The sequence below is a fragment of the Salvia miltiorrhiza genome, chromosome 1, assembly GCF_028751815.1.
Source record: "Salvia miltiorrhiza cultivar Shanhuang (shh) chromosome 1, IMPLAD_Smil_shh, whole genome shotgun sequence".
In the NCBI taxonomy this organism is placed as follows: domain Eukaryota; kingdom Viridiplantae; phylum Streptophyta; class Magnoliopsida; order Lamiales; family Lamiaceae; genus Salvia; species Salvia miltiorrhiza.
In genome coordinates this window covers 75,351,477-75,467,375 of record NC_080387.1, presented here as the reverse complement: position 1 = coordinate 75,467,375, position 115,899 = coordinate 75,351,477, and the positions used below count along the sequence as shown (strand labels likewise).

At 34.7% G+C, this 115,899-nt stretch overlaps 15 protein-coding genes, 2 long non-coding RNA genes and 1 other non-coding gene across 29 annotated transcripts; 12 read left to right on the top strand and 6 right to left on the bottom strand.

Annotated features, from left to right (window-relative positions):
* The first annotated feature begins 9,207 nt into the window (after positions 1-9,207).
* Positions 9,208-13,747, top strand: LOC131006259 (glucosamine inositolphosphorylceramide transferase 1-like). Its single transcript, XM_057933441.1, has 4 exons — positions 9,208-9,969; positions 10,357-10,479; positions 11,509-11,676; positions 11,832-13,747. Exons 1-4 carry the CDS (start codon positions 9,703-9,705, stop codon positions 13,518-13,520), a joined length of 2,247 nt encoding a protein of 748 aa, XP_057789424.1. The 5' UTR covers positions 9,208-9,702; the 3' UTR covers positions 13,521-13,747.
* Positions 13,748-16,329: 2,582 nt separating this feature from the next.
* On the top strand, positions 16,330-21,615 carry LOC131006267 (3-phosphoinositide-dependent protein kinase 2-like). The gene is made up of 11 exons (XM_057933457.1): positions 16,330-17,272; positions 18,399-18,579; positions 18,673-18,725; positions 18,811-18,912; positions 18,980-19,088; positions 19,176-19,254; positions 19,354-19,519; positions 19,755-19,889; positions 19,989-20,152; positions 20,314-20,536; positions 21,152-21,615. Exons 1-11 carry the CDS (start codon positions 17,048-17,050, stop codon positions 21,233-21,235), a joined length of 1,521 nt encoding a protein of 506 aa, XP_057789440.1. The 5' UTR covers positions 16,330-17,047; the 3' UTR covers positions 21,236-21,615.
* Positions 21,616-24,133: 2,518 nt separating this feature from the next.
* Positions 24,134-28,581, top strand: LOC131006268 (bark storage protein A-like). Of its 3 annotated transcripts, none has more exons than XM_057933458.1 (6): positions 24,134-24,469; positions 24,642-24,709; positions 25,689-25,844; positions 26,317-26,523; positions 27,497-27,676; positions 28,257-28,581. In XM_057933458.1, the coding sequence occupies exons 1-6, from the start codon at positions 24,247-24,249 to the stop codon at positions 28,431-28,433; spliced, it is 1,011 nt and encodes a 336-aa protein (XP_057789441.1). In that variant the 5' UTR covers positions 24,134-24,246; the 3' UTR covers positions 28,434-28,581. The 3 variants fall into 3 exon arrangements, with proteins under 3 accessions (XP_057789441.1, XP_057789442.1, XP_057789443.1); XM_057933459.1 differs by having other exon boundaries at positions 24,164-24,473; positions 24,646-24,709; XM_057933460.1 differs by lacking the exons at positions 24,134-24,469; positions 24,642-24,709 and adding an exon at positions 25,072-25,401.
* A 2,655-nt stretch (positions 28,582-31,236) lies between these two features.
* On the top strand, positions 31,237-34,124 carry LOC131006245 (V-type proton ATPase subunit G 1). 2 transcript variants are annotated; one of them, XM_057933424.1, is made up of 4 exons: positions 31,237-31,461; positions 32,670-32,779; positions 33,333-33,433; positions 33,589-34,124. In XM_057933424.1, exons 2-4 carry the CDS (start codon positions 32,692-32,694, stop codon positions 33,730-33,732), a joined length of 333 nt encoding a protein of 110 aa, XP_057789407.1. In that variant the 5' UTR covers positions 31,237-31,461; positions 32,670-32,691; the 3' UTR covers positions 33,733-34,124. The 2 variants fall into 2 exon arrangements, with proteins under 2 accessions (XP_057789407.1, XP_057789408.1); XM_057933425.1 differs by having other exon boundaries at positions 32,665-32,779.
* Positions 34,125-34,648: 524 nt separating this feature from the next.
* LOC131006243 (uncharacterized) lies at positions 34,649-43,468 on the top strand. 7 transcript variants are annotated; one of them, XM_057933421.1, is made up of 24 exons: positions 34,649-34,929; positions 35,498-35,568; positions 35,648-35,691; positions 35,774-35,837; positions 36,041-36,155; positions 36,238-36,305; positions 36,386-36,483; positions 37,249-37,420; positions 37,654-37,876; positions 38,044-38,170; positions 38,783-38,892; positions 38,982-39,062; positions 39,853-39,984; positions 40,111-40,244; positions 40,378-40,455; positions 40,547-40,601; positions 40,683-40,704; positions 41,060-41,135; positions 41,213-41,284; positions 41,625-41,664; positions 41,975-42,222; positions 42,342-42,519; positions 42,607-42,824; positions 42,953-43,468. In XM_057933421.1, exons 2-24 carry the CDS (start codon positions 35,512-35,514, stop codon positions 43,247-43,249), a joined length of 2,709 nt encoding a protein of 902 aa, XP_057789404.1. In that variant the 5' UTR covers positions 34,649-34,929; positions 35,498-35,511; the 3' UTR covers positions 43,250-43,468. The 7 variants fall into 7 exon arrangements, with proteins under 7 accessions (XP_057789404.1, XP_057789403.1, XP_057789400.1 ...); XM_057933420.1 differs by having other exon boundaries at positions 38,786-38,892; positions 40,547-40,704; XM_057933417.1 differs by having other exon boundaries at positions 40,547-40,704.
* A 7,963-nt stretch (positions 43,469-51,431) lies between these two features.
* On the top strand, positions 51,432-53,299 carry LOC131006242 (uncharacterized). The gene is made up of 2 exons (XM_057933416.1): positions 51,432-51,952; positions 53,076-53,299. The coding sequence occupies exons 1-2, from the start codon at positions 51,656-51,658 to the stop codon at positions 53,181-53,183; spliced, it is 405 nt and encodes a 134-aa protein (XP_057789399.1). The 5' UTR covers positions 51,432-51,655; the 3' UTR covers positions 53,184-53,299.
* Positions 53,300-54,030: 731 nt separating this feature from the next.
* Positions 54,031-63,669, bottom strand: LOC131006240 (phosphatidylinositol-3-phosphatase myotubularin-1). Its single transcript, XM_057933414.1, has 19 exons — positions 63,395-63,669; positions 63,206-63,280; positions 62,213-62,287; positions 61,564-61,635; positions 61,098-61,167; positions 60,794-60,843; positions 59,510-59,799; positions 59,330-59,403; positions 59,189-59,252; positions 58,950-59,015; positions 58,634-58,733; positions 58,420-58,533; positions 57,811-57,980; positions 57,506-57,590; positions 57,017-57,223; positions 56,307-56,366; positions 56,151-56,215; positions 55,557-55,833; positions 54,031-54,905 (listed from the first exon to the last, which is right to left on the bottom strand). Exons 1-19 carry the CDS (start codon positions 63,503-63,505, stop codon positions 54,381-54,383), a joined length of 2,550 nt encoding a protein of 849 aa, XP_057789397.1. The 5' UTR covers positions 63,506-63,669; the 3' UTR covers positions 54,031-54,380.
* A 157-nt stretch (positions 63,670-63,826) lies between these two features.
* LOC131006241 (uncharacterized) lies at positions 63,827-66,939 on the top strand. Of its 2 annotated transcripts, XR_009095442.1 has the most exons (7): positions 63,827-64,142; positions 64,391-65,017; positions 65,229-65,317; positions 65,552-65,651; positions 65,768-65,946; positions 66,222-66,365; positions 66,779-66,939. XR_009095442.1 is itself a non-coding variant. In XM_057933415.1 (6 exons), the coding sequence occupies exons 1-5, from the start codon at positions 63,984-63,986 to the stop codon at positions 65,903-65,905; spliced, it is 1,113 nt and encodes a 370-aa protein (XP_057789398.1). In that variant the 5' UTR covers positions 63,827-63,983; the 3' UTR covers positions 65,906-65,946; positions 66,222-66,715. The 2 variants fall into 2 exon arrangements, 1 of the variants encoding a protein (XP_057789398.1); XM_057933415.1 differs by lacking the exon at positions 66,779-66,939 and having other exon boundaries at positions 66,222-66,715.
* A 1,620-nt stretch (positions 66,940-68,559) lies between these two features.
* On the top strand, positions 68,560-70,280 carry LOC131006239 (uncharacterized). The gene is made up of 5 exons (XM_057933413.1): positions 68,560-69,096; positions 69,218-69,339; positions 69,430-69,470; positions 69,549-69,647; positions 70,017-70,280. Exons 1-5 carry the CDS (start codon positions 68,637-68,639, stop codon positions 70,180-70,182), a joined length of 888 nt encoding a protein of 295 aa, XP_057789396.1. The 5' UTR covers positions 68,560-68,636; the 3' UTR covers positions 70,183-70,280.
* Positions 70,281-75,769: 5,489 nt separating this feature from the next.
* LOC131006236 (protein ROS1A-like) lies at positions 75,770-84,952 on the top strand. Its single transcript, XM_057933412.1, has 20 exons — positions 75,770-76,382; positions 76,890-78,665; positions 78,755-79,096; positions 79,465-79,555; positions 79,644-80,659; positions 80,733-81,046; positions 81,130-81,209; positions 81,360-81,444; positions 81,519-81,610; positions 81,687-81,755; positions 81,860-81,896; positions 82,000-82,082; positions 82,199-82,630; positions 82,987-83,023; positions 83,115-83,172; positions 83,667-83,803; positions 83,892-83,957; positions 84,121-84,235; positions 84,311-84,349; positions 84,461-84,952. Exons 1-20 carry the CDS (start codon positions 75,770-75,772, stop codon positions 84,574-84,576), a joined length of 5,598 nt encoding a protein of 1,865 aa, XP_057789395.1. The 3' UTR covers positions 84,577-84,952.
* On the bottom strand, positions 80,545-81,505 carry LOC131006238 (uncharacterized). The gene is made up of 3 exons (XR_009095441.1): positions 81,371-81,505; positions 81,117-81,290; positions 80,545-80,684 (listed from the first exon to the last, which is right to left on the bottom strand). It is a non-coding gene; the product is annotated as an uncharacterized LOC131006238 (long non-coding RNA).
* On the bottom strand, positions 83,996-86,405 carry LOC131006237 (uncharacterized). Its single transcript, XR_009095440.1, has 3 exons — positions 86,069-86,405; positions 84,670-84,707; positions 83,996-84,532 (listed from the first exon to the last, which is right to left on the bottom strand). It is a non-coding gene; the product is annotated as an uncharacterized LOC131006237 (long non-coding RNA).
* Positions 86,406-87,427: 1,022 nt separating this feature from the next.
* LOC131006235 (uncharacterized) lies at positions 87,428-88,862 on the top strand. Its single transcript, XM_057933411.1, has one exon. The coding sequence runs from the start codon at positions 87,436-87,438 to the stop codon at positions 88,756-88,758; it is 1,323 nt and encodes a 440-aa protein (XP_057789394.1). The 5' UTR covers positions 87,428-87,435; the 3' UTR covers positions 88,759-88,862.
* A 1,948-nt stretch (positions 88,863-90,810) lies between these two features.
* On the top strand, positions 90,811-93,769 carry LOC131006234 (uncharacterized RNA-binding protein C1827.05c). 2 transcript variants are annotated; one of them, XM_057933410.1, is made up of 9 exons: positions 90,811-90,938; positions 91,049-91,153; positions 91,296-91,410; positions 91,513-91,568; positions 92,641-92,688; positions 92,784-92,881; positions 93,062-93,131; positions 93,220-93,330; positions 93,460-93,769. In XM_057933410.1, the coding sequence occupies exons 2-9, from the start codon at positions 91,055-91,057 to the stop codon at positions 93,505-93,507; spliced, it is 645 nt and encodes a 214-aa protein (XP_057789393.1). In that variant the 5' UTR covers positions 90,811-90,938; positions 91,049-91,054; the 3' UTR covers positions 93,508-93,769. The 2 variants fall into 2 exon arrangements, with proteins under 2 accessions (XP_057789393.1, XP_057789392.1); XM_057933409.1 differs by having other exon boundaries at positions 93,220-93,769.
* Positions 93,770-94,352: 583 nt separating this feature from the next.
* On the bottom strand, positions 94,353-95,170 carry LOC131006233 (uncharacterized). The gene has a single exon (XM_057933408.1). It carries the CDS (start codon positions 94,968-94,970, stop codon positions 94,542-94,544), a length of 429 nt encoding a protein of 142 aa, XP_057789391.1. The 5' UTR covers positions 94,971-95,170; the 3' UTR covers positions 94,353-94,541.
* A 542-nt stretch (positions 95,171-95,712) lies between these two features.
* Positions 95,713-95,786, bottom strand: TRNAR-UCG (transfer RNA arginine (anticodon UCG)). Its single transcript has one exon. It is a non-coding gene; the product is annotated as a tRNA-Arg (tRNA).
* A 6,197-nt stretch (positions 95,787-101,983) lies between these two features.
* On the top strand, positions 101,984-104,026 carry LOC131006232 (cytochrome P450 77A2-like). The gene has a single exon (XM_057933407.1). It carries the CDS (start codon positions 102,238-102,240, stop codon positions 103,774-103,776), a length of 1,539 nt encoding a protein of 512 aa, XP_057789390.1. The 5' UTR covers positions 101,984-102,237; the 3' UTR covers positions 103,777-104,026.
* Positions 104,027-106,965: 2,939 nt separating this feature from the next.
* Positions 106,966-109,942, bottom strand: LOC131006231 (putative RING-H2 finger protein ATL36). The gene is made up of 3 exons (XM_057933406.1): positions 109,046-109,942; positions 108,486-108,583; positions 106,966-107,624 (listed from the first exon to the last, which is right to left on the bottom strand). Exons 1-3 carry the CDS (start codon positions 109,193-109,195, stop codon positions 107,231-107,233), a joined length of 642 nt encoding a protein of 213 aa, XP_057789389.1. The 5' UTR covers positions 109,196-109,942; the 3' UTR covers positions 106,966-107,230.
* Positions 109,943-115,899: the final 5,957 nt, after the last annotated feature.

Below are 115,899 nucleotides of genomic sequence, written 5' to 3'. Positions count from 1 at the left end.
TTTTCTTTTCATTGTTCCTTTAGTATTTTTTTGGACGGAACTTTATGTCTCAGTCCTCTATTTATGTTGACTGTTATCTTTCAAATCTTTGGGATAAGTGTCACACTAATTAGGGTTAAAGTAGAACCAAGATTGTCTTATAACTATAATTGTTGTTATCTTCAAATCTTTGGAATAAGTGTCACACTAATTAGGATTAAAGTAGTACCAAGATTGTCTTATAAATACATAATTATGGGAGGATTTGTCCACTTGTGTACTCCTCTGTTCCACTTATAATAACACATTTTTTTTTTAATTTATCCCATTTATTTATAATGGTACTTTTTAAAAATAATATTTGATTCCTATTCATTATCAAGTAAGTGGTCACTATCCATTTTACACTTTTAATAATTTATTCTTAATTTTTGTATTTATTTTTATTGTGCTATTATAAGTAGGACGGAGGGAGTATTATTTAAAAAAAAAAGAAAAAAAAATGCTTCAATTATGTACATTACATTTTTTTTCCCTTCGATTATGAAAGGCAACAAAAGAATTTATTTTCTTGATCCAAATTGTCATTTTAGACTCCTCTCAATATAATCAAATAAAAAAATGTTCCTTTAGACGACATCTCAAGTACGCAATTGGTCCACAATTTCTCAATCATTGCACAAATGAATAAATTTACACACATATCTACCATACGGTAATTAATAATTAGCCAGCCTACTAGATTAGGTATGGTTTAATAATTAATGTAAATACACCAGTTCCACTACATGAGGAGAGAGAGAGAGAGACAAATTAATGACGATAATGTTTGTATTTTTATTGAAATTTTGGTCTTTTGGCACTTTATTTCATCCTTAAATATAGTTTTCAGATGTTTCCACTTTGGGCAATGATGTACTAATTCCATTTCATCTTCCTCATCATAATCATCCAATTGATAAAAATATAAAATGAATAGTTAATTAATACACTAATCTTTTATTTGTGATTGAATTACCTTGATCGATTATTTTCTTGAATTGTTTTCACATCGGTTTCATAAATTAGTGAGCAGGCGCACATCGGGGGCTACGAAATTAATGTTAATTAATGGGATTTAACTAAAGTGGGATTATGTGATTAAATTAACCGTGACAGTCTACGTCCTTCATTAAAAAATATTTTTTTTAAAAAAGTACTCCCTCCGTCCGCCAAGATTATGTAAAAATTACTATATTTGGCGTCCGCCAAGATTATGTCACTTTCCTTTTATGACAATGGTCCCACCATCTTCTTTAATATTTTATCCTTACTAACACTCTTTATTTACAAAAAAACCACTCAAAATTCAATCTCAACCACACAATTCATAAAGTGGTGGGACCCTTTCTCCACTACATCAAAATCATCACCAATTTTATTAAATACCGTGCCCAAGCAATTTTACATAATCTTGGCGGACGGAGGGAGTATAATTTCAATGATGAAATTAGTGTCAAATCACTCAACTCTCATAAATCATAATTTATACACATATGTGTATTTTTTTTTTTTTTTTGATCGGTCAAAGTCATGTTAGATGTTAGTAGTTAGTTTCCCATCCACTCCAAGAACCACCTTATCTCTCCATTCACCAAACTCCACCTTATATCTCCAATCACCAATTCGTTCCCAAGAGGGATCGAACCCGGGTCACTTCACTTAAGTGAGGACCCGGTGGCCAGTGGGCTAAGCCCCCTGTTACACATATGTGTATTACTAATATAAAAAATTATATGAAACCGATAAGATTATCGTAAGATTGGTGCATATTTGAATTCAAATTTATATTCTAATACTCCCCCGTCCACTAATTCATGACCTAAAGGAGTAAATATGGGTTTTAAGAAAAAAAATGTATTGTTTATTAGTTGAGTGGAGAAAAAGACTCACAAAATGTATTGTTTATTAGTTGAGTGGAAAAAATGTGTATTATTGGGACTCACCAATTAAAAAATGTATAAATAATTACTAAAAATAAGCCTGACATAAATTGGTGAACGTACGGAGGGAGTAATATATTTATAACTGTGACTATAATTTGAATCATATACTCTCTCTGTTCACAAAAAATAATCTTAAAAGATGATGGCACAAATTTTAATAAAAATAATTGAGTATATTGCAAATGAAGAAAGAGACTCAATTAAAAGATAGCGTTAATAATGATAACGGATTATATTGTGAGCGGGGAAAGAAACTCTAAAAGTAAAAAAAATACTTCTTCCGTTCTATTACAAGTGTCTCACTTTTCTTAATAGGATGTCTCATTTCTTTTTTGACAATATATTCTCCCTTTCTATATACCTAATATTTAAATAATTTACACCAATCAACTTTATCTATTTTCTACACATTTCTTAATTTTTGTGTCAAAAAATAATGGGACATTTATAATGGGATAGAGGAAGTACTATTTTCTGTGAACGTCTCAAAATAGTAAAAAGTATATTCGGATCTCAAAGGATAAAAACAGGTTCATACAAAAAAACTTTCAAAAGGACTTATCTCTTAAAAATAGAAAAATAAAAAAGAAGAATAAAGGAAGCAAGTAAATGAGGAATAAAAACAAAAATCGTTTATCTTTTTTCCCATCGAGGCCATTAAATTAATCGTTCATCATCTGATCCACTTTCATTTCTACATTTAAGATTGGAAAAAGGGTTTTGACGTAACGATGACTGTAAAGTAGAACGATTTTATTTTCATTGACAAAAACTTTTGCCCAATTAAATAAGAGAAAAAAAATAAAATATGAAATTATAGGGCCTCTTAGTAATTAATTATTGGCTATCACTCATTCCGAAATGCGATCATGTTATCCTATGATGTCGTGAATTTGATCTCTTTAAAATCACAAATAACATATTATATTTGAAGTAATAATCAATGGCCCATTTCTTAATTAATCAATAGATGTCATCACTTTACCTTTGATATTTCAAGTAGTGCTACAAAAATTAAAAAATTTATTCTTTCGATGCCATATCAAATAGTGATTTAAATAAGCAACACTACCCCTTAAAGAAAATAAAATAAAATAAAATATAGCAACACTAAAGGCAAAACAACACGCAAATTTGCAAAAATTAAATCCAAATTTGTCAAGCTACAAATTAATCAACTTACGTAGTAGTAGTTGTTTTCTTACTAGGTCGGAATTAATATCTTTTGTAACGTTTTTATGTAATTTAAGAAAAAAAAAATACACATGGCAATATATATATTATATATGTGTGTATATATATTTTCTGACTTGTCAAAAGTTGTAGTACATAAATATTTAAATGATATTGGGCTATCTATTTGTCTAAAGAAGGTTCCTAGATAACTCCGTCACCTTTAATTAGGATTAATCAAAGCAATGGTGGTAGTTGTGTTGTGTTTAGCCTTTTTTTCTTTTTGGGGTCAAATCGTGAATAATTTAATTTCCTCCATTTATGGAACTAAATGTTTTTCTAACGATCATAAATTAATAAAAGTTCTCTTTTACACCTTTTATTTTAGAGTAATGCTAAATAGTCAGATTGTGGCCACCCACAATTTACTTAAATAGAAAAAAAAAATTATTTAACTTATTTTTTAAAATAAAAATAAGATTTAATTATTTTATTGTATTCTCTACATTGTAGTTATTTTTTTATAATTATTTAATAAAAATAAAAAGTTACAAAAAAATTATAAAAAAATAACTACAATGTAGAGAATACAATAAAATAATTAAATTCTATTTTTATTTTAAAAAATAAATTTAAAAAATTGAAATTTTCTCTATTAAACTAAATTGTGGGTGGCCACAATGTGGCTGCATAAATTTATTGTTTATTTTATTTTGTTTTTTGAGACGCAACACACCTTCTATTTTATATTTTTAATTATATCCAAATCGCAATACTTTATCGCATTTTTCTAATGAAATATACCGACCAATTTTGAATGTCAATTTTCTAAATTTTTCACCACATCACTTCAATTTTTTTTGTTTTTTCTGCATTTATCTCTTTAGTTCATCGAATGTAAAAATTTGTATATGCCATATTTCAAAGTTTATGTTGATGGAGTATAACATCTACAAAATGTCAAGATAAAATAGTACCGCTTTTCTAGAAGGATAAATGTGTGTGTGTGTGAGAGAGAGTATCTTTTTATTATTTGTTTATTTACATTAGCCAATATCACACGGTTGTTTTTATGAATAATTGCACGTAGATATTTTAATTTTGGTTAAAATTTATTTTTGATGTGTAATTAAAAAATTCAGTAAAATATATAAATTTTATTAATTATTTAATTTTAATTTTAATTTTATTTTTCTCAGGTTAATAAAAAATTAACATAACGTCTACATGACTCACTATAAAATGAAATGACATCTACGTGATATCAACATGGGTCTATATTGCTCATCAGAATAAAAAAAAAATGAATAACTAATCAAATTTGTTTATTTTGTTAAATTTTTCTAGGTCTGCGTCAAAAATAAATTTTACTCAAAGTTAGTATATTTTTATACAAATAACCTTTCCTTATATTATTGATTTGTTTACATTAGCCAATATCATACTTTGATGCCGAATCAACATTTTGTGCACGTAGGTTTTAATATGACACGTGGATGCATGTAAACAAGCTACGTAATATGATTTCTTCATTTATAAATGTGACTTAACTTTGATTTGGCTTCCCAAATCCCAAATTCACAAAACCCACAACCACAAAAATTCGACAAAATAAAAGTGAATTATATTAGGTGATTCGAATTTTGAGTTATCTCATGTTTATATATATATATATATATATATATATATATATATATATATATTGGGTGATTTCTAAATATTCGACTTATTAATTAAAAGGGAATTTTTTTTATTTCTAAAAAAACATATAATTACATATTCTTGAATTCCGAAAATTTCTTATACGAGGATGTGTTCTCTTTGGTGAATAATTTATCATGAGAAAATAAGGGATCATAAAAAAAATTCCTTTCAATCTTCTCTTTTTCCCCCTCATTTTCTACAAAAGAAAAATTCACTATTTTTCTTTCTTTTTTTTTCACTTGGAGGAATAATATTATCACATAATTTTTGGAGGGATATAATTGACATGGGTCGATCAAGATATATATAATTGGCCAAAATTCAAGTGTGATTAAAAATATGTATTCCCGTTAAATAAACCCTCCCTTGCCCAAGATTCAAATGTGTATAAAAAAAGATATATTCCTTTTAAATAAACCCTTCCTTGGTATATGCCAAATTCTCACAATCACATTGGACCCTATTCCATATGTTTGATTTCGTAGTAACAAAAATATACTAGTATGTATCTGACAGTTCTATATTATAATATAATTAATTAGTGACATCAAATCTGTGAAATGTCAGTTTATGTTTAACTATTCTTTGTTTGATTTTAACTCACAATAAGAATAAATTAATGCTCTACGCATGGGTATTATCATGTGCTAGCTGGATATTTAACATATTAATCAGGTTAATGAACGTCATTAATTAGTGTGTAGTCAGTGAATGTTGCATCTAGTGTAATAATCGAATCGTGCTTGTTTGAATAAGGTTAATTTACATTGAGATATATTTATGTATATAGGGGGAGGATCCATAGAGAATTATATTTTCCGAGAGAATGGAGAATAACGAATAAATCTATAAATTTTACGAACAAATCAGCATAATTAATGAACAGATGGATTCAGTAAATATAGTGAAAATCTCGCTCCTATCAGGATTCGAACCCAGGCCAAAATCTTATTCATACGCTATATTGATTTATTCATCGAATTTATAGACTTATTCGTTATTTTCTCACGTATTCTCTATTCTCAAAATATTTAACATTCTCTATGGATCTTCTCCCTATGTATATATATCATACAAAAAAAAAAAACACGCCCGTAGGCATGTTTTGTTGGATTTCTATCATATGCGTCGAGATGCTAATAAGACAGCGCATGAACTTGCTACATTTGCAGCTAATTGTGATGATGTAAGTCCAATTTTACGAACTGACTTCTTGATATTGCTCGTTTAGATTTGAATAAAGGAGTACCATTTTCACATCAAATTAAAAAAAAATAGTAATTTTTTTTGATGTATAGTTAATTAGTTTATCTAAATTTAAACCATACAAATTTTGTACATTGATCATTTTAAATTTGATGAGTATATCCCAATGATATAATTGCCAGGTTGATTTTAAAGTCCACGTGATAATTATTAAGTGTAGTAGGATAAATAAAATTGAATATAGAGTGGAAATTGCATGCTTATAGGGTAATTGAATTCTATCATTAATTCAACCAAACCTAATAAATTAGCCGCAAAATAAACATTTTGATAAAAATTTCAATTTGCAATAAATTAAAGTGATAAATTAAGCTGTGGATAAGAATGAAAAAAAATAAAAATAAAATAAACATATAGTACTACTAGTAGCTAGCTAGCTAGACCTTTTTATTGCATCGTGTTAGTGATCGTCATGTAAATTTAATTAGGCAAATTTATACGGGGCCGTAAATATGTGCAATGCAATAAATGTTGATTTAATAGATTATCTTGGCATTGTAAATTTATTTTAGCTATAGTCATAGGAATTGAATACGTAGGTGCCTTGTCGCGATTGTCTCAATTTTCAATTGGAAGTTATATAAATTGAATAAAAATAGTAGGATACACATTTTTTTCAAGAATTATAGCATCTTTCGTAAAAATGAGACGAATCCAAATAAAAAAGGAACCATTTTTAATTGGAAGAAATGAATATAGTATTATTTTTTAAGTTTGATTATTTATTTGATTAGTTAAAAGCTTCACCACAAAGTTCCTACCTACCTAAGTTCTGCCCAAACGGCGATTTCAAATTTCAAGAATTAAATTTGACTAATAAATAAATAGTTTGATATTACCCACCACTTCACTTCAAATTGGATTTGAGTTTCCCACATAAGCTATTTGAATTAATTTGATTTTGAACGCTATACATTTCGGAATTCATCATTAAAAAATTTGTTAGAAAGGTTTGGAAAATACTCCTTCCGCCTCACTTCAAATGTCTCACTTTTCATAATGGGACGTCCCACTCTAAATGTCTCAGAGCATCCGCATTGGGACCTCCTTGATAGCCTCCTTGATAGCCTCCTTGATAGTGTTTGTGTTATTGAGTAGGTAGTGTTGCATTGGGGTTCCTTGATAGCCTCCTTGATAATATTAGTTTTGATTTTATGTTTTTCATTTAAATTTTATTGCATAATTTAAATTGCATATTTAAATACTGGATTAAACATAAAATTTAAAATTACTTAAAACATAAAAAAAAATACATAAAAATTTAAAAAACCTAAAACATCATTAAAATCACATAATTAAAAGCCTAGGATAGACCACGACGCCTGAGCACGTCGGCGACCATGGACGAGTGCAATGCACGTTGTGCGTCCGTCATGTTCGTCGTATCCGTGTTCAGGAGCTGCATATCGAGCTCCCTCTCCCGGAGATCGTTCCTCCGCTGGTACTGGGCGGTGAATGCCCTCATCTGCGCGTCGTTCCTATCCAACCTCTCCACAATTTCTGGTGGAGGATCCGAGCTCGTATGCGACGCTGCAGCCTTCCCTTTCCCTTTCGCCGCCGCCTTCGCCGCCGCCTTCGCCGCCTTGTTGCCAATGGGCCGAGCAGAAGAGATCTCCTCGCCCGACGCCGAGGTGGTGAAGCCGCCCTCTTCCGTAGTCTTTGTCCTCTTGGAGGCATGCACGTCTCCAAGGAGGTACATCGACTTGAACTTGGGATTGTGCCGGAGAGTTCTCCACGCGTTCCAGAAATTGAAGGAGGCATTGGTTGGGCTTCTAGCCTTGAAGATGGTTTGGGCCTTTTCACGAATCATATCATCCGAATGACCGGACGGCCAATTGTTGCTCGTCTCCACCCAAACAGCTTCCCAGAGACGCACATCCGCGCTCACCCGGGACCAGTGGCCTTGAAGTTGCTTAATGCCGAGGTCGACGCCGAGGATGGGGCACACACGTTCGCGGATCCGGCCCCAATATGACTCTCCCTTCTGATCCGTCCCACGGATCGAGTCGTTGGTCTCCTCCGCCCAAATTTGGACGATGAGATCCGTATGCTGTGGAAGGTAAGTATGACGGTAAACTTTTGGTTTGTCGTGCTTCATTTTGGTGGCCTTTTCCTTCCTCCGGCCGCCTTTTTTTGGTGGGGAGACACTCTGCTGAGCACTCACCGGTTCCTCCTCGGGCGGGCTCTCCTCCAAGTTGATTCCTCCCATATCGGGATGATAATCGGAGGAGAGATCAGGGCACCAATTTGGATCGTAGAAAGGGTTGTGTGGATCCATGACGGAGAAAATTGTAGGAGAAGAACAGGTGTGAAGAGAAGAAGGAAGAAGGATGAAGGAAGAAGGAGAAGAGAAGAAGAAGATGGGTGTTTTAAAGAAGAGAAGAAGGGAAAATTAAAAAAAAAAAAAAATTAAATCCGTCGGTCAAAGGTGCGGAGACCGAGGAGCTACAGTCAAAAAGTGTATATAAATTCGAATTTTCGATTTTTTCATTTTTTTTTTTTTAAATTGGGCGCGTGCATTGCACGCGCCATCTCCTTCGCCCTATCGAGGATACTCGATAACTCGAGGAGTCCTCGAGGAGCTCCTCGCCGCATCGCCCTCCTCGAGGACGATGGTCTCCTCGAGTACCCCATCGAGGACCCGCGATGCGGGTGCTCTCATACCTTTTTTGGCAATCCACGATCTCTCTATATTTAATATTTAAATAATTTTCACCAACCCACTTTATTTACTTTATACCTACTTTATCTACTTTATACACATTTTTTAATCTCCTTTCCCAAGAGAAGAGAAAGGAGACATTTGAAGCGGAACGGAGGGAGTAATAAATATTACTACTATATCATATATACTTTATTACAAAATTAGACATAGATCTCACTTTTATAATATTACGCTTTTCATTTAAAACTTGGAGTTAGTAATTTTCCAAAATAAACTCCACTAAACCATAAAAGAAAGATAAAAAACATACCAGTGAGAATTAAATTCAAATATTAATAATATTATAAAACAATATGAAATTTTTTCTTGTTCTTTTCTCTGTCACAACACCTCATAAAATCTTGCAACTTTGAGCTGTCAAACAAAACTCACATAGTGTTGAACAAAACGAATTCAATAATAAACCGACTGCGAATTTCTCTTTTACCGAAAAAAAAAAACACATTTTTTCTGTCAAAAACATACTCATTTTGTTCATTTCAGAAATGCAAAGACTTTTTTATGCAAACACACACAAACGTGTGTCTATATATGTGTGATTTTATACAGATGAGATGAGCACAGATTTAGAAAATTTCGAGCTCCTGCACAAGGTGGCCAACCCCCCCCCCACCCCACCCCACCCCCCAACTACGTACGCGGTTTTCTTGTCACCTTTCCAGTGTTTGTGTAAAATTTCCTAACTTTAATCGAAGCCCAGAAAGAAACAAGCAAGAAAATCGCCATTAAAATCCAATCCCAAGGTGATTTCCTTGAGTGAAATATGCAAGACTTGTGCAGCTTTCACAGTTCATGCAAATGGACTGCTCCGATTTCCTCCTCTCTGCGTTAAAGTTTCGATTTTTCTGATTTTCTCCACTGTTTCGAGTGATGGGCTCGAGCCAAATCGCCGCCTCCGGCGGCGGCGGGAGCAAGAATGGGAGTAACGAGAAGTGCGCTCTGTCGCCAGCTTTTGCGTTTTTCTTGTTTTCCTTTGTCGTTTTGGGGTCGATTGGGAGCCTCTACGCGAGGCTTATGCTTGCTGCTAACGTGCGCGCGGGGATCACTGCACGCGGCTGCGAAGAAGACAATGAGGGCTCGTGGGCTATTGGCATTTACTACGGCGACTCCCCCTTTTCTCTTAAACCCATTGAAGCTGTATGTTTTTTTTTTTTTTTTTTTTTTTTTTTTTTTTTTTCTGTTTACCAATTTTTTTATTTATTTTTCCTTATATGCATGTTATTGGATCATGGAGGTTGACTTTTGTGATATTTTTTTGTTTGAAGTATTTCTTGGTTTTGGTGGTGGATTAGGATAGAAGAGTTTTGATTATTTGTTATATGTTTTTTATTAGGGGACATTTCTTGGTTTATTCACACCTCCAAATTTTTGTTAATTAAATATATTTCTTATAGGCTTGGTTTTCTTGTTTTGGTGAATTTCTTGTGAAATACTATGATTCAACGATCTTTCTTTATATTTTTATGGGCATGTGAAATTGTGTGGGTTGATAATTGATTAAAGATTATGAAAATTTGTTGGCAGATGAATATTTGGAAGGAGAAGACTGCAGCTTGGCCTGTGGCTAATCCAGTTGTCACTTGTGCCTCACTTTCTGATTCTGGTTTTCCCAGTAACTTTGTTGCTGACCCTTTTCTTTTTCTTCAGGTCTCTCTCTCTCTCATGGTTTCCTCTTTTGCATATTTGTATTGTTATCTGCATTATATTAGTAATCATGGAATCTGATAATAACATATCCTGCCAAAGAGGCTTCATAGGGATAAAGATGAGAGCTTTTTGGGATTATAGCAAGTGGGTTTGAGGTGTAAATTGGATCTGGGATAGGTATAAAGAGTTGTCTTTTATATAATTCTAGAAAAGAAATTTGGAAATAAAGGAGATGTGTATCCTCACTGGCTAGCTGGGAATGAAATAAATTCGAATTTCTGTTGGAGAAGGGAATATATTCTTTCCCCTTTTTCCATTTGAGTGGATTAGGTGGACATGTATTTATCAAAAAAAATAATTCTTACTTGAGAAGTAATCCTCTTTAGGGATTCCAATATTATGTATTGTAATTAATTCTTCTCAAGTAGTATTGAATTTGTGTTGTCTTTGACAAGGAAGGGTAACATAATTTACGGCTGTTCACAACGAAGATTGTTCGTGATTGATGAGTGTTGATTAGTCGAGTCGTTGATTAGAAGAGAAACATACAGAAATTTGAGAATTGAACTGAAGCAAGTCGAAGTTATCTTATGTTTCGAACAGTTTAGAAGACTGATGTTGTTTGTAGGGATAATAAACTCCATAAACATGTAACTAACACATTGCAGATCATAATTTTCTAGTTGATAAATTGAGTAATTCAGGTTGATACTCATTTCCAAGTGTGGTGTTGACTATTATAAACAAATTGTTGCTGTCACCACCTGCTTTTCTGTGTGCCTTCATGTTTTTCAACTGTCGCTGTCGTTACAAAAGATTCATTCTTTTGTCCAATTTTCTCTGTGTGTGTGTGTTTTTGATTTGTTTATGACAATGAATTAGACTTATGATTATCTGCTTATCTTGATTCCAGTCGAGTGCTACATTAGTATTGCATACGATCATTTGAGGAATATATTTGCAACTTACATTGAAGTTGTGTATTCACTTTGCATTTTGCTTCATCGAATGTTTGATCGCATGATCCAGGGCAATACTCTTTACCTGTTCTACGAAACAAAAAATTCGATAACAATGCAAGGCGACATCGGAGTTGCACGAAGTGTAGATAAGGGAGCAACGTGGGAGCAGTTGGGGATCGCCCTCGATGAAGATTGGCATCTCTCCTATCCGTATGTCTTCGAGTACAATGGAAACGTAAGAGCTTGACTTATTAAACAAAATTGTCAACTATCATCTCATAAACTTAATCTAAACGATATGGTATAACACGTGCATAGATGTCTAACTGGTTCGATTATCAGTCCAATTTACTTGATTGATTGAATCACTCATTTTATTGTTTCCTGCAGATATATATGATGCCCGAGGGCAGTGCAAAAGGGGATCTCCGTCTCTATCGTGCAACCAACTTCCCTCTGAAATGGACATTGGACCGGGTCGTCATGAAGAAGCCGCTTGTGGATTCTTTCATGATTCCTCATGAGGGCAAGTACTGGCTTTTTGGTTCCGATCACAGTGGCATTGGCACGCGAAAAAACGGGCAGCTGGAGATCTGGTATAGCATCTCGCCTCTCGGTCCGTGGAGACCTCACAAGAAAAACCCGATATACAACACGGACAAGAGCGTGGGAGCTCGGAATGGGGGGAGGCCTTTCGTGTATAATGGAAACCTCTACCGTGTAGGTCAAGACTGCGGTGAGACATACGGGCACCGGATACGTGTATTCAAAGTAACCGTTCTAACAACTCTGGAGTTTAGAGAAGTCGAGGTGCCCTTGGGCATTAACGAGCCAGTTAAGGGACGAAATTCGTGGAATGGCGCTCGCAATCACCACCTTGATGTGCAGCAGCTCGGCTCCGGTGAGTGGGTTGCAGTTCTAGACGGAGACCGAGTTCCATCAGGAGATGCTATGCATCGCTTCATTCTTGGCTCTGCTATAGTTATGGCGGTTGCTACGCTCATCGTGCTCGTTGGAATGCTTCTCGGAGCTGTGAAGTGTATCGTGCCTTTGAGTTGGTGCCCCCACGATATTGGGAAGAGGAGCGACGGTTTCTTGGCTTGGGAGAGGTCGAATTTTTTCTCCTCCAAGCTACGGCTCTTCTGCAGCCGCCTGAACAGAGGATGCTCGTCTCTTCGCGCTAGGATAAGGCCGCACACGTGGACTGGAACACTCGTCGTGGTTTCAACAGTGTTGATCGCCACGGTGCTAATGTGCACCGGAGTTAAGTATATATCCGGAGGGAGCGGCGCGGAGGAGCCGTACGCGGTGGAGGGGCACTACTCGCAGTTCACGCTACTAACGATGACCTACGATGCCCGGCTATGGAATCTGAAAATGTACGTAAAGCATTACTCGAGATGCGCCTCGGTGAGAGAGATCGTCGTGGTGTGGAACAAAGGAACGCCGCCCCGGCCGAGCGACTTCGACTCGGCCGTGCCGGTGCGGGTGAGAGTCGAGAAGCGTAACTCGCTCAACAACCGGTTCAAGGCGGATCCTCTGATCGAGACTCGAGCGGTCCTCGAGCTCGACGACGACATCATGATGACTTGCGACGACATCGAGCGCGGGTTTAGGGTTTGGCGGGCGAATCCCGACCGGATCGTCGGTTTCTACCCGCGCCTCGTTGGCGCGGGCCGGTTGAGGTACAGAGGCGAGAAGCACGCCCGGAAGCACGGCAGGTACAACATGATCCTTACGGGGGCCGCGTTCCTCGACGGCCGGGCCGCGTTCGAGAGGTATTGGAGCGAGGAGGCCGAGGCCGGGAGAGCCGTGGTGGATAGGCTCTTCAACTGTGAGGATGTGTTGATGAACTACTTGTACGCGAATGCGAGCTCGTCGGGGGGCGCCGTCGTCGAGTACGTGAGGCCGGCGTGGGCGATCGACACGTCGAAATTCTCCGGCGTGGCGATTAGCAGGAACACACAAGCTCATTATGGAGTTAGGAGCAAGTGTTTGAAGGAGTTTGCTGGTATGTATGGTAATTTAAGTCATAAAAAGTCTGAGTTTAGCAGAAGGAAGGATGGTTGGGATGTATAGTTGAAAAATAATTAGTTTTGGGGTAAAGATGTGCTGTTCATGTTGTTTGAATTTGTTTGTTTTTTTTTTTTTTTCTTTTTTTTTCTTTTTTTTTTTCTTATTACAGTGTAGATTATGTTAATTGTTTATAGCCTATAGCTTGTTGTACATCATGTTCTTGTCAGTCAATTGTATATTGGTTTGGATGAGAGCAAAGCAAGTTACTTTGATCTCTCTCTCTCTCTCTCTCTCTCTATTTGCACTATAATTCTATTCAGAAATTCATGATAAGCCAGGGCCTTTTTTGCAAATTCATAAAATTTTATGAAGTGGTTGCTTGTACTTCAATACTTAAAAATACAAACAGTGACAATAATATACATCTATATTTATTATAAAAGAGATTTATTTTATATAATTTAATTTGCCTATTATATTCTTGTTATATATTTAATTTAAGGATAGTAGTAGTAAAATGTGATACATTATAACAGTTTATACTTTTACAAATATTGTTATAATTACCTACAATATCCTTATTTATATGATTTTTTGTGTCTGTGATTAACAAAAATCTTTATGTGCCTATAATTTTTCAAAGTTGTAATATGATTTACTTATTTCACACATACACACAATCCATATATATAGGACGTGGTTCCAGTGAGACTTTTATTTTTCGTAAAAAATCAGAATAAGTAATAAATTAATAAAATCTACGAACAAATCAACATAACTCACGGATAGCCGTATCTAGTTAATATGGTGAAAATATCGCCTTGTTCATGTTTCAAACTCTCACAAAAATACCTATTCATACATTACATTGATTTATTTGTAAAAATTATTGACTTATTCACGCGTGTGAATGCGCGTTCTCAATTCTCAACACATTTAGTATTATCAACGTCTCTCTCTCCCTATATATATATATAATGCTTTTATGTGCATTGCATGTAGCTTCCTATTAGTATTTTCAAAATGGTGAATAATGAATTGAGTTTGATTGATATAATTTGATGAAATAATAGATGAAAGAATGTAGAACGTTATGGGCAGCCCTATTTCCCATTTTGAATAATTTGGCCTATAGTTTGAGGGAAAAGGATAGTCTATGGCCACCCTATTATGATTTACATGTTTTCTGTTTATTGGATGTGTCCAATTGCTATCTTCTAGTTTGGACCATTTCTTGACACCATTATTTGAGTGAAATTGTTTTTCTCCTTTGACATATGTCATGTGTGGCCCCCACTATGGATGAGGATAAACTTGCAAGTCAAATATAAACTTGGATGACTCATAGTTTTAGTCATTTCCATCAAAAAACAATTTTTTTAGCTACTTCTAGTTGTTAGGCCTAGACTACCTTGTCTTGTTATTTCTTTATTCTTTTTACTTTTTTGCTAAAAAATATAAAAAATTACTACTCCCTCCGTCCACGAAAAACATGCCACTTTGCTTTCGGCACGGGTTTTAAGAAAATGTGAGTAAAGTTGGTAGTGGAGTAAGGGTCCCACTTTAAATGTGAGTGGAGTTGTGTGGACCCTACTACTAAAAATGGAAGTGGCATATTTTTTGTGGACGGACGAAAAAGGAAATTGTGGCATATTTTTTGTGGACGGAGGGAGTATAATTTAGCCTTATAGCTTATATAAAATTATATTAATTTAAATTTTAGACAATATATAATTCAGTATTTGACTCAATAAATTCGATCAGGCAACATGTTAATATGGATTTGTTACAATTTTTATATTTTTTCTTTTTATGCATATGATAATTTATTACTCACTTTTTCTTTCTCTTATTTCTTTTCATTTTCTCTAATAAATATTAAATAATCAAAATCAAAGCTATCATCAGCACCCTCTCACTCTCCATTCCCTCTTTTTTCTCTTTTTTCTTTTCATTCATCAATTACCATACATGGGTACATAACATATATGTATCTAATTCATAGTATTATATTAATATCAAAATGTAATTTTCAAATTGGTTTCTTTTGCATTAAAATTAGATCTTTACTGATGTAGTTGTACTTTGATTTGTATTAAATTATCACTGTCTTGTAAGAATTTGTTAGATGTACTTTTGTTTGGGAAACACTTTTTTTGGTTTCATCAACAATAAAGTTTTGGAACACCAGCCCCCCAGACCTTTTATTTTTGTTGCATTTACCAATCAATTAATTTTATTTTATACTTAATCCAAATTAATTCACTAATTTTATCTGGTGGCTAATGCGACGAAATTAAAAAAAAATGGGTGTTCAACACAAAGCTGGAAAAAGATACAATTGCTTAGTGACAATATTATTTTGGTGTGATTTTGACAGCTAAACAATGCAATTTTAGCACAAAAATATAGGCCGAATAAAATCTTATCTAAAGTATTTTATTTTATAAGTATTAATATGCATATTAAATATATTTTTAACACTTGAGTTTTATTCTTTGTGGAAATTGTCGAAGTAATTTGTCAATCTATTGGGATAATTAAAATTATATTATCGACAGATTCATCTGTTATCATTAATTAAATCAAAATTTATAAACACAAACATAATTGGGGGAAATACAAGGTGCAAGGTTTGGAGTAAAATGATTTTTCTTCTTAAAATATGTATATAAAAAGAAGTGAACTTTTCCTTTTTATTTTACGCTAAAGTTGTGGTTAATGTAATTTGATGAAGAGACTTGAAACTAATTTAGTGCTAAATATAGTTAAAAGTTAAAACACTCAACTTTGATAATATAAAGTTGTTTATACAAATATAACCATACAGCAAAATAAAGCTAGAGATGACTGAGTATGCAAACTCTATTTAAACTTTTTTTTTAAAGGAAAAAAATAAAAGAAAAACTAAGATGTAAATAAACGTTGCTCCTAAAACAAGGGAATACTTTATTACAATGGTTCAAGAATTACAATGCCAATCCCATCATTTTGTTTTTCATTTTCATGTAGTCTTCTCAATCCCCATCCCCATACATATGATATGCCTATTTCCTTCTTTCCGCTCATCCTAATCCATAGCTTTTCCTTTTCAAGGCCTTGAAAAATTCATAAAGTTCATACCTTTTTCAGATATATGCATACACATTTGCATACTTGCATACAAAAACAAAGAAAAAGGGGGGAATTAATCAATTATATATGTATTCAATCATAAATTTGTGCAAGGAATCATTTGCTTTTCTGGGCCTCTCTTTGAAATGGTGGCTTTATCAGATTGCTGTCTGAAACAGAAAAAAGAGGGAATATTTATGGAGAATCTAATCTGATGTTTGATGGGTAGTTGTCTTCTCTTAAGTTTTCTGAGATTGTTTCTCTGCTATTCAACGGTCTTCACTTTCATTGGGGACTGTGAAAAATAAATCCAACCCTTGTCTCAAGATTTAATTTTTTTTAGGGAGAGAAAGCTGAAAGGTGTTGGCTTTAAGGGAAATAGGGTGTGCAGAGACAGATTCTGTGTGTGTTTTGTGTTGTTGTTTTTGCATGTATTGTGGGGGTGGTGGGGGAATTAGAGAAGTTTGGGGAAAATAATGTTGGCATTGGTTGGAGGAGGGGAAGCAGTTAATACAATGGAGAAGGAATTTGATTCAAAGATGAGGATTCAGAGCAACAGTTCTTCATCCAACAATGATGGTGGTGGTGGTAATGGTGATTCTCAGAGATCTAAGAATTTCTCCTTCAGAGCGCCACAGGAGAATTTTAGCATTCAAGATTTTGAATTGGGCAAGATTTATGGTGTTGGTTCCTATTCAAAGGTATAATCTTTTGCTTTTTCCCCCTCCTTTTCATTTCTGTGTTGTTTTTGTTTTCCATCTTTTTTTCTGTGTATGTTGCTCTTGATTGTGTGATGGATTCTTGTTGATTTGATGCATAGTTTGGATTGATATTGATTCCATTGAGCTTGATGTTTCTTGTTTAATACCCACCCAGAAAGCTCTTGCTTTTATTTGCTATTTCATGCCTCTTTCCTGGATTCATTTCTGTTTGCTTAACTTGAATAACTATTGAATGAGAGGAGCAGAGGATGCTTTCGAATTTCGTGATTTTGAACCTTTTGTGTTGTTTCAATTTATGATATTTCTACTAAGGAAAATGAGAGTTGGGACTTGTTGAAGTGATTGTTGAGTACATGAATTCTTCATCTGTTTGTAAACTGGTTTCAATGCTGCAAACTTAGAATAATTGGGATGGTGAAAAATCGATAGATGAGATGTTAAATCTTCCTGAAAACTCTACTTAATAGATGTTATGATGTAAGGTGTGTTTCTGGTCTTAGTTGAAGTATGATGAACTTGCAAAGGAAATCATAATTCCCAAAACAAAGCATTGCAAGGGCCCAACTGTTAATGTGCTGTGAACATCAAGATTTGGTGCTTGTTTCCCTTTTCATCGGTTTGGTTATCGTTTTTTGGTGAGGTTACTTAGAATAGATACTACTGTATTAGGTAGGATTAAGAAGTAGAGAGAGAGTCGTAAAAGTTCTCTCCGTAGCTACCATATCTAGGCCAATAACACATTCTTGGTGTAGGTGATTGGCTGTTTCATTTTCCAGATTTTATTGGGAAGACGAATTATAGGGCAATTTTAATGTGCTCGGGCAACTAAACTACTAATGCAGATGGCACAAACAAAATATTTGAACTCAATCTGTTTGAAATCATGGAATAATAGTTCCATGTTAAAAATATAATTCCATACGCTAAGTAGCTCTTTTCTTCATAGATTTAAGTTGTCTAAACTTGATTTGTTCCTGCTTGAGTAGTTCAGAATGATGCTGTGGTATTATCTCGAATTCCCAATTATGGTAGAAGCTGGAAAATATTAGTTTTTATGTGCAAAATGCAGGCAATGCTTTTTTCTCATTTGATTTATTATCGACAGGTTGTTCGAGCCAAGAAGAAAGACACCGGCAAGATTTATGCTATGAAGATCATGGACAAGAAGTTCATCACGAAAGAAAACAAAACAGCTTATGTAAAATTGGAGCGCATTGTTCTGGACCAGTTAGATCATCCCGGTGTAGTGCGATTGTTTTTTACATTTCAAGATAGTTTCTCACTCTGTGAGTATTACTCGTGACATTGGCATATATTCCTTATATTTTCTTGGTTGGTAAGGGTAATTTGATGTTCCTGTATTTAATTATATTCTGAAGACATGGCGCTCGAATCTTGTGAAGGCGGAGAACTTTTTGATCAAATCACACGGGTAAGTAAAATTCCGAGGACGTGCATACAATTTCTCGGAAATATTGTTCTATAGTTGGCCTTTAATATGATCTTGTGGGGTGCAGAAGGGCCGTTTATCAGAGGAAGATGCTCGTTTCTATGCAGCTGAAGTTGTGGATGCTCTCGAATATATACACAGTATGGGCTTAATACATCGAGATATTAAGGTATTTTGTCTTGTTGAGAATCATTATATTGCTATATTTAGCAATGCTAATAGTTTCTAGATGGCAGCCGGAGAACCTGCTGCTCACTGAAGATGGCCACATCAAAGTCGCAGATTTTGGTAGCGTAAAGCCTATGCAAGATAGCCAGATAACGGTCCTTCCTAACGCAGCATCGGGTTAGTCTGTGATGTAATTTTACTGCTAATGAGAAAGAATTAGGCGAATTCCGAATAATTTTTTTTATTCCTTTTAACTATATTCAGATGATAAGGCGTGTACCTTTGTCGGGACAGCCGCCTATGTACCTCCGGAAGTTTTAAATTCCTCTCCGGCAACTTTTGGGTATGATTAACGAGTTTTCCTTTACTGTTGGTGTTCGAACTTGTAAATAATCTTTTCATCAGTCGTGACTCGGTGTTCATTTGAAATGCGTTCGACCAGGAATGATCTCTGGGCCCTTGGATGTACGTTGTACCAAATGCTTTCGGGGACGTCTCCCTTCAAGGATAACAGTGAATGGCTTATTTTCCAAAGAATCATCGCGAGAGACATCAGATTTCCAAATTACTTTTCGGAAGCAGCACGGGATCTGATAGATAAATTATTGGCAAGAAATGAACTCACTACTTTACAAATTCTATTCAGAATTGTGCATTTTTGCTCAATATGTGAACTAGTACACGAAAATTTGGATTTTGTTTCTGCTGCGTAGATAGTCGTTTCTGATGCTTTGACAAGAGTATTGCACGTGCCAGCATAAAAAGATCGACGTTCATACGCTGTTTGCCTCGTCCAACCATTTGTATATTTGTCTTACTGGTACATTGCTACGTCTGATGCAGGATATTGATCCGAGTCAGAGACCGGGGGCGGGACCCGATGGCTATTTATCTCTGAAAAGCCATCCTTTTTTTATGGGAATTGATTGGACAAATTTGAGGGCTGTGAACCCACCTCCACTAGCTTTGGACCCAAGAGTAAGATCCTTTTCTATTTCATTTCAATTTTTATAAAGAGTTATTTTCCTTGAAAATCGAGGTTTCAAGAGTATTTAGTCGTCATTGCACATTGTCCAGGCTCAGTCGTCTCCTGGAGGCGAAGATCACGATTCTTCATGGAATCCCACACATGTTGGAGATGGTTCAGTAAAAACAAACGAAGGAAATGGTGCCGTTGCTTCAGCTTCTGATACTGGCAGCATTAATAGGCTTGCTTCAATTGATTCATTTGACTCGAAATGGTTAGTGTCAAGAGTTGCTTTTTCAGCTTCGAGACCTTTTCGGTGCAAACATCCTTTTGCTTCGTAGTAAATCTGTTTTGCACGACAAGAAGGAAAATCGATGAAGTTGAATGAAGCCATCAAGAACATTCGTTTGTAACTTCTTTCGTACGTTTTGACAGGCAGCAATTTTTGGAGCCGGGCGAGTCCGTTCTTATGATCTCCATGGTCAAGAAACTGCAGAAGATAACTAGTAAGAAGGTGCAGCTCATCCTTACGAACAAACCAAAATTGATCTATGTCGACCCGGCAAAACTGGAGGTCCGAGGAAATATCATATGGTCGGACAATCCGACTGATCTGAACGTTCAAGTTATAAGCCCTTCGAATTTCAAGATTTGCACTGTAAGTCTCGCTTCCTCGTTTATAGTGTTGATACCGTGATGTATATACATCCGTTGCCAAGGCTGTACGAACTCTAGGAAGACGAAAACAAGAACTTGGGTAGAGGAGTAGAGGCCTTATTCTATGGCTTGATAGGTGGTATATTAACAACGTTATTTTGGCCGGTGGAGGTTTAGAGACGGGTCGGGGGGTGTCGTTATTTGACTTGTCTTTCAGATTCTTAGCACCGTTTCACAATAATTTCCCGAGGCGATATTTCCGGCTCCGGAAATATCACATCCGGACATAATTGAGAAAACGTTGCAAGATTGAGGATCAATGTGTAATTTATAAAATGTCGGCAAATTATTTAAAACATGCTCGAAGGTCGATAAACTGATATTCGTGTTAGCTATCAAATGCCATGCTTTAGATCAGGGTTAATTGTACATAAATTACTGAACTTTCATCAAATTTTGGTTTTACATACAAACTTTAAAGTCCAGTAATTACCACGCTACACTTTAAAGTTTGTATCCAAAACTAGAATTTGATGAAGGTTCAATAATTTATACCAAATTTGAATCTATATTCAACATCACCATTTTGATCATGAATGCATCCTTGTGTATACAGCCGAAGAAGGTTATGTGCTTCGATGATGCAAAGCAACGAGCAGCGCAGTGGAAGAAGGCGATCGAGGCCCTCCAAAACCGGTAAATTGCTTACTCGTTCGACTACACATACATCTGGATATAATTATAACACAGCGTGGAAAAAGAAAAACACGAGGCGACCCCATCAACAGTTTCGGGTGATGCTCCGTTGGAAGCTCTCGCTCGAGGATAGTCGCTGTTCGAGCTCCTTAAGGTGGCCTCTCACATCACCATGGATATGTTATCCACCAGTTTTGCTACAAAAAATAGTTTGTTCAGAATCTCCCAGTTCAAATATCATTTATTTAGATCAGTTTTTGCTTTGATTTAGTTTATATTTGGATGATTAAATCTACATACTGAATGGAAAGTGTAATAGACCAGGAAACATTTTGATTCATTTAATTGTATGGTGAAAGAAAGATGAGAATTTCTTGTGTTTTACTTTTAAGGGCCCCTTTTTGGAGTTTTGATTGCAGCAGATAACTCTACATTTTTTACTTGGGTTAGTAATTTCCAACAATACGTACCCCGTCGTTATTGGACCACCATTGAAGTTGGAATCACGTGTGAAAGTTGGCATTATTACACTAACTTTTAGGCGTGATTCCGATTATCGGTGATCTGATTACGATGTGCTATGTATCGTTGGAAATCTCTTTTCATTTTAGTTATAGTTACGAAAAAAAAAAAAGGCTACGAACATAATTTTGGTGTGATTGTAGCTATAATTAGATTATTTCTAGAAGGCTATATAAATAATACAATGAATAAATAAATACCCTTAGAATTTAATAAGCTGAATTTTGATAGTATATTTTTATGGTTTAGAAGAACAATGTGTGTGCGGTCCAAATACAATTTGATTTATCAACCACCATATATATGGTCAGGGGCGGAGCTAGGGGTGGGGCAGGGGGGTCACTGGGCCCCCCTGAAATTTTCAAAAATACTAGGATATTTTCGTAATTTTATATTAAAAATAAAAAATATATAATTTTATCTACATCATTATCTTGTTGAGCTATTTTATACTGTAATTGATATGTTATAAGCTTTAGAGTTAAGATGCTTAGAATAAGTAAACACATAATTAATTTATACATATCATGCTTGGATTTGATTTTAGAGATTTATTTTTTGAATTTGATATTGAAAGTTACTTTGCCTTACAAAGTTTCATGGAATTTTGGAAAATAAAATCACAAACTATTTTGAATTTGCAATTTTAATGTCTTTTGAGTGTGGCGAATTAAATCACTATTTTTTCAAGTTTTGCAATTTCGTCCCCCAATTTTTTTCGATCGCTAGAGTGTTGAATTGGAGCTTACGTGGATTAGTAAAGACGACGGCGTTTTTGTGAGGCCTAAACGACATCGTTTCGTAACATTTCAAATAAAAATTTCTCCAAATTAGAAAGAGACTGTATCATGTATTTGCACTATATATAATATTCAATATTTAGTAATTTTATTGCAAAATACATCGTACCATGAATATGAGCTTGAAAATCTGTTAAAATGTGTTTTTTTTTGTAATTTAAATAATATTATAATTGTGTTATTGATTATCATTTATTTTTAATATAATTTAATTTATTTTTTATTTTTTTATTTAATTATTAATTTTCTTTAAAAAAAATTTGGAGCCCCCTGAATAAAAAGTCTGGCTCCGCCCCTGTATATGGTCCACATCAACTATAGTGTAATAAATATATTTAGTATTTTTTTTATGTGGGTGATATTATTATAATCTATTATTTTATCAACTACAAACCTACGAGTGAGAGAGTGAGAGAGTAATGAATTAATTAATTAAAGACAAGGTCTTGATGATGACTAATACAATTATTAGGACAAAATCATATGAAAAATATAAAGCATGTACAATATGACCTGTATAAATAATCACGCAATTAATTAATAATCACTATCTTTTTATAATTTTGGCGTGACGTTAAAATGAGACTTTTAAATTGTTAGATTGAAAATGACTTGATCAACCAACATCCAATTTTTCGAGTAATTTCTGTTTTTCTCACATAATCTTTTGGCTAAATTATTACAGGGGTTATGGTTAAAAAATAGACGAATTTTGAAAAAAAATTATAATCTACATTTAAATTTTCAATTAAATCAAAAAATACATGAATTTATAATTTTAATTGGAATTTACACATGAATTTGACTTTTGGCGAAATTGGAGTTTAGTTGGCAGTCGAAAATTTATCTGATGTTGGTTTAACTTCACATGATAAGGAGTATTTAAAAACTCGAAGGTCTAAGAAGGCAAAAGTTAATATATTTTACTTAATTTCTACTGTCAATTAAGCTCTAATTTCGTTGAAAGTCAAATTTAGATGAAAATTGCAAAAAAAAAATAATTCATGTATATTTTTGCTTGATTGAAAGTTAAGGTGAAAATTGCAATTTTTTTAAAATTCGTGTAATTTTTTTATACCATAACCCCATTATTATAATCTAATTATATCTTATAATGTACATATTTTCGAATTTTTATTCAAATCTACTCTTCGTTTATTTCCAAATGAAAGAATAGTTAATTTTGTTGAACGACAAAGACCGCTGACATCACATTCATTCATTGAGATGTGGAAAATGAGTTGAACAACATGGGACTTTTTTTCCATGTTTAGCAAAAATTTACAGTTTTATTAGTGAAAAATAGACAAAAAAAAAACCTTGGATTATTTGCACACAAATCACACCCATACTGCCATACATACCCATCAAAAAAGAAAATGACATATATTGATAAGGTGATTAATGATAAACTAATTAAATACCTAAAGCTAAAGATCTCATGTTCAAAATCTTCAAAATTATTTATTTGTTTATAAAAAGAAAACTTCACTACATGTTTTCATACTGCTCCCATGTTTTCTATATCATCTTCCTATAATATTTTATACTCCTATTGCATTAAAATAATTCAACATTCAACACTTTAAATTACTATAAAAGCAAGCAGATTGCATCTCATCACTCAACTTGCAGCTGTCCCAAATAAAGTAAACAAACTTCCCATTAATTATTCAGACAAAAATATTTCATAATGTCTGCAAATCAGTTAGTTTTAGCAGCCATTTTTGCCTTATTTCTGCTTCCTGCATTTGGATTTGCAAATGGAAGGCAGAAATCATTAGCCATAATCAAGGAGATTAACAAAAATGGGCCATATTTAGGGCTAATCACAGTTTACTCTGCTGAGGAAGATGCTTTCTTTGCTACCGGTGCCTTCAAAAATGACTCCAGATACCCCTACGTTGACCTCTCAGGCAAGTCCTCCTATTTATCTTTTTTTTTTTTTTTAATGTTTTAAACTTTTATAAATTGTATAAATATGACCACTAATTATTTTTTTGTGAAATTACACTTGAAACGATGACCAATCACAGTGTTATCGTGGAAGAATCTGATTGGTTCTAACTTAGCTCGTTGGATTTGCAGGGAGGCGATTTCGAGTGGGGAGGATAGAGGGCAAGAAAGTCATTTACGTGAGGTGTGGGATAGGAATGGTAATATTTTATTTTATTTTATTCTACTTGTATGAAATGAAGAGATTTTGATGATTCAATTCCATCAACAAGTTGAATTTATACTCCTCCGTCCCACTGTATTTGATACTCTTTCTATTTTGGGCGTCCTGTAAGTGAGACTCTTTCCTTTTTGGGTAAAAGTTTTTCCCTTTAAACACCTTTTCACTTTTTTACAGACACACAAAATACACTTTTCTTAATTCTCGTGCCAAAAAAAAAGGTCTCACTCAGTGGGACAGAGGGAGTATTTGATGGAGTACCATGGACTAAGCATAAAGTTTATTTAAATCTTAATTAGACTGGCTCAGAAAAGGATTATGTAAATCATTTAGGACTCGTTTGTTTGACAGTATGGATATTAAATCATTTATTTGATTGTGATGTATTATATTGTAGTATAATATATTAATATTAGATTTTATTAAATGTATTAAGTTATGGTAGGAGAGTGAAATGCGGGTAATTTATAGTAGAAAGGTGAAAATATAATAATTTAATCTATTGTCAAAATATAAATAAGTATTATAATGTAGTCAACGTATTAGATCGATGGCCACTGTATTGATGGGAGAACTTCATGCGATGATTTTGGGGATTGGCTTATGCTTGGAGCATGTTCTCTACACGGATTCGCTCCTCACTATACACGTAATGCATGATATTTATCGAAGGTTGAATTCGTAATGCAATGACTTATAGGAAGTGTTCGAGCATGGTCACAATTATTTTGTGTTTGACTTTTGCCACGCTCGCAGGGATGCAAATAATGCTGCTCATGAGCTAGCTAGTTTTGCTTTAGTTTTTCAAGATGTGATAATTTGGAAACTAAGTTGGATTTTCGGATTTGGCTTCTAGATATTGTACATTCAGATTTACAGTATTAAAGATCTGTATTATGTTATCAAATTAGTAATTATCTTTTTTGCTATTAGTTATCACTAATATGTTTGTTGATTAGGTAAATGCTGCAGCTGCAACGCAACAAATGGTGGATCTCTTCGACATTTATGGACTGATCCATTTTGGAGTTTCTGGCAACACAAACACTTCCTTATCCATAGGAGATGTCGTCGTCCCAAAAGAATTTATCAACACTGGCCTTTGGGATTGGATGGTAACTCGAATATTTCGTCTCGTATTTTATTTAATCAATACGTATAAAACTTTTTGTCGATGCAAATTAATAAATTTTAGGATTAATTATCTATAAATTCACAAATTTTCATTTTTTTCGGGTGTTTTCCATGATTTTTAAGTTCGTATAGTAATCTACCACTTGAAAATTTGTTCTTAATGTTCCTACCATGATAAATTTCCTCCAATTTAAATCCTTCCATAAGTGCTGAAAAACGGATTTACATTGGGGAAATTTGTCACGGCGGAAACATTAAAATCAAATTTTCAAGTGATGGATTACTATGCAAATTAGAAAAATCGTGGACCAATTTGGAAAAAAAAGAAGGAAATTTCGTGAATTTACAGACTGTTAACCCTAATTGGAGCGGATGTACCTTACATTCCAAGGCATACAATTTTTTTTTACCTTAACTAATCATGATTTTTGATTTGATTGTGAATTTTAACAGAAAACCAATGGGACAGTTCCAATAGAAGACATAGCTAAATTGGATGTTAAAGATTACAATTTGCCAAAAAGAGGAAATAATTATCTGGGGCGAATTGCTTATAGATCAGAACGATACTATTCCGAGGCAGGAGAGCCCAATGTTCCTCAAGAAAAGGTGTGGTTTGAAGTAACCACCAATTGGCTTCAACTAGCCACTAGTCTTCAGGTAAGATCTAAACGACATCGTTTTACTTAATTTATTATTTTGAGCAAATACGATATTGTTCAATATTTATGTTATAATATTTGTCGATAATTTCATTATTAATTCTAAAAGTATCCACATCTTTATTGTGTAGGAGAAAATATACATAGAATTCCAACAATCCACATCAATTTTCGTGTTATCGAATTTTAATCCGATTTGAAACGAGTACAAAAGGATTAAGTACTAAATCGCTCTTTCTTAGGCCAAGTCCATATTAGAATTATCAATTTATCTTATACTCCCTCCGTCCCTAAAATAACTTCCTCTTTTTCCATTTTGGGACGTCCCCCAAATAACTTCCTCTTTCTTTCTTTCCATTTTTGGAAACATACCCCACCACTAATAATACTTTATTTATTCTTACTTTTCACTTTTCACCAATCCCAATACTAATTATAACACTTTTCACAACTTCCAATAATAATTATATCATTTTTTCTCCACTATCAATACACTTTACAACTTTTTATTAAAACCCGTGCCGTCCCCAAAGAGGAAGTCATTTCAGGGACGGAGGGAGTATTGTTTAATGGTATACATATATTCCTCTGTCCACAAGAAAAAAGTTAATTTTGCTATTTTGAGACGTCCACAAAAATTAGTCCATTTTTATTTTTGGAAACATTCTATCATACAGTGGACCCCTTTCTCCATCCACAATGCAATTAATTATCATTATTAACGTTCCTTTTTAAATGTGCCCCTTCACCATCTACAATACATTCAACTATTTTTATTAAAATCTGTGTCATCCTCTTCTATGACTATTTTTTGTAGACGAAGAGAGTATTGTTCTTAATTTCTCACGGGAGTATTGTTTATAGATGATGTACTTAGGTCAAAACTAAATTAGTTAACAAATGCAAAAACTTTTATTTAATTTGTTTTCTTGATGTTGATTTTTTTTTTTTTTTTGGTGCCATATATAAAGGGGATAGAATTGGAAAGATGTGTGAATTCCACCTTATGCCTTGAAACAAAGCCAAAAGTTGTAGTTGGAGTGAGAGGGTCCACAGCCAACATGTTTGTTAATAATGGAGATTATAGAGATTTTCTTTACCAAACTTTTGGGGTTTCATCTGCTGATATGGAGAGCTCTGCAGTAGTGATGGTAAGTCATCTTCTATTTCTATTTTAATTTATATTTCCACAACATTTTTAAGTTTTTAGCTGTATTAGGTTTTTATAAAATTGAGTTGACTGAATCATTTTTCAAAATATAAGATTATTTTTTTTGGTTCTAAATTAAATTGTTAGATAATCAAAGCAAGATTTTGATTATGAATCAAATTTAGTTTCTAGCACTTCATGCTTTAATTTGGGTGATTGGATTTGTAATCCATTCCATTGTTTTAATATATTGTGATCGTGTTTGTTTTGTATCATCATTTTCAATATTATACTCACTCCGTCCCAATTTTTAATATTCATATATCTTTTTATGGTTGTCCGTATTTTTAGTAAAAGTAGGTGAGACTCTTACTCCACTTTAATTATTTTAGCATTAACATAAAAGATGGACCCGTATTCCTCTCACAACGCACCAAACCACTTTATTAAAATGTTTGTCACTCTAAATGAATACTAAAAACTGGGACGGAGGGAGTATCTCGTTTTTGTGTTGCATTCTTCGTGCGTTTTTCTAAATGAATTTTACTTGTATAAAAATTAAGTTGATGGTGGCATTGCAGACAAGTTTCTCAAATGGCTACCCGGTGATCGTCATTCGCGGCATGTCCGACCTAGCCGGAGGGCAAAACGGCACCGTGAACGACATCGATCTATTCGAATCTCTCGCTTCTACAAACGTAGCGAAAGTAGTTCTTCAATTTATTAAGTTGTTATCAAGAAAATTGTATCCATTTTAACGTGTGTGTTATAGGTTTTATACTTCTAAGATTGTACTATAATTGGCTTGAATAATTTGATTATTTCAACCATCTCCGATTTGCAACAAAAATCCATGGAGGTTTATGTATGGGCTCGTTTAAATCAATGAAAGTTTTTATTTCATACTTGCTAGCTTTTCTATATGTGATATTGGATGATAATAATAATATTGGAATGCTATTGAAATGCAAAGAAAATGACGAGATTTTTGAAACGTTTCAATAATTTGGGCACTCTTAGTTCTTTTTGTAAAAACTAGAGGCCTTCTTCACTTTCGGAGGCATCAGCGTCGGCGTCGCTGTTGGTGATGATTTTAGTGGTGGCTTCCAGTACTTGAGTAAAGTGAAAGCTCCCATGGTTGGTAGAGCCAGTAGAGAGAGAGAGAGAGGAGAAGGGTGATAAGGGTTACTAATTAAGAGTAGGTCTTGGGTGAGGTTGACCTCATAGCATGAGACGGGTCGGGTCGGGTCGGGGGCACGGGTCGGGTCGGGTTTGGACGCGGGTCTGGGATAAAGTACACATTATCATTAATAAAAGTAACAATTATTGTGAACAAATGTAATAATTTAAAAACATTACATTTCTTCATGTTAATAATTACTTTTCATTATAATAACAATTACTTTGAATAACGGAGAAAATAAATAGAATATAGAAAAAAAAATTAAATAATAATTTAAGTAATCATTATCTTGAGGAAAAGTAACTATTGATATGATGAAATAATCAAATAATAATTCAAATAATCATTGTCTTGAGGTAAAGTAACTATTGATATGATGAAATGTAATGTTTCTAAATTATTACATTTGTTCACAATAATTATTACTTTTATTAATGAGAATGTGTACTTTATTTCTGGTATCCCAGACCCGCGCCCAAAACCCACCCGACCCGTCAAACCCGCGCCCCGACCCGACCCGACCCGTCTCATGGTATGAGGTTGACCTCACCCAAGTTTTTGTGACTAATTAATTAGGTAACTAGTAGTAAATTAATGTTAAGCAAATGTTAATTTTAACACAAAATGGAAATATGTCTTAAATAATGGGACAATTCAAAAAGGAAAGTGTATCTTAAATAATGGGACATGAGACGGTGAGAGTATTTAGGATGGGGGCAACATTATTAACTTCTTTTATAGATATTAAATGTAAATACATAAAAATTAATGTGTTAAATACAATATAATGGGACAATGACTCAAATACAATCCATCTTAGAAATTGGGCTCTACCTCCATCTTAGAAATTGGGCTCTACCACCCTACTCTGTAATAAAAATTGATAAGTTAAAAAAACAATAAATAAAACTAAACGCTCAATTCTTGAAACACATTTTTATTATTTAAGAAATTACTCCTTTCTTTTGCCTACAATGGTGTCGCACCAAATACATCCTTGGCTGATCCACCAAATACATCCTTGGCTGATCCTCCTTGGCTGATCCATAGATGAGGCATCCAACTACGACTACTGAAAATGCATGGAGGATATCTGCCGAGAAGAATCCGTATAGGAATCTAGATGAAAGTTATCGGCAGTTTAGCCCAGTAAGTTATTTGATGTTATAGGGTGTGTTCCCTTTTGCACGGTAATAATTATTTAGTTAAATTATTTAAAAATATAAGTAATTTATATTTTTTTAAATTGAATCTCTTTTCACAAAAATTTATGTGAAATCGGTTTTATAAAAAGACCACTTTCACAATAACACTACTTCAACATACAAATGATACTTAAAATGTTTAAGTATCATTTATATGTTGAAGTATAGTGTCACTGTGAAGGTGATTTTTTTATAAAATCGATTTTACATGAGACCACCTCATCATCTCTTTTTATATTATACAATTATAATAAAATTAATAATATTTTTATAACTTAAAAGATAACATTCATTATTTTTTTAAGTTATATAAGATAGGTCCCACTAATACTATAATTGTTCAAGTAAAGGTAACTTTTTTATAGTTATATGTAAGTTAAATCAATGACCATATCTCAATTAACAACATATTTTTATCAACGGCCATTATTAACTAGTTAAAATGTCCATCAAAATATTCATCTATTTTTTATTTTAGGTTTAGAAAGATTTTTTAAAAAAAATTTATGCATATTAGTAAAAAAGATTTTCTAGAATTTTTATTATTTGATGCATAATATACAACTCATAATTTTTTCAAAAGACTTCATTCGTCCTAGTTATACAGGCTGATTGAATTCTGCACAATGATTAAGAAAATAATTGTAAAAAAATCGACATATATTTGGGGTATCTGGAAATGAAAAATAAGTCTATTTAATTGAGATAAATATAATATATTTTATTAAGGCGTATAGGACAATAAAGATGAGAAGAAGTTGGATGATTGTTTTAAGCACACTAAAATTTATACTCTTTTGTCGATGTGAATTTATGATTTTTTTTTATAAATTTGAAACTAAAATGAATTAATATTTGTAATGGAATATATAAATTGAATGAGAAAAATGACATAAGATAACATAAAATTTTAAGATTTTTTTAAGAACATAAATGATTTATTTTTTTGAAACATTTCAATAATTTGGGCACTCTTAGTTCTTTTTGTAAAAATGTTCAGATTTTTTTTTAATGTGTAAAATTTAAAATTTTTAATTAGTAAGACACAAAATACGCCACTTGTATTATTTAAGTTGAAAAAGATAAAAATAATTTTAATATAATACTATGGCATACGACAAGTAACGTCAATTTTTTTTGGGGGGAGGGAATTAATACAAATTGATACTAGTTCATAATTTTAAAAAATATTTATAATAATTAAAAATATGATTAGTAGTGCAAAAATAATTTAAAATTTAAATTAATATTTATCTTATAGTAATAAAATAACCCTATAGATTTATTCCAAATTCCTTTTCAAACCTTCAACTCAAAATCTTTTGGTCACCCCATTTTTCTATCTCGTTGCAAAAATTCTCTGCTGCTTCACTATCTCCGAAGACGATCTGACCTCAGGTATATGTTTTTCCCAGTCTCTCGTTTTTTTGACCAACTTTTATTGGTTTTGATGAGTTACTAGATTATCCCTTTGAACTATATTCACGAATTTTGATTTTTGGATCGGATGAATGAAGCAATTACTCTTTTGTTTTTGAAATATCATGTTTGGAATATTTGTTGTTTGATTTGATTAGCAAAAAATCATGGATTGCTCATGGATTTGGTAATTTTAATTTTGCGGGACTTGTTCTGTAATGAGATGATTGAATTTGTTTCTCTTAAAATTAAAAATAAATGGGCAGAGAAAAATGGTGGTATCTAGTGTCTCGTGTTGGGATCACATCTAAGATTTAGAATGCCGAGACGAATACTAGCCGGCTCGAGCTCTGCTCGTTTAACTAGAGTTCGGCTATAGCTTCTGTCTTGTTAATCGAGCTCAGCTTCCCACTCAATCAGTGAGCTTGAGCTCGGCTTGTGTTATACTCGATAATGTCGTATTCGAGTTTGAGCTCAAGCTCGACTCGTCTGATATTCGTATAAATGGTGTTTGAGCGCTAGCTTGTTAAAAGCATAAAAACTAAACCTATATATTTTGTTGCATGAAGGCTTGTACACTGGCTCGATTGAAGGCTTGCGAACAAGCCGAGCACCGCTAGCTCGAGTTCGGCTCGATAAAATCATCGACTTTAGAATCGGGCTTGAGCTCGGCTCGTTTACCATCGAGTCGAACTCCGAACTAGCTTTTCCCGAGCCGAGCGTTGAATAGCTTGCGAGTAGCTCTGATGTTTTTACAACCCTTAGAAATTGAGCTTGCTAGTGTGCAGCAAGTGATGAATGTGACAATGCTAACCAAGATGAGATTGCATTGCTTTTTATGAATAAGAAATTGCATGGTACATTCTTAGAGATGGCAATTCAATCAGGATCGAGTGGTGGAAATCCCTGTGCTCACTTGATAGTGAAACGGGGAAGGGATCGAGCCTGCCCACGTTCTCGTTCCTATCCCCGTCCCCATCCTCTTTATTAGATTGTATCTGGATTTTAGTTCTTAGCAATTGATATGGTGGTTTATCATTTATGAGCTTAAAAGGGATTTGTCAAATCTACAATGTAGGTTAGCTCGGTAACGATAAACACGCATACTCTTCTTGATCTTGGAACCAGATAATTTGTGTTGCTTGCTTCTTCCCAGTGCATTAACTTGCTTTTCTTCGTCAGTGCAGCCCTTCTTCGGATTCTGTAAATATGGCAGCCAGCAGCAGCCAGAACGGAATCCAACTCTTGTTATCTGCGGAGCAAGAAGCCCAGCACATCGTGAATACTGCTAGAAGTGGTGAGAACTCATTAACCCTTTTCTCGTACTGTAACACCGTGTCTTTAAATTATATTTGGAGATTATGAGAAAATATTGTATGCAGTTTTTTTTTATATCAAAGTTGTATTGCTCAAGCATTTCCACTCCGTTGTTGAAAGTTGATCTTGAATAGCTTATATGCTTAGGAGCTAGAATATACTTTATTTACCAATATCAAAATTTTGCGGAATATTTAGCACACCATATATTAATTCTAGGCTCAGACTCAAGCCCGTCGGGCTAGTTCAGCTTGTATAGTATGCTTGCCCTCGAGTTTCTTGCTGAAATTTTCTAATAAATTAGTATCCATTTGAGAATGACACAAGTTGTAATACTAAAAATAGAAATGAATACCAAAATGTGGGACGAACTAAAATGAAAAGATGAATACTAAAAGTTGGGACGAAGAGAGTAACTATTAATCAACTCCTTCCAATCTGCATCTTTCGTTATGATAACTGATAAGAAGTGGAAGTACGATAATTTGGGCTTGCAGTAAGTGCTTTGAGTATAACCCGGCCTTCGTGTGCAGCAAAGCAAGCTAGATTGAAGCAGGCAAAAGAAGAGGCCGAGAGGGAAATTGCTGAATTCCGCGCCCAAATGGAGGCTGACTTTCAGAAGAAGGTTGAGGAGGTGAGGATTTAAGGGGTTGTTTAAAGGTTTCTGCATCGTCTATGCTCTGAGATGCTCGTGTAAATTCAAATTCTCAGTTCTAGGGCAAAGCAATTTCTTGTCATCGGTTAGTTGTAGAGTATGTTCATATCGACTCTTTTTTCGTATTTTTACAGAGCAGTGGAGACTCGGGTGCGAATGTGAAGCGCCTTGAGCAAGAAACTGATGCAAAGATCGATCACCTGAAACGAGAGGCTTCAATAATTTCTCCCGACGTTGTGTCCATGCTTCTAAGGCACGTTACTACCGTGAAGAACTGAGCTTGTGCTGTAGCATATTAATACGTTGCGTTGGTTCGATGCTTGCCCGTTTCTTGAAGAAGATCGATTATTTTCATCCTTTTCTGCGAGGGGGAGAACTATAACTATGGGTAGTGTTCATTCTTTGTCTCTTTACTAGCCATATTGAGATGCTGAACCAATAAATTTTGTGATTGTGTGTGAAATATGTCTGGATTTGGCCTTGAACTCGGCTCCAGTCGATGGTCGGAAAATCTGTCTCTAAATCGAACCTCCGGCCTAACTGCGGTTGTGGTCGGGTTTGGTGTCGGAGCAATGGGTCTAGGAGATGTCACACCCAAACTATCTGGTGTTTTAATAATGAGTCGGATAGATGTTACACCGGAAGAAATATATTTGTTACGCTGAAAGTATACTTGTTTCGCATCTAATCAAATTTAAAGATCGCGCAACGGAGGATTCGACTCAGAACCTTAAGTCTTGAGCATTAACTTTCTATCGCCAGATCAAATATACGCACACATCGCATGTAATCATTCTTGGGACTATGTTTTGATTGTTTTCTAAATTTGGGTCGATAATATATTTTTCAAGCCATTTAGTTTATTACTGGGAGCTTTAGCATAACAATTTACATAAAATTAGAATATTTAAAGATCCTGTAAGAGAAAAAAGAAATTAAAAACTGGCAAAAAGAGAAGAAATTGAAAACGTTTGAACGAACGAGCATTTGTCTTTCAAAATCAAACAAATCACGTACATATAAGTATGTACTTTTTAGTTTACATAAATCTTTGAATAAGAGCAAAAGATTCATGAAAAAAAAAAAAAAAATTCCCTCAAAAAAAAAATTAATAATCGATATATTCATCATTTTTTAAAAATAATACAGTAACCTGCATATTATTTGGTTTATTGAAAACATGGAAATAAAATCAATACAAACTGAAATGACATAAATTTTGCAAAATATTAAAACAGGAAGCGAAAAAAAAAATCCAATCTTTGAAGATACAATCCGATTTGCTGAATTTAAAACAAAAACACCGCCACTATATGCAGCATCTGCATCACAAGAATCCCATTTATGATGCAATTGTAACAATTTCTCCGAGTAAATAATCGAATTCCTGAGGGAAAAAGGGGGGTGAAATACCAGGAATTCAGAAGCTGAAAATCCTCCAATTCTCTTCGTTGAAGACGACAAGCTCCGGCGAGGTGCGATTTTTAATCCGATTTTTGATGCATCTTATTTACGAGTGTGGATTAGGGATAATGTGATCCCACTTTGCAACTGGAGCCTTCTCTAGGTGTTTTGCTCAAATGAATTTTGCATCTTTGGTGAACTTTCGTGAATCTTGAGCTAATATCTCTGTGCTGACTATGCATCTATTAGCCAAAATGGGTTTTTCGTTTTGTATTCGATGCGGCAGATATGAATGTGATCAGAAATAAGGAGAGTGACTGTTGTTATATTTGACATTTTTGAGTGATTTTCCTCAATTTGTACTTGAGTTGATCTCGATTCTAATGAAGAACCAAACATCAGTCTAAGCATTTTGATCAGGTGAACAATTGTCTTCCAAAATAATAGCAAACTGCCTTTGCCAACTCAAGTATAGAAAACCCAGTTGAAGTGCCCAAAAAAAATTTAGTGGAAAATAAGGGTTAGCCAAATTTTAACATACTCAAATTACTGAATCTATGGCAATTCTGCCTGCCCCCCATAAAAATATTCACCTACAACCGGTTGTTAATCACTGTATTTACTAGTTGGTTTTTGCAGCATTTGTTATCGATATGAAGTCTACCAGCAATTCAAAAGGCATCATGGAGGACAATGACGAAGAAGAGGAGGTATGACCTAGATGATATTATTGTTATGTAATGCGGTTTATCTGTACACAATTTAATGTACTTGTTTAATGTTCTGCAGTTTGAGCATTTTGATGATTTTACTCTTGCCTCGTCATGGGAAAGGTATGGCACTGTACTAACAACACATATTGGGTTATCCCCAAGACAAGAAAAGCACACTGCTAACAATTGCATAACCTTTTAGGTTCATTTCTGAGATAGAGGCTGTCTGTCGACAGTGGTTGGCTGATGGCCCAAAGAATCTATTGGTAAGCTTTGTTCCCTGGCAGACTTGTTTTAGTTAGCTACCTCTCCTTCTGTACTGTCAAGCAGCTTGATTCTTCTCTCCTATAATATCTCTATAACTTAACTGCTTCACAGGCTTTATTATTAAACTGCATTTTGTTATATCCATAAAAAAAAAAAAAAATTGCTTGCTGTCTTGATTGACTTCCGTTCTATTTGGTCATAGGCAAAGTCTGCTGTTCAGGTGAATCAGTTGAACAATTTGTACAAGGTCAAATCTGAGTTCAAGTATGCTGCGAAAAGTTATTGCATGGAGTACTATTTTGCTACAGTTGATGATGGTACTTCTTATACGCAAACTTAACTTCAAACTTTACCTTCTCACAAGTTGCTTTTTCTCTAGCTCATTTCTTACTGGCTCAGGTAAAATCCCTGATTGGGATCATGCATTGCACGATCTGCAGCTTTCATTTGGGGTGAAGGAGTTTGTGGTATCTCTCTCTCTCTGTGTGTGTGTGTAAACTATTGTTTTTGGATCATACCTCTGTGCTCATTGTTCTCAAACTGTCAGGTGATTGCTCCACAAAGTGCAAGTGGTGTGGTTCTTGATGCACCAGAGGCAAGCAAACTTTTGAGTGCAGTTGCGATTGCTTTGTCCAACTGTTCATGGTTTGGCTGCTATGGCGTTCTTGCTCAACTATTTCTTCCTAACATTTCCAACATCAGTATATTGTTTGTAAAAAATAGTCTTAGTGTTAAGAGCATGACTAAGGGAGCATCAGCGAACTGAACAATAAAACTCTAGGGATCTAGGTTATGTTATAAGCTTGAGGATCAACTGGATGTAGACCAAAATACTTACTAACTGAGACTTCTGGAGCATTTAAAAGCCAACTTTTGGAGAAACTCATGGTTTATTCGTGGTCCCTTTAAAAACTTATAGGAGTGGTCAAATCGTGTGCTGGAGGGTGTAATAAATATGTTCAATACGTACCAAATATAACACAATCAAGCTAGTAAAGTGAGTTCTTGGAACAGTTCAGAAGATCATTAGGAAGAATAAGAAGACAGTTACATATTACATTTGTGGGGGATTATAAGACAATACTGTGAAAGATGCACTTGTGGATCTGTTGCATGAGACCTTTCCAAGGTCCCTTAGAAAACTGCTTCATTTGTGAGGCTCTCATGTACTGTATGTATTATAATCAACTCCATGCAATGAACTCTGTTGCACATTGATTCTATGTTTAGGTCCCATATTTTTATTCCAAATTTTATGTGTGTTTGTTTGATTTCATGACCTTTTGTCTTCTCTGGTTATAATGTGGTTTAGTGCTCATATGCAACTCATGTGTTGCTTTTCTTCCTTTGACTGAGGATTAATAATGAAGAAAGCTGTTAATATGTGTTGGGCTGGCTCATCCTTTGCAGCCTGTGGCCAGCATTTGTTCCTGTACATGACTCTTCGCGTAAAGCATACATTGGTATTCAAAATATGGGAACCGTTTTTACTAGAAGGTTTGAAGCTGACCGCATTGGCAGCCAGGTTCCAGTAAAGCTTATGCATTTAGAAGGACTGTATGAGCTGTTTGTTTCCAAGTTTGTAAGCTCCCTTTCTTTCTCAGTCTCTTTCACACACACACACACACTGGTAACCTTTTTCATTTTCTTGGCTACAGTTTCAATTTTGTAGAGTTGTATGCATGATTGACTGCATTGGCATGTTCCACTGCATTATTGATTTCAGCTACCTTTTGAAAATTGGTTTTGATTATTTAAGTGATACCCGCTATGCCGTTTACTTACGACAATCCATTTTCCGGATATATTCCAAAGGCCTATGCTGCCGTGGACTGGTCTATGAATCATTTTGAAGTCCATTTTAAGATGAAGCTAACCTACAGAACTCCCATGTATGATGATGAGGATGAAATTCCTGATCCTGATGCTGACATCACAGGATCAAGTGAAAATCCTGAGGGTGAGATACATGGGAAAACTCAATGGGACGAGGATTTTCCTTGGAGCAAGTGGTATTCTGCAGAGGACCCAGTAAAAGGTGACTTACTTCTGCTTGTTATAACAGAAATTTGTTTTGTTTGCATTATTGATGTTAGTCAAAGCCTCTTTTACTGTTTATCTGGGTACAATACATAATTTTAGTGTTGAATTCTGCTGGTATATCTTGGATTTGTAAGTACCATGATTTGTTATGGCCTTATGCAGGATTTGAGTTACTTGCCATATGGTCAGAGATAACAGCTGAAAGTTCTCTGGATATGGCTGAACTTGAGAATGCCTCACCAATAGAAGCTGATAAGTGGTTCTTAAGTCCATGCCTATCCGAGCATCTGTAAGAACATTGTTGCAGTATTTAAGATTTTTAAAAAAAAAAATCAATCCCCCATTATGTGTCGAGATTTTAAATTTTTAGCGCACCAAGGTGTGCTTGTATCAGTGCAAGCAACTTGTTTAAGTCCTCGGGAGATGGGAATGTGATGCATGAGCAACATTAAGTAAGAATAGTAGTAATGGTGAATAACATTCATATGGGCAATATAAATCCTGATGTGTTTTGTCTGTGGCTTATTCTTTGATTATATCCTGGTGCTTCTTCCATTAATTTGAGCATATAAAAGCTTTCTAGGTTTAACTTTCTGGCTTTGACCCAGTTGGTCCTAATTCCAGAGTTCTTTTGTACAAGGCTTTTATAATCCATGTAGTTGGAAATTATCTTACTATCAACTTCTCACTCACAGTAAACTTTTGTTTGAATTAGGAACATTAGCCCAAAAGTTTTTTAAGTATAAAGTTTTGACCTTAGGGGCAAAACTTTTGTGATCAATTATTCTCATCTCTGAGGAGGTTTCTTGTAATTGCTTTGGGTCTTCTTCCTCTGGTGCATATGAAATAGTTCCCAATCCTTGTTGAGGAAATGGAATAATTTGCACTCATCCATGTTTAGTAGTGAGATTTCTGATGGAAGCACTATTGGATTTGCGTCCCAGCTGCATCTTTTAGTTAAGGCACTGGAAATGTCATCAGAGGCTAAGTTTATTGAGGACTTTATATCAGGTTCGAAACTCTCGTAAAGCATAATTTGATGTATTATTATTTCAGTGATTTTGGTAATATGTCTTCTAATTTAGCTTTTGTAAAGCCAGGTTCTGAAGCTTTGAAGTCTTCAGCAGTTGTACCTCCGCCGACAGTTCTTGATCGTGTGCTGAAAGATCTCTTTCACGAGGGTACAATTTTATCTTATAGTTGTTGTAACTTAGTTATCTAACTCTCATATGAAAAATGGCCCTTATTGAACCTTTTGTCATATATAATTCATAATTGAATTGGTCACTGCTCTACAGGTCCACATAACTAATGGCCAATCTTGTTCCAAAGATCCATGTCCCAGTCTATATCTGTTAGATTTCTCTTAGTTAACTAGGACCATTACGCAAATAAAATATACATCTCCTTGAGAACATGGAGCAAGAGAAAGTAGTAGTATAAATAGTTCACAAGAAACTGTTATATTCACAATGAATTAGGCGTACAGTGGATTCTGTCACGTGTGGTCAATGATTTGTTTTTGTCTAATGTTGGCAGTTTAATTTGTAAAAAAGCTAATGTTTAGGGGGATCATTTTTCCTGCTCTGTTAGTTGTTGTCGTTAGAAACGAATACAAGAATTATGAGGTGTAGGATCGAGTGAAGGGTAGAGTTTCTTGGTGGGCATCAAATCACAGATTTTAATCCCCTTTTTGTGTTTGTTATTGTTAAAAATTAGACTTCATCTTTGGGGATTTCTCATCCCTTTGTAATAATTTGTAGTACCTACCTTTTGATTGTCTAATAAAATATCTTATGAGAAGAACAGAAGAGAAAACTGTTATATTCATTCACCAGAAGATCAGCTATTGGTTGAGATTGTAAATTATTTCACTGAATATTATAAAGTTTAATTGGCGTTCTTAATCGGACTTTGTTTAGCTGCAGTTGTACATTTGTTTGTTTTATTAAGTTCATTTATTTTCTGCAGTTTCAGAGACAGAGATGAATTCCTCTCCAACTGAGCATAAAAATTCTCGATCCATTAAAGGCGCTCCGCAGGAATCACTCTTCGCACAGTTTTGTTTGCATGCTCTTTGGTTTGGGAACTGTAGTATACGGGGTATTTCTGTTAACAAATATACTACTTTATTTCCATGGAGCTTATTGGAAAACCATGTATTTGTTTTTTGTCCGTCTTATCAATTTCGTGATTTCTTACTGCTCTTCATCTTGTTTATTTGATTAGCAATTTCCGTACTCTGGATAGAGTTCGTGCGGGAGGTGCGCTGGTGTTGGGAAGAATCACAACCACTACCAAGAATGCCATCAAATGGCCCAATCGACCTGTCCACTTGTTTGATTAACCAGAAACTGCACATGGTTGGTTGCTTTGAGCCTTTGATAACCATCTAGATACTAGACTAGGAGCAATTTTAATGAATTTATCTCTCTCTATTTAACTTTTTTATGTCCTGGTGACAAAGCATTTAAGGATCTCACTTTGGGTTTTTAGCTTGCCGTGTGCATCGATAAAAAGCATAGGGAGGCTGAAGGACATTTTGTTGATGCAGATGAATCTATGGCTACTCAGGTCCTGTTTTGTTTTGATTTGATTTTCTTTCATGTGCTCTTCTATTACGTTGTCATTCACCATCTTACAATTAGTATCCATTTAACTGCAGGAAGATCCTCAGAGTCCAACAGACATTTCTTCTTCTCACGGAGCTAGTAAAGAAGGTTCTGGGCCTTCTGGCAGGAAAGATGAAGATCCTCAGAGTCCAGCCGACATTTCTTCTTCTCACGGAGCTAGTAAAGAAGGTTCTGGCAGGAAAGATCATAGGTATAAAAGATAATTCTAGGAATTTGTATTTAAAGATCTTTTCTCATCTTCTCAACTTGCGATAAATTATTAAAAATATCAATGTATAACTGTTTTTGCCGATTATGCAACTTGTTTTTGTTGCTTAAAGATAACGATCATCTTAAATTCTTGATGTTTCTTTCATGAAAGTACTTGAATCTCTTATATTAATGTGTGTCCCTGTATTTTGAAGTTGTTTAAAGAGAGCCATTGATCTAAGAATATCCTTCATAAGTTCTCAGATTGCTTGCGTGGTGCTGGAATGCAGTAGCGAGTTATTCTAGATATCTTCATATTTCTGCATTTGCTAATAGTTATCCCTAAATGTTGTCAGCAATAACGCAGCTAATGTAGCAAAGTCGATGATGCTTCTGAAGTCGCGCAAGATTATGCATGCTCCAATCACCCTGGTAGTTCACTTTCTTCTGCTTTTGTCTCAAACAACAGTAAAATAAACGAAATGCATCTCTTTCTTACTTTACTGCAGGAACCACCTCCTATGACGGAAGACATGCATGAAGAACGTCTGAAAGCTGCTGTAGCCTTGGGTGATTCATATGTAAGCAAAGATATGATATTTTCACTGTCTAAACATGACCGTCTTAATTTCTAGAAATCGTTGCTTGTCTCCTTAGTGGCAAAAAATAGTATTGGGATCAACAGGTTAGTCGTAAGCATTTAACTTCAAACTCCATCCCCACCCATTATTTGACCTTTGGAAACTATTGATGTTAATATAGCCAACTTTTTTCTGGCTCAAGTTAGAGTTGTCGCTTCCTAGATATATTTTTTCAATTAATTTTCTGGCTGCTGAAAAAAAGTACTATATGTGCCTGTAATTTGTTCTTTTTAGGCTTACTATATGTGAACTGACAATCCTTTTGTGCATGTCATTACAGAGCTTTTCTGCTCAACTCGAAACGGAAATTTTGGCCTCAGGTGATTGACTTTCTTTGTTATGCCTGAATTGGGATTTGGAAATTTTTCTCTATTTGACAAAAATAAAAGCATTGCTAAAATGTACAAGAGCTCAGTGAAACGAACCGTGAAGGTTCAGGAACTCGAAAATGCGTTTTACATAGAAAATGACTGACTGAATAACATGGAGTTCTTTTGTACCTGAAATATAGCTCTCTTACCTCTTTAGATTCCATGTCTGGATTCACACACACACACACACACACACACAAGTATTATTTTAGAAATTAACATTGTGTTTCTTATACCATGTATTCTAACCTGACTGCAGATATGTCTGCCTTTAAGGCTGCAAATCCAGATGCTGTCTTCGAAGATTTTATTCGATGGCATTCACCACGGGACTGGGAAAATGACAGCAATGGAGTGTCTGAATCCAGTACGTGGCCTCCTCGTGGAAAGCTTTCGGAGAGAATGTCTGATTCCGGGAACTCATGGAGAAAGATCTGGAGCGAAGCCCCTGCCGTGCCTGCTTCTGAACAGAAACCACTTTGGGATCCAAATAGAGAAGGCGAAAAGGTCCTATTTCTACTTGCTGACATATAATTGTTGACTCCATTTCATATTGTGCCTTTCTGAGTTCTGCCGTTAACATAATTTTTCTTCGGTCGTGTTTGATGTTATGTTATCGGATTTAGGTTCTTCATTATCTGGAGACTCTAAGACCATATCAACTGCTGGAAGAGATGGTCTGTGCTGCCTTCAGAGCAGCGGCCGACACTCTTAATCAGACTTCGTTCGGGGATTTAAAGCAGATGACCATAAAAATGGAACAATTATACATAACCATTGCAACAGTGCTCAAAATTTTCCAAGGTAATGTTCTTTTGATTTTGGATTCCTTCTACTTATGTGATTCACTATGTATGATTTCCAAGTAACAGTTTACTGCTCCTAATACAGCACAGAATACGGCCAGTGATACCGAACTTCTCGAGGACCTCAGGAGGCTATGCACTACATTCAAACACATCGAGAACTTAATTCTCCTCGCGGCATCTCTTCATGTCAAATTCTTGCAATCACCACACCTCGGACAAGCAATCTTCAACGATTGCTTCAACTTCTACCTCCCAAATATGGGAACAAGCTCTGCCGATGCCCAAACTGATACCCAAAGGGTAAGCTTCAAATACTTTACATGGGGCATCTGCACTTAGTCTCAAACTTTGTTCTTCCTTGATTCTCCGTTGAACACCGTGGTTTCAAACTGTCTTTGTTCGATAATCGTGATGTTAACTTATGCTAGGAATTTGACAAGAAGCAGCAAATAAGGTCACACGAGAGGGATCTAATCATCAGCATGTTCCCACCACCTACAGCAAACCAGTCATGGAGGAAAGTATTGAGTATGGGAAATCTCCTCAACGGCCACGAGCCGATCCTAAGGGAGATCATATTCTCTAAGCGTGACCGTGTGAGTGGAAGCTACTACGCTGCCTCGAGCCCGAAGTTCCATCAACACGACATAGAAACCTACAGAATGTACGTATCCGGAACTTCGAATGATCTTGGGGTTGCACTTGCTGTTGCTTCATTTGATTAAATTGCTTCTACTCTAATTTCTCGAATTTGCATCGAGACACCAGAGTGTCGTCTAAAATAGATTTGAGATCGGGATATCATCAAATACGAGTGATGGCAGATGTTTATTAGACTGCATATAGGGTGTGTATTCAACCTTTCATGATGTCAAAATGCTGTGTACATATTTTGGATGTGTTTTAATGTGGTTTTGCATTTTTTTTATAAAATATAATTTAGTCACGCAGGTGGGACCTCACCACCACCCAAACGGTGGGAAAACATCACCACACGCAGATAAGAAACGCCCTGCATGGGACCTCAACACTAAACAATACAAATAGTATATTTTTGATTGTTTTATGAAAGTGATCATAATAGTGGAGGATAATGAACAAATCACATCTTGTTAATTGATTTTTTAACTATGAAGTCTATGAGATATATATGCATCAAGGTATATAAGAATTTGATTAATTGATCATTTTATCAGATAATTGGATAATTAGTCCTCTTGACTTTCTCTATTGGTTTTCAACATTTAAGTTGCAAGCCATTTTGATAAAAATCAAGAAGAAATATATATTAATGAAATGAAACATGATACTATTATTGATCTAAAAAAAAATGAAATGAAACATGATAATGAACGAAAGAAATTGACAAAATGGTAACATAAGAGGTAGTGTTGTAAATATATCTTCTAGATATATCTTATGTGTGTTGACCAAGAAACCTAGAGGGAGAATAACACTTGACATCTTCAAGCCACCGGAGTTGACTGTCTTCCGTTCACACCGGACGTGTGTGAACGTTCACACTTGGTTTAACACCTATAAATATGGGTGTGTTGTGAACTTCATATAACGATATTTGTATTCTCTACTATATTCTCTCGCTTCTCTCTAGTTTATAACACGTTATCAGCACGATAGTTCTAGTTCTCTCATCATCTCCCTTCGATCGTAAAAGTACTGAACTTGTGACGACGAAGAAGAGGCCCCAGGAACCTATGTAGTCAGAATATGGGGTAAGTCGAATGATTACTAATCTACAATTCATTTTCAGTGAGTAAACTGAAATATTCTGCTCTGTTCGATCCTTTGTTCCACCAAGGAAGGGAGGGATGTCTTTTTCTAGCTTTTAGAATTTGAATCTTCATTTTGCATGTTGCGCTACAAGTGCCTTGTTGGAATTGAAGGCATGATTTTACTTTTGTCATGAATAACAATGTACTCCTAATTTCATCATTCCATCTTCCATTCTGCAATTGATAGTCATTTCAAATTTAATCCATCTCCTTATATGCTAATGTTATGTATGAAGAAGCATGATGTTCTCCGCATGCATTAGCTTGTGTATTAAGTATTATTGATTATCTCCAGTAGATTATTATCAATTTTCATGTCAATTTCCATTTCTTTTTTTTGTGCTTTTATTATATTATGAAATATATTATATATATTATATTTTTTTTTTTTCAAAATAATCTTGAAAAACTCATTGATGCTATTAAAATAGCACAAGTAGTATTCCTGAAGAATATTACATTCAAGATCTTAAATTGATGCTATTAAAGTAGCACAAGTAATATTCCTGAAGAATATTACATGCTCTAAGAGCAAGTAAATTAAATATTTGGATAACATATCCTTGAATCTTTATCTATTTGATTCATATTGTTGCTCCCGATGTAGCACAATCAATATTCCATGAAGAATATTACATACTCTTCAAGAGCAATCCATATTACATGCTCTTGAAAATTAGACCTTGAAGGTCAAACGGCCCTAAAGGTCGAATGGTTGTACTCTTTTTCCCTTACTAAGTTTTTTCCTACGAGGTTTTCTTAGTTAAGGTTTTTAACGAGACAACTAGTGTAATATATGAGTAAATATATATATATCTTGTACTCTTTTCCTCTACCGAATTTTTTCCATAGGGTTTTTACGGAGACGTTTTTAACAAGGCATGAATATATATACATTAATATCATATGAAATATTGTTATATTTGTCTTGGTAAATAAATACACATATTATTCTTCAAAAGAAGAAGTATTTCCTTGAGTTGACATTAGATGAAAATAATGTTAACACAATATCAGGTGCATCAAACATCATTGAAGGCTCCGGAAGAGCTTGTATCATTATGCTAAATGATACTAAATTAGATATTAAAAATGCCCTGTACTCTAGTAAGTCTAAAAGGAACTTACTAAATTTCAATAATGTCCGTAATAATGGATACCACATCGAGACAATTGTGTGAAAGGTAGAAATGAATATCTTTGCATAAATTCTTTTGTTTCAGGCTATAAGCTGACAAAAGAAAAATTAGCAACACTACCTTCTGGAATGTATTACACATTCATAAAAGCAATTGAGACAAACCATGTCATGAACATAAAGTTCAATGATACAAAAAGCTTTAAGCTTTGGCATGATAGGTTTGGACATCCTGGAGCGACTATGATGCGCCGAATAATCAATAATTCATATGGGCACAACATAAAGAATCAAAAGATTCTTTCTACAAAGGAATTCCCATGTGATGCTTGTGCGCAAGGCAAGTTAGTTATTAGATCTTCATATACGAAGGTTAATACTGAATCTCCATCTTTCCTAGAAAGAATTCAAGGAGACATTTGTGGACCTATACATCCACCTTGTGGACCTTTTCGATACTTTATGGTATTGATTGATGCTTCTTCTAGATGGTCACATGTATGCTTGCTTTCTACTAGAAATGCAGCATTTGCTAGACTACTTGCTCAAATCATAAAATTAAGAGCTCAATTCCCAGACAATTCAATTAAAAGAATTCGTCTTGATAATGCTGGTGAGTTTACATCTCAAGCATTTGATAACTATTGTATGGCTATTGGAATTGAGATTGAACATCCAGTAGCTCATGTCCATACTCAAAATGGTTTAGCGGAATCATTTATTAAACGTCTTCAAATTATTGCTAGACCATTACTTATGAAATCAAAACTACCAACTACTGTTTGGGGTCATGCCATATTACATGCTGCAACATTAGTTCGACTAAGGCCATCAGCAAATCATGAATACTCCCCAATGCAAATTATATTTGGCCGAGAACCTGATGTTTCTCACTTACGAACTTTTGGTTGCGCGGTTCAAGTCACAATTGCACTCCCACAACGTACAAAAATGGGTCCCCAACGAAGACTTGGGATATATGTTGGATTTGATTCACCATCGATTATAAGGTATATATAACCTTTAACAGGTGATTTATTTACTGCACGTTTTGCAGATTGTCATTTTGATGAAATGACATTTCCAACATTAGGAGGAATAAATCTCCATCCAGAAAAGCACAAGGAAATCTCTTGAAATGAGAAAAACTTATCACATTTTGATTCTAGAACAAATCAATGTGAACAAGAAAATGAAAAGATCATTCATTTGCAAAATATTGCAAATCAAATTCCTGATGCTTTTGTAGATACAAGAAAAGTGACACAATCTCACATACATGCTGCAAATACTCCAGCTAAAATTGATGTCCCTGAAGGACAAATAGCTTTGGCAGCAAATGAGTCCAAAATTCGTCAAAAACGTGGTCGACCAGTTGGTTCCAAAGATTCTATGCCTAGAAAAAGAAAGGGGCAAGATATAAACCAAACAATGACGAAAACGACTAATCAATCAAATGAAAGTGATGTAATTCCTAAAGAATTACAAGTATCTGAAAATCATGAGATCTCAATAAATTATTTACATCAGATACTAGAGAGAGAAAATATCATTGTTGATGATATATTTGCCTTTCATATAGCTCTTGAAGTTTTAAATATCAGGATCCTGAACATACATCTGTTGCTAAATGCAAACAGAGACTTGATTGGCCAAAGTGAAAAGAAGCTATAGAAAGGGAATTAAATTCCTGTGATAACCGGAAAGTATTTGGGCCTATAGCCTTAACTCCGGAATCTAAAATCCCTGTTGGATATAGATGGATTTTTGTTAGAAAGAGAAACGAGAAAAATGAAGTTACAAGATATAGAGCAAGACTCGTAGCACAAGGTTTCTCACAAAAACCAGGAATTGATTATGAGGAAACATACTCTCCAGTAATGGACGCTATTACTTTTAGATTTTTGATTAGTCTGGCTGTGTCACAAAGGCTTGATATGCGCCTTATGGATGTAGTGACTGCTTATCTATATGGGTCATTAGATACTGACATATATATGAAAATTCCTGAAGGATTTAAAATGCCTGAAGGATTTCAGTCACAACCCAAAAACATGTATTTAATTAAACTGCAAAAAATCGTTGTATGGGTTGAAACAGTCTGGTCGTATGTGGTACAATAGACTGAGCGAGTATCTTTTGAAAGAAGGATACAAGAATGATGATATCTGCCCTTGTGTTTTCATTAAGAAAACCGAAAGTGGATTTGCAATCATAGCAGTTTATGTTGATGATTTAAATTTAATTGGGACTCCTGAAGAGCTCAATAAAACTGCTGAATATTTGAAGAAAGAATTTGAGATGAAAGATTTGGGAAAGACAAAGTTTTGTCTTGGTTTGCAAATGGAACGTATCCGTGGAGGTACGTTTATCCATCAATCCACATATACAGAAAAAGTGTTAAAACGCTTCTATATGGATAATGCACATCCATTAGCATCACCAATGGTCGTTAGATCTCTTGATACTAAGAAAGATCCATTTCGACCAATTGAAGAGGGTGAAACGATACTTGGTCCTGAAGTACCATATCTAAGTGCAATTGGAGCATTGACTTATCTGGCTAATAATACTAGACCAGATATAGCTTTTTCTGTTAATCTTCTAGCAAGATTTAGCTCTGCACCCACTTTGAGACATTGGAATGGTGTTAAGCACATTCTACGTTATCTAAAGGGTACCATTGACCTTGGATTATATTATCAAGAAAATTCTGATAATACTCTAGTGGGGTATTCGGATGCAGGATTTTTATCCGATCCACATGAAGCTAAGTCACAAACTGGATATATTTTCACATGTGGTGGAACTGCTATATCATGGAAGTCTGTGAAACAAACCTTGACTGCAACATCCTCAAATCATTCTGAAATCATTGCAATCCACGAAACAAGTCGAGAATGTGTATGGTTGAGAAATGTGACGAGTCATATCCAAGAGTCGTGCGAGTTAGCTTCATCAAAGGCCAAACCAACTGTTTTATATGAAGACAATGCTGATTGCATCGCGCAACTCAAGGAAGGATACATCAAAGGAGATAGGACGAAGCATATTTTTCCAAAGCTCTTCTACACACACGACCTTCAAAAGGGTTACGATATCGACGTGCAACAAATTCGCTCAAGTGAAAATCTGGCGGACTTATTCACCAAGGCATTACCAACATCGACATTCAGAAAGTTGGTACACGAGATCGGCATACGTCGACTCAAAGATATTCAATGATCTCAAGTTCAGGGGAAGCAGTTGTACTCTTTTTCCTTCGACTAGGTTTTGTCCCATTGGGTTTTCCTAGCAAGGTTTTAATGAGGCAACATTTTTTAGGGATTGGTCAATCAAGGGGAAGTGTTGTAAATATATCTTCTAGATATATCTTATGTGTGTTGACCAAGAAACCTAGAGGGAGAATAACACTTGACATCTTCAAGCCACCGGAGTTGACTGTCTTCCGTTCACACCGGACGTGTGTGAACGTTCACACTTGGTTTAACACCTATAAATATGGGTGTGTTGTGAACTTCATATAACGATATTTGTATTCTCTACTATATTCTCTCGCTTCTCTCTAGTTTATAACAGGTAGAATGTTTTTTTCAAATTTTTGTAGTCGTGTTGAATAATTTCAGCTAGTAGTGGGGCAAATAAATATAAATTTAGGAATATCTTACGAAACGCCAAAAAAATTATTTGTCACTTTTTGTTAAAAACGTCAATATCTCTTGTAAAAGGATCCCAACAAATGTCGACATTATGATAGTTGTTGATTTCCACACCGTCTCATTTAATTTGAATAAATTTATTTACTAGAGGTCTCAATTTTATATTTTGACTTTTGAATATGGTATTAATATTACCCAATCGATTCTTCCACAAAATCATATGTTTACGCAAATATTAATATTTTAATAATTATGTATACATACTCAATTAAGATTCATTAATGAAATATTAAGAGGAGACGCTACAGCTAGCTAACAACTCATGCTTCGTAGTTTTCACCACTAATAAATTCCATCGGCTACAACTTAATAGAAAACATTTTTTTGCTAATTCCTAAATCCAATCTGATTTTCATTTTTCACTTACTTCCATACAATAAAAAAAATGTAGAAATTAACCCTCTTGGAAGATGAATTTGTGAATATAGATCACGAATTTAAATTTCATCAATCTTTATAAGTCAAATATGTCCCAAAAAATTTCTTAGAACATACCGATTAAGCAAACAATGATTGTTGATTTCCGATGTTACTAAAAAAGGTATTAGTCCATTGATAAATACTACTCCCTCCATTTTTTTATAAGTGTCCTATTTAGCTCATTTTTTTGTTTCTCAATAAGTGTCCCATTTCAAAATTTGAGAGTATATTTATGACATTTTTCCTATTTTATCCTTATTTAATACTTGTATGAATGTAATAATTTGTTGTATATATGCATTTATTATGACAATTATTAAGGTTACAAATGTAAAATATCTTATTTTATTGGTATGCGTATTTTGACGGCTGGGGACACTTAATAAAAAACGGAGGGAGTATTAGATGAAGTTGTAATTGAGCTTCACATATTTAAATCATACAAACACTTAATTATCCAAACATCTATGCTTACAAGAACATAACACAAAAATTTCAGTGAAAATTAAGTTTAAATTTTTTTTATTAATAGCTCCCTCCGTTCCGGTTATATAGGCCTGTTTTTCTTTTTCGAATGTTCCATTTATATACGCTTATTTCCACAAAAAATTTATTATCATATTCACTCATTTACTATCATATTCCTATTTAATTCTCTAATTTATTCCAACTTTAATACATTATTAAATAATAAATATAAGTTTATCAAAAAATTACTTATATCATTTTCATTTTCATTGATTTTTTCAAATTTTTGAAAAATTTTCAATCAGTAAGAAGCGTGAGCCATATAGGTTACTTAGACAAGTGCATTTTAATTTTTATCATATTTTAACTCATCAAACAATATATTGAAAAAAAATTATGTCGCTATCGTATGAATTTATCACTATAATTGATTTATGTCTTGTGTATTTTTATTAAAACGTACACGCACCAACGGCATGTTACTTATTGTCTCTCTCAAAAAACTTTATAATAAAAAGTAACAATAATAATACTATTAATAAAGCCAAAGAGGCCTTTATCTAGTGCCAAAACTAATGCATTGTAAGACTCTCATTTATGAAAAATTTTGGTTTAATCTGATCTGTGTACCGTGATGTTTTTCTATTTTTGGTGGTTGTGTTATTGCCTGCGTACTGTGTTATATTATTTGGTGTTGAGGTCCCACACGCAGAGTATTTCTCGCCAACGTACAACAATATTTTCCCATTGTTTCGGTAGTGGTAAGGTCCCGCGTACATGCGAGTTACATAATTAATTATATTCAGATATCTTTTATAATTTCAAAAAAAAAAAATACTATTAATAAAAGAAAGGGAAAGTTGCACCTAAATACACAAACTTTGCCAAAAATTCATATTTGACGCGAAGTTAGGATTTTACATTTTAATACGCCAACTTTCGTTGTTGTCCAAATTTGACACGACTTAATTCTTAAAAATTTAAAAAACAACCCCTTTTTGTAAATAATTATACAAAGACCCACTTATGTTATAATTTGGGACATTTAAACCAAAACAAGATATTTCCTTATGATGTTTTCTTTTAAACCATTTTAGGTGCGGATCAAAGATTAAAAGAAAATATCATAAGGAAATATCTCGTTTTGGTTTAAATGTCCCAAATAATAACATAAGTGGGTCTTTGTATAATTATTTACAAAAAGGGGTTATTTTTTGAATTTTTAAGAATTAAATCGTGTCAAATTTAGACAACAATGAAAGTTGACGTATTAAAATGTAAAATCCTAACTTCGCGTCAAATATGAATTTTTGGCAAAATTTATGTATTTTCACGTAATTATCCCTAAAAGAAATTGTAAGTTTGTACCAATCTATTTAGTTTCAAAGTCGTTGAACAAGAGTCTTTGATTGACCCACAACGCAACAAACGACGCCGTATTTGGTATTTTAGTTTCACAAGCTTCTCTTGCCTACTTCCTCTCTCTCTCACACGCTCTCTCTCTTTCTCTCTCTCACACTCTCTCTATATACTATTGTAGCCTCCGCCATAACCAAAAGCTCGCACAACCTCTCTCCAAAACCCACGCTAAACATGGAAGACTCCAAGAATTTAGCGGAGGAACAAAAGAACCCCTTTGTAGTCTTCTTCACGAACTTGATTTCCTCAATTAAGTTGCCCTTCCCCCCGAAGAAAGATGGAGCTAAGTCAGAGCCCGCCGCAGCTGATTCTCAAGCAGCGGAGCCGTTGAAATTGAGTCCACCGGCGGCGGAGGATGATGGCGGCAAGCCGGGTTTCGTGACGTTTCCGCGGCAGAACGTGGACCAGATCAAATTGGAAGGGGAGGCTGATATAGCTGGACAGACAACTAATCCGTTGATTTTATGGCAGGTATTGCTTCGTTTTTGCTCGAATTGATTTTAGGGCTTCAAAGGGGCTTCTCTCTCTCTTAATTTTTTTTTTTTTTGGTGGTGGTGTTGTTTTGTTTTAGTACATTGGTAGTCAGTTTTCTTCTGTATTTTGAGATTTTGATGCATGTGATGAATGATATTCGTGTGAATTTATGTTTGTTTTTGTAATTGATATGTATCTTGCTCCTTTGATACTGTATAGATTATATGCTGATATGATTATCTCTTGTTTATTGAGTTAATTAAAAAAGGTTACTTGTAACTTGTAGAATGTTATAGACTGCTGAATTGGTTTAACATGTAATTAGTGAGGTAATTAGGTTTAACATGTAATTCGTGTAATTAGTGAGTTAATTGTGGGGTTTGATTATGTTTTTGAACTATGGTTTATTGCCTAAGCTCTAGCTCGGTTACTTGGTTGATCGTTTTATGAGTTATTTTGATTGCTGGCAAGTTTATAGTTGGATTGCTGTTTATAAAGGTTTATCATGAATTGGGATTAACAGGCAAGTTTTGTTTAATCTCTGCTATGAAACAAATTATCTCTTGTAATTGCTATAGAATTTTTGTGACTCTTTTGAACCTCGATATGGATTGTATCTAGAAGTGAAAATGTATACCTTTTCTATGTTTGTGATTTTGTTGGGGGTGGGAGGATCAAATCTAAGATTATCGAACTTGCTGCATTAAGCCTATGATCGACGAAGCCCTCCTACGACAGTACATTATCAGCCGTTTAAAGAAAATGGTTTCTTGTCTCGTAAAAGCATTTTCTACTCCGATGGGTAGATGAGCCTGCTAGATACATATCATCATGTTTCATTGCAACTATTGTGTGATGTGTTTTCAAGTCTTATAATGTTTATATTCTAGTAGTTTTCGAAGTCCTGCTCAACCGCATGTCTTGCAAATTTTAGCATCTTTCCTTCTTCATTGGAAAATATTGAGAGATTGCATATCATGATTATCTAGCTTCTACTAGATCCTTTGCTGCAGTGCAACAGCCATGATAACTTTTACCATATCAAGTTGGCGTCAATGAGAACGAGAAACCATTTTTGCTATCGTAGTGCCTTATTGTTCTCGTGTCTGGCTGATCGCAGGTCTATGCTTTAGGAGGCTTTTTAGTTGTGAGGTGGGCGTGGATGAGATGGAATGAGAGGAAGGGACAGAAGAAGCCAGACGATGATCCTGCCCCGTCTCAAGATTAGCCGCTTGAGCCTTCCAAGTAAATGGATAGATATATGGTTGTTCATAATCATGCTCTATTCTATAAAGGAAATGTAGCTCAAACTTCATACACTCAAAACATCAACTTTCTTGCCAACTGCCCCTCTCCTCTTGGTTCATTTAATCTTTTCTACAATCTCTCAATAATCAGTATGTCTTTCTTTTCGTATTCTTAAGGGGTGTTTGGCTAAGCTTATTTGAGAGCTTATAAGCTTCTAAACAATTTATTTAGTCGATTCAAGAAGCTTATAAGCTCGACCAAACACCCCCTTGGTTCGTCGTGTGAAGTGGTGCTGCGCTGCATCTTGTTTAAACATGCCATCGATGATGCAAATCTTGCAGTGTACAAAACCCACATATACTTCACATGTAACATGCATATAATTAGTGCACCAAAATTGTCGTATGCCAATTGAAAATGATCGGAATGAGTAGTGGTGGAGAGTTATCCAGTTGTTCTACCCATTACCTTGATCCTTTTTTGGATAAATCTACAGAGAGAGAGAGAGAGAGGCACAATTCTATCATTTTCTGACATGTGCTGTGTATTTTCTTCTTGATAATAACTTTGTGTAAAAGTTCAAATTTCATGTAAAAATGAGACGTGTATTCAAGAAATGCAAAGACTTATACAAGGACGTAATATTTGAAATCAAGTTCAAGTCTTTCAACAAGCAAACTAAAAAGTGACAGTTAACATCAAGGAAAATGAGATTAATTTTAACTCTTTACTCAAAAAGTGACAATTATCCTAAAAAGGGTGACAATTATACGAATATGCCAAAACTAAAAATTTCATCTTTGCATCTGCCTGACGACACAAGAACAGTACCCCCAAGAATTTCAATTTATTATATTATTGATCTTAGTTAAGTATTACAATGACTAAATGCATTTATTCATCTAAAGGATAGCAAAAAATTAGAGCTATATCTAATAGTTTAGGATTCTATACACCAGAATGCTACATACTACCTGACCAATGGCATGAGTAAGTTGAAGAGAAGGAACTTGCCTTGTGCTACCTCCGTGGATCGCTGGAAATCGAGGCCCGACTGGCGCTAACTCTGTTTGCTATGTATATACACTCCCGAAGACCCATGTTGAATGTGAGGGTCCATCTTTTCTGTTTAAAATTTTTGTTTCACAAAAATTTCTGGTAACAAACTCTAAAGCTTCTACTGTGACTCAAAATAGCTGTCGTATATAGAAAGCCGGTCGAAAGCATCAAAGTTCGCCTTCAAACCAACAAATTGACTCCCGAATTGGGCACAGCCAGCATCAGGCCACCTACAGCCTCCATCTCGGGTGCGTAGAGGGCATAAAGATTCACATACCCGGTTTATAGGATTGGTGGAATCATCTTCTTCATCTTCATCACGAGCAACATACACGGGACTATCTGGTTTCTCATCACTCCGCATGTACAAACTAGACTGCATATCCGCAATGGAAAAGAGAGACTTTTGAGGAATCTCTGTTCCGATGTTTTCGATGCTAACAATGCAATCACTGTCTTCAGAAAACTGAACCTTGCACCCAAGTGATTGTATCGCCCGCTTTATTGCAACATTTTCCTTGTTGGCACTCCTAGCCCAATCCCTCGCCGAGCTGCTGCTGAGCTTCTCGTTTCGCAACTCATCTGTCAAAGATTCCACAGCTGTTGTTGTTTCTTTAAGTTTTGCCTCTGCTAAATCTTTTGCCTGCCAACATTTGTTACCGTATGATCACTCTTCAATAGTATTAATTATTACTCTTCAAATGTAAGCAGAAATAATATAAAATCACCAATCCCGAACCCTTCTGCCTCAGCACATCTCATATCCTAAGCTTCTTGCCTCGACTACCCGAACCAATACAAAGGTACAAATTCTATTAGATAATCCTAGAAGTATAAAAGAAGCCAAATTCAGGTGCTTATTCCAACTTCGCTGGAGCTCGGATTTCGGAATGTGTTATGTGGAGATTAGTATAACATAGTTTAGAGCTCGTGCTCCTTAAGAAAGGCCTCTACTGCACATAACTGACAAGGACATGTACTAATCTAATCTCTCCCATTTCCCACATGATCTAGCTAATTGATCTTGTGATTTTGTTGGTGGTGACCTTATCATCTTCCTTAGTCCTCACAACAAACAGTTTCTTTCAATTTGGTTTATATGATGTGCTTGATTCAAAACCACACATCATTACGTATGCGTACATGCATCATATAGATGTAGAAACAAAGGAAATTTTTCCAGCCATGTTTCTACAGCAGAAATAGAGAGTATATTTGGGGAACAATGATGAAGATAAAATGCATCCAGGTTTGAAATTTGCAAGCATGAACCACTGGAAAAAAAATTACGCACCTTCTGTAATTCAGATATTTTCTCAGCCATGTTTCTACAGTGTGCTTCGATCTCCCCAGCTTGGGCTTCTGATGGACAAGCCCATCGAAGGTGGAACTGAGGCCAAAGTGTTGGTGCTAAAGCTGCAGCTGGAGGTAATAATGGACCTTGAAACTTTGATGCGTCGTAGAAGTGGTTATAATGATCAGAAAATCTATCTGAAGCCCGCAAATCAGCTAAATACACCCACAAGCACCCACATGCATCATAAATACCAGCTTGCTGCCTTTCTTTCTCACTGATTTAATAAAGAATAAATCAGACAAGACTAACAATGAAAACCAAAATATCAATACATTTTTCCACCGCCAAGTAGTTTGTTGCATGATGCAAATTTCATTGAAAAAATTGGGGATGCTAGATTTCCACAGATAAAAAAGATGGTGGTATTATTTAGATGGATTTGCAAAATAGTTCATTATTTTATGATTTATTCAGTAAATATCCCTAATAAAAACAGTATAAATGAAACTGGGAACTTGCAAAGAAGATAACATAATTATTCCATTATTATGGCAGTGAGCTAGCAAGGAAAGAATAAAGGTCTATCTATACCTGTTGCAGAAAAAGTTTCCAAAACGGCAGGAAAGAACACAGTCTAATAAATCTACCAGGAACACCTGCAAAGCCAAATATCAGAGTTAACAAGCATCATTATGGTTTAATATCATAGAATTAGCTCTCATTATGCATCTAACAAATGTACATTACCGAAGAGAACTCAAAGGCGAAGGGATACATTCGTAGCAGTTGGGAAACACAATCGACCCACTGTAGAAAAATACTGAAATCAGTGACCCGAAAAAGAAGAAAAGGTGTCATATAAGATATTCATCACTGAATTCGATTCAAATATAGGGCTCATTGGGGATTGATAAAGACAGCATTGTGACAAAAATAATCATCTGCAGAAAATTATAAATGCGCCAGTTGGACCAGTATTTCTTTTTTTTTTTTTTTTGGAGTGAAAGTTGGACCAGTTTTCAATGAGTGACAATGATACACTTCCAAAAATCGTGATCGAATCTGCTTCATCTTTCCATGTTATTTTGGCACTGGTTACTAAACTAAAAGATGAGCTGATCTCGCCAGAATTTCGTTAATGTTTAGTCTTAATGAAATTGAGACAATGGCAGTGCATCTATACCACAAAAGATGAGCTGATCTCCTCAGAATTTCGTTATTTTGGTCACTATACCACAAATACACAGCACGAACATGCTCTTTCGCTCTACTATATATATGGCAAAACAATGACCTTTTTAAAATCCCCCTAAAATCATTTATGAGATTAGTGCTTCATAATCTGGTTTCTAACAAGATAGCTACTTCCACGGATGATCTAAACAAGTAGAAACAAAAACATAACTAAAGCAAAAATTAAGCATCTGTTGGTCTGCTAATATTTCTAGTACATCTACCTGCAGAAAGATAGGTGAACAATTATTTTGTGCATGAGAAGAAGCAGACTGGGATGAGGATGATTGGCGACTTGGAGATGAAGTTAAACTCCCGGTAGATGCCTGTCGTGTAAATTCAGGAATGCTTTCACTTCCAGATACAGTAGGCAGTCCCAGACGATCCGAAAATGGATGACCAAATGCAAGCCAATCTTTTTCTACAAGAGCCTGTTTATGAAGAAAGATTTGAACTCGGTTACAAAAGCTAACCTTCTCATATTTAATACTAATACCTTAGCCTAAACATATCACCACACGACAGGTATAACGAACAAGATGTAATCTACATAATTGGCTATTGCATCTAACTCAACGATGGGCTGATTCACCAATGAGAGGATATAAATGACAAAACAACGGCAACCACATGGAAAGCCTGTAAGCCATCATAATATCTATTTGAAACTGCTAGATGAGATTGTATGAAAATAGAGCAGTATTTAGCCATACCTGGAAACCTTTGAACGTCCGGTAGTATGGATCAAGCAACAGACTTGCAAGAGAAACCAACTGAGTTGTTCTATCCCATCCATCACTAGAAACATCATTTCACAACATTTCATAAACGATCAAATCATTGAGTTGTTGTCAGTTTTTAATATTAATTAGTTTGGAAATGATGCACAAAATAGATAAATTCTCCATTTGAACCAGCCAATAATTCTTCTTGTGTTATGGTAGAAAACTGAGATGTGAATCTAGTTTCTGTTTTATGCATACGTATCAGTTACAAGACAGTGTTTCTAGTCCTTTACCTACAATGAACTAGCACTGTAGCTGATTCTAGAGCAACGCGAGCAGCAATCCATGCTGAGCCAGCCAAGACGCTCTGAACGTGAATCAACCAACCGCTGTCCCCCAGAGTTGAGACTGAAGCAGACATACTGCTGAGATTTCCTCCTCCCCAAGTCCATCCACCATGCCTCTATCAGTAGAAGGGAAAACAAGCATAAACTTATAAAAATTAATAGCAAATAGACTAAAAAAACATTTGTTATGATTCCTACTAACCCTGCCTATAATTTGTGAAAGATGAAAACATCACTACACCACATTACCATTTACCACTAATAACATTGATGGAAACAAAGCAATAACAGAAAAACTTAGTTTACGGAACCGTCTCCTCTTAACATCGGAACATAAACCCTTTAAAGAGAAAGAATGCTAATTTATAGATCTCTGCACCTTGAAAACATCTTTTGCAGACACAGCGACTCAATGGAAAGACAGTTTACAGAATGGGAACATTTATTTACATGACGCATTACTTGGAGTAAATGTGATTAGGCAGAGTTGAATCTCCTAACAAAGACCAATGTGTATAAACAAAATTATTCTCTTGAGGCGCAACAAAATCATACCAAAAATGAAGACATTCCATCGGACGACTTGGCACCATGAGTATCAACATAGTCTCTAAGCCGCGCAAGACTCTCGCGCATTGCATGTATATTGTCTATACCAAAGAAGACGATCTGAAGAGTTGAAAGGGGAGGATAAGAAGGCACCACTTAAAGAAAAATATAAGTACTTCTAAAAGTTAGGATGCACAATTTGACTATGGATTTAGACGACCTCAGATTGAGAGTAGTTGGCGGAGGACTCTGACCCACCGCCCATTGCACCATTTGCCAATGCATTTTTCCTAGGCCTTGCATCAGCTATATATAGCTTCCTAAATGAAAATATTGATTAAATGATTCACTAATGGAAGCACTGAGAATATTTTAGTTAAATATCTCAAACTGAATTACAAATTTCAAGTGATTCAGTTGCTTGATAAACAAGATAAATTAAGATAAGGGTGAGGTAAGACTAATGGAGAGCCAAACTTGGTTGAACTATAGAGAAGAAAATGATTACTGATGGTAAACTAAATAAAATATGTTACCTCCGGCGTTCCCTTACTCCAGAAAGTTGAGTCCAAAGTGCGGCAACTAGTTTCTCATCAGCATTGCTGCAAAGAGTGTATGGATTCAGCAGACCTTAGATGGAAGAGGAATGAGACTACAAGCTAGTTCAGAACTCCTACTTCCGACTATGATCACAAGCATAAATAACAGTTTCTATGAAATCACCCACAACCCTTTGAAATCAGCACGCACACGATTTTATAGATCCTATAGTCACCTTCTCATGTTCATCATGAGGCCAACCAATGGTTGTGAAGACCGCGCAAGGACAGCTCCAGTCCCTGCAGCTAACCAGTCAGACTAACTTCAAGTCTTCAACATGATATCAAGATAATTATAAAGTGAATTCAGCTTGCACCTGGGTTACACCAGGAAATTACAGGCAATCTACACCTTGCACGGAAGGTACAAGCCTGCTGTATCTCAACATCGCTGACAGGAGTTGCAAGCAAAAGATATGATGGAAACCACTAAAACTATTAGTCTGAAATCTAGTAGTGACTCTCGAGAAAAATCAGAATTGCATAGATTTTCTTACCTGATGGAGTTTGGAATAAGCAAGGCAAATGGATAGGTTGGACACATTGTATAGTTAGAGTTCACATTGCTTATTCTCCACCATTCATTGGACAGTGTGAATGATTCATCTTCAATTGTTCTAGAGGAAGCACGGTATGATCCTAGCCCAAGAAGCCGGAAATACTCATTCAATAACCGCACCTTAGGGTTCCTGTTACTGTATCTTGACGATCCAACAGCAAAAGCATAGAGATCCCAAAGTCTAGCTGGCCTTGTCCACCTTGATAGAGCATCATATACAGCACGCCTCTGGAAAATAAGCATTTATAACATCAGGTCTATTGCAAAACAACAGGATTCAGATGATTATCTTCAGCGGCAATAGAAGAACCTACAAGCATAACTGAGATGCTTAAAAAGGTAAACTGCTTTAGTTGCCCCAGTTCATAATTTGGACGACTTCTTAACCCACACCAAACAGACGAATATTAGTATTTATCACAGTTTTTTGGAAAGCCCAAAAACGGCAAAACTTTCCTGACTCTACACAGTGCCTTACATTATAAAGATATTGTGCACCCACAAAGGTTAAGCAGTGACTAAGCACTTGCTGCAGAAAGATTAGCCAAAGCATACAAGTATTCAAACAAATCTAATACAAATATACAATTATTTGAAGGTTTTTGGCCAATCTTATTCTAGAAACCTTTTAAACTTCCTCATCAATAAGGTATTTTCAAGCTTATAGAATGCCAAATCTTATGTTAAAATTGTTGCATCTTTAGTCACAAATCAAAGCCCAGCAACTGAGCTGGTAAAAGTGCAGGATGTTATTAATTTATAAATTTTGGCAATCCATATCGGCTATATATGTGAGTGTAGCATTAGCGAAGAGAGACGCCGTAATTTCAAGCCCAGAATACAGAACAGAGAGCAAACATATTCTTCGAATATTTGGAAAAATTATAGACTTAAGCTGTGCATGGTTAAGCTTATGTTTGGATTGTTCTGTATAACACACTATTTCTGACACAGACGACCTCACATCTTCATAATCAGCTTGATCGTTATCTAGTTTGGTTTTGTTTGGACTAGAATGGAATGGAAGCAAGGTCCACATGAGCGAGATGTTAGTCCATTATATATGATTTATTGTAAGACTTTGAAGTTTGAAGAGAACAATTCCTCAGCAATCTTCACCAGATCAAATTAAAGGCTAAAATACCATAAATATCATTAATATAATCACCAGAGTAGGTTAAGAAAAACAAATAAATGAACTTCCACATGCAGGATGACTGACCAGTTTCGTCCGAGGCCGAAAGCCAAAGACAATAATTCTCATATCTTTACCTGCAAATGTTTATAAGAATAATAACATCAATTGCAATCAATCACAGCTTAATTATGAGGTACAAACACAGTGACAGAACCATAAATCATGCAAAAACTATAAGTTATTAATTTAAGACTAAACCGACATAGCCTAATATCAATTACCACAAAAAATTACAAAACCTTCACGCAATTATCTCAATATTCTAAACCAAAGATTTCAATTGCTCTCAATAAATTTTCTTTTTGAGAAAGGATGCTGAGAAGCATACCAATGACCTGAAGCAATCGTTGAGATGGATTCTTATCAATCTGCCTGGGAGCTGATGGCAGCTTCATACCCTTTAGCCAATAAAGAATATCAGAATTCAAGATCTTGCATTATCAACTAACAAAATAAATGTTTTGGAGAGCAAATTCAAGAAATAAACAATGCAAAAAGTAGCATAACATACATAGAAGTGTAGAAAGAACACCATCACATTTTCCACAGAACAGTACAATTTTTATCACACTGGAAAATAGATTACTATGACAAGTAGGTTAAAACAGAAACCCTAAGTCAGGCTACTAGAATTCAGATGCCCCAAAGGCTAATTTCCAGATGGGCAGAGGGCAAAGTGCTTAAATTGCCTATCACAGAAATTAGAAAAAACTATTTGGATAGACAGATAGACACACTAGCATGTAACACCAAAAGAAGAGTAAAGGTTACAGACTCCATCCATTACGACTTACAGTTTTGCTGAACTTCTCAATTGCTGCCAACGGTATAGTGCCAAGTCCTATTACGCTTGTAGATCCCTCGCTCTAGAAAGAAAAAAGGAACAGTCCTATAAGCATAAAGTTTCATTTTATTTTGCAAATATTACATCAAAAGGCAATTATTTGATTAAAACAAACGGACTCCAGAAATTTGCCTGCGAATGTGGTTGAAAATTCACAAGGTAAAGCACAAAAGATTGTATTTGATTCATAGGTCCTGATGGTAAAGATGGAAGTCTATCAGAAATTCAGAACCAAACGTCAACAATTTTCAATGTGACTGAACGAAAATCTAGCCATCACAGCAGTCCGCTCGAAGTTTAGTGGGTAAACTAATAGGAACAAACCATCCGCAAGTTATTATCATAAGTCAAGCTATAGCTCTTCTTTGTACAGCTGGCCTTCCCTCCCCCCCCCCCCCCCCTCCCAAAAAAAAGAAAAAAAATTGCTTAAACAGAATTATCAAACCAGAATAAGTGTGAGACTACAATCCTAACCTAACTGTTAATGATCAGTATGATATGTGGCAAACTGCCAATAAAGTAGAAATACCCTAAATTTTTTATTATAAATGAAAGAAACTGTATTAACAATAAAGGAGTGAACTTTACTGATGTCTTACCAAGAAAAGAAGACGAAAATTTGTTACGTATAAAGCTCCTGCCTCATCAGTGTTCACAAGAACAACGCCACGTCCCTGGAGATAAATTGATAATCTTTCATTCTTTAGGTTGCTTGTAAATTATATAAGATAAAGCTATCAGGAAAAAAAGAGGAAGTTGGAATATAGTTCATCAAATATCTAAGCCAACATGTCACAGAGTGAAATTACCACCAGTAACCTAAAATCCTGACAAGCTCCACAAACCACTTAAAAGTCCACCAACACTAAATTACACCTTCACTTGGTACAAGCTTTTCAAAATTTTGTCTTCACCAACAATATCACCATTAATCTTACCACAACTAATTTCCAAATTGAATAGTTATGATTAGCAGCTTTAAGCTACAGATTTCCTAGAAGAAGGACAAAAAAAGTCTTAACAAATTCTGTTAAATATGTGACTACATATACATTCATGCAGGAGGGGTATAAAGGCAAATAACTAAGGATGAAGGAGCTCGTTGCAAAGACAGCAAGATGGATGGGAAAAGCAGTTATAACAGAATCCGTTTTCTGCAGCCAACTTTGTTAGTTTAGCCTAATCTTTTGTATATACACTCTTGTTATTGCAGAGTATTGATTATGATAAAATTCAGCTGAAAAGAGAGAGAGAAAACTGATAAAACAGTAGGTAGAAGATAGCTTGAGAGCTGTGTTTTCTTCTCTTGTTGTTGGAGTGTAATCTTTCCGTGGATGTAGATCATTAAGATCGAACCACGTAAAATCTTGTCTCTTGATTGTGTGTTCTTCAATCTTTACTTTCAAAGTTTTACAGTTTATACAAACTTGAGAGAGTAAGCTTTGGGATTCATAACAAATTCAAGCAAGACGAGGGCTGCGATTCATATCCCAACTTTAATCTAAATCCATATCGGCCCTACATCCTCAAAGAAGCTTACAATCCTAATTCCAAGGCCCACAAAACACCAAAGAAGCTCATTTCTACGTTACCTCTACTATGACAAACTCCGCTTCAAGCAATAACAGCTGCACTCCCTGCGGAAGAGGCCTCGAACTCGTAACTTGCTGATAAAGAAAAGGCACAAATTCACATACATTGCCTACCAAACCACGAATTGCAAAACAAAAACAACACATTGTGAGGAAATTAGCAAAACCCTAGTGGGAATTTTCACATACATCAATTTTGGTCCATTCGATGGCGTCGAAGATTCCGGCGCCCTCGATTCTCTCCTGCTCCAATTCACGGAGCGGCGTCGTTCGCCCGGACCTCGTTCGCGGCATAGACATTCGGTTGCATATACGAATCGAATTGAAAAAAAAAAAAAAAAAAAAAGAACCTTTAGCTTTAATTTCTTCTTTTCAAGACTGGAATATTATCTGAGGGGGAAATGGCTGAAATTGATGGGAGCTGCTCACAAATTGACAAAAGGATTATTCCAAAATTATGAGTTTTGACGAATTTCTGTGTGTTTGCGGGTGATAAACGTGATCGAGCCACGTCACTCGGTAGGCCCCACCTGACGCGGGCCCAACCGCTTCTTCTGTTACGCTATCTCTTCACATTTTGGGCCCATTTAAAAACAATTTGGGCCCAACTTTGAGAGTCAAGATCAATTCGGCCCAAATATTTGTGACGAGAATAACCCCCGACATCAAACTTAATACCGAACATATCCAAAAAACCCCAGCTCTTAGATACACGCCCAGTGTGTGTAAAAATCACACACAGCAAAAAACCAGTCGAAATCTGCTCAGGTGCGAGAAAATGGGGAAAAGCGATGATTCCATAAGCAGACGGAGGAACAAGAGGATCCACAGAAAGGCAGAAAGTAAAAAGGATGCGTCATCAAAAGTCTCCAGCCGCGTCGCCGCTTTTATCGCCGCCAAGAAGCGCCGCCAGTCCGGCAAACGCCGCCAGTGCCAGGTAATTTTTTTCTGTTGCTTTAACCTCTTTTCCTTCAAGGAATAGAAAATTGTGCTTTATCAATCCGTTACGGGCTTTTCAATTTCCGATTTCATGTTGTTAATGGTAAAGGTGCAATCTTGTATGCTGGTTTGATTCAAGCTGTGGTTTTGCTAATTATTTGTATATAATCTGTTTTATGTATAAAAGGGGTATAGTTAATGTCGTTGTTGAAGATTGGGAATGTTTTGTTTTTGGTTGCATTTTAGGGTATGTGCTTCAGCCTTCCCTCAGCTGAGGACCCCTTCAATGAAAGAGAGGGTAAACCCGAACCCACGAGAAAAAGGAAGAGAGATTCGAAAGAAGATAGGAAGCTAAAGGATAAGAAATCTCCTAGGGTAAAGAAGGAGTTTATCAAGGACAATGTTGTGAAGTCTCAAATCGTGGAGAAGGGAAAGATAGCATTGTTTTCATGTATTGAGTTTATGGGGCCAGAGATTGCAACCAATCTGGGGAAACCGGCTCACCGGATTATTAAGCGGGACGGGTCTAAATGTTCTTGGAAAGAGCTTGTCTCGGACCACATTGATGGGAGCCCGTCAAAGTTTTTGATTATGTGCTTGAACACGATACAGAGTGCTCTGCACAATGGGGCAGCCTTAAGTGGTGGAAAGGATAAACCTCTGTTTGCTAGTGCTTGGGGACTCGAGTTTTGGAATTGTTACTGTGCTGGAATTGATGTATTGGAGGCCAGTGGAGCTGACTCGAAAAGGGAGCAAATTTCTTGGATCGCGTCAACTGCTGCTGATATCATTTCAATGAAGGAGAAAGAGGGCGTATCATTCACTGGTCCTTTCCTTTTATATTTAGTGCCGTCTCAAGAGAAAGCCTCTGAGGTTTGTAGGATGCTTACTCCATGTCCTAGTTAGCTGTACTGTTAATTACTTTCTATTTTCACAGGACCTGTATTTAGGCGTAATCTACGTGGTGACTTGAGTCCTCTTAGTTAATATGTCTGTATATACCTTTTGGGATCCAGATGATGCTATTTTGTCACCTCACTTTTTGAACTGTTCAATCATGTATGCTGTCCTGCATCGTCTCTAGGTACGCGGAGTCTGTAAGCCATTGAAAGGGCTCGGAGTACATACAGTGAGTTTGCATTCAGGTGCCTCCATAGACCATCAAATAAACGGGTTAGTATCCAAACCAATGATTTCTTTTATGCAAAAACAGATTGCTGCCAGCATTTTCTGCTTTCTTGAGATGCATGGTATTTAATCTTGGTCGCTGATATGTGCTCTTTACTTGTTCTTGTTCCAAAACTTATTGATGTGAAAGTAATGCTTTCATACTGCAGTTGCTTCGTATTTGTTTATTTGATATCAATTGGAGCGTTTTTCTTGACTTATTCTCGTTCTACTTGGCAGTTTAAACAATTGTGAACCAGAGTTTCTCGTCTCCACTCCAGAGAGACTTTTGGAAGTTCTTTCATTAAATGCTGTTGATATATCTGGAGTTTCCTTGCTGGTATTTTACATTGGCATCCACGTGTTCCCGTCATCTTTTACTTTTCATTACTTTTTACACTACACTAAGTGTTCTCATTACCCCCCCCCCCCCACCCCCACCACAAATGATCATAGGTTGTTGATGGACTGGAATCCCCTTTTAGTGGTGCGTACTTCGATGCAGTCAAATCCATAAGGCAACACATCTCTGGAAGTCTTCGAACAGTTGTCTTCTATGACTTCATGGATCAGTTGGCAAATGAAATGCAATGATCTTCACTATAAATCTGTTGAGAAAACTAAGAGCCATACAGGTATATTTGTAAGCTAAATTTTCTGATGATTTTATTCACTTCGAAGGCTACGTGTTGTACTATATGAGAGAATACAAGTCACATTATTAGAACTGCAATTCATGTTTTATGCTGCTATCGTCGTTGCTGAGAAAATTAATCCCACGTGCTCAAAACCTCGATCTTTCTGAGGCGCATCTGACATTATTTTGCCACTTTTATGCTTTGAGAGGCTTAGTGCACTTCTTTTTTTACTCACAACTCAATCAATCCACCCTCTTTCATCTAGTTTGCAGCATATAATGCTTACCTAACTTGAAGTCATCAGTTTCCCAATTTTTAGAGACGAAGCTTGTTAGCACGATTGTAGTGGGTGGATGCTCCAATCATTCAACTTTGATTGTTACCCATCCAACGAGGTGAGGTGGATGGTCTCCTAGGTAACAAATTACGCCTGCGCCTCAATATGTTAGATGTGTCCTTATGCCCTTGTTCGTTGATGACTTTGTCGGGCTGTAGTCATACCAGCAATTGCAGAATTTTTGCTACTGTGGAGAGGGAGAGAGATAGAGAGAAAAGAGTTTGCTAGTTTCTCCTAAGAACCACTCAGATTGTACAATGAGAAATTTCTGTTCATTTCTGCAAGCAGTTTTGTTTTCTGTGATAGAGTTGCTAGTTTTTTTCAAGAATTTTATTCAGATTTCCTAATGAGAAATTCTATGATAGAGTTGCTAGGTTTTTTCAAGAATTTTCTTCAGAATTCTTAATGATAAATTTCTGTTCAGCTTTTTGTTTGCTAGTTTTTTCAAGAATCATTTAGATTTTCTTATACCAATTTCTGGTCATTTTGCAGGCAATTTTGTTTTCAACAGGAATAACTTGGTCGAATTTTGATGGACATATTTTATTATAAAATTTTTGGTGATGTGACGTTGAAATTTCATGGTGGTGGTCTGTTTCACTTTTTTATTTTTATGAAATTATTCATAAATGCAGTCAAGTTCTAGAACTTTCCATACTACGCAAATCAAAGATATTTTTTTACTAGTCCATATCAAGAAAGTATGCATATACACAATTCCACACCTATAAATTTGTTTTTGCATAGACTACTATTGTTCTAATATTAGAAGAATATTTATAGGTTTATAGCTCACATTTGGTGGTAGTTAAGATAATAGATCATCCAAACACTAATAAATTTGATAAAACAACTTCAATTGTATCCAACACTAATAGATTTGGCAATGCAACTTCAATTTCGGAACGTTATCTATGAAAAAATTAGATGAAATATTAAATATAACATATATAAATATTTGTTTCATTATAATGTTTTTTATATAATTCAATAATACTTCTTGTGTGACAACTTTGGCTGGTTTGCCCCTTAATTATTCTGATATCTAATATCAATAAAAGAAATGCATGTTGGGAGAACCGTCACTAATTAAAAAAAAAATTGATGTATTTTTCATTTAATTTAATCTTGATAAAAGTTCTACTGTTTAATTTAACAAATATAAATTAGAAAAAGGTAATAGTACAAAATATTATACTACTCCCCTCGTCCTACTCCAATAGGCTCATTTTCCTTTTTGAGTAAAAAAATTGTACTTAATTGGTGTGGACTACACCATTTTACTACCACTTTTCTACTAAAAAATCTCTGTGCCTAAAAGAAGTGAGCCTATTGGAGTGAGACGGTGGAGTAATATTTATCTAAATTAATTTTATACTATAATTTTTAATACTAACAATTCACTACTGCCTTCACCACATATGACCTAGGCGGCGCCTATAGTTCCACGTCATATTACTTAGGCGGCGCGTATAATTCCACGTGGAATTCTCTGAAAAAAGTTGCCGAATTTGGTTTAAAATATGACAAGTCTCTATACAACTTGCTCACCACGTGAGGTACGCCTACAAATTACAATACCGACAAATAAACATGCGTTCCTAACGGAATATTCCATAATTTACACAATTTCTCAATATCAATATTCTTTTCAAAATAATGCTTCTCATTTTTTTATATGTTCAAAATATATACTCCCTTGCTCCACGATAGATATGGGCTTTTTTTACTTTTTTTTTTAATCCTTTATAATAAATTTGGTCTTTTTTATAATTTACACAATTTCTCAATATTAATATTCTTTTCAAAATAATGTCTCCTCATTTTTCTTATACGTTCATTCCTTACCAATAAATGTGATTTTTTTATTTTATTTTCCTTACTTTCCTTGCGCCGAAAAGATATGTGCCATAGATAAAGGTCAGTATATAATAGATAAAAATCTAAAATGTTAACAAGGTAGAAGAATTACTCCATTCGTCCCGGTCAAAGTGGTGCACTTCTTGGTGCACTTCTTTTAGACACGGGATTTAAGAAGAATAAAATTGTAGTGTAAATGTGTGTGTGGCCACATTGTTTGTAATGTAAAATTATTACCAAAAAATGAAATGCACCACTTTGGACAGCCCAAAAAGAAATACGCACCACTTTCGGTGGGAAGGAGGGAATAGTATTAATATAATAGTAGATAAATATGTAAAACATTTTTTTTGAAGAGATAAATATGTAAAACATTAAGAAGGTAAAATAAATTATATGTATATGTATATAGTATTTATTAGTAATACTTTTGGAAGACTTGTATTGGTCAGTATCAGTAACAAACAGCTCGGGATATCCGATTCTGGTGATGTTTGGAGTTCTCTGCGGCCGTCCCAGACTTTGGCAGCTCTTACCCTACGCTCACGGCACGGCGGCGGCGCCTTTCGACCGCCTCCTGCGGAATCCCCTGCACACGTTGGCAGCTGCTGCCGACGGAAGAGACTTCTTCTCGCGATTTCCCCCGGTGAGGAGCGACGGCGCCGCCTCCGTCTGGCACACCATTCTGCCGTCGTACTGGCGGCGCAAGCGGCCGGCGGTGTTCGGCCGCCACGAGAGCGATGCGGTGAAGCACGGCGAAGGCTCGTGGAATGTCGCGTGGGACGCGCGGCCGGCGCGGTGGCTCCATCGCCCGGACTCCGCCTGGCTCCTCTTCGGCGTCTCCGCCGGAGCGCTGCAGGTCGATACCGATACCGATATCGATTTGGATTCCGATTCAGAGGTTTTGGTGGCGAGAGATGAATCTAAAACCGATAACTATCGAGTCACTGGTTTGGATTTGGAACTCATAGCTTCGATTTTGTTGGTTAAATCTCAATTAATTTCTTTGATTGTTTGATTAGATTACATTTGATTGTTGAATTAAACGTTGTGTGTATGAATTGGGTGTAGGAGTGAAGGCGGATGGGAGATGCTTGTTTCGAGCGATTGCGCACATGGCATGTTTGAGGAAAGGCGAAGAAGCTCCGGATGAAGTTCGTCAGAAAGATCTCGCTGATGAATTAAGAGCTCAAGTATTTTCATTTGATTTTGATTTGGTGAATTTTTCATTTCTTTTTTCTTCTAGATTTTTTTTATGTTTGATTCCAAAATTTGTTTCACAGGTGGTTGAAGAGCTCTTGAAGAGGCGAAAAGAAGTAGAATGGTGAACTTTTATTTGTTGAAATATCTCATGAATTATTTAGTTTATAGTTGCTGATTGTGAGCATTATAATGTTTGCAGGTTTATTGATGAAGAGTTTGATATGTATGTGAAAAGAATTGAACAACCTTATATTTGGGGTGGAGAACCTGAATTGCTTATGTGTTCACATGTGTTGAGGTGAGTTTGTGTTAATTGTTAGTATTTGAAAATTGGGAGATGAGTAAAATTGTTATTAATGCTAGTAGTCGAACATTCTTAGAAAATGCACTAATTCTCGACATTCGTTGATTGTGTTGTGAGTCGAGCATCAATGATCGAGCATGAGTGAAAAATAGACTAATGCCCGATATAAAGGTAAAAAGGTCTTAAATGGGTATAATTTATATGTTTTATAAAAGGTGGGTATTTTTTAGGTTTAGTATTTCAGAACGAGTATATATCATTTTGCCCCATAACTAATTTAGATATTGGAATGATATTTAAATGTTGGTTGAATTAGATAGTATATTAGAATGATATTTAAATGTTGGTTTATTTTTGTTACAGGTCTCCAATTCGAGTCTTTATGAAAGACAAAGGTTCAAAAAATTTAATAAAGGTAGCTAACTATGGTGATGAGTACAGAAAGGAGAAGGAAAATTTCATTAACGTTTTATTCTATGGATATGGACATTATGACGTGCTAGAAGTAATATTGGAGGTAAAAAAATAATGTTTTGTGGCATAGACAAAAATCATACACTTATTATGAGAAAAATATTTGGATTGGCCTTGAACCTTAAAATTGATTATTGATGGTTTGAGCTGGAATTTTGAATTGGTAGAGAAATTATTAAAATGGTAGTTTACTTTTCGTTTTTGCCAAATTGATTATTGATTGTTTGAATTGCTAGAAATTATTAAAATGGTAGTAGTTTAGTTCTTTGCTAATGTATTGATTGTTTATTAAGGTTGAGGTTACTTTGGTGGTAAAATTTTCATTGGAAAATGATGGATAAAAAAACGTGGAAAAATATTACCCTTTTCTCAAGTTTTTTTTATCATATGTTTATTAGAGATGAAAAATGAGAAAATGTTGAAAAATATTTTCACACCCCTACTTAGGATAATATTATCACATTGAAGATAAAATAAGTGAAAAGAGGCTACCCGAGAAAATATTTCATTCTTCCATGAGAAAATTTTTCATCATAGTAAACATGTGAAAATAGTGAAAAATGGATAAAAATACATTTTCTCTCCTTTTCCATCAAATAAACACACCATAATATGTCATGAGTAGTTATTGGATATAGAGTTTTCATTTTGTGTTGGGTTGTTAAGGTTCACAATTCAATGGGCTTTAAGGTTTAAGTCCTAATTTGAAGTGGGCCTGTTTTTACAAAAGTGTGTTACTTAAGAAATTAAAAGTGAGAAAAATCTACACAATCTCTATTCTGTTGGAACATGCCTTTTAAAAGCTTGGATTTCACTATTGGGGTTTGAGTCTATTTCTCATTATAAATGTTGGATTTCTCGATATTAAATAATAGCACAATTGTGTTGGATAAAAAATTATTATGATGCCTATAATATGCAATGCTATTATAGAATAGATGGATACTGCACTAACTTAATTTATTCACAATCAATCCCAACTGTGACAGTGGTGGGCCTGGTGGCGGAGAGGGTGGAAGAGTATAAGGATATAATTAATCAATTTTATAAAATTAGATGAATTTAATGATATTATTACAATATGTTGTTTGATTAGATACACTCATTCTGAAATTTAATTTTGAAAAAGTGCCACAAAATCAATTTTGCTTTATAAGTATTGGCTTTTTTATGTGATAAAATCTATTTTGAGTAATTTTCCTACTTAACGTAATAGAATGAAAAAATGTACAAAAATTATTCATAGTGATGAATTAACTACTAACAAATATTTTAAATACTTATAAATTAGGGAAGAACAAGTAACCAGTATTCAGCAAACTTTGAAATCCTTCAAGAGCAGTTAGAGAGAAAAAAAAAATTATACTCCTATATCTGATACCACGTGAAACTTACGATATGTGGAGATACACTATTTATAAGGAAGTACGTAGAGGGCAAAATAATAAATCTCTAAAAATCACATACATTACATAGATTTCTTCATGTTATTATCAATCTAAGTAAAATCAATTTTATTAATCAATTAATTATTTTTATTCGTACTTACGTCAGAGATGACCTTTTAATCTGGTCGTATCTCTAGCTTCTGACTTCAACGGTGTCTTGTCGCGAGTCAATGATCGTTATCTTGAAATCTTATCCCGACTCTTTAATATTTTAATTGTTCTCTCTTTATCCCTATCTTTAATTTGGATTAAGCGAGTATTCAAGGGAAAGTAAGTAGTTCAGCGTTGATGCATGCTTTACTCCACGTCACATAGATTCTTGGAGTGTCACAACCAAATTTTAAGTAATATGGTAATTGAATGAAAAAATATAAAAAATTTATTCATAGATACTTGGAGTGTCAATAGCCGCATCCATTTAAATTTTGACGGCAGCCTTTTGACCACTTTGAAATTTATCCTTAGTTTAAAGATTGATTATTGTTTTGCAATGTACATAGCCGTCGCTATCTCTATGGTTACTTTTTTTAAACATGTTCTATTTTTTTCATAGAAATATATCAAAGTCAATACATTTCTAAGAACTTGACGAAAGATTCGATTGTATCATTAAATATTACCTTCGTCCCATAAAAACATGCATAATATGAAACGACACGAATTTTAAGAAAGTCTGTAAAGTATAATGTGAGTGGAGAAAGGGTCTCACATTGATTATACTTCCATTTGTCCACAAAAAATATGCCACTTTATTTTTGGCACGAGTTTTAATAAAATATGAGTGAAGTTAGTAGTGGAGTAAGGGTCCCACTTTAAATATGAGTGAAATGATGTAGACCCTATTATTAAAAATAGATATGATATATTTTTGTGGACGGACGAAAAAAGAAATTGTGACTTATCTTTGATTGACGGAGGGGGCGATATTTAATGAGAGAGTTATTACTATATAAGATATACATATTTTTATGAGACATACGAAAAAAAAAAAAAGTTATGCATATTTTCATGGGACAATAGAATACTATAAGTTTTCAATTGATAAGATAGGGCATCTACAATGATTAATGCATGTTCCCACATATTTGTTTGTAACTGTCACATCAATCAATATCTTATATTCTTTATAGTAGTGAAAAGTTTGCTCTAATTTTCTTTCACTTCATACATAAAAAATTTGTCATTTATATATAATAATAAAGTTCAACAATTTCACTCACGTTTATAGTAAGACTCTTACTCTACTCACTTCACTCACATTTGATCAAAATTCGCATCATCTATAATATAGTCTTTTTTTGTGAACGAAAAAGTATCATATTTCTGTTCAATATTTAGAAGTTTAATTTCTAAATATTAACTATTCATAGATTTCATTATCAATTAACTCTCAGTTATTCAATGCATCTTGTTATTTAAGACTTCTTTTAATATTCTCCCTAATACACAGTTAAGTACACGTACTTATGAATTTAATTTGTTTCACGTAATTTATCTTATTCGAATCTAAATTTACATCCAGATGATAGAATCATAGAATCTATAAACTAAAGATATCCATCTGAAAATCTAAATAGTACTAAAATTCATCTATATAAAGAGTGAGATCAATGATTCAATCTCTATTTTCCTTTCCCCTACTAAAAAGAACGATCTAACACTAGAAAAAAAGATTGAACAAATTGAGAGAGAGAATTTGACTCCTATCATTTTATTCACATCACTACATGAATTTGACTCTATATACTTTTGTAGTCAGTTGAACTAATTTTGTTGGGTCCTATTATAAGTTATTGATCATTTTTTTATTTTTTTTTTGGCGTTTGGTTGAAGTTTGTAAATACTCAAGAGTTATTTAATTCGTAAAATTGATACTTGCAAGAATTGTGTAATATTAATAATTAGCATTAGTTTTAGCATAAGCGGACAAAACTATGATATTAAATGTCATATATGCTTAGTGTAAAAAAAAAATGTATGCTTCTACTACAAAAATGATAACATTAGTATTCTATTTATATTTCAATGACGTAAGGCTAGGAGATATTTTTTGGTAAGTTAAGACTACGATTCTGTTAAATGAGCTTATATGATTATGCTCATTAGATTCTCTACATTATAATATTACTTCACTTTTGGAACTTTTTCTTTACTAGTTTTGATATCAAATTGACGCATGGGCATACCAAGTACAATTACTGAACGAGACTTACAATTTTATTAAAATTCATGTCCACCTTCAAACGAGACTTTTTTTTATGAACGAAGGGAATACATTTTTTCAAAAAAAAAGCAAAAATTAGCAACTAGAACTAACGGGTAGTACTCAGTTTTTTAAAACAGGATAGAATATTTTACTGCAACGTAAGCTAGTAAAAATATTTTTAAGAAATAGGACCCGTCCATTTACCGTTCAACATAAATTTAGTAAAAATACATCAAAACTTTGAGACTTAAGCAAAAATAAGCAACTAGAATTAACGATTAGTAGACAATTTTCTAAAACAAAAAAAAAATAGATCAACGTAATTTAAACAATAATTGTCTAATAAAATTACAAGAATCTAGAGAATTAAGTAGTAATGAAAAATTAGTATATGCTTTCAATTAACGCGATTAAAATATTCACACAATATATACCTTGAAAATGTAATTTAGTGGTATTCCTCAGTTATTTAAGAATGAGTGACCGGGTCAATCTCCAATCCCGTAACCATTTCCACACAAAATAAATAAATAAATAAATAAATTAATTAATGTAATATAAAAAACAAAATGTGGGGAATCCACTTATAATAAAACAAACTTAGTACTCCTTCGGTCCCTTAAGAGAATATCACTTGGAGGATGACACGAGTTTTAAAAAATACTTAATAAATAATATATCGAGTGAAAAAAGAAATCCACTACTTTTTAGAAATAGGAATAATATGTGATAGATACTCTGTAGGGTCATGACTCATGTCTCAAAATAGAAGAAATACAATACACTTTTTATGGGACAGACGAAAATGGAAAAAGTGATACTGCATTCATAAAAAATTTGACACAATTTCTTTTTTGGTCCATGCATAAAAAAATTGTCACTTTCACAGTAGGGTTTGCACAACTCCACTTATATTTAAAGTGGGATCTTTATTCGACTAATAATTTCACTCACATTTTATTAAAACTCATGCCATTTATAATAGGACAAATTATTCATGGACGGATGGAATACTTTCTCAAAATCGCATGTAAATATATCACCTAATGTGCAAACTTAAATGTAGGGATTGAAAATTAAATGTGGGATTGGCTATAGTTGGGGTACCCTAAGTGGCCTAGAGCATTAAGTTTCGTACCTGCCTAAACCATGCATATTTTCAATTGAGCATAACAAGAATGCCTTTTATTTCTTTTTCTTTTTCATATTATAATATATTATTACTCTTCTGTATCTCTCTCCTCTCCTTCCTCTTTCTCTCTCTAAAACCAATACTGTTATAACTGAGCTGACTTGGCTCTCCGACATTGACTCGTTCTGAAACACATCACTCCGGCTATACGTACAAAACGGCTGTATCTATAGATCGGTGAGCTTGACTGTAACTGAACAATTCTTGGTATCTTTTCTATCACATTTTCCCCCTTAAACCCAATTAAACTCAATAAACACGCCTCTTAATTCTGACAGTAAAGAACCCGTATCAGTAAGGATCACATCAAATTATCTTCATTTAAGACTTTATGGGTTTTTACTCACATTTAAACTAGGAATTAAATCCCTGAATTCATTTTGATTTGGCTATTTAGTCTCCAATTTTTTAGTTTGGCTGTTTGATTCTGTTTTTTCCATTTTCAGTTTCTGGGGAGCTATCTGCAGGAAATTTGAGAAATATAGGGTAGTGAATTTGGCATGCCTATAGATACAATATATGGTATAATAAGTAACAGTGCTTGGTTTGGGGGATTGAATTTGGTGGGAGTAAATGCTAGGATTTTCACCTGTGAAAAATGCAGGTCTTTTTTTCTATCTCCTTCCTGATGAATCTGTTTCAGGAAATTTGTTTTAAAGATAGATTGTTTCTCAATTTTCTATCATAATTTTCCCTAATAAGAAAGGGTTTTTAGGTGTTTTGGCAATCACAGATAAATATGGATCACACACAGATAGCATAGGCTGCTGAAGAAACCAGAATTGGGAAAAGAAGGATGAACCTGGAGAGGGGATTTCATGATGTTTGGGCTCCGGTGACACCAGAAAAGCCGGTAGAGCAGAGATCGAACCAGGATCATAAAGGAGTCGAAAATTGGCAGGATTTGCTAGGAATTTACACCGGTGTTTTGCAGGACGAAAGCTGTGGGTTGCCTCCGGCATGGCATCCAAACAGCTGTGTAGGCATGAATCCGGTGGAGGTGGAGCCTCCAATCAAGAATTTTGTTCCTGTGCCTCAGAATATCGGGCAAGCTGGTGTCGTGGGGCTGCACAATGGCCACGGTGTGGCTTCTGCTGAGACGTGTACTAAGATGCTGCCTTGCAGTTCTGGCTCAGCTGGAGTAGCCGGTGAGAGTAACTGGAACCACGGCATACAAGATGCTGCTCCAGTCGAAAAATACAGAAGCTTTGACCAAAATGCTGGATATGCAGGCTCCCATCTGCAGAATGTGGGAGATATGGTTACTCCTAGAAAGGTTAATTCTTTGGCAGAGCTGATGGGGATAGGGGATGCCCTGGGAATGAACGGAGACGAAATAACCTCTGCTGCAAAGAAGGCCGTGCAAAAACAGGATATTGGTGATTACAACCTGCAACAAATGCCAAGCAGTGAGTAAAATATTCTTGATATATTTGTTGTTTCAGCCTTTTATCTTGCACTTAAATTAGTAGACAATAACATATTGGCTTCTGATAAATTATCTAAGTAACACTGATATGTCACATGGTTCTTCAAATGAATATGAATTAGTTCAAAAGAAACACTGAAATGTCACATAGTTCTTGAAACCATTTACTTTTGGCTTAAAATTGGGGAAACAAATCAAAGTATGTATTAGAATTAGGTCACCTGTCCATCCTAGTTTCATGATACACAATGCAAAACCCGCACTTTTTTTCAGTTCTTTAATGTCCACTGCATGCCAACCTACTCTTTAACTAGATCTTGATACCATGACAGATGCATAATCTTTTTAAGAAACAGAACAAAGTTATGGTGTACATTCTATGGAAGTCACAGAAGCATGTAACGGCCGATCTTTTTATACATAGCAAAGAATGGAATACACTCTTGGAGCTCCAACATACCTGATGGTTGTAATGCTGCGTTTGCAGGTAGACTTTCGGCGGCTTACAGACCAAGCTACAACATAGACTTACCACAAAGATCGGAAGATGGGGACTCCTCAAGCGTAACTATGCCTTCCCATCTAGGACCAGCAACACCAGATCATCATAAACTTCTGAAGAATGGTGAGGTCAGTCAGATACCACATCTGTTGATAGAAGAAATCTCAACTAAAGGAGAATACAATAATAAATTTATGCTGCCAGAACAAGCTGAAATTGGAGAGAGAGAGCATAGTGATTTTGTTTCTGATTCTCTGAGTACAGCATCTCCTGACATTTCGGCAACCAAGGAGAAGCAAAATCTTGTTGGTGGAAATAACGGAGAATTTGATCTAAATGGCACACCACCTCAAAAGGCACCCAAAAGGAGAAAGCACAGACCCAAGGTGGTTAGGGAAGCAAAACCCAAACGAACTCCAAAGCCTGCAGCCAAAGAAAACAAGAACCCCGGTGGAGATCCTCCCACCAAAAGGAAGTATGTGCGCAAGAAAAACATCAAAAGCTCAACAAATCAATCTGTTGATGCAGAAAACGGGGTTGCAGTACCTGATTCACAACCTCAAGGAAAATCATGCAAGAGAGCATTAAACTTTGACTTGGAAAATGGAGTAGGAAAGAAAATCAAATGCAAAGAAACTGACCGCCAGGAGGATAATAATAAAGGGAGTGATGCTTCCCAAAATTCGAGTTTGGATTTCCATAGTGCGGGACTGAATGGGCAAGGTACATGCACAGTGGAGGCCGTGCATCAAAACATTTGCAGAGAACAGAAACAAACAGAACACACGTACAATTTTGTCCCCTTTGTAGATAAAATCCCACCTCAAGAGTCAGTGCCACATGTAGCCACAGTCCCACCAGCTACATCGAAAGGACACACTCTGAATGTCATCGCAAGGAGTCTAAATGCGTGCAGTACTAATATAAACCAAAGTAATGTGCAGGGTAAGCATGGGCAGGTACATCATCATACAAGTGGTGGCTTTAGTCAACTTCTTCTTCTAGCAACTACCGGACAACAGAACTTGGATGGACTAAGGCAACCAAGGCTTCAGAGCACGCCTCAACTTCTGGAAGATTTGGTAGGTAACATGGAGAAAAGAGAACCCAAAAGAGTACGTTCCTACGTTGAGCCGACACAACCCCTGATTGTCTCTCAGATATGTTCCCATGGAGTCTCTAAGACAGGCCACTTCAACAAAGAAAGCATAAGATCGTGGCAAAATGTTAGCAGTACAAAGGATGCTGAGAGTATAATTAATGGGCTCAGAATACCTTCTGGCAATCCATCTGCTGAAAAATTCTCCGAACAAACTGGCAGCCCAAATAAGAGCCTTCATGCCCAGACATACAGATTACGCAGGAATGGTGGAATACCATATTTTGGTTCTGAAGAAATAAGCACATTGATGAATCCAACTTATGAAAGCAACAAGGCCACTCGTTATTGGTGCATGAATTCCATCAGTTCTGGAGTTGGGCCTCAGAAGCAAATCTCAGACATAGAATCTCGTCCTTTTGCTGAAGCACAATACAATAGCTCCCTTACTGCAATTGCTAATTGTCATATGTTGTTCACTTCCCATGGAGGCCCTAAAGTTATAAGAAGAAATGAGATGTCAGATGCACCTGCTCGTGTGTCCGCAAAGAGGCAGTACACCAGAAAGACACCAGAAAACAAAATGTCTAGTACACGTAGAGTAGTACATCAGGAGACCAGAAATATACAGGGTTATGGATATGAATTGACAAATGACTCATGTACACATCTTCCAGCAATCTCTCCTGTCTATGTATAATTTAATTTGCTCCATCAAAAACTAAATATTTTATCTCTGTTCTCTCTGCAGGCTCACGAGAATATAAGAGAAATATATTTTCAGTTGATGATATCATAGATGGTATGAAAAACCTACAGATCAGTAAGGAAGTGGGAAATGCTCTTGTTCCATACGCAGGAGATGGCGTTGTAGTTCCATACGAGGCATTTGAACCAGTCAAAAAACGACGACCACGTCCCAAAGTCGACCTTGATCCAGAGACAAATAGGTTATGGAACCTGTTAATGGGTAGTGAAGGAAGTGAGAGTGCAGAAACCATGGATGAGGATAAACAAAAACGGTGGGAAGAAGAAAGAAGAGTCTTCCGTGGTCGAGTGGATTCATTCATAGCCCGCATGCATCTTGTCCAAGGTATTTATTTAAAATAACTACCTAGTTGTTGATAGTAATTAGATCCAACTAATAACTATGCCTTTTCCAGACCATCCAACCAATATTTTACCTCCTTACAGATCATGCACAGGACAAACAATCTCTTACTGTTTCGAGAAGAGAACGGAAGAAAGCAAAATCAAAATAAAAATAAATAAATAAATAAATAAAATATCTTACTGAGGCCATCTCTCTAACTTAGTTATTACGAGGCAACCTTATATCTTCAAAAGGCTAAGTAAAATATTTTCAAGACTACCCTACAATAAAGATCACAGAATAATACTACCTCATCAATTGCATAACTTCAGTGTACCCATAAGCTGAATGAAATTTTATCTTGGCAGGAGACAGACGATTCTCCAAATGGAAAGGATCAGTGGTTGACTCGGTAATTGGAGTATATCTCACCCAAAATGTCTCGGATCATCTATCGAGGTATGGGTGATTTCCATCATAACGACGTATGAGGAATAGTAGATTGATAGATCACTTTTTTATTATCCCCCACCCCCCTTGCCTGCAGCTCTGCTTTCATGTCTCTTGCAGCAAAGTTTCCAATCAAGCCGACAAACATTAGAGATACATCGTGCCAAAAAGCAGGAAACCCATCGGCTGAATATGTGGTCCGTGTAAGTCACCCTGATGGAACAACTTGTCATCAGCGAATGACAACGGAACCAGTTTATGACCACAACACTCTGAAATCCAGTAAACTGTCTGAATACAGTTCAGAAAAAGTTCCTTCAGGCACAGTAGACAAACATACCGGAAGAACAGAGGAATGGGTTGTTTCATCACAAAGTTCTTCAGGATCCATGAATTACAAAGCCTCTGAGGATATCAGATCAAGCTCAGAATCAAATTCTGAAGTTGATGACCAAGTAACTGGGAGCAATTCGAGAGAAATCCATGCCCCTTTAAACTTGTTTGAAGAGGCTGGAGGAATAACAGAATTCCAGAAAAATCAGTTTCAAGAATTAGGATTTTCATTTCTGGACACAATGCTCTCAAACGATCATCAGGAATATGAAAATCTAGCAAACAGGGATTATCCAGGAGTCACAAGCAGCACAAATGCATATACTTACCCATTAACTACCAATGCACAGCATAATCAAGGACCTGATCCGACATCCGAGCATACCTGGCAAGGTATGCTGATGGGTGCAGGAAACAGGGACACTGATGTTTTTGCATCCTTGGAAAAAGAATGTACCTCTTCCTTAACTTCTACACATTGTGATACCACCAGCGGAACAGTTACAGAAGAGTTACATAATAAAGCAGGACGGAGAATGGAAAGTAGACCGATGGAGCAACAAACTCCGAGTTACAAGTTACAGGCATCAACAGTAGACCATGAAGTTCTTACCAAACATCTTGAGAAGAAAATGAATTTACCAATTGAGTCTGAGAGCAGGGATAACCGACATTTCATGAACTATAAACTCGGAGGAATGCAGGAGACCTTTCAGCAGGAAAGCATTTTTCCAACGGACACCGTGAAATCAGCTGAAGCACTCGGGCAAAACCCAACAGGTAATTCCTCAATATCATTACGTGACTGCATTTATCAGGGCATAAAATTTCTAATTGATAATACTTGATGCAGATAATCAAAAACTCTCTGAAAATGTCACACTTGAGCCAACTGAGATGAATACCATGCATGCTTCTAATGTACAATCAAGTAGAATCAGCACAAAGTCAACCGCAACAAAGCAGAAAGATGAGAAGGAAAAGGAAAAGTCATTTGATTGGGATTCATTAAGAAAGCATGCACAATCAAAGGGTGGTACAAGAGGAAGAAGCAGGGACATAATGGACTCTCTGGACTATGAAGCATTACGAAATGCTGATGTTGGTGAGATCTCTGACTGTATAAAGGAAAGGGGGATGAATAACATGCTAGCAGCACGGATTAAGGTATGAGAATGGTTGCACATTATGAGGAAATTAACTAACATAAAAAAGAAACCAAAGTGAAGGAATTAACCGGATTTCTGCAGGCTTTCCTCAACAGATTGGTTAAAGATCATGGAAGCATTGACCTGGAATGGCTGCGAGATGTTCAACCAGACAAAGTTAAGTAAGTATTGATTACATGCAGGCAATTTCAGTCATCACCGGATCTACGAGTCATGCTGTACTAGCATATACTCCAAAATACCTGGCATGTTTACTTATACATCTTAATATAGTCTTACATTCTTCTCTTTTGATAAAAAATGTGTTGCAGGGATTACTTACTAAGTATACGCGGTTTGGGGCTAAAAAGTGTGGAGTGCATACGTCTCTTAACACTTCACCATCTAGCTTTTCCGGTAAGCACACTTGCCTGCAAGGATCAAGCATACTACACAAGCAGGAAAAACATTTCATTGACTGTTCTTGTTAGGTTGACACAAATGTTGGACGCATTGCCGTCCGACTTGGTTGGGTTCCACTTCAACCACTTCCCGAGTCCCTACAATTGCATCTTCTTGAACTGTAAGTTTACCTCAAACCATCAACAATTAACCCTGTGAGATGCTGCAGTTATTAAACTCTACTTGCTTTCGTGAAGGTATCCAGTGCTGGAGTCAATTCAGAAATATCTTTGGCCTCGACTCTGCATGCTGGATCAAGAAACCTTGTAATAATTTCTCAACCCGAATGAACCCATCTCAATACAAGTTATATGCACTTTTCTTGGCAACATCCTTATGTTCCACTGACTGTTATGTTATGGAACAACAGGTATGAGCTACATTACCAACTGATAACATTTGGGAAGGTAAAACCTCATCTTTCATAGCTCATCAACATCCACTACTAATCACTATGCAAATCCAGAAGAAATGCTTACTGATAGATTAGTTACCATGTATCTGATACAGGTTTTCTGCACAAAGAGACAACCAAACTGTAATGCATGCCCAATGAGAGGAGAATGCCGACATTTTGCTAGTGCTTTTGCCAGGTAAGTTGGCCATTGTGCAAAAAATAATCTTATTTGCTAGTATGTGAAAAAGAGAAGAATATACAATAAGATTGCATAAGTCATGATTATGATACATGCATTTGCAACTGGTCCAGCGCAAGGCTTGCTCTCCCAGGCCCAGAAGAGAAACGTGTAGTCTGTTCAGACGTTTCAACGAATTCCAGTAAAAGCTGTGGCGTAGTTACAGAGCCTATGTCCTTACCTCCACCTGAGAATTATATAGGAAGTGGTCCAGGGCTCACAGTAAATTGTGAACCCATTATCGAGGAGCCAGCCACCCCAGAATCATCAATAGAAGATACAGAAAGAGACATTGAGGATGCATTTTATGAGGATCCTGATGAAATCCCAGAAATAAAGCTCAACATCGAGGAATTTACAACTAACCTAAAGAGCTTCATTCAGGAAAATAAAGAAATTCAAGAAGGTGATATGTCCAGAGCCATTATTGCACTGAGCCCCCAACTTGCTTCTATTCCAACACCCAAACTGAAGCACGTTAGCCGACTGCGGACAGAACACCAAGTGTACGTTTATAACTTCCCACTCGAATTGCAAATGAAACTCTTCCAGACAATACGGAATAAATCAAAAGTTTGCAATGCAACATAGACTATGTAAATGATAAAAGAAGCTACAATAGCTACTTCCTAATGCAATTTTTTAGTGAAGAATCTGTTACCAAAAAAATTATGATGTCATAATTTATGAACTTATGATATCATAGATGAGTAGTAGCTTTAAGCATATAAAACCGCACAAAGTGTGCGTCCCCACATTGATGGCTAAATAATGCTGCTAACAGATCAAGTTTCTCAGGTTATCTGCTATATTTGAAACTTTGGCCAGTAGAAAATTTAATTGATTTGACTCATAATTGCAGGTATGAACTCCCGGATTCACATCCACTATTAGAAGGGGTAGTTATTCCTCATCTCTATATATAGTTTTAACATTTCCCATTAGCAAAATCTGATTCCAACTGACATAAAAGTAAAATGTGTCTGTTAGATGGACAGGCGAGAACCTGATGATCCAAGTCCATACCTTCTGGCCCTATGGACACCAGGTAAGTAATATTAAATTCTTAAAGTAACTCTTCTGATAAAAGTACTTATTGCAAATAAGACAAAAGGTGCCTAAAAGCATTTGTGTAGCATATTTCTAACTGGTGACTTCCCGCTTCCCTCTATTTCCACCAACACAAGTCCCCAAATAAATAAATAAGGCCCGAATAAATCGAAGTTGAAGTCATTTTTAGGACGCACCCCAAGTTATAAATAATTTAAGCGGGTGTTTGGGTCTGGTAAATTAGACAGGACTTAGTCTCATGATATGTTGTTGGGTTGGGTGGACTCCGGTGCGATACTTAGTCTAAGAACAGTGCCATGTAGGATTAGTCTTGCCTAACGAGTCTTGACCTCTCCCTATAACAAAATTAATCGCAGGGGTTCTAGAGCCAATCTAATCTCAGGGGTTCTAAAGCCAATATAATCTTGAGTAACAGAACACCCCTAAGTGGCTAAATTTTATACTCAAGGAGTCTGCTGGTCATTTGTGCAGGTGAGACTGCAGATTCAGTTCAGCTTCCAGAAGGTAAATGTAGCTCTACTGAAAGTGGCATGTGCAACAACAAAACATGTTTTCCATGCAACAGCACACGAGAAGCACATGCACAAACAGTCCGAGGGACTATTCTGGTAAGTGCTAGTATAAATGGTCATTCATAGACAAAAACACCTAACCCTCTTTTGGATTTTTTTTGCTAAAAGAACTACCTCTTTGCAGATCCCTTGTAGAACAGCAATGAGAGGTAGTTTCCCACTCAACGGCACATATTTCCAGGTCAATGAGGTAAAAAAGTTCCCAAGATTCAATTTTGGCATATGAAATTGTCAATTAGTGATGATCAATATATTGAAAATTGTGAAAAAAAGTGGCAATTTAGCATAGTAATGCATGAAAGTATGACCGTGCATATGAAGATGGTTGCCATAACATGTTAATATATATGCAGGTTTTTGCCGATGATAAAACCAGCAGGGATCCTATTAAAGTACCAAGAAGTTTGATATGGAACTTACCTAGACGGACAGTCTTCTTTGGGACCTCTGTCTCAACTATATTCAAAGGTACATTTAATCTAGTAGTTTACACCCAAAGGGTAAAGCAAAGCGGCTTAAAGAAATTTGATTGGTACTTTCTAGGTATGTCGACTGAAGGTATCCAGTACTGCTTCTGGAGAGGTATGTATCGTCTTCATCTCAGTAGCTCCAAAAGTAAACAGATCAAGCCCCTTATATGTATCCTATTACCCCCACTGCATTTATACTCATAAAACAATAAATGCATTGCAGGATTCGTATGTGTCAGAGGATTTGACCAAAAAACTCGAGCACCACGACCTCTAAAGGCCAGGTTGCATCTCCCTGCAAGCAAGATACCAAAGAAAAATAGTGAAAACACAAGGTAATGCAACAAGAAAGTTGCCATCTCAAGTTATGAGCCACTATGCCCCCACTCCAGGATGACAAAAGAACTGCTGAAGTAGGATAGCAACACATACCTGACAAATTCTTTCAAATTCTTGTTCCGGCCAGTAACCTGATCACTTACCAGTATGTAAGCAGCAATGAGAAATTAATAGAATAGAATATGATAACTTCATAGACAGAAATTGCATGTAATCATAGTAGTTTGCAAACATGTATCTGTTTCATCTTTTTTAATTTATGCTCATTATTGAGCCATTTTTTAAAGGGTAAAAGTATTTGACAGGAAACAATAAATAAGCAAATGTAAAATTTGAATATTTTATAGTTGTATTACATGTATACATTTTTAGAGTACTTTGGGGAAAGACTAATGGACCTATGGAAGTATCAGTTGCGGTGCATGTTATGTAATATGTACAATTTGATCACAGATTACTGAACACACAATGCTTTTGCCGAGCATATAGCAAGCAATAAAACATAGTAACATACTTTACACAGTGATGTTATAATATTGAATCCTCTTAGGCACTACAAGATTCATCAACATCATTACAAACATGGATATCAGATAGTCCAACAAGGCCTTTTCAATTTCAAGATAAATCTCTAATTCAAACATCTAATAACTATATACTAATCCAAATGTAGACAACGTAACTTTTTGTTTTTAGTATTTCAAAGACAGAGACCAGGAATATGTTACCACAGAATCACCATAATGAATAGCAACTTCATACTCAAACAAAGTAGGCTATAACAATTAACAATACACACTGCAATCTGCAAACGCCATTGATCAAATACTTTGCCCTATTATAACATCACATTCATCCACCAACCACCATACAGAAAGATGTGTGTGCGCGCGAATGTGTTAACTTATAAATTGGCAACATATATCAAGCTTGATGTCCATTTAAGATTGAAACTACAGAGAAACTGAGAGAGAAGATCATGCCCATCTCTGCTTCGAGAGATATTGATACATGTTCAGAAATGCACTTGTAATAGTCAGCTTATGCACTTGAAATAGTCAGCTTATGTAATAGTCACTGCAATTGTTTGGATTGAATTTCGTGTTAAGTGAACTAGTTTGATATTTTCATATGATAATGGATTTCAAATCCTTGAGCAACGTTTCAAGTTAATGCAATAGATACTAGATTCATCAAATGCAAGATTATTTCAAATCCTCACTTCCAAATCCAAATTCTTCCGTCCAAATTCAGCTTAATATATTCATTAGAATACGAGTTTACCCTTAAGATTTGAAAATCCAGCTCAATATATCTAGGCGATTAATTTCGCAAACAGATTAAGTCTGCAGATACATTTGATCCTAAAAGTGTAAAACATGAAAGAAAAAAACAAATAAACAAAAATGTATGAACATAAAATCCAATCAATAAGCAAGACATAGAATGATGAAACTATGTAAAAAGACAAATTGAAGTAGAGCTAACTCACTATTCTCGGATTAGTGTGCAAAAAAGCTTCTCTCATTGTACGAACAGTCGCGCGGATTTCTCCCTAACTTCTCTCTCTCTTTTAGGCGAACCTTTCTCTCATTGATTGCCGAGATGGATCAGCTCAAAAACTGATCAAATTTCAATTTCGCGGTTAAAGCATTAATCGAAAAAACGGATTCAAGTTGATTTAGAGAGAGAGATGGATTTGCCCGCGTTTTATTTTGAGTTTGCCGCCTGGGTTTCTTGATTCTTCTTTAAGCGCTTTAGCGCTTCTTTCCTTTACCTTGTCCTTTACATAATTACATCTACATCGGGGCATCCTCGTGACGAAGAACCCTAGTTCACTCCGTCCACAAAAAATAGAATATTTTTTATACAAATTTTAATAGAAGAATGAATGATGAAGTATCAATTAAATGTGACAATTCATTATAAAACAAGATAATAATTACATATATAAGATTGGATTCAAATTTTTTCTCATCTCCTATGAGTATTTCAAATTTAGGCATTCCATGAATTACATGAATCTTTAATTGTATTTATAATTTTGAATTTGAGATCTTTTTGAATTAATTTTGAATTTTAGAATTAAATGAAAGCTTTCGAGGACTTTCCTCTGTGATGGATAGGCCCACAAAGCTCTTACGACTGGGCTTGGGCCCAAATAATCTTCACCGAAAAATAATCATACACAAAGAAATATTTCAATTACGAATAAATTTTAGTTTATTGATAGGATGTTTGACTAAAGCGTATTTTAAAAATTTATAAGTTGTCAAAATGTTTGGATAATTTATAAGTTAAAGAAATAAAGTATTTTTTTAGAGAGAGAAAAATTAAAGATATATGATGAAAATAATAAATTATAATTTTTAAAATTAATAAGTTAATTTTGGGAACTTATGTTTTAGGAGCTTATAACTTATTTATCAGCTAGTTTTGTCGATTACTTTAAATGAACTTATAACTACATAAACAACTTATAAACTTTTTTGAAGAGCTTGTAAGGTCAGCGAAACACCTTTCTCTCTTTCTCTCTCAGTCATTTCATTTGTGAAAAATTGATACCAGATTACAAATCTCAACTCTATATTCATAAACTTTGTAGAGCTTATAAGGTCGCGAAACACACTCTCAATAATTTCATTTGTGTAAAAATGATAGTGTCATGTTACAAATCTCAACTCTATATTCACACACTTTATTTTTTTTTTTTTTTGAGGTAAACACTTTATTTCAAAAAACAAAAACTCTACATTCATAAATCTTAAAAATGAATTAAGTGAAATACCACTAAACTAGTATAGTTTGAAGTTTGAACTTATATAGCATAAAACGGGAAATTCCTAGAATTAATCAATAATGTCGCTCGATCCATCAATATTCGAAACCACAGTCCCTTCCCGCTACATCACCTGCACACTCCCCCTCCACCGCCGCCTCCTCCGCGCCGCCGTCCTCGATTCCCCCTCCGCCGCGGCGCCCTCCTCCACCGCAGCCATGTGGGTCCCACATGGCCGCGAGTCGGACTGGATATTCTCCACCTTCTCCGGCCACCTCCAGCTCCTCCTCTCCTCCCCCACCCCCCACCCCCTCTCCCGCCTAATCCTTCTCGGCGATCCCCCATCTTGCCCCAATTCCCCTCCCCGCCCCTCCCCCTCGCCGCCGCCCCACCAAAATCTCGCCCCCTTGCTGTTACTGCTCACCCCCAAATCGGAATTTCTAGGTCGCGGCGAAACCCCAGAAGTGCCCTTGTTGATTTACGAGGACGAGGTGGTTAAAAATTCAATCCTGGAGATCTGCGAGGGGCCCCGCGTGGGGGAAATGTTGATTGAGAATGTGGAGCTGGTGAATGGTGATGGGGTTAGTGAATTTAGGAGAAGGCTGAGGTTTAAGAGAATGCCCAATTTCGTGCAATCCCAGATGAGAATTCGACCTAGAAACGATTCAATCTCGGATAATTTCGATGAGTTGGAGTTTGAATTGGATAAGGGGGCTTTAGTCCAGCCCTACCTGAGCCCCATGGTCGCCGGCATTGCCGTGATCCATCGCTTCTTGGAGGGGCGGGGGCGGGCCGGATTCAGGCCGAGAGCTCTCTGTTTGGGAGTCGGAGGAGGCGCATTGCTCGGATTCTTGGCCGATCAGCTCGATTTCGAGGTTGACGGAGTCGAGGAAGACGAGGTTGTGTTGGAAGTTGCCAAGAGGCATTTCGGATTAAATGATCACAGTAACCTCGTCCATTTGTTTGCTGAAGATGGGATCAGACACATCAAGAGGATTGCAGCTGCAGATGGGATAACTGAGGGGGATAAGTATGATGTTGTGATGGTTGATTTGGACTCGAATGATGCAACGAATGGCGTCTCCGCGCCACCCTCGGAGTTCGTGGAGAGCTCCGTGCTTCGAGCAGCGAGGGATGTTCTTCGCGACGAGGGGATCCTCGTCGCGAATGTGATCCCTTCGAGCAAACTGTTTTATGAAGAGTTGATCTGCGGAGTTGATGAGGTTTTTGAGGAGGTGTATGAGATTGATGTTGGAAATGAGGAGAATCTTGTTGTTGTTGCGGCGAAATCAGTTGTTGGGGAGGCTTTGGATGGGAATGGTAGTGAGTTTTTGAACAAGTTGAAATTGGTTGTTTCAAGTGGTTATGTAGATTCCATTAGAAAAATCTCAATGATTATATGATAAAATCTAATTTAATCAAATGTTTGCTTGACATCCTTTTAGTTCCTGATGGCACATTTTAGTAATGTAATTGGATAATTATTAATAATTATTTAAATATTTTTTAATTTTATTAATCTTATAATATCATATGTATCAAATCAAATGTCCCCTTAAAGTAATGTAACGATACATCTAATTTATTATTTTCAACCGATGCATCTAATTTATTATTTTCAACCGAATTACGGATTAGTGCATGACTAAGATCAAGATCACGCTTTCAACATTTCTTAAGATTTTAACGAGTTCAAGGACAAACATTACATATATGGATTTTAATAAGTCAAAGTCTAAACTCAAACTAGAATTTGATATATTAGATGATAAAATCTAATTAATAGGACTAGAATTTGATATATTAGATGATAAAATCTAATTAATAGGATTAGAAGATAAAATATAATTTAATCAAATATTAGTTTTGCATGTTTTAGTTCGTGATGACACATTTTATTCTTTTGCTTGAAAGAATAAAACATACATTACCCTCCTCTGGCGGGGCATGATACAAAAAGATCATTTCAAAGAAGACTGGGTAATTTTCTTAAAATTTTATTCTTTCGTTTGAAAGAATAAAACATACCCTCTTCCAGTTGGGCATAATACAACAAGATCATTTCGAAGAACTTCCAGTTGGGCATAATACAACAAGATCATTTCGAAGAAGAGTGGGTAATCTTTCTTAAAATTTTAGTAAAAATGGGTTGTATAATAAAACAGTTATAAATGTGAAGATGTATAATTGTTTCCTTATTTGTGAAGTCGGCATATCTAATGTGTTTGTCTACAACATCAAGGAAAACATTATGGAAATTAATTTTGAGGTATTGAATGAATTATTTCGTGTGCAAATTAACTATGTGTAATTGTATGGTCGTATAGTAAGGAGATAGTTAGAGCTTTTTTCACTCTGAATGTAATACTCAATTATTTATATTTTATATGAACATAAAATTTAATAATTATTATTTATATTACATGAAATAGGTTAAGATAAAGATGAAATTATTTTATAGTTTATCAATATAATACGGTTTAAATATAAATAAAATTGATTTTATAGTTGAATACCTATGAAATCAATGACCGATAGCTTAACAAGTACTAAATTTTATCTAATGAATAATATTATATTATCAAAGTTTTCATCAAAATATGAAGATATTTTTTAAAAAATTTATATTAGTCTAGAAGTTTTCGAAACTTTAATTATTTTTCACAGATCCAAAAAGAAATCTTTTTATAAATATGTGTTTTACAACATATTTTGCCTAAATTGAAATTATCATAAAATGAAATTATAATGATTATACTATAATATATTACATTAAAAGAGTTGATCATACAACATTAACTTATATTTTTCTATTACTGTTGCATTTTCCTTTAATGAAATCATATTATCTTGTTTTTTTCTTTAGGTTTTATGACGATTGATAAAATACAAAATAAACAAAAAGGTAAGAAACAATTTAGACCTAACCTAGCGCGTGTCAAATAAAAAATAAAAATGAATAATTATCTGTAAATACACGAAATATATCTAAAATTTGTTTTTTAACCAATTAGTATTATTTTTTGGATTAATTAATAATAAAACTTCACAAATTTGAAATTTGGTCTGAATTAAAATTCCAGCAACAATTGATTATTTTTAATATAACATAAAAAAAACATCATTTTCTTCATATTTTATGTTATGTTGCAAGCAATATGTTTAAAGAGCTTGATTTTAGTGGAAGAAACAACTTCATTCTTATATTATATAAAACTATGTAAAACACGACATTTAATTATTGGTTGAAATGTGACGTAAAAAAATCAGCATCCATATAATATTAGCTATTATCATAAATTTTAATTCAGCTCAAATTATAAAATATTATATGTTTATATATTAATTAAATAGAAAAAAATATTACATAAAAATCAAAATTTAGGCATATTTAAATATTTGCATACAATTAAATTAACCAAAATAAAAAACAAAAGATTGATAGAGACGTAGAGTTGGACTAATGTGTAGATATAAAATAGTATAGGGGGCAAGATGCAACTCATTCGCTTTTAGGAGAAACCCTGTCGCAAGTAGGGTTTTAACCTCCCTTCTCTTCTTCTTCTTCGAATTCCGTCGACTGGTGAGCTATTTCCCTTTTCTCCTCTTAATTTCGATTGTTTTGTTGATTATATTCTGTTAATTATTAATTTGGATGGCGCTGTTAATCGATTGGAACTCGAATATACGCAGCAAAAAATGGGATTGAAAGCGAAGAAGAAGTCAGCTTCGAAGAGTTCGAAGAAGGCCGCCGCTCAGTTTTCTTCTGCTTCAAAAGCCGAAGGCGCTGATTTCTTGGTCCGTTAATTTTTCTTCCATTGTTTTATTTCAGCTGTACATATTAATTTTAGCTTCATTCAAACGCCGATTGCAAATTTTATCTTCCTTTTGCTTTCTGATACGATTGAATTACTAAATTTGTTTGGTTTGGGAAATATAGCCGTTGGCGGGTGGTCCGGCGAGGGGTATTCCGAAGACTGAGAGTAGTGAGAACAAATCAACTGTGTTGTATATTGGGCGAATCCCTCATGGGTTCTATGAGACTGAGATGGAAGGTTTGTTTTGCTTCTTATTGTCGCATTCGCGTCTCTTAACTTAGTATTGCAATATTCTGTGTGTGGGTTGCTCGTCTAAGTCGGTGAAATCGGCTTTTGCAGCTTTCTTTAAGCAGTTTGGTGCGGTTAAGAGACTCAGGATCGCTAGAAACAAGAAGGTGTGTTTCTTTTTTGTTTATTTTAAGCATGTTTGTAGGTGTTAACTGTGCAATTGCCTATCTCAGAGCTTTGAGATTGGGGGAGTTTGATTGTTTGGTTTGTAGAAGTCGGTTAAGGGACGATAATATGAGAGAGTAGATTGTACCTGTTACTTATCTATAGAAGAGGCTGAGTATTTCTTGGAAGCTTTGGCATAAAGTCTACACTCTTACTAGGACAATTGTGTGTTGCACCTGAAGAGTATGTTTCCGTGTATTGAGATAATTACCGCATGAGATAGGCTGAGTTTTTCGTGGAAGCTTTGGCATAAAGCCTACACTCTTGCTAGGACAATTGTGTGTTGCATCTGAAGAGTATGTTTCCGTGTATTGACATTGAGATAATTACCGCATGAGATAGACATAGCACTTTAGATCTTAGATCTTTGCACATTAGCACATAGATACGGGTGTATTACTAATTTTGCTTGGTTTGATCTCACATAGCACTTCACCGATGAGACATCTTCTCCCTCATCAATTTTGGGTTTTTTAAACATGGAGCACTTCACATATGTCAAATCTGGTTACTCCTAGCATTATCCCGATAATAGATGTGAATTTAGACATTGTGCTGATTTTGGTGCATCATTGCTTTGGGTAGTTGTTGGTTTAGTATTATGGCTGCAAGCTCAGTTTTGCATCACAGGAACATGAACAACTTTAGATTAGTGATCAATTTCTTTTAACTTCACATCTTTGGATACTGGATAGACTTAAGTTGTCTGGCTCTAAATTTCAGAACTATATTCTGAAAGTAGTTTGGTGTTTCCTTTCGCTGTTCTTGGAATCGGAATGACTGGTTTGTGTAGTTTTCAGTTTGTTAACATATAGCCTCTACTAAAATGATTGAATTAGTGTCTATGTGAGATCAAACATTTTTTATTCCTCACTTAAAGTAAAGATGCACTTGGTAACTTGATTATGTGCATTTTAAAGTTTCAAAGAGGGTAATATACTAATATTGTACTGTGCAAATTGCAATATGACAGTCCTCCATTAATGAATCTTGTTTCTTTTTTCTTTTGAACAGACAGGGAAATCGAAGCATTTTGGATTCATTGAATTTGTGTCTCCTGAGGTTGTACAGTTCTATTTAAGAAAATATAATATTTTCCTTTCATGCTCTCCACTGTTCCCCTTTTCTCACAAATGAGTTTTTTCTGACTGATGCAGGTCGCGAAAGTTGTTGAAGAATGCATGCATAATTATCTAATGTACGAGCACCTACTGCAAGTTAGCCTTGTTCCTCCTGAGAAAGTCCATCCAAGATTGTGAGTACATCCTTAACCTATCAACAATCCAGCTTCTTAGAGTGAAATCCATCAAATCTAAATTGAAAAATTATCCTATATGCTGTTTTTGAAAATGAATGTTCGGAAATTGGAGGATTTCAACGTTGCCCCTAGAGTTCTCTAAGTGTGGAGTTCTGATCAAATATTGATAATTTTTAGATGGAAAGGTGTGGGCCGTTCTTACAAGCCATTGAATTGGGTTCAAATTGAGAGGAAGCACCATGACAAGGTGAACAAGACAGAATTCTCAAATTTTGTATTTTGATTTCTCTTGCCCTCTTACTTAAATAGTCTTCTCAATCAAATATAATTTACAGGAACGGACCCTAGAACAGCAGCAGAAATTAGTTGCTGGTGTACTGAAAAGGGACCAAAAGAGACGAAAGCGAATTGAGGCAGCTGGCATCTACTATGAGTGCCCAGAAATTGTAAGACACTATGTCGCTTCATTAAACTTTGCTGATATCAGATTGATGGTAGATAGTTTCCGTGTGGTGCACGACAGATGTAAACGATCAATTTTGGTTTCACTGATGATTCTATCATGTCATTTGCAGGTGGGCTGTGTGCAGCCTACTCCAAAGAAGATCAGATTCGCAGATTAGAGAGGGGCATTTGGTCGCGATCGACGTGAGCTGTTGTCTACAAAGAAACATGCACTGAAAACTCATTGCCTACAGATAATGTCGAGAAGAAGGAAAAATATGACCAAGTTATAGCTAGTCTTCATTGAATGGGGAGATCTTATGCCAATTTTTGTATTTATTTCACAGATTTTGATAGTGGTAGTAACCAAAGTATGCTTGCTGACTTCTACGAATTTGATATTTAGAATATATTTGAAGTTTCAATGGTTGAAGATCCAAAGTTGAAGCTCTTAGTAGTTGAAATTTTGTTGATGCGTTACAAAAAGCGTGGGTAGTTTGTAGTGTTGTATTGCTGATTGTTTTCATAAAATCTAGTACTCCTTTCGTCTGCGATATCATTTTCACATTTGCCATTTTGGTTCATCTGCGATATCATTTCCACTTCTATCTATAAAAATAGGGTTCAATGTTCATAAACCTCCACTCACAACAATAGTAGGATTCAAACACCATTCATTACAATATTCACTATTATTCATCACTTTTCTTAAAATCAGCGTTCCATAATATGTTGGCCGTCTACAATATGGAAACGATATCGCAAACGGAGGGAATATACAAAAGAGGGTTACTTGAAAGAAAAAAGGACTATAATCTTGGTAGATTAATGATAACATAGTATCATACTCATTACTATTTGTAAATTGAAGAAATTGTTTGATTTTCTATATATAACAAATAAATTCATCCACTTAATTGATATATTGTATAGTTTATAACAATAGACTTATTTGCATGGAGGGATTGTAGAGTTTTATTTTAACAATTGGATAGCCACAAATTTTTGAAAATTACACGAAAAATAACTAAAATTAAACAACTGATCATTTAATAAAGTAAACAAATTCACAACGTCATTCAAGAGTTCCAAATTACTTCAAGAAATTTCAGTCGCTTTGAAGAAAACTTGAAATCGAATAACTAACACCTCATCAGCTCATCTAAAAAAATCTATACACAAACTTAAAAATCAAAATTATCAGATGAAAAAATCAGAGAAGAGTGATGAGAATAAAAACGAGAAGAGCAGCAACGATGGTGTATTTGAGGGCGGCGAGCACGATCGCCGCCGATATCACAAACAGCTGCCACAGGACCTGCACGCTCGCCCACGTCAGCAGCCCCGTCAATCCCACGGCCACGATGTTATCCGGATCCCGGTCGAGCAGGAGGTCCGCCCACTTCAGATTCAATCTCGGCCGCTCATCGTTCACCTTTTCCTCGCCGCCGTTCTCTTTCGGCAGCTCCTTGTCGCCGTTTTGCGCGTGAATTAGGGATTTATTTGGACGCGATTTTTTGGGGGAAATCGAGAGCGAGGGGAGATTAGGAGTTTGAAGGGGCGGAATTGGACGGAGAAGTTTGGATTTGAAGGAGGAGGAGATTGGGAGCGGCAGCGGCGGAGGAATTCTCAGCGATAACATTGATTTCGAATTTCAGTGGGCTTCGACTGTGTGTGTGTGTGTGTGTGTGTGTAAATGGAACAATATGAATTTCGAAGTAGGAAGAAAATAACGAAATAATGTACAATCAGTTGTTCATAAAGTACAACATCAGTGTTAGCAGTTTCTGTGTGTGGTTAAAATGGTCGAGCAAGTGGAAAAAAATGGTGGATGAGCTTTGGGTTTTTTATTCGATTTTTTTTTTGTTAAAATCGAAATAAATTAAACCAAATTGCAATTTTTGAAAATAAATCAAACCAAATTGAATTACCTGATTTTTTTAAAAAAAGTGGGATAAATAGAAAATCCCCCATCATTATTCATTTATTCCATCTTACATCTCATTTTTCAAGAACATGTAGCACTTGTACAACAATTTTTTTTTCTAATCGGTCACGACCTTAATAAAATTAATTATCATACAAATAGAGAGTGATTATTATACAAACAGACGTATTTGTGAAAATAATTTTTATTTTATAAAAAAAATTCAAGGGCGCATTTAAACAACTCAACACAATTACTAGTTTTTTATTTAAAATTTAGACTCATTTGAATTTTGAACAACTCTCATACAATAATTTCTGATTAAAGAAATTCGATTATGATTTAAAATTTAAAAATAATTCTTATAAGATAAATGTATGGACTTATTTGAACAACTTTCGAACAATCAACAAACAATTTTGGAAAAAAAAAATCTATTTTTACGAATAAAGAAATTCGACCACAGTGGGAGTCGAACCCACGACCTTTTGATCCGAAGTCAAACGCGCTAATCCACTGCGCTATGCGGTCTTCTCGTGCACTAAAACAGTTGCTATTACTTAATTTTATATTTTCTTTTAAAATGGATTTCCTTTTCGAACTTTGTAATAATAATCCAATAATATTAGTATAAAATATGAAGCTAAATTTTACCTTTTCTTTCGAGAATGGTTATTACCTTGAAAGTGGATTCCAATTCTATAATGTCAACAGAGGTGAATTGTCTCATTTTCTATATATGATACACCTCCATTAAATGGACAAATAATAAGCTTTAGAAGAAATATTTAATGGACAAATAATAAGCTTTAGAAGAAATATACTCCTTCGGTGCCATTAATCTTACGGCGTATTTGATATTGGCTAATACATTGTATTAGCTAATTTAATACAAATCAGTCTAGTGTTTGGTACTCCCTCCGTCCACCAATTAAAGGTCTATATGAAAAAATACGGGTTTTAAGAAAAAGTGTATTTTTATTAGTTGAGTGGAGAAATAGTCCCACTTTTTTGTAAAGACTTTGACTTTTTTGATTAAATAATGAATAAAAACTTACCAAAAATAGGTAGGCCTTATTTTTGTGGACGGACCAAAAAGGCAAGTAGGCCTTGAATTGGTGGACGGAGGGAGTATTATTTAGTAATAATATGGATGACCCAGTTTAATCCCACAACCCAGTATTATTAATCCAGATTTCTTATGATTAATAATATCACCTTCCCCTATGATTAACTTAAACCAGGATGTTCTGTATTTAGCCATGATAGCAATCACCAACTCAGTATTAATAATCTGTCATTATCCACGCTAAATATCCTTGTTACAAATTATTCTACATAATTCTTTACTGAAAACCAAACGAGCCCTTAGTCTATTTTTCTTGGACATATGTATTAAGAAGAGTTGAATTAGCGGAATAAAGGTGGTGGCCCACATGTTCTAAAAAAAACTTCTATATAAGTTTAACATTTTATGTGATATTTAAAGTTTCTAAAAAAAATATCTAATATAAGTTGGATTTTGAATATTCGTCTATGTACGCATAATATTTGATTTATTTGTGATGAATATTTGAGCTAACAAAAGGAGAATTATGTTTTGCCTTAGAAATAAATAAATCGGCGAAGTTTAGACAAAGGCTATGAAATAAATAAGGTTACATTTTTCAAAGCAAAAATAAATAAGGTTTCTATTTGCAACAAAAATAGGTAGTATGCTTAAGTGAAATTTCAGCTGATGCAAGGGCAATAAGGACTTTTCAAGTCTATTGGGCTTGGACTATATTGCTGGACTTTATTATTTTGCAAACATCTCATTAAATAGACATCGAAATGTCATCTTACAATCGTACTACAAATCCACTTTATCAAATTAATGGACCGATAAACTTAGGTATAATAGATAGTGTAAGTTGATTTTCATGTGTATTTTATTTTCGAGAATTAAAATAAATTTACATTTTAAATACAAAAATTTTGAATACTTATATTGAATATTTTTGATGTTCGGTTTGATATTCATGGATAAAAATTTGTTTGCTCTGTATAAATCAAACAAATTAAACATATTAATTTTTGTCTTATTAGACCTCCGAGCTTCCAAATACTCTTCATCATCAGAAGTTAGACCAGTATCAGGTGAACTTTTTCTAAAGTTCGTGTATTTGTTGGTCATAACTCCATAATATAATAATAAAATTATAAATATACCACCTAATATTGGTCGGAAATCAGATATACGAATGCTATGCAACGAATTTTGACTTATAGGCCATAAAATTATTTAGCATATATAAATTTACCTTAAACCCTAAATTTATATAAAAAAAAAAAAAACAATCTGATGCCAATATCAAACATTTAATCTATTAAACTTAATTTTGCTATTAATTTCAATAGATTATATTTGCTAGCTACCTAATCCACAATTATACGTGCTTCATTCCAAAATAATTCAAGAATCTAATTAATTTATCAACTTCTCATTTTAACGACTTGCATGTGTTACAGAATTAATGAAACAAGTGTCAATTCGTAGCACTGGAACACTCAGACCTTTTAGTTAGAATGTTGTTATTTCACATTAAAAATATTTTCTATCCTTGGTAATTAACTCATAATTGAGAAAAGCAATTTTTTATATCTTTCCAATATTCAACTCATCATAAATTGGTGAACTGAATTCAAGTTTACCTGATACTACAACTGGTTCATTTCTGACCATTCAATCATAGAAAGCATTACTTTTCTACCCTAACTCTTAATTCAAGAAAAATATTGAAAGCTTATATATATATATATATATATAGTCAGATTTAGCACCAATAATTTCACCTTTATTCAACAACCGTAGGCGAATTAATTGAATACTCCAAATACTTTAAAATAAAAAGAAATAAAAAACGTCTCTCTCTCTCGCTCTCTCCACAAAATAATCCTGAATGTACACAGAATAAACAAATTTTATTTGGCAAATTATGGGGAATATATATATAATATGTTGGAGAAAATTTGTAGGTGTAATTGCAAAGTAATTAATAATTAAGGATGATGTCGTTTTATTCCAAGGTGGCCTTCATATCATCTTTCTGGTCGGTCGTCCAAAAAATTGAGGAAGCTTCAATTATAAAAATTAAAAAGATTCAAAATTAAGATCCGAATTACAAAAATGAGTATGAATTACTAGTATGATTTAGTTTACAATTGTCCCAAGTTATTATTCATAATATCTCAATAACAAGTACTATATATCAATTATATTAAGCGGGTTTGACAAAATCATGAACTACTTCAAAATAGTAATTTTGGCGTGATTTTTGAAGTATGGTTAAATCGCAACTTTTTTAAATTTTACAATTCCGTTCTCCCAATTTTTTTCAAGTGAGGGCCGAACCAAGTTTTCCGAATAGACCTAATTAGAATGACATGTCAAAACTGTCAAGGAGAATGCCACAACAAAAAACATATCAAATTGTATGTCCTTGACAACACTCTGATGATCGAAAAAAGTTGAGGGGATGAAATTACAAAAATTGAAAATGTGATCATAATTTAATTCGCTATATTTCAAAACTTACATTAAAATTATAATTTCAAAATAATTCAGGAGTACTAATAAATAGTCTGCATGGAAGACGGTTGAAACATGGCATGTACACTAAATAGGAGTCAAGGCAGATAGAAATTAAAGATGTAACTTAAATGCTATATTTATGCTTTTATGACAAAATTCAACTGTTAATCAGACTTTTTAGAACCTGGCCCCTGACCTTGTTCCTTCCCACTAAATATATTAGAATCTAGTCAACTTATTTAAATATGGAGTAATATTTTAAGATTTAAATGATGTTAAAAATGAGATTGAAAACAAAACAAAACAATATGAGAAATTAAAAGGGACAAATTAATTTAGCCTAGATTGAAAGATTAAGACAATACTATATTAGAAGGGACAAATTTAGCCTAGATTGAAAGATTAAGACATTACTATATATTATTGAAAAAACTTGCAACAATATCCCAAGAGTGGGGTTTAAGTAGCAATGATCTCTCTCTCTCTCTCAAGAGTGGAGTATTGCATAAAGAATAATTTGCTGCTTGATATGAGATCATGTGTGATATTTTTGACTGAAATGTCATTTAATTTATTAGACATATCATGTTTAGTAAGATATATAAATAATGTGTTACGTTATCACACATTTCAAATGTAATACAGAATAAAAAAAAATATCGATAGTAGATAACATGTCATTAATTTATAAAGACTTCGATTTTTTTAAAGCAAACAACATATTAGGATGCCATATGTATTTATCTCACTCTTATCATGCATAGCAAGCAGCCTCATTTCATCTTACGAAATAAATTTTCTATTTTTTCGAAATGTTCCAAAATACAATCAAATTTTTTAAAATTTAATTATCTTAAGATAACCTTATCTATTGTTTGTGAAAATAATAAATCATATTTAAAAATATATTTAGAAATATAATAATATTTAAATTTGAATGTTATTAATTCCATCGTACACTATTACATAAAAATTCCATCTTGTACCATGTACATATTCCTAGACTTATTATAATATGAACTAGGCACCCACATGCTTCTCTTTAATCACATAAATTAACTAACCATTAATTTATTAGTTATCTCCAACCATCAATTTATTGAAGAGCCAGCCTCAAAATTAAATATTTACCATTCGATACTTTGCCTCGTCTCTTTAATTGGGTTTCCTCATATCCATAGAATCGTGAAATTATTGCCACCAAGAATTAATGTAATTAGAATTGTTAATAAAATACAAACTTCTTCTGACATGTATATTATTGATATTTAATTATCTAAGTGACATCTATGAGGCTCTTTATCGTCGTTTATATTTTTCTTATTAACGTAATACATCTAAATCATAACATTATTGAACCGTAAGTTAATAATATTGTCTAGTGCTTTAATTTAATTCTACAATCATTAATTATGATTCCACGATCCAATTTATATTTATAACTAGTATAATTTACAAAACACTTTCGGAGTTTGAGTCATCGCAAAAAGTAAATAGATCAGAACAATTATTAATTCTCGTTGATTTTTTTAAATGTACAAATTTAACAGCAAGTTCTACATTAGAGGTGGTCTTGGGTACAACCGAATGTACCATACAATCGGATTACATCTTCATATAGAGCTTGATCAGCACCCGTATCTTGATCCGAACCGTATAAATAACAATATTTTGAAGGCATGTCACTTCGATTGTACAGTACACTCGATTTAATCGTATAAATAAGACTATTTTGAAGACAGGTCAATTCGATTGTATAGTAGACTCAATTGTACCCAAATTTTTGTGTGTATATTATTAATGTGAAATTTTAGTACGAAATGGAAATCTTATATCACACCCCTTTTCCAAAACGTTACGTATCAATTTGTCAAGTTTCACCTTTTTTTTCCTACACTAAAAATGTGAAAGAATTATCGATCTCTTTGACTTTGGGTCTACAAATTTAATGGAAGGTAGTTGGAGGTTATTTACTGCAAAAAATAAAAAATAAAAAAAAAAAACTTTTTCTTTTGTACCTGCCAACCGCCCTTCTCTCTGTTTCTCCTCATTAATTCCTTCTTCATTTCTTGTCTTATACACTTATTTTTTCAATACATGTTAATATACTACAACATTATTGGATTTGCATTAAAAAGAGTGTTTAATTATTGCAATTTCTGCATTAGCCAGTTCCTATAATTAAAGAAGATTACAAATAATTTAGTTTACAAAGTTTTTCAACAGCATTCTTTCGCTCTAGCTAATGCATATACATATGTACTATATATACGTACGTGCATTCAAACAGTCGAATTTTTTTATCATAAAATTGCAGTAACTTTGATTGGGGTGATGGGACCCACGATCATATTAGTGTTTGTGCATAATATGTACATGCATAGAAAACTAAATAGATTGGTCCCCTCAAAAACAAAGAAAAAAGAAAGAAAAAAAATAGAAGAGATTGAAAGTATTATCTAGTTTGATTTGATGGATTAAATAAGATTAGACATAATGTAATTTCATACTATATAAATAGATTGTTTGATTGGATGGACATGATTCCATACTTAATCTCAATTAACATATAAGATTACTAGTCTTGCCTTATTGGTCTTTCACATAATAAATTGGGGGTTCTCGACCCAATCTACAGTCTCTTTTTCTCTCTCTCTCTTTTTTCTTTTCTTGCAATTAGTTGTATTATTATATATTGGTATAATTTATTTATTAGTATATACCTCTACATATAATGGATTCACCTGCTTCTCTCGTTTTTTTCATGTCGTAGTTCAATTGGTATTTATTTGCAAAGGTTTAAAAGTGGTGTTCAAATTGAAAAATGAGGCAAAAGTTTGTGACTTATTTTGCAATTTACCCTAAAATTAATCTCAGGGTAATTCCATTTATCTTGAGAGACTTTTCTTTTTTAGCGTCCCACTTATCTTGAAACATTTCCTTATTTGGCAAAAAATTTATTATTTATTCAGCTTTTCACTTACACACAAAACACTATTTTTTTAATTCTAGTTCTAAAAAAAGAAGGTTTCATGTATCAAGATAGCCGAGACGGAGGGAGTTAGCGGATTGAGTTCATCTAACAGAACAATAATATAGCCTTGCTCTTACGTAGTCATAAATATATATGCATACACTAAACCCAAACCAAATCATATCACATGCAACATCCACAAAAAATACACATGCATGCATCCTGCATTAATGAAACCAAAAAAAAAAAAAAACAAGAATCTCACAACAATATGAAACCAAATCTCCAATAACCAGCATTAAACACACCCACAGTTTATGCAAAATTTGTTTTGTTTTTCAATAGCCTTTATGAATCCCCACCTGTAATTTCCAGCCTTCATCCATTCATATACAAATCCCCAATTCCCCTTTCCATCCCTCACCACTGCAGCCATGGCTTCTCTCTCCCCCTCCTCTCTCTCCCCTTACTACCACCTCATCTTCACCGCCTTCGCCTTCCTCGTCTCCGGCCTCATCTTCCTCCTCTCCCGCAAATCCCCCTCCAAGCAGCTCCGCCTCCCCCCGGGCCCCCCCGGCTACCCCGTCGTCGGCAACCTCTTCCAAGTCGCCCGCTCCGGCAAGCCCTTCTTCCAATACGTCCGCGAACTCATCCCCAAATACGGCCCCATCGTAACCCTAAAAATGGGGACCAGAACTATGATCATCATCAGCAGCGCCGATTTGGTCTACGAGGCCTTGAATTCGAAGGGGCAGGTCTTCGCCAGCCGCCCCCGGGAGAATCCGACGCGCACGATCTTCAGCTGCGACAAATTCACCGTCAACGCCGCCCTCTACGGCGGCGTGTGGCGGTCCCTCCGCCGCAACATGGTGCAGAACATGCTCAGCGCCACCCGGCTGAAGGAATTCCGAAACGCGCGTGAGCTGGCCATGGATCGCATGATCGAGCGGCTGAAATCCGAGGCGGCGGAGAACGGCGGCGCCGTCTGGGTGCTGAAAAACGCGAGGTTCGCCGTCTTCTGCATCCTCCTCTCGATGTGCTTCGGGATCGAAATGGACGAGAAATTGATCGAGAAAGTTGATGAATTGATGAAAGCCGTGCTCATCGTGCTCGATCCGAGGCTGGACGACTATCTCCCGATCCTAAGCCCGTTCTTCTCGAAGCAGAGGAAGAGGGTTTGGGAGGTTCGCAACGAGCAGATCCAAACCCTCGTTCCTCTGATCGAGAAGCGCCGCCGCGCGATCCAGAGCCCCGGCTCGGATCCCACGGCGGCCTCATTTTCTTATCTAGACACTCTCTTCGACTTGAAAGTCGAAGGGAGGAAGTCGGCTCCGAGCGACGCGGAGATCGTGACGCTCTGCTCGGAGTTTCTCAACGGCGGGACCGACACCACCGCCACCGCCATCGAGTGGGCGGTGGGGCGGATGATTGAGAACCCGGGGATCCAGACCCGGATCCGGGACGAGATCCGGGCGACCGTCGGGGACCGGAAGGTCGACGAGAAGGACGTCGAGAAAATGCCGTACCTAAACGCCGTCGTAAAGGAGCTCCTGCGGAAGCACCCGCCGACGTACTTCTCGTTGACCCACGCGGTGACCGAACCCGCGAAGTTGGCGGGTTACGACATACCGACGGATGCGAATGTGGAGAATTTTCTACCGGGTATCTCGGACGACCCGAAGCTGTGGTCCGACCCGGAGAAGTTCGACCCGGACCGGTTCTTCCTCGGGCGGGAGGAGGCGGATATAACGGGCGTGAGCGGGGTGAAGATGATACCGTTTGGAATGGGTCGGAGGATTTGCCCCGGTTTGAATATGGCGACGGTGCATGTGCATTTGATGCTGGCCCGGATGGTGCAGGAATTCGGGTGGGCGGGTTACCCGGATGAGGGGAAAGTGGATTTTAGTGAGAAGCTGGAGTTTACTGTGGTGATGAAGAATAGTTTGAGGGCTAAGATCACACCGAGGGCATAATGGTAATTTTGTTGGATAGGTTTTGTTACGAAGCTATTTGGTAATTATTTTGTTGTGTTTTTTTTTTTTTTTTTAAAGTTATTTGAATTTTGGATTAGCTTTATATATATGTTTTACAGTTAATTTGATTGATGGCCAACTTTGGTTGGTTTTAGTGTAGTATATAAATATTTAGAAGTTGCAATTTCGGTCATATGTTTGTTTTATGTTTGGTAACGTTAATTAAATAAGAACCACTTAATTGCGTGTATTAATGTAATTCCCTCCTAAATTTCTGTTTTTTGTTTTTGAAATGTTTAATTAGTTACATCTACTATACGCTTATTTATTTATTTATTCAATCACATTATGTTTCTAGGCATAGTTTTTTCCGCAGCCATTTATATTGAAATGTATATATATTTTTCGATGAATTACAATAAGAATGTATCACAAATCAATACAATAAAAATTCAAATTAGTTCATGTACATGAAAAGGGCCACACAACACATGCATAACAGCATAAATGTGAGCAATTACTAGTATTATTTTATGATTAACAAGCTTAATATTAGAGTAGCTTTTAGGCGAAATAAATAATTGGAATAGAAGATTTCATCAACTTGTGCAAGAGGGCAAAATAGATCAAGATCACATCAAATTAATTGTGATTTAGTTGGGTATACATCAAAATGCATGTGCAAATTTTGAAGAACAAATATCGGGTTATGTCTCGATATTTTAGCATTTTTCAAAAAATGTCATTATACGTCATATTCATTTTGATTTCAAAAAATGTCATTACGATGAATCAACAATAGATCTTGATGATCTAAGGGCTAAAAATATTTTTATTTTATATCTTAAGAAGTGTACTTATTTTAGTTCTCCCCCATATATATATATATAATATTAAAATAATAGTCTTTATGTCATATAGAATTTTATGCAATATTTAATCAGAATACACCCACAAATAAAATAAATTCATTCTCTTGAAAACAAATGTCCTAGTTGGTGCTTAATCATTATATGGTACATAATTAAACTTTTGCAATTAAATAGCGTTTTACGTAAATGAATGAAATCAAACACGTACGATAATGAATTATAAAAAAAAAAAAAACATACCATTTCCGCACGCAGACGGAATCTCTACACTGTACAAAAGTGGAAAAATAATCGCACGCAAGCGAAATCACTACCAACACAAAAGAAGCGGGATCTCTATACCACACAAGAATTACTATGCGGAATCTCTATACCACATATAAAGACGAAAAAATAACCGCACGCAAGCAAAATTATTACCCACATAATACATGCAGGATGAATCACTACCCACATAAAAGTGATAAAACTATTCACATAGATGGAATTGAATCCAAGATCTTTTACCAAAAAAAAAATGTCTCAATTTTATTATTTGAGCTAGATTTCATTGGAAAAAACATGCAAATTTAAGCATACCATTTAATTATTTCTTCCCAACTCAAAATTGTGAACCTGACTATTTGATGTAGCACAGGTGGAGTACAACCAATTTTAATAAAACACAATGACACATGAAGAAAGTAGTAGGTAGTATTATTTATTAAATACATTAAATGTTTACCTTTTGATGATCGTAGATGGTTGGTAGCTCACGAGCGCATTTATTTATTTATTTCAATTACTTTTTCTTTAAATTTAAAGAAATCTAGAAACCACACTAGTTAATTAACATCGTTCTAATCATTCTAATCATAAACAACCAATAATATCTTTCTTTAACATAAAATTTTCAGTACAATCAATTATATGATACAATCGATTCTTACCCAACTCAGATCCAACTCACTTATTATATGTATTTAGGTTTAAATAGTTCAAGATCTCCAGATGGATAAGGATATTGTATCATACAATCGGTTGTACATGAGACCACCTCTTTCTTTAATAACCTCTTCGACAACCTAAATCCAATTTTTTTTTTTCAATTTTTTTTGACATTAGCACTTCACCTCTAGAAATTTTCAATTTTAATGATAATAATGACTCGGATTTCATCTCTACATTATGTCAGCACAAATGTGTTACATATACTGAAGTATATGTCAAAAAGCATATAGGAATTTATTAACTACTTGAACAATTTAGGTAAAATGTGCACATATTCAAATAGAAATTGAAGGGGTATCATAGAATCTTAGGAAATTTTATAAGATGGAAAAAGCAATATTGGTGTGAGCAGTATATTGAATGATCTTAGCTGTTCATTTCGATTTGATGATAAGCCAAAAATGATCCATCATTATCTCAATCGCAATAAATATTGTGAAGCCCATATTTATAAGTCCACAAAAAGTGATGTATTATTGTTGTTTCATCCATGATAATAATGGTTACATTTTTTTTCAAGAGGATAATAATGGCTTCATTGATTGCAATTATACATAGTGAATTACTTTTTAGGCCCAAAATATAATTATTTGACTTTGGCCCAATTAATGTTATGATATTTTAGTCACGGAGTGTCTAGAATGTGAGGGGCGTTGTCTCACTATCTAGGGACCCTTCGTTAATAGAAAGACCAAAAACGAAAAAAAAGAAATAAAGAAATAAAAAAAATAGAAATTAGGAAAAAATTACGAGTAGTGACAATCCGAACAAAAAAAGGTTACATACTTTAAAAAAATGATTTATTTAAAATTTTTGGTTCAAATTTTTTTAAAAAAATTGTTAGTTTTATTGTAATTTTTTAATATACTTTTTTTAATGTGAAAAAATAAAAAAACTAACTAAATCTTTTTTAATTTTGAATAATTTCTTTTAAATAAATTATTTTTAAAAAATATTTAATCATTTTTTAGCATTATCGAAAAATTATAGTTTGGATATGATATATATATATATTAATTAATGGTTGGGTTGTCAAATCAATATTATTATGTTAATTGGAAAATAATTCAACTCTTACATCTTGATTGATGAATGGTTAGAATTAATTAACGAAATAATAATATTTTATTCAGTTAACAAAATAAAAATAATTTCCGCATACTCTTCCCCTCATTAACTAATAGTATATCATACCGCAAACGTCTCAAAAAAAAAAGTAGTATATCATACCGCAAAAATTGTGTGGTGTTTAAATATAGAGAGAGAGAGAGAAAAGAAAAAATATAGAGAGATAATTTAAATATTTATATAAATTTTGATGATAAAATTAAAAGACCACAAAAATATATAATATATTAAAAATATATTACATTTGTTTCTAACTAAACTAACAAAACTGCCTTTCTACAACACAATTACAAAATCAAAGAAATCTAAAAAAGGGAAAGATAGGGAGGAAAAATACTACTTATATATAATGCCATATTTACAAAAACCCCCCAAAAGCAAGAACAATATGATGGATATTGAAACATAGCATCAACTCCTGTCAAGTGCAATCTGAATAGCTCGGCCTAGAAGGCGTTGGAATCTCACCGCTCCGACGGGGTCCCGCCTTTCCTATTTCCCGACTCTTTCGACTCACCGAAGCGAACTGCTGCCTCGTCCGGCTGCACGGGGTGATGGTGGTGCGTCGAGAGGTTGCTATGGGATAGCGACGAAGGCCTCGGGCCGTTGGCCATGCAATGACAGTAGTGCGCGTTCACGGGCGGCTGCGCGCTGTATTGAGACCGGATAGCTGAGCTGAACATCGGCTGCATGAACCATTTCTTCTCGGGGAGCTCGCGGAGGGAGACTCTGCACACCGGGCACGTGGAGTGCTGCTGCAGCCATATGTCGATGCAAGCCGCGTGGAAGGAGTGCCCGCAGAGGGGCAGGAAACGGAGCGAATCTTCTCCGTGGTAGTCGGAAAGACATATCGAGCACCTGCCAGGTCGCACAGGTTAAGGATCTCAAAACCATCGACAAAAAGTTTCAACGAATACATAGTAAATCACACACAACTTAAACCGGGGGGCTAGGGTGGGCTCGAGCCCCCCCAAAACCCAAATACTCGAAAAAAAACAACGAAAGCCTCTCGGCATTATTTTCTATCCCTAGTCCTGCCTCTGGTGCCAAGTCGAACGAGAGCTACCCGACTACTCAGAAAGCCAAACTTTTGATAGGACTAACAATAAAAGTGCAAAGCAGTAACAAATGCTAGCATGTTTCTTTGGTATCTGCTAACAGAGTCGCCGTGTTTTCTTTGTGCTATAAAACTACCTGATTCATCGGCCATCTATCAGCGGTTCAGTCAGCTTTCGACTAAATCACTAGATGCAGTAACCGGTCCACACCCGAGAATTCAAACCAAAAAAGCTATACACAAGTAATGAATAGTATGCATATCACATTGCTGCTCTCTGTTAATTCCATTTTGAAAAGAGTAGGAATATGGCTTTATCAAAATCTTCAAATGTATTAGATATATATATAAGGCCAGAAAACACTACAGTTTAAAATATGAAGTCCACGACGACTAAATCTGAACTTCCTCCCGACAACAATGGCCTACCTAAAGCTGAGATATGAAGAGATCACACATTGAGTTTCCAAGTAACCTTGTGAAAATGATAGCTCGAATCGAACCTTTTCACATACCGGACCTAAGATTTTCCCTAACAATACTAATCTATAACTTGATGCATAATCAGTTAAACTTCACACACTACCATCAAATGCATAGAAGCAATGCAAGTATCACAAAACAAGCAAAAAGGGAATTTTATTGCAATGTATTTGACTCACTGAGCATTTTCTTTCGATGTCAAGCATAGGTCTCGATACTTTCTCGTGGGAAAATTGGCTACTACAAGCGGCTCGATTCCATTAAGACCCCTTTCCAACTGTTGAAATACACAATGAAATAGTCAGAGATATCCTTACTAGTCATGGATATGGTTGAGATATCCTCCTATTTGAGGAGTATCAAACAGCTAAAATTCTTGATTTGACTAATCCAGCACAAAGATGTGAAAGATCAACAGTTGGAATTTTCATATGTAGAAACAAACTCCCAATTTGAAGCAGCCTAATAAAAACAAACACAACCAAACAGTCATAGGAAAAGATTCCAACTGAGCATGACACCAAATTTCATAAGCAGAAACTGTCCAACTACCAATTTGAAACAGCCCAAGACAAACAATCATAGGTAAATATTCCAACATAAACTATCCAAAACTCCCAATATAAAACACACAGCAGAAACTTGACAAAATTCAAGATTTTGGGACAAGCTGAATTGCAACCAAACCAAAACAGTTACCATGAAACATAAAACAATGGGGGAAAAGGAAAATGCTTACAACGCTAAAATCAGATCTGGCAAAAGACCGCCTCGATGCATTCAGCTGAATTCTTGCACAAATCAACCTCGTGCAAACAAACACTATGAACATAGTACTAACTGTGAAACCAATCACTGTCATCACCAAATTTATGCCTGAAGACATCATTTTTCCTCTTCCACTATTTCAAGAAATCCCAATTCAGTTTCTCGTTTGTTTGTTTGTTTCTGCTATAGCTACTGACGCCTACTGTCCCATTATCTAAGTATTATTCTCTCTGTCCCACTACTGCAAACCCCAGATAATTTTTTTATAAAAATCTTGCAAGAATCATAGCAGCCAACGAAACCCTCCTCCTAAAATAAAATTAAATCAACATTTTTTTATAAAAGACTGCATCTTTCCCTCTCTTCCCGCTCAAAATTCAATCTTTATGCCGTGTTCCACACCCCCACCACTCCTTGTGCCTCTATTTGCTCACTGTGTGTGTGTGTGCAGCATGGTATGTTGGGACCTTACATTCATGATGAGGAAAAGGCTTAATCATGGAGGTGGGAGAGAACCCAAAGTGGAGGGCTGAGGCATAAATGGGGGATCTCCAAATAGGGTGAGGAAAGCAAAGAAAAGAAAAGACAGAAAGATAGACACAGTGAAAGTTAAAGTGGGACTAGTGAGAGTCCATTGCCATTACAAGTTTCAACAGGAATGTGTGTGTGTGTGTGTGTGTGAGAGAGAGAGAGAGAGAGAGAGGGAGGGAGCTTAATGAGTGATGAAATTAACCAAAACTTATTTAAAAGAGAAAGAGAAAGAGAAAGAGAAAGAGAGAGTGTGACTGAGAAGAAAAAAGAGGAAAGCAGGAGGAAATGTGAGGAAAATAAGGCGACAATAATCAACAAATTCCCTACTTCATTAATCATTGCGCCTTTTCTTGGTATGATTTTGTTTTATGGTCTTATCCAAAAATAGTGGTTAAAAATAAAATACACTTTTTCAAAGTAGTAATTAATAATTATTATATAATTATATTGATTATGACACAGATTTTAATAAAATATTTATGAATGTATTTTTAGCGATATAGTTTCACTGTATAAAATTAAATAGTTGAGCTTGAATTATAGGGATTGAATAAAAATCATGGGATGTGTTTTTAGTAAATAATTAGTGTCCATAAGATTGAATTATAAATATTATTTGCGAGGTTCATGTTCTAAAAATAAAATTAATTTATGGATGAACGAAGTATAATTTTTTCAGGGGGCACTATTACGTATAATTAATATTTCATAGTCTAAGAATTAGAAATTAGTATAATTATCGAACTTTGTATCAATTATGGTTATGATAGAAGAAGTATGATTAACCATTGATCTAAAAAATATACTCTCTACGAAAAAGAGTTTTATATCATGCTAGACATGACTTTTAATATAGTTATTAGAGTTGTTGTAACTATAATAAATGTACAATTTATAAAAATGGTGGTGTTAATACAAAGAGGTAGAATACATTGTTAATTAAAAAATAAAATAAAAGTATAATATATATTTAAATATTGAAGAGAAGATATGATGTGATAGTTTAAAAAGTAAAATAAAATTCTTTTTTTGTGCGTAAAATAATGGATAATTGACACTATTTTTCATGGATATCAAGAGTATTATATATATAAAAAAATGTATTATTATTTAAATTTGAAAAGAAAAAAAAACTCATATCACATAGGAACAATCTATACCAAAATCCATACGTATTAATTTATTATAATTATTATAATATGAACATTTTTTAGAGCGTTGAGGCACCTTCTAGAATCTACAGTAGGTCCCATTAAAATATTTTTATATGTGATAATTTCTTATTTTGTGGTGATTATAGTCAGTTTGGCTTCATAAAGCTTACTCTACCACATATTAAAATAATATCTCACGGATAATTGAGGTTCAACTTTTTTTTGCATATAGATTATGTATTTTCATTATCTTTGAAACATTAAAGCTTATTACTTTTATAATTTTAAAAGTTTGACCACTAAAGGGTCGGCGGTATCTATATATCGAGTCTTTAAAATGCACTATTTGGATTAAAATTATTGATTATACTTCACAAATATTTTATATATTAAAATAATGAACGAAAAACAGCATACCACGACGATAAAATATAATTATTTCACATAAAACTAATTCCAGAAGATTCGATGCGATTGTCTTAGTTTTTATTTAATCACACTTCTTATTGTACGTAATCATATTCCTTTTAGACTCCTAATATAAAGGCTCATTGGGGTCACCAAATCAATATAATAAAACGATAATAGTTAGATATAGGATATCTATCAACTAAATTAAAATTTTCGAAGCTAGATATATAAATGTTGTAATAGATTCGAGAAAACAGCAAGATCTGAGGATATATATTCAACATCATACAATTCTCAACGCTATTTACTTTATATATATAAAAAAGACATATCACTTAAATATCCATAAAGAATATAGGCCCCCCGAAAATAATATCATAGAAAATAGGAATATTAGCCTGTTACACAAACTTTTTGTATTTTCTAAAATTTAATATAATTTTTATTTTATGCCTGGAAATTCACGAACTTAACATTTTTTTTCTTTCTAATTTTTAACATCGACAAGAACAAAAACTCTAATTTATTAATTTTTGACTTTTGTTTACACAATTTGTGCTATATAACTATTCCATAGTGTTTAACTGTTTTATATTGAATTATCTAGATTGAAACATGTATTCCAATCTCCACATCAACAGTAAATTAGAATTTTTTTTTACGGTGTCAAAAATTAGAAAAAAAGTGTTAAGCTCATGTATTTATAGGCAGAAAACAAAAATCGTGTTAAATTTCAGAAAATGCAAAAAGTTTGTGTATTTACAAGCTAATATCCCTTAAAAATATATGAGTTATTACTGTTTATTTTAACATGAATTTTTAATTTTTTATTAAAATACATGAACTTTAATACTTTACTCGACTTTTGAGGCCGACCACATTTCCTCTAAATTGAATCTGAGGTGGTGTTACTGGAAGATGATTAGGATTTTAGAAACGCCACATCAGATTTAATTTAGAGGAAATGGGAGTTGGTGTCAAAAATCGAGTAAGGTGTTTATGTTCATATATTTTAATAAAAAGTTAAAAAGTCTATATTAAAATGGAGGAAAGATATATAGTGTGTATTTAAATAGTAATAACCCAAAATATATTGATAAAATATCGAATATTGGACTTTTGAAATTAGATAGGAATATAATCACTTCACTATACTAAGTGTCGGAGACATTTGACCTTCTTTCCCCCTCCTTCCTATAACAAGAATCTCAAAGATGAACACTCAACAACGACCCCTTTGGTTATAATTTGCTTGAAAATTATTTTGGTAGTTGAAATAAATAATTACCTTTGCTTGTGTTGATCAATAAATTTCTTATTCTCTTCATTTTTTTAAAACTAGCTACTTATACATTACGCTAAATAAAAATCCCTAAATAACTAGGTCATACATTTGGAGTCCAAATACTAATAATTATTAGGGGTAAGCCAGTGATATATACATTCTTTAAAATTTACTGGATATATACCTGTCATGTGATCTTAGAGAAATTAGACTATACTGATAATTGACACATGCAGTGCCCATGATTAAGCATGTGTTTGGTTAGATTTCAAAAATGTTGAAAATCTTTTGATTTGTTCGTTTCTACTTTTTCCCATTCATACATATATACCAACTCCACAAGGATAGGAACTGAGCAAATTAAAGTTCAAATTTCAAAATTTTATTTTATTTTATTTTTCGGCCGACTTATTATGCCAATAGTAATGTCAGAATCACATTGTCACTACAAGAAAATGCGGTTTTAACGATCGAAAATCGAAAAAATGGTTGTTAACACTGTTAATGATCGTTTGATCGGTCGTTATTTGAATGATCGTTCCAAAATTAAAAATCGAAAATTCGATCGTTAAGTTTTAACTACCGTTTTCAAATCTGAATTCCCTCGTAAAAAAGCATTTTCTATTATATATATAAAAATGATTATAAAAGAAGTGTTATTGTATGTTGCATATGTACTAATAGTGCACACACCAAATCATGTTGAAGTACCTTTGGTTTGTTAATTTCGAAAATGAAATTGAACACAACACAAACACAGATACACACACATATATATTTAAAATTAAAATAAATGAAATTTGAATTTATGTAACCATGATGATAATATGAAGCTTCCATCGATCCCTTGTTGCAATGATGGACATGCAAGTTGCCTTTTGAATAGATCAACTAAATTTAAATATCTTTAAAAAGGTGCCTAAAGTTGAATATTAATGGAGTAAGCAATGATGCTTCTTGGCCTCCAAAAATATCTATATTATGATGATGCTATCCGTAGTTGTACTTTAACTATTAATAATAACTAAATCGAAATTTATGCCATCAAATTAGTTCAGATCATGATGCATGATGTGAAAGGGGGAGACAAAGAGAAGCCCTTCAATCAAGGTGATAAAATACATATGTTTGGATAATTAATATCCCAATCTTCAAATTAAGTGCACTAAAAGAGTTGTCTAATTTGAACAAAATATGTTCAGATAAAAAAATTAAATATTTTAAAGAGTCCATTTATTTAAAAAAATCTATTCAAACTTAGAAAGACTTTAATTTAGTTAATTTTATTATTTTCTCCACATTGTAATTTTTTAATAAGAATTATTTGTTTAAGTATAAAATTACAAAAAATTTAAAATATTTAAAGATTACAAAGAAAAGAATAAAACTAACTAAATCAATTTTTAATTTGAACAAAAAATATTAAATAAATCAAAATTTTAATTTGTCTGAACATATTTTATCCAAATAGTATAAATTAAGGGCTAAAAAAAGGAATTGCAATGACTACAAATTTCAAAAAGAAATGTCTTCTAAGATCTATCCCAAAAAATTGTATATGAAGAATGTGAATAAATTTACTCTTTACATTTTTAGTGATGAATAAAAAAATCAAACAGTTAAAGAATTTGTAATATTAATAGAAAAATTCGTTATTAAAAAAATTTGGGTGTCATAGAAAAATTAATTCATAACCGACGATCATTATCTGACACGTATACATCGATATACTAATATATACAATGGTCAAAATGAAACCTGGATTAGTGGACTTAATCATCGAAAAATTATATTAATTGGACATGATTTCATATAATTGAGTTTAGCTTTTGGGGTGGGACTCACCACTATAAAATACACCAAACTGACCTATGCTAAAAGTGGACTTAATCACCCAAAATTATATTAATTACACATGTTTTGACGACATTTCTTACAAATGTTTATGCTCTAATTGGACAGTCTCTTTCCATAATCATGATGGCATTCAAATTTAAATCATATCATAATCCTTCTTATCTTATCCAAGAATATCCCACATAATTTTATTTTAAATCCCATATATGTTTATTTTTCAAAGTTTAAAGGCGATCTGACATCAATATAAACAAAGGTTGTTTTTCTCTTGATTTGATGATATAAATATTGTTGATGCATTAATATAAAAAAAATGAATATTACAATTGTGGAATTTGGGATTGGTGTTGTGGGGCTAGGGTTAATCATCACAAATTTGGACCAGCATATGCAACTATACCGAGGCCCACTTGTCACGGTAATGGGCTTCCACATGCTTAGGCCCACACAATATTTTAATTTCCACTATAGATTTTGGCTAAGGTTATCAACACGCCTTAATATTTATCTAGCATTGATAAAATTAGCATTAAAAAAAAACATTTATAAAATCAAAATTTTATAAAGTTTTTCCTACATTGAGTTTGGGACTGAGGATTGGAGATTGAAGAAAAATTTATTGCAAATATAAGTCTTGAAACAAAAGTACGATTAATTTAAAAGAGGATCGTTATTATTGATGTGTAGCTTTTTTCTTTTTAATTATTATTTCCTCCGTCCCAATAAACTTGTTCCATTTTTTTTAGCACGGTTATTATGACAAGATTAATGAGACGGAAGGAGTATTATTTTATTCTCTTACATCTCATAAATTAGGACCAGAATCATCATATTTATAAATTATATAAAAAATTAAAGTCTAATTTATTTTTTTTCCTCTTAGACATTAAATAGAATAATAAAATAAATAAAATTTATAACCTCGATAATCATGATCATTATTTACGAAGTATTAAAATGAAACTATACGTTATACGTATGATCACATATGGATCTTTCGACGTCATTTTTTGTATAAGCAAAACAAGAGTGTGAATAACATATTTAGGGGAAACGTGACAAATTATTTGTGATCACACTTTTCTACAAATGCATCATTGCGTAACCACACACTTGTACGAATTCGTTCATTACAAATCCTTTCAAATTATGAATGCTGTGATAATTCCCACTTACCTCAATCATGACCCTAGAGAGTAAAAAGAAAAAACACGCAACATAAATCAAGATTTTGGCTTATTTGTTTCATACGAAGATTTTTTTGGCTTATTATATTAACCTTATATAAATAAAGAAGTATTAAAAAAAGGGGATAATTATTCATAAATACATTAAGTATCACCAAATTTTGGTACTGCTCACCACCTTTAAAATTCGCCTCATAATACATCACCTTTGTTTATTTTCTGATTTTTTCCACGACCACTTAAACCCCCAAATGTGAAAATGACATGAAGATCGGAAATACCACGTATACACGCCGAAAAATGGAATTAAATGACATGCCCTTAGTTTAGCTGCTTGCGAGATTGGAGTTATCACCAATGATTTATCAGTGAACGAATTTGAAAAATGTTACAACTCGTA

Coding starts and splice junctions, on each gene's coding strand:
- LOC131006259 (XM_057933441.1), top strand. CDS start 9,703: ATGGGCTCGAGCCAAATCGCCGCCTCCGGCGGCGGCGGGAGCAAGAAT. Junction 9,970..10,356: donor CTCTTAAACCCATTGAAGCT/GTATGTTTTTTT, acceptor ATTTGTTGGCAG/ATGAATATTTGGAAGGAGAA. Junction 11,677..11,831: donor TCTTCGAGTACAATGGAAAC/GTAAGAGCTTGA, acceptor TGTTTCCTGCAG/ATATATATGATGCCCGAGGG.
- LOC131006267 (XM_057933457.1), top strand. CDS start 17,048: ATGTTGGCATTGGTTGGAGGAGGGGAAGCAGTTAATACAATGGAGAAG. Junction 18,726..18,810: donor TTTTTGATCAAATCACACGG/GTAAGTAAAATT, acceptor TGTGGGGTGCAG/AAGGGCCGTTTATCAGAGGA. Junction 20,537..21,151: donor CGAATTTCAAGATTTGCACT/GTAAGTCTCGCT, acceptor TTGTGTATACAG/CCGAAGAAGGTTATGTGCTT.
- LOC131006268 (XM_057933458.1), top strand. CDS start 24,247: ATGTCTGCAAATCAGTTAGTTTTAGCAGCCATTTTTGCCTTATTTCTG. Junction 25,845..26,316: donor CTGGCCTTTGGGATTGGATG/GTAACTCGAATA, acceptor GAATTTTAACAG/AAAACCAATGGGACAGTTCC. Junction 27,677..28,256: donor AGAGCTCTGCAGTAGTGATG/GTAAGTCATCTT, acceptor GTGGCATTGCAG/ACAAGTTTCTCAAATGGCTA.
- LOC131006245 (XM_057933424.1), top strand. CDS start 32,692: ATGGCAGCCAGCAGCAGCCAGAACGGAATCCAACTCTTGTTATCTGCG. Junction 32,780..33,332: donor CGTGAATACTGCTAGAAGTG/GTGAGAACTCAT, acceptor CTTCGTGTGCAG/CAAAGCAAGCTAGATTGAAG. Junction 33,434..33,588: donor TTCAGAAGAAGGTTGAGGAG/GTGAGGATTTAA, acceptor GTATTTTTACAG/AGCAGTGGAGACTCGGGTGC.
- LOC131006243 (XM_057933417.1), top strand. CDS start 35,512: ATGAAGTCTACCAGCAATTCAAAAGGCATCATGGAGGACAATGACGAA. Junction 40,705..41,059: donor TCTGGCAGGAAAGATCATAG/GTATAAAAGATA, acceptor AAATGTTGTCAG/CAATAACGCAGCTAATGTAG. Junction 42,520..42,606: donor AGTGCTCAAAATTTTCCAAG/GTAATGTTCTTT, acceptor CTCCTAATACAG/CACAGAATACGGCCAGTGAT.
- LOC131006242 (XM_057933416.1), top strand. CDS start 51,656: ATGGAAGACTCCAAGAATTTAGCGGAGGAACAAAAGAACCCCTTTGTA. Junction 51,953..53,075: donor ATCCGTTGATTTTATGGCAG/GTATTGCTTCGT, acceptor GGCTGATCGCAG/GTCTATGCTTTAGGAGGCTT.
- LOC131006240 (XM_057933414.1), bottom strand. CDS start 63,505: ATGTCTATGCCGCGAACGAGGTCCGGGCGAACGACGCCGCTCCGTGAA. Junction 60,844..61,097: donor ACGATTGCTTCAGGTCATTG/GTATGCTTCTCA, acceptor AAACATTTGCAG/GTAAAGATATGAGAATTATT. Junction 59,404..59,509: donor CTTATTCCAAACTCCATCAG/GTAAGAAAATCT, acceptor AACTCCTGTCAG/CGATGTTGAGATACAGCAGG.
- LOC131006241 (XM_057933415.1), top strand. CDS start 63,984: ATGGGGAAAAGCGATGATTCCATAAGCAGACGGAGGAACAAGAGGATC. Junction 65,018..65,228: donor CTCAAGAGAAAGCCTCTGAG/GTTTGTAGGATG, acceptor CATCGTCTCTAG/GTACGCGGAGTCTGTAAGCC. Junction 65,652..65,767: donor TATCTGGAGTTTCCTTGCTG/GTATTTTACATT, acceptor AAATGATCATAG/GTTGTTGATGGACTGGAATC.
- LOC131006239 (XM_057933413.1), top strand. CDS start 68,637: ATGTTTGGAGTTCTCTGCGGCCGTCCCAGACTTTGGCAGCTCTTACCC. Junction 69,097..69,217: donor CGATAACTATCGAGTCACTG/GTTTGGATTTGG, acceptor AATTGGGTGTAG/GAGTGAAGGCGGATGGGAGA. Junction 69,648..70,016: donor ATGTGTTCACATGTGTTGAG/GTGAGTTTGTGT, acceptor TTTTTGTTACAG/GTCTCCAATTCGAGTCTTTA.
- LOC131006236 (XM_057933412.1), top strand. CDS start 75,770: ATGAACCTGGAGAGGGGATTTCATGATGTTTGGGCTCCGGTGACACCA. Junction 80,660..80,732: donor ACTCGGGCAAAACCCAACAG/GTAATTCCTCAA, acceptor TACTTGATGCAG/ATAATCAAAAACTCTCTGAA. Junction 84,236..84,310: donor TGTCTCAACTATATTCAAAG/GTACATTTAATC, acceptor GGTACTTTCTAG/GTATGTCGACTGAAGGTATC.
- LOC131006235 (XM_057933411.1), top strand. CDS start 87,436: ATGTCGCTCGATCCATCAATATTCGAAACCACAGTCCCTTCCCGCTAC.
- LOC131006234 (XM_057933409.1), top strand. CDS start 91,055: ATGGGATTGAAAGCGAAGAAGAAGTCAGCTTCGAAGAGTTCGAAGAAG. Junction 92,882..93,061: donor GAGAAAGTCCATCCAAGATT/GTGAGTACATCC, acceptor GATAATTTTTAG/ATGGAAAGGTGTGGGCCGTT. Junction 93,132..93,219: donor AGAGGAAGCACCATGACAAG/GTGAACAAGACA, acceptor TATAATTTACAG/GAACGGACCCTAGAACAGCA.
- LOC131006233 (XM_057933408.1), bottom strand. CDS start 94,970: ATGTTATCGCTGAGAATTCCTCCGCCGCTGCCGCTCCCAATCTCCTCC.
- LOC131006232 (XM_057933407.1), top strand. CDS start 102,238: ATGGCTTCTCTCTCCCCCTCCTCTCTCTCCCCTTACTACCACCTCATC.
- LOC131006231 (XM_057933406.1), bottom strand. CDS start 109,195: ATGATGTCTTCAGGCATAAATTTGGTGATGACAGTGATTGGTTTCACA. Junction 108,584..109,045: donor CCAGATCTGATTTTAGCGTT/GTAAGCATTTTC, acceptor GTATTTCAACAG/TTGGAAAGGGGTCTTAATGG. Junction 107,625..108,485: donor ACATCGAAAGAAAATGCTCA/GTGAGTCAAATA, acceptor GCGACCTGGCAG/GTGCTCGATATGTCTTTCCG.